At 39.1% G+C, this 101,079-nt stretch overlaps 5 protein-coding genes across 7 annotated transcripts; 2 read left to right on the top strand and 3 right to left on the bottom strand.

The window, feature by feature from the left end:
- Positions 1–17,174: 17,174 nt before the first annotated feature.
- Positions 17,175–61,426, bottom strand: PMS1 (PMS1 homolog 1, mismatch repair system component). Of its 2 annotated transcripts, none has more exons than XM_066553154.1 (13): positions 61,385–61,426; positions 58,975–59,121; positions 55,068–55,250; positions 53,031–53,133; positions 51,750–51,913; positions 40,391–40,507; positions 36,596–36,718; positions 35,355–35,498; positions 33,267–34,162; positions 28,790–29,245; positions 28,115–28,245; positions 19,342–19,502; positions 17,175–17,596 (listed from the first exon to the last, which is right to left on the bottom strand). In XM_066553154.1, exons 2-13 carry the CDS (start codon positions 59,104–59,106, stop codon positions 17,405–17,407), a joined length of 2,802 nt encoding a protein of 933 aa, XP_066409251.1. In that variant the 5' UTR covers positions 59,107–59,121; positions 61,385–61,426; the 3' UTR covers positions 17,175–17,404. The 2 variants fall into 2 exon arrangements, with proteins under 2 accessions (XP_066409251.1, XP_066409252.1); XM_066553155.1 differs by lacking the exon at positions 61,385–61,426 and adding an exon at positions 61,098–61,205.
- ORMDL1 (ORMDL sphingolipid biosynthesis regulator 1) lies at positions 61,336–67,873 on the top strand. Of its 2 annotated transcripts, XM_066553156.1 has the most exons (5): positions 61,336–61,443; positions 61,677–61,741; positions 62,811–62,991; positions 65,315–65,466; positions 66,420–67,873. In XM_066553156.1, the coding sequence occupies exons 3-5, from the start codon at positions 62,818–62,820 to the stop codon at positions 66,553–66,555; spliced, it is 462 nt and encodes a 153-aa protein (XP_066409253.1). In that variant the 5' UTR covers positions 61,336–61,443; positions 61,677–61,741; positions 62,811–62,817; the 3' UTR covers positions 66,556–67,873. The 2 variants fall into 2 exon arrangements, with proteins under 2 accessions (XP_066409253.1, XP_066409254.1); XM_066553157.1 differs by lacking the exon at positions 61,336–61,443 and having other exon boundaries at positions 61,569–61,741.
- Positions 67,874–68,305: 432 nt separating this feature from the next.
- On the top strand, positions 68,306–73,320 carry OSGEPL1 (O-sialoglycoprotein endopeptidase like 1). The gene is made up of 8 exons (XM_066553171.1): positions 68,306–68,551; positions 68,693–68,942; positions 69,718–70,105; positions 70,997–71,201; positions 71,282–71,430; positions 71,998–72,128; positions 72,272–72,343; positions 73,198–73,320. Exons 2-8 carry the CDS (start codon positions 68,731–68,733, stop codon positions 73,286–73,288), a joined length of 1,248 nt encoding a protein of 415 aa, XP_066409268.1. The 5' UTR covers positions 68,306–68,551; positions 68,693–68,730; the 3' UTR covers positions 73,289–73,320.
- ASNSD1 (asparagine synthetase domain containing 1) lies at positions 72,954–77,192 on the bottom strand. Its single transcript, XM_066553169.1, has 3 exons — positions 75,711–77,192; positions 74,676–74,857; positions 72,954–73,930 (listed from the first exon to the last, which is right to left on the bottom strand). Exons 1-3 carry the CDS (start codon positions 77,190–77,192, stop codon positions 73,669–73,671), a joined length of 1,926 nt encoding a protein of 641 aa, XP_066409266.1. The 3' UTR covers positions 72,954–73,668.
- ASDURF (ASNSD1 upstream open reading frame) lies at positions 77,173–80,093 on the bottom strand. Its single transcript, XM_066553172.1, has 4 exons — positions 79,945–80,093; positions 78,416–78,469; positions 77,866–77,941; positions 77,173–77,285 (listed from the first exon to the last, which is right to left on the bottom strand). The coding sequence occupies exons 1-4, from the start codon at positions 80,017–80,019 to the stop codon at positions 77,215–77,217; spliced, it is 276 nt and encodes a 91-aa protein (XP_066409269.1). The 5' UTR covers positions 80,020–80,093; the 3' UTR covers positions 77,173–77,214.
- Positions 80,094–101,079: the final 20,986 nt, after the last annotated feature.

Genomic DNA, 101,079 nt, shown 5'->3' with positions numbered 1-101,079 from the left:
AGGCAAAAGACATGGAGGGTATGAAAAAGTTTTAGGAAAAAAAGAGAAAACTCATTTTCCTCTGCATTGAAACACAAAAGTCTTTCCACACAGCAAGCACAAAATTTAGCATGGTTCAGAAGAAAACAGGGGCTTTGGGGAGGGTGGAGGGGGGAAGATAAATCATTTGGCTACATTGAAAGCCTGAAACTATCTTTGACAGAAACTTGAGAACATACCTAAATCTTATCACAACATAGGATATGAAATATTTTCCACAAGATCCTTTCCATAATATCTCTTCAATTTGAGACAAGAGCCATATAGAAGACTCTACTGATTTAAAATTCCCATTAGTGAGTAGGTGGTTTCTCAGTCCAGTGACAAAACAGACACGTGAGGGTCCTCAGAGGCTGCCAGACTCTGATGGAGCTGTGGCTTTCCAGAGAGCTGCCATTGGGAGCATCTGGAAAGGACAAGGACAGCAGGGACTCCTGTACCTACACTGAGCAGAGGGTGAGGAAACCACCAAACCAGGCTGAATGGAAGAGGAGATGCTGTTCAGTGAACATTTCCTTTAGATGCTCTATGGGACAGAGCCAAAAGAGTATGCAGTGCTAAAAAGGGATTTGGTGCTAGTAAGGCAAGAACAGGACCATTAAGGAGATGATCAGACCTGAGAGCAAGGCAGCCCATAATATTCTTTGCAGTGAATGAGCTTGTTGAACAAGTCACTTAGCCAGCTCATCATCTTCATAGAGAGTCAAAAGGAAAAACACCCATCCAACCCCTAAACCTGACAGCACTCAACAGTGGGAAAAGCTAACAGGAACACAGCAGGAGATAATCCTGAATGTAACATCTCTACCTTAGCAATTCTCTTTAGGTGATTTTCTGAGCACAGCAGCTCTGCCAAGGCAAACAGGGAAGATGGCACAACCTAACACAATTACAGGTGTCTGGTTTTGCTCCTAGCCACTCACCAGCCATGTGGCTGTAGCTTACACCCCTTCCCAGGCCATGTGCTTTAGCTGAGGTCCCAGCTTGACTCAAGGATGGTCAAGAGGGGGGGAAAACCTCCCCAGTCTGTGTTCTGCTGGGCACTGGCCAACACAAGAGCCAGAAGAGCCACAGGAGAGAGAGGGAGGTTGCTGCTCCCACTTCCGCAGTGAAGGCTTTGGCCCATGGCCGCTGCTTGCCCTCAGTGGAAAGTTAAAACTCCAGAGTGGGAAGAAACAGGAAGGTTTTGCATCAGGCTGTTATTTGCCATGCCAGCAACAGGCAAAACAGATTAGTCGGTGTCCAAATTCACGAGCATGTCCTTCAGAGCCAGCTCCCCAGTTGTTCACCATTTATCTACTCCTCATCTCCTCCTAAGAGAGTGTTAACTGTTTCAAACCTTAAGTAAGTCACCCTCAGATTATTCATCTCAATTTCAGTTAAAGTGAGTATTACTGGCATGGCTGGCTTCCCCAAGAGCACAACAAAATTTTTGTGTAAAAATCCACCTGTCTCCACAACCACGTTAATGAAATACTTGTAAAGAAATGGAATTTAGAGCAGTCATTAAAGACAACATCCCATAATGATGATGAATTTTTGGAGAAGCTACAGATACTGCTACAGTTTCACTCTAATGAACTGCAATAATAATCTATTATTCTGGGTAGACTACATAATCTCCTAAGTATGAGGAGGTTGGGGCTCTGAGAAAATTCACTTTAATGCTTTTTCTGAAATTTCTCAAGTATGTTTCCTGCAATGACTAGGACACTGGTACTGAAAACTATTTACAAAAACGAACAAAACAAAAAATAAAATAAAAAAACCCCAACCCCCTTAATGCAAATTCACTTATTTTTTAACATATTTTAGAATATTTAATTATCAGATTGTGTCTTTAATTAAATACAGCCACAGAAGTAAATTTGAGTTTGGAGTACTAAAGATACAGGTTGAGAAATAAGAAAAATTATCAGTGAAGAAAAAAAAAGAAAAAGAGAGAAGAAATAGGTAGGAGACTGGGTTAACTTGGAACAACCCTATTTCTTTTAACCTTAGATATGAAAGCTTTTACTGAGTGCTACAAAACTGAATTTAGAGTGCAACAAAAAGGAATTTCTAATTAAAGTTAATAAGGCCAGAGAATGACATGGGGAACGAAGATGTAGATGGAGAGTTTAAAAAGAACATGCAAAGTTTAAAAAGAACATGCAGAGTTTAAAAAGAACATGCAGACAGTTGTGGGTAACAAAATGAGAGAGTAAAAGTTATGGATGAGTAGGAGAAAAAAGAGCACATTCCTCCTCTACAGAGGAAAAGGATGCAAGAAGTAGGAACAGCCAACAAAGCAAACTAAGAGAATTTACTGGAGAAAAATGAAGTGTGATACCTTTGAGGGGTAAAGCACAAACAGCAGAGACTATTCACTGAATGAATATCAGATTAAAAATAATTCAAAATACAGACTGATTTATTAAATTGGGTTTTGATATTATGAAAAATTAAATTTGATACTTAAATTAATGGAAAACAGTTGCACATGTCATGCAAGGAAAAAAATACAAAATATAAGAGAGCTAGAAAGATCACAGATGCACAAAATTATGGTTTATGCACCTCTGCAATATTTTGCTGTAAGTCACCTTCCACCTAAAAAAAGCCTTTGCCACCTTATTCTAACAGATTACCTAAAAGTATGATTCAATAAATTAAATGTTCCTCAGGTATTAAAATACATGGATTTCTTTTTCTGCATGAAAGTTTCCAGCAATTTGTGTCTCATCTTGGCAACAGAACCTAGTACAAAACATAAAAGGATTTGCCAAAAGCTGATTTGCCAAAGCTCTTACAAATAAAATAACAAACACTTTAGGATGCTTAGATGATGTGAAGACATGTGAGTGTAGATGTGAAGAGTGAGTACAGAGCTCTTGTGCCTGTCAGGAGACAATCAGTGTGAAAAAAGCTATTTATACTTATTTACACAAACTAACTACAAATAAAAAATTTCCTTCTGAATTATATTTACAAACTAAATGTATTTTTTAAGTGTGTTGGTAATAGCAACTAAAAAGTATAAGAGAAACGCTTCAGATCACAGCTGTATTTTATGCAAATATTTACTATCACATATTGCAATTAGAAAAATGCATTTTTATTACTGGTTACAGTAATAAAACTACACAAATGCTTATTTGCATTCTAAATGGCAATCTGTTTTTAAATAAGAATAAGCCTGAATAGAGTACAGGCAAGGGAACTAAATTTTTTTAAACTAAGTTACTCTCCACTAAAGCCACACTGAGTGGGATTACATAGGTGTAGCTCATAGGAACATCTGGCTGTGTAGTTAGTGCAGGCTCCTTTCTAAGCAACAAGCAGTAGAGCACATTGAGCTAAACCAATTTTCAAATATTTAAATTTATTTCAGCATTTTTTGCAGATCAGAAAGAGATGTTTGTGATAGTGTAGTTTTTCACTAAAACACAATGGAAGACCTTGTGAGGACATTTTAAGCTTCAGGCTTTCAAACTATCTGTATAGTATTAGGCACGTATTTTAAATTTTTTTTAATGCAAAGAAGAGTTTTTTCAGTTTCTCGATTGGCTGTTTTTACTTTTTTAAGCTTCCTCAGCAGCACCAGAAAATGGCTGGTGCAGGGTCAGTGCAGATCTCCAAGCATCCTGACTCAGAAGGCAACAAAAAAAATCCCCTCAGGAGCTCAGAAAGTGCATCACATTCGTGTGTGTGCTCATACATTGATTTTTCCCACCTGGGACTGGAAGTACATTTCTTGTGCTACCAGAAAAGTCACCTGCAAAACTTCCACCTTGCCCTGTAGCATGGAGAGTAGCTCACCTTCAGGCATGTCCCTTAATTAGTGAGAACATTACAGCACAGATCAACGCTGCTCTTTTGTTCCTATCTGACAATGCTCTAGGAGACAAATATCTGATATAAACAACCTTTTAGGCTGTTAGACAGACTAAGTGACCTCTTGAAAGAAGAGTTTAGCACACTCAGGCTAGCATCTGTACAAAGATGTATGTAGTTTCCTATGTAGTACAGTTAAGCTTAGCGTGAGACACCCCAGTGGAGAGAAACCAGTGTTAAACTAAGCAGAAAGATGCCTCCAGCCACACTTTACCCTATTTGCATTGCACATATTTGACATGCAAATCTCATATTTAGAGAAGACTGTGTCTGAAGTCTCTATATATTTGGTCCATACAGATATTCAACACTATCTTGTTAAACACTGCTAGCTGCATATTTTTTCTGCTTATAAGCAACACTTACATTTACATGAGTCTACCTACAATTAGGATGCAATACCTTAATGACAATTATAGTGTCTTTATAATAAAAAGCTTTTCTAGTATAAAAAGGGGTAGAAAAAGAATAATTGTTAGAACATTAGTTTTTAGTTGCTGCTCTTAAGGTTACAACAGAATCCCTAAGGAGGAGGAATGTTTTATCTACATATTCGTATATATATACTTTAATTTGTGCTTCAATTGAGGCAAAAGTCACATTAGCCTTTTTATATAGCTCATATTCTTCCTATTTTGTAAATAAGAAAAGCTTAAATTAAATTGTAAATTTAGAAAAGCTTCCTATACTGTTAGTTTGATCTTTTACCTTTTTTATCTTAAACTCTGAGAAGAAGTTCAACAAGGAATGAGAACAGTTGTTGATGCTTTCTCATTCCAGAACTGTTGCACACAGTTCACATTCATTCAGGGCTCAGATTAACCCAGTTCATTTTAAACAGGAGATAATTAAAAAAAAAATTAGGCATAATAAATTACATTTCATCCAAAAGGCTCTTAAAATGCTTTATAGACTCTACACACAGATCACTCCATCAGTCACTGAAAGCAAGTACCTCTGGGATGAAATGCAACAACTGTTCCACGGGGCACGGCAGAGGAGAGGAAGTGAGGAATACCAGCACATCGAATTGCAATTGCAGGGGGAATTTAGGTAGGAAGAATGTAATTACCCCGTTTGGAGCCTGGCCAGACCACGGGGGTTAACATCTTATAAAGAGCCCTCTGAGAATTTTAACAACCCCTAGTGCTCAGGACCTTTAATTTATATTAGCCCTCAGGAGCAAGGCTAACTGCTCTGCTCAACTGGGTTTGTGCGCTGCAGGAAACGGGGAAAATCAACTTCTAGCTGTTCTCTGCTTCCACCCAACTACTAAGCAGATTAATGCTACTTAGGCTGCAACTCTTCATGAAAATGCAGCAGAAGGCAACATGTATGAAAAGTGCACAGAATCAGAGCTGTTCTTAATTGATCTTTTTAAAGCTATAGAGGAACAAAAATGTTTCCTATTCCAAAAGGTCCTAACTCCTCATACACAAAGCACTCAAGATAATCTCAGATGGTGTAACAATAAATAAACATTACAAAGATAAACAGGTTAGGAATACAACATCAGAAACACCTATTCCCTCTCCAAATCAGCCTCTGAGAAAGAGCATGAAACTCAAGCATGTGTACAGATCAGCTGGTTTCTTAAATTAAACTAACAGTTTTCACCAATTATTCTAATATATCTGATGCATGTGCATTTTCATTTTTAAGAGCAAGAAAAGGCAACAATGAAAATAAGAAAGATGAGTACGTAAAAGAAATATAAGCATGCAATTCATCTTACTTTTTTGCCACTGTCACCTTAAAGCAATTTTAAAAACAAAGTAGACTTGCTTCCAAGCTTCTTTGCTCTAAAATAAAATATCAAGTGAGGCTGTAATGGAGCATGGCTTTTCACTCCCATTGAACCAAAAGCATTTGGAGCAAATTCTAAGACTGCCAAATACTCTTTGAAATAGTTTACATTATGCATCCATACCCCACAGAAGTCTTGTTTTTCAACTAGGTTCCACACAATTCACAGTAATTTAATTTTTTTATTGTAGTCTAATGTAACGTAGTGCAGATTTTTTTTACTTCATTGTTTTTAAACTTCTGAATGTCTCCAGGGTTGTATTTGCTTTGCCTTTAGCTGATTTATTTTGTTCACTTCAGACATGCCTAATAATAAAAGTATCATGGTATTGTACATTATTTTCTCTTAAAGCCTCTTATTTGTTTTATCTTATAATGAGAAACTGAAAGAAGAAACGAGGCTTCTCCAAACCAAGCAAAGCAGAGCCCTTTGGCTTGTAAATATTCTTTGGGCACAGCAGAGATGCTGTATATCACATGGACAACACAATTGCTGCAGGAGCTTTGTGATTTATGCTAATTAGCAAAGCCACCTTGACGAACAGAAAACAAAGGGCAGAACAGTTCAGTGCTGATGCAGATTTCCAACATTAGGTTTAAGTTTCACAGGAAATACCGAAGACCAGTGGTTACAGGAATCCCACAATGCTGGTACATATCTGGGAGTCCTCGCTGGAGGAACGTCAGCCAGAGGCACAAATCATGAGTGATTTGTATCATGCAGTCTTATCCCAGACTCATCAGCTCTGTGGGCTCTGGGGAAGAGTGGACAGCCCCTGCTTTTTTAAGAGGATTCACAGACCAGGACTTTTAACTACAGAAAAACCTTTGAAAAAGCACATCTTTCAGTCTTTTATGTAAGCCCATCATACAAGGCTGCTCCATATCCCTGCAGCTATAAGGGAGAACTTGTCTTGCTACAGGTGTTTATGTTCAAACAGCTCTCAGTACTGGATTGGTGTGCTCCTCTTCCCCCCAAACAGCTCTGGTGTATTTCTCAAGGGTTGTTTAGGAGCCTAATATTTTTCACTGAGTCTCAAGATTACATGATCTTTTTTGAGTCCCTAAGAACTAGATTTTGAAAAGCATTTAGGCACATGAAATTTTTCACATGTGCTCATCCCTGACTTCTGAGCATTTCGAAAAACTCCAGTGCTGGTTTAGAATCTGTCTCCTTTTCTTATGTTCAAAGATGACCAAAACCAAAATTGCAAGCTTTGAAAGCCCATAAAAGGCAGAAATTTGTAACTCAAGAACTCAGAATGTGTTAGAGTACAGATCTGCTCTGAGGTCTGAGTTCATTCCATGGACATAGAAACTGATAGAAATAGGTAGGTTACTTTTGCAGATGATATGTGTAACTTTGAGCACGTAAAGAATTGGTCTAAGTTAAAAACTAACTCCTTTTCCATATCTACAATGTAGACATCACATCAGCTTGTTGGCAAATAAGAGCAAAAAGCAGTGATTTGAGACGTGGATTTATCCCTTTATAATGATCACACCGTGCAAATTATTGTGTACATAAATTAATCCCATGTTTTCACTTTTTACTTAACTAAAGTATCACAGGCCATGGAGCAATTTTTGTCCTTGTGATTACTAGAAATGCTGTCCCTCCCAGTACCTCCAAGGAGGAGACCTGTGAGCATACACATTCTTTCAAGCTATTTGTGCCTCACTTTGAACACAGTAATTGCTACACAAGCAAACAAAGTGCTACACAGGTAATTACAAAATGCAGAACACTCTATGTAGACAACTCCAGGTTGGATTTAGGAGTTGTTCCAATTAGGTTCCTGTGCAGCAAACGGCTACTAAGTGTTCCTCTGAACTTGAAATGAATCATTAAAATAAGACCAATTGAAAAATGCATCAAAACTCACTCTGGCTCAGGAGGCTTAAACTCTACAAATATCTAGGCCATCAAAACGTAAGTAAAATCTTTTCCATGCAACAACAATAAAAAAGGAGCACTTATGTGATTTGCAGGGTCAGCACTGCTAATTTATAGCAAGGCCATGATGAACTGAGTACCCTTTTTGTATTTCTCAAAATACATGTTATCCTACAGATGCAGCACACTGTGTCACAGATGCCCAATAATTAAACAACACGGACAACTTCACGTAGTTGTTTGCCATGACCTATTGAAAAACTAACAAAACCCAGCAGTTCTTAGGCTTAATACAAGGTGCAGAAAAACAAGGACTGTATTTTGCCCCATTGGTTAAGGGGAACAAAAGTGGCCATGTATCTTAACACCTGGGAAAAGTCAGGGCATGCACAGCTGGCCGCGAGCTGGTCACACATTCCTGAGGTTACAATTACAGCTAGTGTTCTCAAACCAGCCTCACTGACAAGCAGTTGCAGATGGCCAAAACGCTTATGTATGGAAAGAGCTTTACTCAGCAAAATCTTAGAAAAATAATGTATCAATAGGAGCACTTGTATCTGTATATGGAGCACTTTCCCAGTGATGTTTTCTTCAGTTAGCCCACAGGTCATGTCATAGAAACCCCCACCAAACAGGAAAACTTTTGTGTTGCACATCATATAGATCATTTGGTACCAGCATATCATTTCCCCCTAAAGGAGAGTCCCCATGTAGTTAAAATGGGGAAACTATCAGTGTGTTCAGCTACCAGATTTGCCAAGAGCCAGCCACACTGCCAGTGCTCTTCCCAATACTCCAGTTTGATGAGGGGACAAAAGGGCATCACAAGGATCATTTGTGCACACAACTTCATTTGTGTACACAGCTTCACACTTCTGACACTATGGTGAACAGCTAGCAACATTATAGAGAATGAAAACATGGGGGGAAAAAAGTACTGTTCTCTCTCTCCAGCACTGACATTTTAAAAAATACACCTACATGAAGCCTTCTGTGAGGCTTACTGAAACAATCAGAATTCAAATCTGATATAAACTGAAAAATTACCTGCTTAGATATGAGAAGAGAAAATGAAGGCTTTTGTTGTTTGCAAAACCATCCTTACAAGACACTTTTTAAAGGATGAGGTGATCATATGATTGGGTGCAATTTTTTGTGATGCTGAAAGCATGGATACTCAATATAAAATAAGCTACAGCAGTTATTACTGTGTTAAAATACAGGAGGAAAAATATATTTAAGTTAAATATCTAAGATGCTTTTAATTAGTAGCTTTCAAGTTCCTGGAGTGTCTAGCAAAATTTATACAAGAATTGGTATAATAAAAATCATTACTTTGCATCAAACATGGCCAGAGCCAACAATAACAACTGAAATTGGGCATTGATTATTTGCACCACTAAGTAAAAACATCTTTCATAAGAAAAGAAGTGCTATCTTTTCCAGAAGAGAATAAGCAAAAATTGCATCAAGGAATAACATTTTAGTTGCAAAATTTTTTCAATTAAAAATGTAGTAGAACAAATACACAAGAGTACTGCTTGTGCCTGCTGTTCCCTGAGCAAGAGCCCTGTTACTGTGATTAGTACAGGGCACCACATGAACATCCTTCTGCACATGATCAGCAAGACTAAAAGGTCACTATGGTTTTAATTTACTATTTGCTATAAAACTCATCTCTTAAACTGACTTTGCATATGTTTCTCAGTTATCACGCATACCTTGACATCAACAAATCAGAGGTTAGATTACAAATCACTCAGAGTAAACTTGTATTCATACTCTGTCCCAAACCAGCTGAGAGTAGAGGAGACCTCTCCAAAGCTTCTGGCTGTCCATTTTATTGGGCCTTACTCTGCACTCCCTGAGACAGGCATATGTCCCTCCCTGAAGGTTAGGGAATTTTGCCAGAGTAAAGAGTACAGGACCTGACCCCTTGAACAGCAGTAGCCACATAGTTCTCTTAAAACTATTAACATTTGCACACAACAAAACCTCATTGTTAAAAATATTTAAAATAAAGTATTAAGTCTGATACTCAATTTTGTAGGCTCCTATTTGTGAAAATCCCTAAGTCTCCTAAAACAGAATTTGTTGTGAGGTAAATTTGAATCTGAATATTCCCTTCTGCATATTGAGCTTTTCAAAGATTATTTTATTCAGCTTGTAACTACCAGCACAAATGCTGATTCTAAATATATCTGCTGAACTCTAAATGACTTCTGTTTATAGAAATAGGACATAACAAGCTATTAAATCTTCCTTACAACAAACTGCAATGCCAAAATACTTGCTCCAGATTTCTGAGCTAGAGTTAAAAAGACTTAGACTGGTAACCAGAAGAAAACTGGCAAGAGAGTTATTGCACTGTATTTTGTCATTCAAACCTTTCTTTAAATGGACTTGATTTTTATTAGTTCTGCATCCACAGAGGCTTAAAAAAATAAATTAAAAAAATCTCATGGTGCTTGAAACCTTCATTACTTGATATGATTAAGGAATTTAACACAACCTTTGTTGCTACAGAGCACCTAAATAAACTCACAAGAAGCAGGACACAACAATAATGAAAAGATGCATAACTTGTGATGACTTGGATTAATATAGAGTAAGAAATGATATTGAGAACTGCACAAGAAGTTTGCAATCAGGCAAGAATGAACTGCACACACCCATTAAACACTAGGTTCATGCTCATCCTAGTAAAAATACAAGTGTAAATCTGAATTGCAGCATTTGGAGTTTTCACCCTTGTAAACTCTGCATCCCTCTCATGGTTGACTGAGCTGGTTCTTCAGTTTCCAGAAACTACAAGTGGCTGGTGCACTATTAAGCATTTTCAGATTCTACATTGAAGCTCACTAAGAGCATAAAGCACTGTTATTGTAAAAGGTCAGTATCCATTTTATTGCTGTTATAGTTAATGCATAAACAGTTGCTCATTTGCAAACATAGATCAAAATTGAAATTTCAAAGTCACACTTTCTCAAGGAGCTGGCAGCATTTTCAGTTGCTCAAAGGTCATTGTAAATAAAGCATAGAAGATATGGCTCTCCTAAATGGCAATGGGATCTGGGACAACCACTTTTGGAAAAGGGCATTTTGAAGCTCAGTGTGAAGCCTCAGGGAAAGGTTCTGTAACTCTCTTGTGGGAGAAGTAACTAAGTGAATTCCTCTGATGAGAGAACAGTTTTCTACAGTTTGTCTTAGTAACTATTAAATGGTTCCTGTTCTAAATTATACACACCTAAGGTCTCAGGGAGCATCAGGAATGTTAACTGACTAAATAATATTTCTACTCACTCTGCTTAAAGGAAGAATAGACCTCCTACGAAACGTTCCTTTGAAATAATTTATTTACTACTAGTCTGTTTTGGCAAAGTCTAATAAGAATCATATCTAGACTTGCTCCTCACAAACTGGAATCATTAGCCTTTCAAAACTAATTTATGTGAAAAGCTCAAATTATTTCACAAAGAATTTTCCTTTCCATTCTATTGAAGTGATATGACAGGAGTCTTAAATTTACTTAATGGACATGAGAGGGTTTCTCCCTACTGTCCCATTTTGTTTTTTTAATTGAGAAAATAAACCCTCTTATCTTTCACCAGGAACATCTGTAATTTATCTAATATAAGCAGTATCAAGCTAATAAGAACTAAGGAAGATATTACTTAATTAATTTTAATTATTTTGTATAATTTTAGGTATTTTTACCTAAGCATCTTGAAATCCTCCAAGAATAGACTGCCTGGCATTAGAATTAACACAATCTTGTTTCTACCAATACATTTTCATTACTGCAATGACCTGATGAGCAAACACTCACACATAAACGCTTTATAAAGCATTCCTCTGTCAAAATGCTTGCCCCTTGTAAATATAGTAATTTATCAGGCATTTCAAGTGCTGAAGCAAAAAATATCAGTGATCTAAAATATGTAAGAAATGCAATGATTCAATTAATGCTGAGTTACTTCATGCATGAATGAACAATTTGACCTGGGCTTGAATACAGTATTTTTAATAATGCAGCTGCCATATTCGTTGGTGTGTGCATTTCCTGAAAACTAATCTGCCAAACAAGTCACAGAGCATGAATCTGCCGGGCTTCCGTTCTTCGAGGGTCACTCGGTAACGCTCCCCCACGCACGCTGGGTCACCGCAATGCTGCACGCTTCAGAACACTCACACACACACACTGCCATTCCAAGATTAAGACATGCATTTCCAGTTGAAGAATGCCTGCTCTCACCTCTGAGCATCTAGTGGACACTACAGTTTTGAGGAAACTTCCGGTCAGTTTAGGCAATAATTTGTAATTATTTTGGAATACTTGTTTTGGTTTTGTTTTCTAAGTACATGACATTGTGTCTGCAGTTTTTAGATATTTCTTTCCAAGAGACTGTCAGATTCATAGCTTCTCTTTAAAACTGAGGCAGCACAACACATTTGAAATGAACTATTTTCACACAACCCAAAAAAACCCCTACCCTCTCCTGTACCACCTAACTGATACTATTCCAACTGCAGTGCTTAACCTGAGTATACTCTGGGAAAGCTTCACCTATAATCAACTTCACATGGAGTTCATATAAAATTAATGTGCTAGAATGGGCCCTTAAGAGCAATTCCCCCACCCCACCCCTTATAAATATAGCTTGTTTCATTTCAGGTGAAATTTCAAATACAGAAATAACCTTTGAGCAAAACCAAAATCAGGGTTACTTTGAGTAGCTCAATCCAATGAAATCATCAATAAAATTACTGATGTGAAAAAACAATTAGGCTGGGTTGATGAAAGACTACAATAACTTCGGATAAACATTTATAACTTCAGATAAAAAGTGATTAAAAAAGTAAGTAAATATTCTTTAACTGCAGATGACAGCAGCAGTACAGTTAATATTTAATCACGACATTATGAGAATATTCAGTAGTGGAAGAGAGGATTAACATATTGCTTTAAAACATTCCATTACTTTCTGCATCTGTTTACTGATAATAAAAGAAACAGCTGTTCTAAATGTAACATTAACAGGTGTAAACCATTCATTTGAGATTTTAAAACAATAATTCTCCTCTGTTTCCTCCCTAGCTATTCTGAAATGACATTACAAACACCCCTCCTATTAGCTTACACAATTAACTCGCAATTGTTTAACCTCTCTGCATGTCCCCAAAACATATACATGTGGAGTTAGCTTCCTTCTCCTTTTGGGCAAAAGGCTCTGTTCTCCTGCACTGCACATCCTGAACTAATGCACCAGATGTGTCCCATAAAATGGTTGGTCACACTGTTCAGCAGCTTTCCTTTAGCAACTGTTCTATATCAAATTTACTGTAAAAAAGCATCGTAATTATGAAGTAACACTGTATCAAATTCACAGACTGAATATCTCACTATGCTCGGTTAAACTATGAATGATAATTGAGCTTGAAATTGTATATTTACTTTAAATAAGTCCTCCAAATCATCTGCAACAATGTGTGCTTAATTCGAAGCCATTAACAAAAGATTTAACATTTCCACATTTATACTCTCCATAATTTCAGATATGATACTCCATACTTACAGAGAGAAAGGGAGAGGGGAAAAAAATAAAAGTTCTGGTAGCCTTCCATTTGCAAAATTAAATGGATGTACCTAGGTTTCTTATAATTGCTAATCCATCCTGTTAAATGCTGGGTACAAATGAAACAAAATTCTCAAGAACCCTCCAATAAGCTATTGAAACCAAAAAATAAATTCAGAATTATAAGTTTATTTAGCAAAAGAAACCAAACCTCAATACAAAACCAAAACCTGACCTGCTTTATGGAAGATAAAACAAACTCTGAAGACCAATACTACAACCCTTTCAAAAACCTAAAAAGTTGTTTGTTGAAGTTAACTTTCATTAAAATAATACCAGTAAGTTTGCAGGAGAAAAAAAAAGGAATGAAATCCTTGAGACTAGGGAATATTTGCTTGTATAACTAAATAAACTCCTTGGGAATATTGTTCCTATTGATAGATATTTTAAATATTCTGTATCAGAATGGATTCTGCTCTATTTCCACATTCTAACAAATCTCAAACTCCATCATCTAGATTTTACTGTTGCCAATGACTGCTAGGTGCTCCTGAAATAACTTCAACATTCCTTCTGGTTTTGCTATAGTTCTTTGAATGATTCATGATAAAGGGAAAAAAACAAACAAGAAATAGTCCAAACTCCTTCACATACACACTGGTTAACTGGAACAGAAACTTCATTAATAAGATTCCTACAACATTCAGAAAAGACAGGTGTAAAAGGTGCTACCTCAATTTCATGGTTATACCCATATTTACATGCAAGGAAAAAGAATTGTTTTTCCAATGAGATTCTCCTCTATTTATAAAGTCAAATTTATATTCAGCTGTTTCCCATTAAAGGAACGTACAACTTCTCGGGATTTATGTGAAGAGGACACCTGAGCTGCAAACGCACTACCAGAACCAAACCTGCCCCAACCAATGATACAAACAATCCTCTGAAAAATGCAAAGCTACATATGACCAAAAGGCTTTGGAAGCTTTCCTACGAGTCTGGAAAGCTCCTGACCCTCCCCTAGGGAACACTGCTACCTGCCCCAGGCATATTTTAGGAAAGCAAGCATGCACACCACGAGGAGCAAGGTAAGCAATAACGCTTTCACCTGCTGGCAACGCAAAGGAAGGAAGGAATGATGCTCATCCATGGTCAGCTCCAGACCTTAATTTAAGTCCAAATTGTACAAAAGCGAAATGCCAGCAGAGGGCAGCGCAAATACGACAAGTCCCTGGAATGCCCCAGCCCGGCCACTCGTGGGGAAGCAGCAGCGTGGGGGACAAGGAGGTGGCTGCCACTGGCTGGCCGCTGGGACACGCACCCACCAGGCCCCACAGCTCTTCCTCCCTGGGAACAGGTCAAGGATGGCAATATGCAACTCTACCCAACGTTGCACAATTCAGGTTTTCCTCTTCCTTTTAAACAAAGTGCCCGTGGGGACGGACTGACTGCAGGCAAAGGCAGCCTTTGTGTGCTTCCCCGAGAGCCTAGTGGGGTTCACCGTGTGGCACCCGTGCTGATAAAATGGCAGAATCCTTCTCCAGAACTCCTGCCTCAGGCCAGGCACACCATTTAACTGCTTCCAACTTGGAAAGCTACAACCGGGGTATTTCCATTGTTTGAACAAAGAACATAAAATGGATGCATCATTAGAGGCATCAGTGAGAACATCTCTAAGAACAGAAAGTAACAATTCTTTTTGTTCACACCGGATAAAGCAAGGAGAGACCTCCACCCTGTCCTATCTAAAGCCATCTCCCATCAGCAGAACAACTCCCAATTCCAGCTTGCAGTCCCAACCACGAGTAGTGTGGCGGGGAGACACGCAGACTTACAGCTCCAAAGGCATGCTCCAGCAGTCACTGCTGGCACCCAGCCACACAACATCCCCCAGAGACAGAAAACAAACTGTATCTACACGTACCTAAGGAAGAACTCCAGAGCAGCTCTCAGAGGTGCAAGTCCAACAAACACAGCAAGGAAAGAAGCTCCAACTCATAATTACCTAACCTGGAGCACCTGCACTTAAAATCCTGATGCTAATTTGCTTCCATAGCAACTAAATGACCCTGGCACCTGTGAATACCATTTGCCAATCACGTTCAGTCCTCAGTCTAGGGCCTGAATACCAATTAAGACTTGTCCTCTTGATATAGACTCAAGTGTTATGAAAGATGCTAGCACTGGCTTCAGTATAATTAGGATATAGCTATCTTACCTTTTGGAAAAGAAGCAGCAATTATTTATCTTATTAAATACTGGAGTATATTATACTCCAAACTGACTAAAAGTGGTGCAGACATTAATTTAATTTCCAACAATCTTAGGAGATAAACTTCCATTCTGCCATTCTGCAGCTTGCTTCTGGCTTTTCTAACTGTAATGGCACCTCTCTAAACTCTCAGAATTTGTATTCCAACAAGAATAAAAATAAACAAACTATAACCTTCTATATCCCATGCAAGGCTGGGATCCTGTTTCCCCATTAGAGCCAAGGGTCACGTCTCCTTTCTCTATCTCCATCCACCTAGTCACTTCGATTCTAAAAATTCACATCTTCTGCACTGAGTGACATTTAGAGCCAAGTGTCCAGTTTGCAATTGACATTCTCATTTTGTACCTTGCTACCATTAAGCTTGGAAAGACATCCTGCTTATGCCCTCTGATCATCCTTGCTCTTTATGAAAAGGACAAACTTACTTTAATGGCATAAAGAAATAATCATAAAGGTCCCCTCCCCCTGCAGGGAGCAGGGACATCTTCACTAGATCGAGTTGCTTAGAGCCCCATCCCACCTGACCCTGAGTATTTCTCCAGATGGGGCATCTACTGTGTGTCTGGGTAGCCTGCTCTAGTGCCTTACCACCCTCATTGTAAAAAAAGCTTCTTTCTAATATGTAATCTAGATTGATCCTCCTTTGGTTTGAAACAATTACCTCTTGTTCTGTTGCAACAGGCTCTGTGAAAAAGATAATCATTGCCTTTCAGGTTAGAATTTACATGTTGTGATGTATGGCTGTGATGTGATTTCTTAAATTAGTTCACCACTTCAGCATCAGTGACTTAAACATTCAAACCCTACGTTTGACTTGTGTGGTCCAACACTCCTGTCCACAAACTAACTTGCACTTGGGTCTTTCAGCAACCTTTAACCATTTACCCTGCAGCCACAGAAACACTACACAGCTAGGTCCTACCACCACATTTTCATAGTGCCAAGGTTTGCAAACAACAGCAGGGGATAAACAGGAATTTTCAGGTGAGTTTGAAACTTTTAAAACATACTCTTCCAGAGACAGGGCATCTGCTGTGCACAGAAGGCCTAGGGGGTAGGTTTACAGAAGTAGGCCACTACTTGAAATAGAGGAGTAAACATTGTGTTCTGGTAGAAGAGAATGAACCAGTTTACCAAAATCAGTAGCTCTCTATATAGCAGACTATGCCCTAGTTATGCCACATTCTCCCTGAGGGAGGACAGTTTATGTTTCCCACCCCCAAACAGTTTGTGTATAGCACTGCACCAATAAACATCTATGGGCACCTGATTTCAGTGCTAACCTGTGCTCCTGTGACTCACATCCATTCTGCTTTCATGGACCTGGCCAGTTTTTGTTGATCTGAAGTTTTAAAACTTTTGTACTGAACTTTTGAGAACCATACTTCTGTAAATGTAGAATTTTTGGAGACTGGACATTAGTACTGTCAATACTCATTTACATGAGCTAAGAATTTCCAAATAGAAATACAACACCATAGTAACTCCATATGGCATAACTAACTATAATAACTGCATATGGCAATGCCATATTCAAATACTTACAGCTATCTGGCATTCCTTTGAATATTAACAGCTGATGTCCTTAGTATAATAAACTTTGCCATGCTGTGTTGAAAGTAACTTCTAACCACTTCACATCTAAAAAAATTCTGACATACTGGTATTTCTTAAACCTGCAGCAATAAGAGAAGGAGGAAACCAGTTGAGAACATTTCTTTAATAAATTCTTTTTAAAAAAATAGTGGTGAGTTGGTTTTCTACAGTATTTTTTTCTGTTTTCAAATAGAATTTTTATTTAAATAAAGTCTTAAGGATGTGAACATGTAACAATGAAAAGTCATTAAACAAAAGCTTTACACAAAATATACTGAAATTACAGAGTAGTGATCAAAATTAAGCAAGAGAAGTATGACCCCAAACAAAATGTTCCATTTACTGAGTAATTTCCATGGAGTTGTGCTTGTCAACTTCTGGAATATCTGTTAAGTGATGAAAAAAAGGACGACCATGAACGCAGCCTTTATTTTCCTTTCCAAGCTGTTGCTTCATCCTGTAAATTGTGTTTTGCACATCTTCTTTTGACAAATGTAAGGGCAGCTGCCGAGCTAAACGTACTGCTTCTCCCTGTGGAAAGGAAAAACAAAACCAAAACCCCAATAGTTTTAAAGTACCACTTTTTAGCACATCAGCCTGTGGCTACCAGAAAGCAGGAATTAAAAACTCACTGTTTAAAGGTCATCCTTTTCTGCAGCTCAATATTTCAAATCTCAGAAATCTAAATATAACTTTAAACATTTCTTATTGGTCAGTTCATGACATTTCTATAATGGAGGCATGCACAGTCAGCCCCCTGGTTATGTTTGCACTCCTTTAGCCTACTTTTGCAAGATGCTTTGTGTTTCTGATTTCCTGTTGTCACCAGCATCAGCTGTACATGTTTAGCAGTTCACAAGACACATTTCACACTACAAATTTTAGAAGTATCATAAATTATTTCAAGCTATGTAATAAACAATTTGAAAAATACTACAGCAAAACTTCATAGATTAATTTGTATTTACTATGGTCTATTGCATCCGCTTAACACTAGAAAGCAGAAGTGACTGCTAAAGTACCCACACTCAAAGAACTAAAGAACTTCAAAAAGAAGTTCTGTTTCCTCCTCCAAGATGGGCCTTCCTGCCACTGTCTTCTCTTCTGTACTTAAGTCATGTTACCTGGACAGAAATGTATGTGGCACACAGCCTCCCTTCATACTGCACAAACCTGAGCACCATTCATAATGATTTCATCTAAATCATCTCATTTTCTTTGTCTGACATTTTCTCCCACTCCTCCAAGTGGGAAAAAGTTCACTGTGGCCTGTTTTATACCCTGGAAGGCTGCTGCTTCAACCATAACCCTATGCTTTCTTCTGCATCTATCCACTGACAGCAAAAGCTGCAGACATGCTGCCTGCTCAAACATGAAATGAATGATTAAAGTAGTGATTCTGAACATGACAGTGAATGGCATTTCCAGTGTTTAACCTCCCAGAATGGTCAAAAAATTCAGTGCTTATTTCTGAATAACAGTTTTGTAGTTTTTTTACAAACCATTCCTGTCTCAACACTGAACTTATCCTTTCTTTAAGCTTCTTTCCTGAGTGCATGAGTACATAACAGAATCACTCGCTACAAAGGCAGCTTACCACCCTCAAAAGATAGGGAAAGATTTGTGTAATAATGCTTAAAAGATAAAACACATACCCTGTGTAAGTATGTGCCTAGGTCCCAGTTTGAAGTAACCCAATTTATGTTATAAATGAGGCATGTTATAAAGGCCTAAGTAAGAAGAGACTTTACATATATTCTAGTAATGTTTTTGAAAAGAATTGGAATTGAAGAGCATTAGTGAAACAGCTAGACAGGAAGTGATTACTACTACTGTTGGTTACTCCAGCTTTAACTAGTTCCACATCTATTAGTTGTCTCTGAAACTTCATGCATTTATTGTCTCTGGATGGACAATTTATTTATTTGCACAGAAAACATTAACATGAGTCACTGCCATTCTGTGGCACTTTTGTATCCTAACATGGAGAAATGCCTTTCCAGTTTGAAAAGTGCCTTACAGAGGAAACACTTTGTGAAAATCACCTTTTGGTATGTGTTATATCACACTGGGTGACTGCTTTTGGGTATAACTGATGGAAGCATTTTGGTAAGGGATACACAACTCAGAGAGGATATGACACTCTTTTTCAAGAGCAACTTGTTTAGAACACAATGAAATTAATTAGAACACAAAGCTGAAGAAAGATTTTCAAGCTGTTTCAGTAATTATTACAAGTTTAACTGCCTAACACTAAAAGAAAGCTTCTGTCTCACCTCCAAGTAATTTATCACTTTCAGAGGCCTACATTCATATACTTCCTTTGCATTTCTGTTAACTACTGCATTCAGAATTTCTTTCAAATCAGAAATTCCATAATATGGCAGACAATTTGCCATCCCTTCTATTTCCAGATGACTTTCTGCAGCCGAAACACCTGAAAATACAAAAACAAAACAGTAATTCATGCACTGCTTTGATTTCTATTCTATAGCAATTCACAGAAAATTAAACTGATGCAAAGTAATTTAGTACTTTAGTCCAATACAATTAGGAAACTTTTTTGTTCCTTCCTTGGAATGAAAAGCATTTATTTGCACAATGTTTCATTATGATGATGTGTGTTTATTCACATCACAAATGTCTCAGCTTACATTAATCCAAATCCTAGCTGGCACTGTTTAATGCTTAAAACATTTGCAGCATTCCGAGTATTGAGCACAGCTTTAATGAAAGCTTCTGTGACTTTAATTAAACATACATAAAATTAAAGTTGAAGCTAGCAATAAAACACAATTTAGTTTGAAAAAAATTAAAACAGTGTTGGCACTATTTCCTATGTAAGTGGTTTAAACATCTGTAGAGTTCAAATGTTATCATAACAAATTTGGATTCTATTGAAATAAAAAGCAGTTTTTTCTCCTACCACATCTGAGGAAAAATTCCAACCCATATAACTAGAGGCTCTGTGACTGACTTTATATTATCATTCATATGGTATCACTATTGGAGCAGGTAACACTTTGAGTAGGAATGATGAAAATTAAACAGCCTTTCTAACAGAATATCTATTTAAGCATTGAGGTCTATATGATTTCCCTTCTTATTCACATTTCAGGAAAGAAAATTGATTGAAGTTGTTCTGGTATAGCAACTTTTTTCCACTGCCAGTTAGAAGCAACTTCTCTGGTGGTCAGGCTCACATTCTCATTCAGACTATCCTCTCATTCATGTTGTGTGCACAGAAACCTCAGCCCAACATGCACAGCTACCTTTGCTTTTCCTCCTGTACAAACCTAACAAGTACAAACTTTGACACAGACATAGAAAAACTGAATTACTAATGAAAATAAATCCACTCTCGTGTAATGGCTCCAGGTAGGATAAATTACCTTCAGCTCAAGTCATAAATGGTTTTTGTAAAGTCAAAAGAGCTGGAGACAAATAGATTGCTCCAAGGTGGATTAAACTAACAAACCCTCACAAGGGATAATTCCTGTTCCTAATCCAAACAAAACCATGAAATATTTCAGAAGTGAGAGAAAATATATATGCATCATAAGTCAGCTAGATGTACTTTCATTACTGGTAGAATGAAGCTCAGTTATCCATGTCCAGGCACTATCTGACAGTCATTAAATAAGATGAACAGGATAACTGTGCAAGTTGAAACTTTTCCTAAATACTGGTGTGTCACTGGGTAAATAATGCTCTTGGGCCTCTTTAAGCTTCATGGCATGAGATACTTTGACCAGTGGGAATTTGATATAGGGAACAGCCCCTCATCCCCCCTCCCCCCAAAAATCACATAACCTTCTTCCAGCTATGTAATAAACACTGCTTTACATCTGAAACCTTATTTCATTTTTCACCTAGCATTGTCTTCCTTCTCTTTTTCAAGCTGCTTTTCCCTAATTGCAGCCAGCAAGCAGAGACGTATTTTTATATAATACTGTAAAACCTGTGGTCAGATTCAGCTTAAAGCAAAATGTTAAATTATATGAAAGTGTGCCAGATATAAAGGTGAGAAAAGATGATGTACTATACTAATATTTCCCCATGGGCAAGCCTGTCAGTAAAGGACAGGAGGAAAATATAAAGTCTCTTTTCAAAATCACCTTCAGCTATTTTTTCTTAGTTTTTGTCCTATTTTTGATTTAATTACAGATCAGATTTGAGGAACTATTCCAGACCATTTGATCATGCTGCTTTCTCTCTAAAATTATAACTTAGTCTATTTGAAAACCTTTTAATAATTACCCCTCTATTTGCTACCAAAGACAGGACACAAACTTTTTAAAGTTTCAGGTATTTAGACATTCTGTTTATAAACCTGTATTTCCCATAGTTCCTTTTAAAATTATATGACAGTGAGGTTCTGAATTTGCAAAACATTTCCTCATACACTCTTCAGCTTCACCAATAGCCATTGTTCCATCGGCAAATTCTGACAGCCAGATTTGGCTTCCCCATTTTCCTCTTTCATCTAAAAGTCAAAGTGGGCTTGAAAGAGTTTAACATAAGAACAAACAATACAAACTCTGGCTAAGGGAGGTTTATTTCTTTGGTATTTCTGTTTGTGTGCCACTCTTCTTTTCTGCTAACAGTCTTTAAACTGCAAAGAAGCCCCATTGCATGCTGATTAACAAGTATTTATCTGCAAGCCTCTGCAAGAACTCTGATATTGGCAACATTTGATGATTCAAGCAGATGTCCAAGCCTCAATGTACTTGTAAATTTTTAACAAAATATATATTAGGATTTTTGAGCAGTTCTCAAACAGTTGCCATAGTAGTTTCTCTGAAATACTTTGCAACTTCCAAGGAAAGTGTTTCCATGAACAAATAAACTAGCTTTCAAATGAGTAAAAATGTGGATTTCTCATTGTTATGAATTTCCCCTTTCTCCTTCCAAATGAAGCATTTACAATCATCTTTGCATAATTGCTTCTTGATGGCCAGGAAAAACTGTTCCCTTCCAGCTGCCACCTAGATTAGGTGACACTATAACACTGTCTATCTCCCAGTCTATGGTCAGAATCAAACTGAAATTGAATTGCAGTGTGGTTTTCCACTGGTGGATTACAAGAGCTGAGGCAGTTCATATCACCAAGAACAATGGGTTATTTAACTATTACTGCTCTTACAGGCCTTATAAGCACATTCTTTGGACATACTCATGTTGACTACATGAGGCAGAGAATTCTACCCTAAAAGCCTGCCTTGGAGCATGGCCCAAGACCCAGCATTGATACAATACCAGCTAAGGTGTGTTCCTTGGTCTCAGTTCCTCTCCAGCCAAGAATTCCCATCTCTCTCTAGGCCTTTCCCAAAGGCAAACAGACAGATGTGCAGTGAAGGCACATATAATAAACACATCTTAAGAAGAACTGGACAGAAAGTAATCCATCTTACTTCTTGAAGTGTTCCCTGCACGTAGGGGTCACTGTGAGCAAACAAATGCCTGGCAGGTCCCAGAACACTGAGTATTAAGTAATTTGCTTTATTAAGTAAAAGCAAACAGACTGCTCTCCCAAAGGTAGCATCACTTGAAGCCTCAGTAAGGCCAGAACATGAGGGGGTGGGAGGGCAGTGGAAGACAGACTGGAGCTCAGCGTCACAGCTTTGCAAATTACAACAACTGGCACATTCCACAAAGAAACCATTGATTTTGCCTAACTGACACACTGACAGCAAGAAGTGTTTTCTTGGCTATTTCACAACATGTTTTTCACTGTGAGCTATCCAGAGAAAAATCTAGTTGAAAACTCCTTAGACTGATGAGCAGTTAATATTAAGAGAAACAGGGAGACAATACAAAGATCTTAGTCTACCAAAAACATGAAGCAGATGGGGCACTTCCAAAATCTAGGATATTTGGAACAACTCTGGCTGCAGTCAGAGTCTCTGAAGAGAGTAAAGGTAGATTACCTTTCTGTCTTCTAGCAAGAACACATTCAAGAGGCAGACAGCCTCAAATGAAACAATAGGCAAGGAAGGCCTCCAACTCCCACACTCTTGCAAAAATTAACATCCAAAGGTGCATTTGTGAAAATAAAGACATTTAAGGAGCTTCCCCACCAAAATGGCAGAACAAGAACAAAACTCCACGTGGAACTGAGTTCCTTCCAGGAAGTAAACAGCTAATTAGACCTTTCAAAAGCCTACTCGGAGTAGTTTATCTAGTGCCACATGGCACCATGGGGTTCAAAGCAAGGCCTGAGAGAAAGACTCCTGGTAAATTATTAAAGTAAATAAAGCTCAGAACCACTCCACTAGCTAAAAGGTATTGGCCATTAAAGAACTTAGTTATATTTCTATGAATTCCAAGCACTGCAAAGAAATAAGATTCAGTTTCTGAGTATTAATCCCAGGATTAATGCAAGATTAATGAATGAATAATTTTTTATCCTATGAATGACAGTGCCCCTAACATGTCATCCAAGTAAGGAAACATTAATACTTTCTGGGTGGGTTCTTTTTCAAGTGAGAAACCATAAGTACGAAAATCCTCATAAAAAGCCCCTCTGTGCCACAAGTTACCAGAAGCTAAGATTCTGAACTGCAAAGAAGCATTTTTAAAAAAGATCAGTTGAGATGCAAACCTAATGCAACACAGGAATTACTGGTCACCTTCCAGACTAAGGCAGCTGCTCAGTTTTTTTTTAAATAAATAAGCAGTCAGTTCTACAAAACACCCCAAGGAAATAAGGAATAAACCTATGGTCCTATATTTAAATTTAAATTGCTATAGTGATGCCTAGAGAGCTACCTGGAACAGAGGCTGGACAGAGTTAAAGGAATAAAGCAGGAATTTATTAAAAGACCTTCAAAGGATACACTTTGGACAAGTACAAGAGCCCGGCTGTGGCTCTACCCAAGAGGGACCCTGAGCCACAAGTTTTCACACTTTTATAAGTTTTGATTCATTTAAATATTGGGGTTAATTGTTCAATTACAGCTTGAGGTTAAGAAGTCCCATCCTCCCAGACTGCTCTCTTCAATTTGCCAATGTTTACGCTTTTTGGGCCTGAAGCTGCAATGGTGTCCTTGGTTCTCAGGCTGGAAAAGGATTGTTTTGTCTGACTAAACTGTGAGGAGAACTTGCTCACACTTTATATGAAGTTTAGAGTTACACACTAAGGCAGTACAGATTGTGAAAAATATGAAAGCTAAAACTTAAGGCATCAATAGTTATCTAGGAAACTGTCCTAGTGGAGTGTGCAATACCAAAGACAAGAGGTCCAGTGTTCCAAGTTAACATCTGGGTATTATGAGTAGACTTAATATATGGCAATGAGCAACAATACTCTGGGTCCTTCTCTTTGGTAGAAGAATATCTGTAGAGATTTAAACAAATAATCAGTGCAACCTACTAGACTGACAGTCCTCTTAAGAAACCACCATGGGTCAAGGAAAGCCTCTTCTATGACTAAAACATCTGAATGTCAAATTGGAGCAGCTAAATTTCCTTTGTTCTTGTTTTGGGAGGTATCTTAGAGCTATGATGGCATCACAGACTTATTTGCATGGATCAACAGAAAGGCTTGTTATTTTGCAAAAAGAAATTACTAGAAATACCACTAGCACGTTGAAATTCAAACTTAAAGAAATCAATCAATTAATCAACCAATCAATAAATTTGCTTGTGATGTAAGAGGATCTCTCTGTCAGAAAAAATAAACTTTCTACTACAGAAAATAAAACTCTTCACTCAGGATGAAAAAGGAAGCCATGCATATAAACAAGTGCTTCTAAGTGTCTATTAATGAGAAATAAATCAATCAGCAGTCAGAAAGGAATATCTATTATGACCATATCAGGGCTGAAGTCCCAGAGGAAAACACAGACTTCTGAATATGCTGCATCAGACCCTGGCAGAGAGAAAGAGCTGGTAGTTCAGTTCAGCTGAGAAACAGCAAATACTAGGACTGATCCAATTAATCCAAAAAGATAGGAAAAAATTAGTTACAAAGGTTGTGTGCACAGAGAATGGGATTTTGGTGTGCTCCTATGGATGCTGCTAAGGAGAAACTCTCCAGTTACCATGGGTTAATGGCACATTTCCATTCTAGGACCTGTCCACAGCAAGCATCATCCACCATGCAAAGTAGGAACCTCTGGCCCAAAAACCTGACAATATATCCTGAAGAAATACAACTTTTCTGAAGGAAATCCTAGTGCAAAAACATCAGAATGCCTCTCTTTCAGGATGTGTCTGAATTTCAAAAACCCCACAAAAACAGACACTGAATACAGACAGTGAAAAAAGGTAATGCTTCTAATAAGGATTGTGAAAGATATTTTATGAAACAAACTGGTTCTTCAGAGTTGAGAGATCCTACAGAATAGGAGTAAGTGGGACAAATCACTCCTGATATGCAAGTCCCCTTCTGTAAAGATTATACAAGAATCTATGAATTAAATAACCTTAAACTTCATAGTGAAATTCCCAGAGAAGGACATATTAGGAATGTTAAAAATTAAGACCTGTGTGTCTAAAAAATAAACTCTAATAAATATTTGTAGAAAATAGTGTATTTCAGGGACAAGTTTAAGAAAAAGAGGAGAAACTGATTAAGAAGAAATCCTTAGGTCAGCTGGAAAAAAGCTGGGAAGAAGAAAGAAATTCCATTTGTTTGCTGGTATTTCTACCTTCATCTACAGTGGCATGCTCATTTAATAAAAAAGGCTGTAACCACTATAATGCCATCAGTAGAAGTTTATAAACATGACTGACAAGACTCATGTTATTAACTTTTCAGTCAAGTAGTTAAAATAGAAAAGTGGGACAAAGAACTGAATTAGATTCCCATTCTTGACTGGGCTATTCCTATGGTTCATCAACCTCCACAGTGCATACAAAGCACTTTCACTAACTGTAAACCAAACGAGAACAGTTTCCTTGAGGTTTCATTTTCTTAAATTTACATCTTAGGAGCACAGGATGGGAAGACTACATCCCATTTACTGTGTCAAGTCCTTTGCTATTATAGTGTTAAAATGCTGCTCTTAAACTAAGCAGGCTGTCTTAAAGATAGTTTGCCATTAGGTTTTGGCCAAGACAGCCACTTTTGCTCACAGTAGTTAGTATGGGCTGGTTTGGATTTGTGCAGGACACAGTGCTGGTAAGGCAGGGATGTTTTTGTGACAGCTGAGCAGGGCTTACACAGCATCAAGGCCCTTTCTGCTCCCCACCCCACCGCACCAGCGAGGAGGCTGGGGGTGCACAAGGAGCTGGGAGGGGACACAGCTGGGCAGCTGATCCCAGCTGAACCAAGGGACATTCCAGACCATGTGGCACCAAGCTCATAGAGCTGGGGGAAGGAGAAGGAAGTGGAGTGCTGTGATGATGTTTGTCTTCCCAAATGACCATTCCATGGGATGGAGCCCAGCTTTTCTGAAGACAGGTGAACACCTGCCTGCCCATGGGAAGCAGTGAATTAATTCCTTTTTCTTTACACAACTTTTGCTTTACCTGTTAGATGGTCTTTATATCTCAACCCACAAGTTTTCTCACTTTTACTCTTCCAGTTCTCTCCCCCATCCCACTGAGAGGGGAGTGAATGAGTGGCTGTGTGGGGCTGAGCTGCTGGCTGTGGTTTAACCATGAGACATCTGCAGTACTACAAGACTGGTCAACAACTTTCTGTTGTTGCTTAGAAATAAACTAGAAATTAAACTCTTCATCCAGGATGAAAAATTATTTATCTTCAAATTTTCACATTCAGTTTATTCATGTCTAGGTTACATTAATTAGATTTTGAGCAAACTTAGAATATCAGGAGGTAAAAAAAAAAAGTTGGTGAGCAAAAGTGCTAAGCCACAATCCCTCTCTCCCATACTTGCCTAAGGACATATCATAGATGTCCACAGCTTTTGATCTGCTTGTCTGAGTAAACCATGTAAGAGCAGCCTATTACAGTACATGCTTTATTTCCCTAATCATTCACTCCATGATTATTATCAAGATTAATATCAACACCTCTTCTCCTGAGGTGTTGCTATTTATGTAGAGATTTAGTCAGTCAGAAGGAAGTTTCCCTGTTTTTGCTGTGCATGATCCAGTAAGAAAAACAGCTTTGGCTCAGTTCTTCACAAGAGCCAGTCTCTGAGTGAAGGAGTTAGTCTACATCCCTTTTTTGTACCTACCCTTAAAAGATCCCATATGTTACAGTACATCTGTCATCACTGTACATATGTGGGGATCTGTAACACATGAAGCTATAGCATTTCTAATAGCTCTTATGGCCAATCTTTTCCCTGAGCTGTCAGCTAGGTGCTACCCCCAAGGAAGCTTGCTTTTCTTGGAATTCTGCTACAGAATTCGTGATCTGCAGAACCTCCACTGGGTCACCCCTGTGTTTCCAGCACATCCTAGAAAACATTCTTCAGAAATATGTAAAGACTTTTGACTTCTCTTGATAAAGTAAAAAAAAAAAATCTATGAAATGCATTTTTCTGTGAACAACAGAGAGGTATTGAAAAGTACACTCCTTCAAAATGTATTCAGATCAAACTCTGAGAAAAGGTGTGGTGATCCTTTGACCATCTCTTTGCTGGCCCCTTTGGGCTCTGGGTTACAATTTTAATAGAAAAGTATGACATTAACCAGGATCCAGCTCCTTACTGGACCTCCATAATGCTCAGCAGTAAAGTAGTCAGCTAAAGCACATACTTGCAGAAGGTGCCTGGGCTCAGGAATTCCTGTCAGTTTAACCTAAATTATATCAGAATAGCAACTGAGGATATGGGCATTGAGCATTTTGAGAAAAGAAGAAAGAATTGAGGAAAACATGCATTTCAGAGCATTCTTTGAAATACTATTTAACTTTTCTCTTCAGTCATCAGTTTCCATTACTCCATGTTCTGTGTGGAGGATTACATTCTCTGCCAAGAAACAAAATCTCAATGGTAAGGAAAGCAGAATGCTAGTGCTTTAAATGACAAGGTGATGCAGAATAACATGATCCATATTAACAATAATTTAAATCATTGAATCATAGGAAGCAAGCTCCAATGCAACTAATAGATTTTAAAACCATCATACCTTCTATCACTTTTATCTGGAATCCATTTGCTACAAGCCTTGGATCTGACAAATAACCTGATCCATGGAAACTCTGGTAATTCTTCGGCATTTTATAAAGAGCAGCCATATACTGAGATCCACCAATAAGACTGGAAAAAAAAAATCCCCAAGCGTTAAAAACCAACATCCCTTATATGAAAATTACAAGCGTACAAAAACCACAGAAAAAGATATCAAGTGATAAGGAGTCATCCAGATTTTATAAAGTATTTTGGAAAAACAATTGTTTAAAGAAAGAAAATGAGAACTATTCACTTATCTTAGTGAGAGGACTGAGCTTAGGCATACAGTAATAATAATTTTATCAGCCATTTCCTAATTCTTGGAGGAAAATCAGTTATAGTGAAGTTGTGAAAATGTGGAGCATTTAATTTTCTTCTGGGAGAGGAAATTTGTATTTGATGCACTACCAAGGAAACTGGTCAAAGATCATACTTATTTCAACTAGAATAAGACCAAGTGTGCTCAGTACTTCAAGATAAAATGTATAAAACCCAAAACTCTGTTTTAATAGATAAGTGAGTGCACAAATAAGCCCAGCATTAGCAAACAGGGCCTTGCCAGAGTTTACTGTAAATAATTATCAACCGATGTTTCAAGTAATATATACATTTTTGCTCAATAGTACTATACCTGTCTGTTAACACAATTGGATTGTCCAGTTTCTCTACTGGAAGCTTATGGTTCACCAATAATCTCTTACATAGCAGGGCCTCTTCCAGTCTATATGGATTCAGCAACTTGACATTTTTTTCAGTAGCGAGTATCCAGACATCAGGAAAACTCTGACGACGGATCAGGAAAAGCTCATGCTCATCGGAAACATTTCTCTCTTGTCTCTGAAGGTGACGTCTACAGGAACTCAGTGAAAAAGGCACTGTCACAATTTTCACAGGCTGTTCCAGTTTCCCCTTCTTTTCAATCTGGTTATGAAATATCTTGTCAAGCTTCTGCTGGTCAGATGCAGAACTCTTCAGCTTGGCTTTGTGTTTTTCTGCCTCCTTTGCTGGTCGGTGCATTGGCTGTGCATTGGCTTTCTTGACCTCTCTGTTGTACCGTTCCTGGTCCTTAGTGGCTTTTATTTCATAACTTGAAGGAGAAAACAAACCAGTAGCATCAGGAGATAAAAAGCTCCAGACCCCAACCCCTACCACACTAAAGCAGAAGAAAAGGTAACCATTTCAAGAGCCAAGAACCACATGCATGGTCCATTCAAGTACCCACATCAATACACTGCCCACTGTGATGAAGATGGTGATGGTGCCTCTATTAAATCACATCTTGAACAAAAGCTGGAAATTTTCCTTCAAGACAGCCAGCAAAACCTCAATTACTGTAAGGGGAAGGAACTATTACTGTAAGGAATAGATCATATACATCATATAAAGACCTACAGCAAGGTTCTTTTCACTTCAGTCCCTTGTTTAATTTGCAATCAAACGCAAAGGAGTTTTTTGTCACAGGCTCATCCAGCTCAACTCACAAAGTAGTTTGAGCTTCTAGAGCTCTACAGCTTCTAGAGCTCTACAGCAGGGGAGGCCATGGGGCCAGCAGGACTTTGGAGCTTGAATAATTTCCCAAGCCCTGGGTCTTACTTACTTAAAAGCGTATTTGATTTCAAATGGCCTAAAATTAGCCAGATGAAGTGTAAGAATAGAGGATATGAATGATTATCACAGAAATCTGTAAGTAATAATCAATCTTAAAAGTTTTTCAAAAGCAGTCAATAAAAAGCTACTCCTAAATGCTGTCTAAATGGTTAAAACATTACTACATACTAAACCTCTACAACATGAATGGATTCTTAATGAGTTTATAAATGTCAGTGAGATAACTAAACTTTTATAGGTCCCAGGTTTATGCTTGTCTACTGCTTATGAATTTTACTTTTCTGAAAGCAAAGGTTGTGATTTGCTGAACTTCCTCTTTTTGCCCTTATTTGATACCTGAATTCTAGAAGGTAATTCAAACCAGTCTAATCTTCAATTAAAACAAAACCAAAAAAAAGCAGTACTATCATATGTTAGTATTGGAAATAAGTATTTTAGCTGGTCATATTTATTTATTGCTACTTGCTGGAACAGTTTGATTCAATTATGTGTATGCACGCTGGAAAATTAAGGTCAACAAAAGGGTCACCATTTGCAATTAATTATGATGTGCTAGCACTCACATATGGTACCAATATTTAGTTAACTAAAAAAGTCAGCTTAAATAGTTTCTTGCAATAAATCACGTCCTAGAAAATATGGAGCAAACATTAAGATAAAAAACATCTGCTCCTTTTAAAATGAATGGATGAAATCACTTGAACAGAATTTTTTTTAATCCCAAATTCATTTACAGCTTTGACCAGATCAATAAATACTTTGTTTTGAACAGACCTAACTGTAATGCAGGAAAATATTTAAATGTAGGAGAATTGAGCCTTCAGTGATCACTGATAATCCAAAATGAAAGCACTTCCAAACAAAGTCCAACTTGCCTGTCAGTTTAGGCTACCACCAGAAAAATTCTAGTCTTCCAAACTTTGATTGTGAGCATCTTCCAAATTCATACATATTAATATCAGTGATTTGCCCAGAACCAAAGAAAAACTGCAGATTTACAAACTATGAGGGAAGAACATCTTTGACTTTCTGAAAATCCTTCCACAGAGGAACATATAATCAACAAGTGCTACAAGAACAGTGTTTCTCTGCTTTGTGAATTAAGACTGCAAATTCAGGATCTTTTTCTGATGCTACAAAACCTAAAGACATGAAAATTTGCAAAATTGGATGTAAGCAGAGAGTGGAAGAGTAGAATGAAGTCTAGTTTCAAAGGCAGCTTTGGTTTAACTAGAAAAATGGACCAATGATATATTCTTTCCCCCTTGCAATGTAAACTCAAACAAAATAATAAGCATACTAAGAAACCCCTTTTAATGTATATCTCTCAGCCCTTATAAGACAAATAATCTCAATTTGAGTATTTGCTGCAAACTCTGACAGCAAAGACCATGCTACCTGAAAAAATATTTCTCCCAAGGTACAAATCTACTCATGAAGAATTACTGCAGAGTGCTGACAAGGTGATTTGTTAGTCCCATGACAATGTGTGTAACTTTGAACCTTTCCTACACCTTCAGGGTAACTACTCCTGCCACTGTTATGGCACTTGGAGGGATTTTTCCCACTCCCACCTGAGCCTGATGTGCAGGAAACATGAAGGTCAGAAACACATGCAAGCTGTATTAAGTAAGAGGCGAGTGACTGCAAGGAATGAAATCCTTTGCAAAGCAGGGGGGGGGGATATGTGATGCTGCCAGCATGGACATGCATGGAGCTTTCCTCCTCTATTATAACCTAAAGACCATAACATTTGACATTCCGGTTGTGTAATAAATGCTGGCTTGTTTTGAAAAGGCCATCCTGTGTCACTACGAGACATCTGGTGCTTGTACTACTCCCAAAAGGGATTTAAATTAATTGAGACCCAATGGAGGGGCCACAGAGAGAAACAGAGATACTGAAACCATTGCACAAGGCAGGACTTTATCACAGAAGGATGAAGGACTGGAGCCCAGGAAATGTGGGGTTGTGCCAGCATGATGCACAAAGCAGAGCTGTGGCACTTGGCTGCCCTGATGTATTTACATTTGTTGTTACCTCTAGGTGGCCCAATTTATCCAGAGTACCTGGAGGCAAGACTCATGTTCTCTGCCACAAGTCCTTCTGGATTGCTGCTCTGCAGGAAAAGTTGTCTGTGTATCTCCTCCTATTTGCTATTCTCTGAGGCAATTTTAGGATCATAAATGTGGAAAGGTAAACCAAAGCTGGTATTTATAGATACAGCTAGTGGTGAATTCCTAATTTCCTTCAACAGCCATGGGACTCAATTCTACATATAAGGAAAATATATATACACTGTGTGTAATATATTGCATTCAATCCCACATATAAGGAAAACTTGATTGCCAGAGAGGTCTCCTTCCTGAACTAATGCAAAGTTAATCTGTAGGCACACTCTTTAACATAACAGTTGTACCAGGAAAGCAACCATGAAATCTCAAAAGCTAAAGCAGAGCAAATTAAAATTTTCTGAAACAGCTGGCAGAACCTTTTGTTTCATTTCATTAAAAGCATGAATATAATTGTAATAGATTTCTACTATTCATTAATATTTCATTTCATTTCTACTATTACATTAATATTTCTGCTTATGCAGAGATGGACAAAACACTTTCTCACATGTATGGGTTTGTGACCATGGCATGTTGCTTGCACAGTAAACTTTAAATTAGGTTAACCAGAAGCTGGGGGAAAAGGTTTCAATTAACTCTGATACAGCTAACATTCACAACAATGCAGATGTCTTATTAAAATATTTCCTTTTCTTGCAAATGGATTTCAAAAACTCAGTGACAATTCATTTTAGAAAAATATGGAATTTAGCTATTCAGACTGTAATCTAGGAAGACACTTGGTCTTGTTTGAAACAGATTAAAATTTAGACTGTGCTATAGTCTCTGAACCAGCAACGGAATAGTTGGTTAGGGGAAAAAGTAAGTCCTTGTGTCATTTGACTGGGTTTTGCAAATACAATTCTGGGATAGCCTTGGTTGGGATACAAATGAAATTTAGAGGAATTGAATTTACCCAATGTTTGAGTACCAAAGTTCCTAAAAAAGAATTCTCACTTTATAGTATTAAAAGTTGAAAAACCTCTGAAGAACTCAACAGCGCATCATCCATCACCGTGCTGGTTTTCAAGGACAGTGCATTGGGAGTGATACTGTAAAGGCTGCCCTTAGAAGTTTGTAGGATTCAGAAAGTTTCTTGCCTGTTATCTTAAATAACTGTTCAGCAGAACTGTCCCTAACTACTGCTGTCCCTAATCCAACTGCTGCACAGCACAGTGGCAGAAGGAGTAATTCCAATCTGCAGTGCACAACTGTACACAGCAAAACACAACTCTGATGTGAAAAAACACTGATTCTGATCCTGAGAAGTCAAAATTCATTATCTATTTTTTCATCAATAACTGGAACATTACAATTTTTTAAATTCATTACAAGTGACTCTTTGGTAGCTTCCAGCTTCAGAAGCAAGACACAGCCCGAACTTACTTCTGTTTTTCCTCTTCATTCAAATTCTTCCACTGCTCTTCAATTGTCAGCAGGATGTCATTCATGCTGGTCTTTGGATTATCATCTATCAATTTTGGACGACACTCATGTGTGAAAAATTCAAATGCAGACTTTGGTTTCTTTATTATTTTGCTATTAATTAAGTCATAAGCTGTCACACGTCCAAATTTTTCACTTATCACATTTTTTTTCTTTATGCTTTGATCTGAGCTTTGCGGATCACTGCTTTTTTCACAAGTGTATTCATTTTGCTTATTAACTGTCCCTCCACCTTCAGGAATCAAGATCTTAACAGGTTCCAGCTTGTCTCCTAGAATGTCTTTAAATGCACTTCCCATACTCCAACTATCAGCAGAGATCTCAGGTAAGACTTTAGGGACTAAGGCTTCCTCATTTTTATCTATTTTGTCAATATTATCAGAACTCAAAACATGCTCATTGGCTTTTTTAGACTCGGGGTCCACAGGAACACTATTACTTTGAATATCAGCCATATTCTGTCCATTCTGTTCCTCCTCACGCAATAAATTTAAGGAACTGTCTGGAAAGGCATCACTCTTAGAAGCCTCTCTTTTGTCCAGGCAACTGTGTACATTATCACCACTAAATGTCTGATGATTTAAGCAGATCTCTGTGTTTTTTCCTGCTTGACAGTTTTGCACATCACTGCTGAGTGAAAGGAATGAAGCATGAGCGTGTAGCTCATCATTTCCAGATGGTCCCATTTCATTAGCAGCCACATCTGTTTGGTCTGTTCTATGAACAAACATGTCTTCTGAGGTAACATCTGTTTTATTACTTTCACCAGGGACTGCAGCAGGTAGTGGCCCATACAGTGATTTCAACACATTTTCAACTGCAAGTAAGACAGATTCCTAGAAAAAAAAAAAAAAAGAAGAAAACACACACACACAAGTGCACCTAAAATGTAACTGTCAGATACCAAGAATATGGAACAATATGCCAAGTGCTCTTATTTGGAATAATCTTTAGACATGTCTGGGCTGATCATTGCATTTCAGTTGTTCACACATTCCTAAAGATTCTGAACTGGACACTTTCAGCTTCAAATATTTTGTGGACATTCTGCTTCACTAGTTTACTCCGATATCACAGAGCAAATTAAATGCTTTCTTTATAACAGGGTTTTGACTTCTTAAACCAGTATCATGTAAAGTTATTCCTACCTTATATGGAGTTAGAAGTTTACAGCCAAAACAGGTGCACAGCAACATCCAATTTCATGTGGATGTGCTTTCATGGTCCATGTTTCCAATTCAACTTTGCACCAAGTGATGGAAATGAGCAAGATAAAAAACCCAAACCCATAAAAAAATAAAAAGAAATTAAAAAAAAAGAAAAGAGAGAAAAGAAACTCCAACCCTTTTTCCAATGCCAAAGGAAAACTAGATCAAGTGTAAAAATGCTGTATTAATTTTCATACAAGTGACCCTCAACAGGCAGGACACTGACAAGAATAACACAGACAAATACAAAAGGTTTTTATGAATAAGAGGATTAACATATTGGTGTGACTACCTATATTCACTTTGAGTAAGCACATTAATAACCACCAATGCAACCTTTCTAATTTTGTGGCACTTAACTGATGTCATCAATAATATATCACACATAATGACAAAATAGTGCTTTGATGAGAAATAAACTCCCCTCCTGCCCACCGCCACCTTAATGGTGGTGTTGAAACAGTGATTACTTGGTTTAAATACGAAGTTAAGCATCAATTTATACAGGGCCACATAACATAATTCCACTTAGCTTCTCTCCCTGTAAAGCCATCTGAAACCAAAGTGGTACATGCATATATCTGACAGCATCAAAACCTCTGAAATGAACTGGGAAACTAATTTTGAAGAATCCCCCAGCTAGCCTGTTTAGTACTTTTGGTTCAAAACAGTGCTCTGACAAAGGCAAGCTGTCATGTAACTAAAAAAAACCCCAAAAACCCAGTGACAGTGTTTATGTTTGAACATTCTGGTAGTTCCAGGGCCCTTATCATGCTTATGTAAGGACTGACAACTCAGAAACAGAACAAACCTTAATTACCTTATAATGCAGCATAACTTGTGTTTTATCAGGTGTTACATTCACATCCACAGCAGAGGCAGGTACAGTAATATTCAAGAAGAAAACAGGATATAAACGAGTACAGTCCTTTTGTGTCACCTGACTGTAGTACTGTCGAATTAACTAGAGATTGATGTAATAAAGAGATGTCAGTAAAGGCAATAAAATAGGCAAAAATGCACAGAAACAAAATCTGACATTATAAAAGCATAATTGGTTTGCTGGTTTTGTCGGTTTTTCAACTTAAAGAAATGCTTAAAAGGTCCTCATTTCATGTATGCCAGAATAATCACCAAAAGGCCAGTTCCTGGTGGTTTCCATGCCTTCATAGCATGGAGATAAATGTGATATATAGCCTATTTTCCACGCAGGGCACTGTATTTTTACTTTGTGTGCTGAATCCCACCTTGAATCCTGTCTTCCTTGCTCTTGTTAAGGAACCATCTCTGTCATGGGATTCAAACTAAGCTTTGAACTCCCAGAAGTGCCAGGCACATCAAATAATACATGGAGATGGATTACCTTATTCAGCATTTAACACACCAACATAAGTTCAGGGTTTACATACACAAAGCTTTGCCTGCCAATTGAAAACTGTCATTGTGTCCACTTTAAAACCTGCAGGAACACTTTGGCATAAGCATGATTTTCTTCCCTGGTGATGACAAGGATTAGGACAGCAAGGCTGCTCCAAGTGAAGTGCTGCAAGGTTCAGTAGTGAGAGAAACCCAAGAGTATCAAATTCTGCCTACACGATGCCTAGCTGTAGCCAATGCTGCTGCACTATCACTTTCATTTCTACCCAATGCATACACAAATTTAAAGGGAAAGCATGGGTGCTTGCTTGGTAAGCTCACAGCTGGAAGTGGACAAAATCAGAATTCCCTTATAGGGAATTGCACAGGTGATTTCTACAGGCTAATACAAAGAATCAGCTATTCTGGTATCTTGCATAAAGCATCTGAAAATAATTTTGTTAAACAACAGGAGGTTGTTAACACAACCTCCAGCTCTGTGGTCTGACTGCAGCAAATGGAATAGAACTGAAGCACCAGCAGTGTCAGACTGGTGGAGGGGCTTTCTGTTGTAAATGCTAGTATTTTCACCTGTAATACTCTAAACTGTTGCATGAGGGAAAAAAAGTTGTAGATTGCTTAGGTGTCTCTGTCCTCAAAGAAATCACATTTCTATTCCTTGAATTAAAAGCTAGAGGATGTTACCTTCAGTATTTCCTTCTGAAGAACCGGACGATTATTTATAAAAATGAAACTCCTTTCTGAACTTGAAAGGCTTGTCAAAGAAGTATCTGAGTCAGCTTTTGGGAGAAATCCAGAAAGATTTATCTACAATGATAAAACAAAGACAGTGCAAAAGTCTTTTAAAGAACTCAAAATGTTTTTTTTATAAAGGTGAGATAGTAAAACAAAATTGTATGGGAGTCCAAGTCATTCAAATGCATGCACTGCTTCTTGACAGCTACAATATACAAAGATAAAGACAGTTAGAGGGAAAAAAAATAAGAAAGATGGGTTTGTATCTATTTCCCTTGGTCAATTTATTGACTTATGTCCCATTTGGACTGCCAGTTGCAGCAGGATGCTGCCTGGAGCTGAGACTGTGGAGAGCCAGGCCAGCAGCTCTTGGCTTGCTGACTGTGGGGTTGCCAACCTAAGCCTTGTCCAAGCCAAAGGCACAGAGTGCTGCCCAACCTGGCCAGGGCAGCAGTGAACCACCCCTACAGGGAAAGCCCAAAACACACAATCCCTCCTTCTCTATGTAGAGAGCACCTTAAATAGCCTGTCACAGGGCATTTATTCAGGGCACCTAAATTTACCTACGCCACCTGTATCCAAATCATCTGACTCTCAAGAGTGCTGAGCACCCACGATTCACAGGCTGCAGCAGAACCTGTGAGCACAGCACTGCCAGGGAGCCTTGGAAACAGCACATGATTTGTGTACCTAACATGAACTCCAAGTTTTAAGATTTTTCTGTTGAGATTCTTTAACAGGTTTTTCAGGTCAAAATAAGGCTGATGACTCGTGCTGCTTGTCTCATCTCTTCCCCCTCTCCCTCACTAAGCAACTTTGAAACTGTTGGATGGATTTCAAATCAATCTGATAAAGAAGCAGAAATCCCAAAGATGTATTTCCACAATTCCTCTGATAACTGACAGCTGTTTGGAGAGAACAGCCTCAAGATAATGACCTTTCTAAAGAAAAGGCAATTGGAACTTTTCAAAAGCCAGGAACGGCAGCATGCAAGAAACGACATCCTGGGCATCCCACATCCTGCCCCACACACTGCCCTTCTCCACCTGCCCAAACTAACAGGTGAAAGAACACTGGGGCAGCATGAGGATTTTGGAGATATGAGAAAGTCTGGAGAATGTTCTGGTAGCAGGGTGGATCACTGAACACAGAAATGAGTCCTCATAAGCTCTGCTTTTGGCAGAACCCCTTGTATTTGCTAAAATCCAAATTATCATGCATTTGAAATGGAATTTAAGATCCATGGGACTTGGCCTACCCTTCCCATTCATCTACGTCACGCAGCTATCTGCTCATGTGCTCCCTTATTCCCTCCTGACCTTGGACCAAGCATTCTGTGCTAAAGCTGGCGTGTTCTGGTCAGCAACGTCGCAAAGAACCAAACACCACTGGTCAAATTAAAGAGGTGTCAAGTATCTGTTGGATGATTATCAGAAAACAACATGCAGCACTTTGAGATTTTATTCTGCAGCTTTAGCACATCCTCCCTCAATGTTCCTCTGTGCTTCTTTTTCTAATTCACAAATATTTGTACGAGTCTTTCACTTCCAACAATATTTTTATATACAGAAAACATTAAAACAAAACTGAAAGTCTCTAAATAACTCATTTAACAAGTTGACAGATTTAGAAATGGCTGACTGCTGTTACTATTTACAGCCATGCAGAATATCAGTATGCTCATTAAAAGTTATCTACAATTTATAATAATAGTCTTAGTAGAATTTTCATATATGAAAGTATATGAAGTATGCAGACAAAATTACAGAGACTAGAATATATTAATGAAACTTTGATTTCATACTAGATCAACTGTTTTCAAAATTAATACTTTAAAAAAACTACAACTTCTATATTCCTTAAAATATATCTGTGACAGGTGGACAGCAGAATGCCTTTCTTTTATACTTATCTTTCTCCCAGTGGCACATGTAGCTGCTAAACAGCCTCCACAGGAAGACACTAGGGAAATTTCCTGTGTGAAAGTTTTCAGCCCAAATAAATCTATCCATTTACAAGACTGGGGATCTGAAAATTTTAAAAAGTTGTTTCAGTTCCTTATTTTCTTGGTTTTATTTTTATTTTACACATAGCTCCCAAGTTTGCATGCTCCAAAGCTAATTTGAAATGTGTTCCTGTTTCATTCAGTGCCCATAATGGAGATGTTTTAATGAAGTCCAGTCTTTAAAATCCCTGGATCACTTGTTGAAGAAATTTTAACTCTGCAGTAAGGAACAGCAAGATTAGTTTTGTCTTCAGAGCAGACCCTGCAGCAAAGGAACAGGCAGCTACACAATGAACAAACAGGAGTTAAAAGAGTTAAAGAGCTGCCCTATGGTCTGTTTAGCAAACAAGAGACAGACTGAATGGGAAGGAAAAAAAGCAGTATATGCCTTGCCCTTAAATACCTGCTCCAATACCTGCACACAAGGGAGGAAAAAATGATTACACAGGCAACTTAACTCTGTCACTCCGTAGTGTTTGGCTGCCTAGTTTAGAAATGTCCACAGTTTCTGAACGTCAACATTGTGCATGGATCACTTATACACCTATAAATGATGCACATGGTATTTTACACACTATTTAGAGACAGAGAGAGAGATGGAATGTTCCCCAACTTCTATTCAAGGAATATGGATGCCTCACGATATAGCAGAGAAGTAATGTGAGAACCTAAGTGCCTCCTCCAAACTAGTCCCTTCTAGATACCCCCTCATCTTCCCTTTGGAGCCCCCTGCACGTGTCCTGGGGGCACATCCAAGGTACATTCAGGTAAGAATAGCTCTGGATGTTCAGTTCAGACATAAACAAATGAAACTTTGTAAAGTACAAGAAGTGACTTTGCTTTGTTCCCCCTCATTCTACTGCATATATAAAAGCACTCCGGCAAACAAAGATTTAAGTCTGAATAATGCTATTAAGCTGCACATATAAACAGTGAGACCTTAAAATCTGAATAATATTACTGTGCACCGTGGTGAATGCAGCACTGGTAAGTTGTGTCTAAGAGCCATTGTGACTTGACAGGGATTCATCTCATCCTGTCAAGGTTTACTACCACGTGATACAGGAAAATGCAGCTTACAAGGTTCAAAGGTAGCAAGATTCTCCTTTAATAAAAAATTTCTCCAACAAGAATGGAAGCAGAATAAAAAATTTTTGAAAATATTAGACAAAGGAGGGTATCATGGAGAATTCCCTCATTTTCAGAAGGGGAAAAAGAAGCCAAGAACACAGAATTTTTTGAAAATTTTAAAGTGTTTAGTTGAAATACGTGTTTGGTGGAAGTTTTGAATAACTTGCCCTTCTAAGTATGTGTTCCTTTCACTGCTCAGGTGCCCCCACTGAAATTGAGGGAATACTCTTTAGAGTACAAGGCTAAGAGGCCACAAAGATGAGAACCATCTAAATGCTCAGATATTAATGAGAGCACAACCTGCCTGTGGGCCAGGAATCCCGAGACAGCTCTGAGCAATCAGCAATTCTGCATTTGTCATCACAACTGTTTTTACTGCCATTTGATCAGTGCCACATGAGTCCTGACGAGGTGATTCTTGGAGTGGATTTTCAATCACCAAACCAATTAATTTTACGGAGAGGACAGTAATAGAATCAAATGCATTAATCAGATGTCAATCTGGAGACACACCTTCTTCTTCGAAGTCTCCTTCTTTTTGAGTATTTCTTTATCTCTCTTCATTGAGAGACCTGAAGTGAATTTGGGATAAGGAAGTTAAAACTCACCTCAGGATATTCGCAGCAGTGTTGAAAAGGTACCATACTGCTCATAACGGCTGTTCCCAGAACTGACATACAGGCCATTTTGTGATCTGATACCCTGGTCTTCTGCCAAATAACTGCCTGAAACAAATGGCACAGAGTCAAATTTTTGACATTATATTTGTTGAACTCATGTCATGTCTATGAACATGCATATGCAACTGCACTCACACTGTATATGTAACATTCTGTACCTTGACCCTCTGAAAATCACAACTTTCAGTGTTAACAGACTCGATATGGTACCTTTTGACACGTCTTCTCATACTCTGTTACTTATTCAGACACACAGCAATTGGAAAACTAAGCAAAGCTTGTATTCATGCATGTTTTGTGGCTCTTCTGGACTTCTGTACCTGAGGGCAACTGTTAAAAACCAAGTCAATGCAAATATTACTTCTCCACTTAGATATACAGCAGTGGGATTTGTGCTTTTCCTGAGCAGTTAAAGTATCTCTCACAGGCTGGTCAATATTTGAAAGTGGGGACTGCAATGTTTGAGTTACTTATACCAAAGAGCTTGTTTCAGTAGAAATCAGGCTATTAGCTGTCCATCCATAGCTCACATCTGGATACTCTAGGTCTGTGATAAGCCTGCCATATAGAAAGAAAAGCAGTTTCTAAGGAACTATATATTAGGAAAGCGGTTATTTGTCCAATGAAAACTTTTACAAGTTAGAAGGATGAAGGACCATCTGCTGTATTAGCTACATGTCTTGAAATATAATTACAAAGACTTAATAAATACAGTAAGGCAATATGAACTGCAACTTGCAACAGAAGTTACTTGTCAAGTCTATTTATGCATACAGAAGGTATTACTTACTTTGGGAGGTGAAATTTTGTCTATCACTAATGAGAACTCCTATGCCAAATAGTCACAAATTTAATTCTGAATCTGCTGACTTTCTTTGCTGTGTATCAACAAAAAAAATGTTATCCTTGGTTGGTTTTCTGCTTCTAGGTAACTGAGACTGCTACACTCAGGTCCACTTCATTTTTGCCACTGTTAGCTGCCTGAGTGTATTCAAGGTTTTCCTTTAAATACAGAAGGAAAAATAATGCAGCATGTTGCATTTTAAATTGGATGTTACAGTGCTGTTGAAATTTATATTTTCAGTAGGTATCCAATAAATAGGTGTCCAATAAATTCAAAATAAGCTCACAGTATTCAAGTACATGCTGTTAAGTGAAAGGGTGGCGAGAGAGCAAAAAATACACAAGCACCCATCTCAAGAAATGCTATACATAGCCTTAAAATTCCACCTGTCCAGTGGAATATTTGCTGGCCTTCAGGGGTGAATTCCACAGAAGAACACAGTTCTCCTGGAACATGATATTCCCTTCCTACAGGACAGGTGGAATTGTAAAGCTTTGAGACTGTTGACCCTAAACTATTCCCCAGATCTTTAATTTTCCAGTTCCACTACATTCTGCAGCAATTGTGAAGTGGGGCTTTTTAGTCCTGCCTGAATGTAATTCATCTCCTACAGAGCAGCCTGACAGCCCTTTGCACATGCTGGATCATAGCTTGGTTATTCCACAGTGAGGTGAACCTCTCAAACATAAAACACAATTTACATCAGGGGGCAGGGAACAGAAAAAGGGGAGAAGTGAGTAAGGAGAGCCACAGGTTGGGTGTCCACAGCTCTGGCAGGGAGTACCCCCGTGCTCCAGAGCAGGCAGAGGTAAAGGACAGCCCAGGGCTGCCTCAGCCTCTCTCCTCTACACCTGCTCTAAGCCTCCTCAAAGACACTCTGGAGTGATGAAAGAATCTGTCCTCTTCTTTATAGCTCCTCTTATAAAACATATCCTGTACTGCTTCTATTTTAAAATTGATTACTTAAAATGGAAACAGAAAGTGCCAAGTGATTTTTTTCTTTACTGGATGTATTTTAAATTAAATGCATGTGACCAAACTGAGAAAGACACTTGTTACATGACTAACATAAACATCATGCTGTTTATTTTCGGGTATCCTAGTGTGATGCTGCAGGTACAGATATAAATCTTAGTTGCTGTTTAATGCAAGGTTATTACACAGCTTGACCTGCTAGAATGGCTGATACTCAGGACTTTGAAAAGATCACTTGAGTAAGGTGGTTTTAAGAAAGCTGTGGAAAATGAGAATTTATTAAATGCAAACTTGCTAAAAGTAGATACTGTAATAGGTTCAGATTAGTTTTTTAAATAGTCATATACTCACCAGATACTCAGTACTACAGACAGAATTTTAGGAAATAGTTATCACTGTGGGTTAAATTACAGTCACAAACTAAAGAGGCCATGCAACTCCTAAATTTCTATACTATATAAAGACAGAATAGAATGTGTATTCATTTCTAGCCCTGACTGCACATTATGAAGCAACAACATAGGAAGAGCTGGTAATTTACGGAAAATTATTTTTCTAGATTGCCCAGATGTATCAACAGGCATTAAAAAAATCAGAGAAACAATGCCTGTTCCGTTTCATTTATTTTGGAAAGTGTTGCCATGAGGTTCCTGCATTACCCTATTTTTCTAACCTTGCTTATACCCTTTAGTTTAGCTAAAAATACACCCCTCTCACACACCCCCCATATTTTTTCTAGGTCATATAAAGCGGGTGTCTAGGATGAGCCAAGGAAGAATCTGACTCTAGTCAGTATGATGATGCTGCAGAAACAGCCTACTCAAAGATATATTATTACATATGGCCCATCTTAGATTCTGCAAGAGCTAGCCAAATATATTCCACCTCTCTGCTTCATTGAAGGGGATTGCATGATCCAGATCTTTCAAAATGTCCTAATGAATATAAAATCTATTGCACATATGCAGAAGATAATGATGTGGGTGTCTGTGTGTACCTATTCCTCCACCCCATGCAGCCCTAGAACACAGGCATAGTTTAGGAGGATGACAATGTACACTCCAACCTAAATGATTGTATGACTCCATGCACACACAGACTAGGTAGCTGTTATTTCAGGATGAACACATATAGTGCAGAAGGATTCCTTGAAAAATGTGTGAAGTGCAGAGAAAGAGTGTGCAACCTCTTCCCACTGGGGTCCCTCCTATACAGGACTAGAGAGAATTAAGAGTTGCTCAGTATTTGTTTCTTGAAAGACCCCAAGGAAAGAACAGAGAAAAAAAAAAGTTGATCTGCATCCCTAACCATCCTTTATATTTTAGAGTTTCTACCAGCAGCTACAGTGATTTGCAATCCCAGATAAAAGGAAAATCTTAATTAGAGGTGGGACCAGACACTGGGACCACGTTTCCAACTGCGGCTACTTCAGCACAATTACAATGCTGAGAGTTAAACCAGCTCATTTCATTTACCTTATTACTACATAATGGCAGTACACTTAAAGTAGAGTTTTAGTACCCAAACCCCACCTATTTTCTTTATTTCATGACAGTCATATTATTCACCCTGTAATAAGGTTTGGGAGTGTTCAAGTCTAGTTGAGCAAGCAGTTGTACATGAGCTGTAGGCTGGTAACGTAACTTGAGTTAGCTCTTTAGAAGAGAACTGCATTTCATAGTCTCTAGTTTTGTGCTACATGCTTCAAAAATCTTGTCACCCTGGCATCTGAGATCTCACTGCAGATAACTCTTTGGGCCAGTATGTTCCTCAGCTTCTTGACCTAAAACCTAATAGCTTATTAGGTTTCAATTGGAAGCATTGCTGCCTACCTGTTGAGAGTACACAAACAGGAACAAAACTAGGCAGCAATATCCCAAGACTGAATTGAACCCAAGGGCAACAAAACCACATCCTCCAATACTATATCTATAACCTCTTCATCTTAATGATGCACAGACACCCAGCTCCAAGGGCTGGCACACTCTGCAGTGGAAGAAAACTCATCTGCTAAGTTTAAAACTGATCAATGTGAAGTCCTCACCACATTCTTTAGAATGCCAGCCTTGAGAAGCGCTGCTGTTTTTCAGCTCCATGCCTTAACTGGTGTCCTGTTTTAAAACCAGTGGTAAGTTACCCTACTAAAAGGGAACCCTTACATAAACTGCCCTTGAAAACAGAAATCACAATTTTTTTTCAATTTAGCTTATTAAAAAATTAGGCAACTAATCAATTATTTTCCTAGATATTTTACACTCACCCCTAAGGCATCAGTTGCCCCCTCCATTTGTATATGATGCTGGGACAATTACCAGTGGAGATATAGTGCAGTACAGAAACTCAAGGCACCATTTTTCCCCTCATCAGATGCAGCTACATACCTGTCTATCCCATGGCATCACATATTAGAGCTATCAAGGGGATTTGTTGAAAGACAGTTACGTTCCACAGCACTGTTCATTCTACAAATTCCGGTGTATTCCTTAGTCAGATATCCCTTTCATGACACAAGAACATCCTCCCAACAAAAAGACTGTCTTGAGCATGACACAGTGGAGAAATGCTTGGATTTGGGAGTTAGGAGGTAAGTTAGGAGAGGAGCTAACAGATATTACAAGGAGCCAAGGATCTTCATCTGGTAACACCTGTCTTCAAAGCCTTTCAAGAATTCCAAAGACTCTTGAGAGTCACATGCTTTTTGATTGCTTTAATCACACATGTACAGCCACGGGTGTTCAGAGAACCTCATCCCCTCTTATGACCAGGTGATCCACCCAGTGGATGAGGGGAAGGCTGTGGATAGAACCTTAACTTCAGTAAAGTTCTAGGCACTGTCTCCCACAGCATTCTCCTGGAGAAACCATGGCTTGGACAGGTGCACTCTTCTTGGATGCACCCTGTCTGGATGGCCAAGCCCAGAGAGTGGTAGTGAATGGAATGAAATGCAGTTGGCAACTCGTCACTACTGGTGTTCTCCAGGGCTCAGAATCAGGGCCAGGCCTGTTTAACATATTTTCCAATTATCTGGAGAAGGGGACTGAGTGTACCCTCAGGCAGTTTGCAGGCAACATCTAGTTGGGAGGGACTGTTGATCTGCTGGAGGGCAGGAAGGCTCTGCAGAGGGATCTGGACAGGCTGAATTGATGGGCCAAGGCCAGTGGTGTGAAGTTCAACAAGATGAAGTGCCAGGTCCTGAACTTGGATCACAACCCCCTGCAGCACTATGGGCTGGGGGAAGAGGGGCTATTAAGGTGCCCACTGGAAAAGGACCGGAGGGTGCTGGTTGACTGCAGCTGAACATGAGTCAGTGTGTGGCCAAGAAGACCAATAGCATTCTGCCCTCTATCAGGAATAGTGCAGCCAGCAGGACCAGGACAGTGATCGTCTTTCTGTACTCAGCACTGGTCACACCACACCCCATGTCCCGTGTGCAGTCTTGGGCCCCTCACTACAAAAAAGACATGGAGGTGCTGGAGTGTGTCCAGAGAAGGGCAGTGAAGCTAGAACACAAGTGAGATGAGGAGAGCCTGAGGGAGCTGGGGGTGTTTAGCCTGAGAAAAGGAGGCTCAGAGGCCATCTTATTGCTCACTACCTCACAGGCGGTCATAGCCAGGTAGGGTTCAGGCTCTTCTCCCATGCAAGCAGCAAAAGCACAAGGAGAAATGGCCTCAAGGCGCACCAGGGAGGTCCAGGTTAGGTGTTAGGAAAAATTTCTTCATGGCAAGAGTGATTAGGCATTGGAACAGGCTCCCCTGGGAAGTGGTGGAGTCACCATCCCTGGGAGTGTTCAAACAATGAGCAGACGTGGCACTTCACAATGAGGTTTACTGGGCACAGTGGTATCTGGTCAAAGGTTGGACCTGATGCTCTTTGAGGTCTTTTCCAACCTTAATGATTCTCAGACTCTATGAAAAGGTTCTTTCCCTCAGAGGGTGGTTGGGCACTGAAACAGACCCTCCAGGCCTGTGGTCACAGCACCAAGCATGACAGAGTTCGAGAAGCATTTGGACAACACTCTCACACACATGATGGGATTCTTGGAGCATCCTGTGCAGGAACAGCAGTTGCACTCAATGATCCCTGTGGGTCCCTTCCAACTCAAGATATTCTAAGATTCTATTAGATTCCACTTCCCTAGCAGGAGGAAAAAACAAATAAAGCCTCCTAAACAATCAAACTACTGTCAACACCCAGTTTCCAACCCAAAACTGTGATTCAGAAAATGTACAACATCACAGTGAATTCTATTTAAACAAAGGAAGGTTTTAAAGCCCTTTGTAAAACAGCAGTTAACAAAAATAACATATATAACAGTGACAAAGTACATTGCTAAAGAAGAGGGAAAATTCCCATGCAGCTTTGGAAACATCCTTTTTTATCACGTACCTTTTTAAGCCGACAGTGTGAGTGCAAAAGCCTTGCAAAGGCACATCTCAGATTCTGCAATACACACCGCATATGTGAAACAGTAATTGTTTTGAGATTTTTGACATATACTGTGCTGTCATTTGTAAAAAGTGATGGATGAGAAACTGGAAACCTCAAGGAATTAGTAATAGGATATAAAGCATTTCACCTCTGGGTCACCAGTTCAAATTCAACCAGGTTGGTAGTGACCAAAAGTAGTTACCATCTGGCAGCTGTTCTCTGGCTGATGTAAATTGAGTTGAGGGTCTCAGCGCATTTCCTAGTGGACAGGTGTCCTCAGCACAAAAAAACACCATAATTAACTCTCTGTTTGGCTTTCTCAGCAAAGCCACTGAACAACGAATAGAAGGAAAGACTGAGCTGTATTCCAGGTTAGAATGGAAGCATGCTGGCTGCAGAGCACTGCAGATTCTTAATCATAATTCCTCTTTATATTTTAAGACACACAGATTAGGGAGGGATTTCATTCATCATCATTACATTAAACAGAGTAGCCTTTCCAATTCAAGATAGAGTTTGTGTGCTGCTATTTCTGTTCAATTCAGATTTTTTTTTAAACATGCAGTTACAGCAGACTTTGGAAACACAATGAATGAATGCAAAGTATACTGCCATTATTAAAAATGGTAAATTTACCCTAACGCACTCCCTCTCTAAAAATTCAGACTTATTACAGAAGACAGGGACACAGAAATAAACCCTGGATTTGGATTATTTCATACAAACTGGTGGTTAAGATTATGCAACTTTGGAAAATAGAGGAGACTTACTGTAAAGAAAACAAAGATGACATCCTTTAAGTCAACACCACTGACGAAAGAGGTTTTGGGGAAGATACTACTCACAGTTATTACAAGACTTTTTAAATGGACTTTGCATCCAAAAGTTCTGACTCATGACTCTCTTAAGAAACAAACAAGAAACAGTTTTAGGCAGAACTGCGTGTGACCAAGCTTCAAATGTTATGTGTGAGAAACACTGGGAAAAAAAATTCACTTATGCCAAGTTTTCCACAACAGGAACTGGAAAATTTACTGAGCCTACTTATGGTCCATCTGTACTTTGCACAAGACATGGGACCACTTGTGCACCCTATGACCTGCTGATAGGCACCATCTAAACCATCTGTTGCTGAATTTTTTTGGCTCTACTATATCTAATATTGTTAAAATAAGTATAGCTCCTGGATGCCCGTGCTCATTTTGGCATTTGTGGAATAAAGACAACTGAAACAGAATTAAAGCATTCCCTATCACCAGTCTTACAAAACACTGATGAAATACCCTTTTATTTCTTCAACATCAGTGGTTTATAGAGCCTGAGCTGAGGGCTACTGGTATTAAACAAAGAAGAGTGTGAAAACTGCAGTTCTAGAGAAGAGCTGGAACTACTAAAAGCTGTGTTTTACCACCTTGGGTAAAACACAGCCAGAGCTCACAGGTTGCTAGAACACAGCATTTGGGGCTGAAGGGTTTGAGGCAGTTTAAGCAGTAGCTGACTTTGAAATGTTCTTAACACGCCTTCAGATAACATTAACTTTAAATAAACTTGCTGAATACTCATGTAAATTATTTCCATTTGGCTGTCTCATTATTCAATATGCTTTCAAGGAACATGGTGATGAAAGAAGAAAAATACCTCTTTCTAACATAACCATACTGGCAAGAGGATCAACATTATCAGTATTCAAAGAATGTCTTGGCAGGATAAACCTTCATAAAAAGAAGGAGCACTAGCTAATCCAAGTTGTCAAAATAGCAATAGTACCTCAAGGCTTGATCTGCAAAGTGATTCATTATTTATTGCTAATGCAAACAAAACATTCTGAGCAGAAACAGCAATTGAGTGTTTCCTATCTTGGAAAGCAACTGATGGAGACTCCACAATAAATAAATCTGAGGAGGAATAGAGAATATCTATTTTCTTACCCACTAAAAATCAACCAAAGGCTGGATGAGGTGGTTCTTTTCTGTGAAGAACCACACTTAACAGCAATCAATATTTTCCAAACTAACACAGACATGAAATGTAGGAAGAAAAAAAAATTTCTGGAAATGTCATTCGAAAGCATAAGACACACACCTTTTGAAAAAACTCAATCAGACATGGTGGAAATTCACTATGCAATGTAGCATGCATGCTAAAACCATCTATACTTCAGCAGCTCAAAATAAGTTTCTGCTGGAATTCATCAGGCAAGCATTTTCAGATGCCTAACCTCAGCTTCAGCCTTACTCATTCCTCCCCAATAAAGCCAGGGCTATGCTTTCACAGAATCACAGAATAGTTTGGGTTGAAAGGGCCCTTGCAGATCTCTGGATCCAACTCCCCAGCCATGGGCATGTTTCTCAAGACCTGCTGCTCAAACCCCATCCAACCCACCATTTTCCTTCAACTTCATATAAAATACAGGGCTGTAAAAACTGGGGGGATTTGGTTTTCCTGGGGGAGGGTTGTTTTTAGTTTTGTTCTCTGGCATGGCTTTTTTTTTTTTTTTTAAGTATCGGTTTTGTAATTTATTTAGAAAACTTCCTTGAAATACATTTTTATTTACCTTTCTCACTTACTATATTTTCTAGTCTTTCAATCCATCTTTCTTTGTCTCCTACTGTAATAGTTAATCTCTGCTATCTTCTTGCCCTTTTAAGCCCAGGAACCTGACTGTACTCTCAAGGTGTACCTTCTTCCATTGCAACAGAAAGTACTGGTTCAGCCTCAAGAATTTGGGATCCTAACAAGTCCTCTGAATAATTGCATATACAATTTGTCTTTTAAATGAACACATCACCTATGAGTTACATAAAAAAATAAAGCTATTCTAAGAAGTTGATTCTTTCTTCTAGTATATTTCTAACAAAAATATAACAAACACACAAATAAAATCACCAAGGACACTATTCAGCAGAGTATTACTATAGCACAAATATGCTGTAGTGTCTGTATGGAAAAAACACTTTCCTGATCCAAATTGGCTATTGTAATGACAACAGTATTTAGCATATAAAGGCAAAAGAAGTAAAGAATATTCACATTCTGTGATAATCTAAAACAAATGCACCACTGATGTACTGCAAGTTGCTACACACTGGAAATTCAGAATTTCAAATCTTTTAAAAGATGTGATACAACAGACGACTTTTTATTTTGCACAGAATGCCAACAGCAGTAGAAAGACAGGAATCTGAATACTAACTTTATAAAGCTTAGTTCAGTTTTTAACTTTCAGACTATATTAAAGTATCTCCACATGCACAGAGACAGACCACACTTTCTGTCTACTTAAGCCTTTAATTTTCTTGTCTCAGTAATGGCTACTGAGCGACCTCTTGTGATGAAACGTTTGAGCACTTTCTCACTTCTTTTCCTCTTTTTAAAAAATAAATTAAATGAACAAAAGGCTGGCAGTGCAAAATGTAAAATACAAAAAACCAGCATCATCTTTATCATTACAATGAATTAAACTTTTTTACCCATTCATATAGTCCCTAAAATTGGGTATTGAAGAATGTACCTCTGAAGCTAATAAGTGAGGTTCCAAAAATCCACAATTTGCAATGGCAACTATCATGCCACCCTTCACACCATTTTTGCAGGAAGTGTTGGGAAAAATACATGTAATCACCTTTTTGGACCTTACTGCCACTGCATTAAAACAAGCAGAGAAAAACCACCCCAAGATACTCAATACTGTGATCAAAGGGATGAAATCAAAATACCATAAAGGAAATAGCATTTGTGACTTGTTGAAGAGGGCAAAAACAAACCACCAAGAAGACAAAATTAGTTTTATTGACCAACATCAGTATTGTGAACCACTGGTAGATATGTCAAGTTGCTCAATACAGTCTTGGATGCAGACACCCCCCAAGATGTCTGGTTTCAAATTCTCAGTGATCTCAATGAAATAAGACTGCAAGTAGCTACTCTTTCTCAGCCTTAAATACTGATTCTGTAGCCAGCTTTAGTTTTTCACAGTATCTACACAGTGATATTTAAAAATACATACATAAATACAATCAAAGCATGTTAAACATGTCCAGAAGAGCAAGGGAAATCTCTTGTCATTTCAGAAAAGTACAGTGCCTTTTCCTACTCCCACTGCAAAGGAACTGAAGTGTGAATGTTTGATAGATGGGTTAACTGATCAAGTCTCAGTGAGCATGACAAATATCAACAAACAGCATTATTGTACAACAGGAACAGAATTGCTGAGGGATCTGGCCACGAGATGTCACTCTCTACTTTGTGGCAACTTGGAAATTCATTAGCACAGCCTCCCCCTCGGAGGTGTAAAAAGCCAGGGTACAGCCAATGAAATCTGTTCTGTTAAATTTGGGTCAGGTTAAGGGGAACTGCTCAACATGTCATTTCTATAGCTGTGATGTAGAAGTCCCATTCAGCATGCAGTGAAGTCAAAGTAACCTCCAAGTAACCCCTGCATTCATCCTCTCAAGTTTAACCAAGAGCAATGAGGTCAACTAAATGTTCTTCTTCTAACACGTGACTGTTCTTACACCAACGACACTAATTGTTTTGAACTTTCCAGCCTTTTTAAACAAGATCATTGTCATGTACTGAGCTCTTATGACTCAGAATACAGCAAGCTGCCTGTATGAACTATAGTTTCTATCCAGGTAGACAGTCTAAAATAGTAAGTTTTGCAAGTTTTTTCAGGTGGCTTTGGTTAACACTTTATCAGGCCTGTGGTCTCATAAGATCTCACATGGTTTGCAAAACATCACCACCATCTTTACTAATCACTAGCATGTAAAATAATTTTTATACTTCATATGTCTAGCCAGGCATCTCCTGCAAGAGACCAAAAATACCTGAGACTGAGTTTTAGGAGCTTAACATCAAAATTTGTAGCCATTATAAATATACACCTATGAAAGGATAAAGTAAGTGGAAGTGCAAAACAAAGCTATGATGAAAGAAAAAATTTAGGAATGAAACATTTTGTGTAAGTATCACATGAACTGCATGGGTTCATCAGAAACTGATTCTTAAGACAGTTGACAGATAAAACCTCATTATTACCTTATTATGTGTTAATGTTATCCTCAGGTCTGGTTTTATGATACCATATGCTGTCAGTAGGTCTTGGACTTTTTTCAGTTCTTCCTTGCATTTTCTATTTGTTGAGTAAAACTGCTTTCTTACAGGAAGATTCTTAAACAAACTTAGGACTGTTACTGTAGTACCTGCAAGAAAGTGATAAAAAATAAAGCAGAAATTACACTGAAAGCAAATCAGTGACTGGATATTGAGGATACTATTTTTACTTAAACAGACATGTTTGTATGCTGCTACACTAAATCAGGTTATTAGCATGAGAACAAATATGCCAAATTACCAATCATTCCCCCCCCAAAAGGTATCTCAAGACTTTTGATTCTTCTCCTTTATTTAGAGTTATGACTGCAGCATTAAGCTTTCTTTCATACAAATTAACAACAGCAAGAACCAGCACTAATTAAAGCTGTCTCAATGCATAAGTTAGCTTTCATTAGCAAAATGATTAATTTAAAGACTAGAATCTAATCACACATATCTGGAGGCAAAGGAACACTGTGCTTCATTAAGGGCCTTCACAAGCATTTGCTTTAGGGTAGCACCTGAAGTGCCAAATACCTCTGCTCAAGGTACAGTACACAGTAGGAGGAGGAATATTCATCTACCAACACAACCACATGAATTCCTAGCCCATAAGGATATTGCAAAGCATTAGATATCTCAGAGAATTCAACAATTTCAATGAAAGACACGGCATTGCAACCTGCAGGTGTTCTGGCTGTGGAAAACACTATACAGGGTAAATCTTAAAAAGAATCCTTAGTAAAAATTAGGTACATACTCTTCCTGCAGGTTAGAAAGAACTGTGACTTTGCCTGGTCCTACAGCCACGCTGCTTCCAGCAATTCTTATGTATGGCAGCAGGGCAAGTCTCCCTCCTTTATGCAAGGATTTTGCTACATACAGAAACATTATTTTGGTCCTGAAGAAATCTCTCATATACTTACACAGACTAGGAGCATTTAATTTTTACAGGTTTTATTTCCCCTGTCAGCTTGAAGAAGTGAGTCAGAGAAGGAGAAACTAGTTTATAATTACAATCTAGAACAGCTTCCAAGAGGTATAATTTCTTACGCTATGACAACACATTCTCAGCTGACAGACACAAGGCATGAAAGGTTTACAGCTGCAAAGATTTCATACTCAGCCTTTAAGTACCCAACAGGTATTTCAACATCAGATAGAGCCTCAGAGAAACACAAAATACACCTGTCACCTTGCAACACCAGAACAGTGATAGCCTACCTTGCCCAAGATGGGAAGGCTTTTTAGAGGTTACACGTCCATTGCTATCCAAAGCATACTGAATGCTAAAATCATCAGCAGCTGTCTTTGTTGTGACCAAAACCTGAAGAGAGTGATGTAAAAAAACCTATGTTAATCAGAGATAGACAAAGTTCAGAATGAGCTTAGATAAGCTTTGCTACCACACTCACCACACAATCTGTTACTTTAGTCACCATAATTACATTTAATTAGTTTATAAAATTTCTCTTGAACAGGTATTTCTTACAGGCACAGAAACATTCAGCATTATTCTGCATGTTTCCTGCCATTTAACTAAAAGTATTTCTATCATGCTGATTCACAAAGCACAGCAATTCCTGCTACCTACAACACACACTGCTCTATCTTCTATGCTAGCACAGATTAAACCAACTTTATCAATTGACAATTCTGCATTTTTACCCTCTGTGAGATAAACACACTATGACAACTTAAATTCATGTGAGATTCCACAAACTTAAAGGCTACTCTCAAACAAACAATATATTTTCTTTCCACACCTAAACATATCTGGCAATCAGTCACAGCAAGTTTTGTAAGCTATTAAGGTAATTCACAGATTGCTTTAGCAAGAGCAGTCATAAATCAGAGTTCAGTTACCAACACTGTGACTAACAGAACCACTGCCCTTTAACTACCTGGAAGACACAGTTTAACACACATACAGAGTTTCAGGATATTTTGGTTTATTTTAGGGTCTCACATGAATCATTCAGCATTCAGTCATGCCCCTGGAGAGAAAAACAATAATTGATTAACTGGGAATTACAGTATTGCAGACCTACTTAAGCCTACTTAAGGGCCAATAGCAAAGTACCTTCAAACTGAAATTTCAGGGGGCAGTTTGAGTAGGCAGAATACAATTAATGCCAGGAGTGTTAATTAACACAATTACTGATACAAGGAGTAATACTTATTAAAGCACTTCATACACTCAGGCCACCTCCCATCTCTTATGAAACGTACCATAGAGCTGATTAGAAGCTCTGAACAGATGGATTCTGCTCTGAGAGCTCATTAGAAGGAACCAATGATTGAGGTCTGTCATCATCTATCAAAACACCAACACTTTTGATAGTATCTTTGGAAATCTCCATCCAAATACACAACCCACTCCTGCTTAGTGCAATGTGAATGCAACCCAAGGTACCAAGGAGTGAAGCTGTACCATCATCTCTCCTGAGCTCAACAGCTGATGGTTCCAACCAGACACAGGCTTTGGTATCTTCCTGCATGATCTAATCTTCAGCAGACTTGCACCAAAAACATGGCCTTGGTGCAGCATGAATTCAGAAAAAGGAAAACATCTGGCAGATGCTGTGCCTTCAGCAGCCTGAACACCTTTCAGATGGTTTTGAACAAACATATTTACTTTTAGCCAACAAGTTAAGTAGCAAATGTCAGTACACTGCCAATCCTCTTAATACAAACACATGGCTCAGACTCAGCTAGGTCAGGTAGCAGGTTCCTGTTTACTCACAGGGACAAAGTTTGTGCAACTGCAGTCACATACATGTCAAAGAGCAATAAGGAGCCCAGCAAGATCTCATGACTGCTGATCACCTAGATAAGAAGGCAGAAATCATTACTGCAATGGTGGCAATGTGGGCCATCAGTTCCCTGAAATGACTTCTCCTGGCCATCACCTGCTGCTCCTTTCTTGATCTACCCTAAATCAAGGAGCAAAGCCGGCCATACTCTTTGACATGATACTCCCTGACACAAAAGGAAAGAAAATACAACACAATCTGTCTGTTACCTGTTCTGACTAAGCAAAATAAACAGAGCACTGTGTGACAGAAAGGCAGGACTGACACAAACAAGAAATTTCTATGACATGGCTTCTGGGGCTGGGGAGAAAAGCAGTCTACACAAGCACATCCCTGGCAAGTCACTGGAACATTTAAACTCTTTGCACAGAATAAAACTTCCATGAACACATACAGACAACAAAAATCGTAACACAAAGGCTCCACATCTATTGCAAGTGCTCACTTCTGATATGCTGCAGATCGATCCCAAAGCTTCCCCACGGAAGCCGTATGTTGTCAGCCTCTCAAGGTCCTCAGAAGAGCTGATTTTTGAGGTGTAGTGTTTGATGGCCATAACTGGGACATCATCAACCTTGATTCCACTGCCATTGTCTCTTACTTCTATTTTGCTAAACCCGTAATTCTCCTGAAAAAAGAACAAAACATGAAGGAGCAGTAAAACAACCAAATTAATTAAGATGTAATTTTGAAGCAGCTAAGGTTACAGTTTCTAACTATCCATACAGAAGTGGAAGCTTTGCTTGTTTGGAGGAACTGAGCAACCATTAAATGTCTCTGTTTAAGGAAAAAAAAAGAGAAGGAAAAATACACCATGTTAGGATAACAGTGATGGTTTCTCTAATTAATAACATAATTCATCTCCTGTGATTTGGAAACAGCAAAACCCAAAAGGAGACCTATAGCTGGAAAGCTGAAGATTTTTTTGTCTCTTTTCACTTCTCTTATCTACTTGGTCTCAATTTTTCTGAAATCACTTGAATGTGGCTCTGCATCCATTGAATTCAGCAGACCCTCACTTCACACCATATTCAGTTTCAATTTTGATTGATGTGATTCCATTACATTTTCTAAGTTCTGCTTTCCAAGTTCAATACCCAGAAGCTGAAATTCTAATGTGGGGCAAGGCATGAATTGTAAGAGTATTAAAAAACCCTGTAAAGAGATACAGTATTTTACAAAAGAAGTAAAGGTTCCCAGAGGCTCTTTTAAAACAGCCTTCAAGGAAGCAAAGTTCAATTTCTGTGATTTACCTTTACATACATGTAAGGCATATTTTACTGAATTCCAGTTTAAATATGTCATTCCAGTAAGCACCAGCATAAATATGGTAAAATTCTGAAGTCCAGATATTTACAACAGCTAAATAAAAGATGAAATTTAGGTTCCGCAACATCTCAAACAAGTGCAGGAAAAAATTCTTCTTTCCAGCTACACTATAGTCTGCACAAGTGAGCAGCCCCCAGAGGAATCACAAGCCAGGAGGAGAAAGTAATCAGAGCTGCAGGATCACTAACTAAGCTTCTTCCACAGAAGCAAGGCTGGCTGTTTGAAAAGATTATGATGCAACACACAAAAAAAATGTGCTGTAGTGTGTAATACATCCAGGTGACCTTACAATTAGTTTTGCTTAGAAAGATTGTCTTAAAACAGTGGCTGCCATCACTGATGCTGGACAGAGCATGTGATGGTGATCACTGAAAGCAGGCTGATTAAACAGAACAAACTTTGCTGTCCTACCTGGGCCTATGCTGAAAACAGTTATGAAAAATTATAATGTACTCTCATTATAAGGTTGTAAAAATTATAATGTTCTCTCACAAGGTTATTTCTTGAAGTAAAAAAAAAAAAAAAAAAGATGCAGGGATCTAAAGAAACCATCTGCATTCACACATAATCTGATTTAGGAAACATCAAAAGCCTCTGAGGCAGGCTCAGAACCACAATACACAAAAAACAACAGACATATGGGTATATTTCACTTTCTGTTTTAATGAATGGTGCAAAAGCTGTCTTCAGGTGAAAAACAATGCTTTTGCTCATGTTTGGGTCAACTTCCTACTGGACAGCAAAACAGAACTAAGCAATACACCTCAGCTGAGCACAAAAACACATAAGGAAATAGAGGCAGGAAACCCTCTACCCTGCTGCTGTATCTGCTAATGAAAGGTATGAGAATTTTACAATGACTCCCTATTTTCCATTCTAATTTTTACCTTCTGACCAGTTAGCTGTTTAAGAAAGGTGAGATTTATCTTGAATCAAAATGTTACATAAATGATTCTCTCTTTCTCTTTTAATCTTATTAATTTTTACTTTTGTGTGTTTTATGTAAATATTATGTAAACATAATTAAGCTTTGTATTTTGTAACACCTTCCTTCATGAGCTGAATCTTACCAAGGTTATGAATCCATGAAATGTTTCAGTTGCTCTGCCAGGTCACTGATGCCAATCAGTATGATTCAGCTTTGGTACACAGTGCAAAGATGCCAAATAACATCACCTATGGCCAATCAAGACTGAAACACCAGCCAAAGCTTCCCACTACAGTTCACCACTGCCAGGACTCTTATCTGAGACCCATTCCATCTGCAGGTTAATTCCTGTCTGTCTGTCTGTCAAAAAGGAATTGTTATCTTTGTTCAAGCAAAATGGATAAACTATGCCCTCCTATTCCATCTGAAAAAGATTAAAACAATGAAAATGCTGCAGCTTCAGGCAAAACCCATCAAGCTGTAAAATGGAATTTCAAAGTTTCTCTTCTCTGTTATGGTTTTGAAGTAATCCAGAATTAATGTGGTCATGGACCTCTATTACATGGTCAGAGTTATTTTAATTTCCCATTAAAAAATACCAGAAAAAATCCATTGTTTTACAGTATTACTGTCTAGAGTTGTACAGAGTGCAGATTTTCTCCTCTCCCCTATTACCCACAGAAGAACAATCATCAAATTTCTTTTAATTGCTGACAACTTGCATAAAGCCATGTTTGTTTGTTTGGAACTACAATGTTTTGGATTGGGCTGGACTGACACAAGAATGTCAGAGTAGTATAGATGACTCATGCACTGAAAATGGTTAAAAATGCTCTTTTTCACTGGGATAAAGCTGGTTACTGTGCTGTGAAACCCACACTAATTAGAGGGCTCTCTCCTCTGCAAGGTTTGTTCCAACCATTCTGGAACACTCCAACACCTTTCTGTTCACTCCTTGCAGCTACTGATCAGCTCCCAGGATCTGATCCCAATACCCTGCACCCCCAAAACTGTGTACACACTACTCACTTTGGAGTTACTCAAGAAGCAAGACACTCTGCAATCTGAATATTGAGAAGACAGAGATTATGAGAGACCATAGCAAAGACAGAACATCTTCAGCTCACTCAAAGTAGTAAAGCAGTAACAAACAAGTTCCTTGGCACCTACAGGAAAATATTCTCACATGGAACAACTCTAGACTCATTCAGAAAATACAGCAGACATGGTCAAGGAAACAAGGAGAAATTGAATTGCCCTCCAAGTTAAGAGCATTTGTCTACCAGTTAATTCAAGAATATCCTATGCATCCACTGTTATTTGCAGAGAAATTGGATACTATCCTGAATACATACATTTATACAGGATATAGTAACACTTCTTTCTTACTAAGCAGGAGATACTGCTACTTTACAGCTGCTGACAAAAGACTGCAAAAGCAGAAACAGGACAGCAAGAGGAGCTGAGTAGTTACCCATTTCACCCAATTTGTTGAGAAAAAAGGCTCAAATTCTTTATTAAAACTAGTATTTTCTATTGTCAGAAACTATCCCTGAATGACATGTCAACTTTTTTGAACAGCTTATAAACATAAAGAGTTAGAAGTAGCCAGAGTTCACCATGCTAATTAGACAGGGTAGTGATTTGTATTACAAAAACATCTTTTGTTTCGAATGGCCATCAACCTTTTCCACTTTTTACCTTTCTCTATTTTTACCTTTCTTACAATACAGTGTAATGAGAATTAAATATGTCAGCCTGACAGTAAACCTAAGTCAAACATCTTTTAAAACAGGCTATTAGTCAGAAAATACAAATTTTAAGTAGGAAAAGAAGGATTAAGAAAGCTGGCAGTTTTTTCCCCACAATACACTCAGAAACACAAATATGCCTTACTGTTCCAGAGCAGGGCCTCAAAAACACAAATGGAAACTAATTTTGTACCATTTTTACTTGAGGTAAAAATATATACATATAAATATATAATAATCATTGCCATTCCCCAAATCACAATAGCCTAAAAAACACATTTGCAGTGGAACAATTTTCTTGGCATCTTACTTTATATCCAATTCTTTCTGAGAAAAAGACTTACCAGTTTAATATCAATGCCTGTAGCACTGGCATCCAAGGAATTTTCTATCAGCTCCTTCACCACACTGACAACTGAAGTAATCACCTGAGAACTTGAAAGGAGCCGAATTGTCTCTCCAGGCAGCTGTTTCATGGTGCAAAGATTCAACTGCACAGAAAAATAACAGAAAAAGAATGTAAAAGGAACACTACAATTACACATTTCTAAGAAACTGTTTCACAGGAACTTTGAAATGTAGAAAAACACAGCATTATGGCTGGAAAGTAAAATTTTCAAGTTCCAGTAGGGCCCAGCTTCCTTTGCAGTCAATAGGAGTTGGGAGAGAAATGGGGAAGCAACACACTGGTGCTGAGTAAAAGCCATATTCAATGGCAATGGGATCTACTGGCAAAAATAAAAACCAAACCCAAAAGAGTTCTCCATTATAGTCTTGCCTCTCTGATCTGATGTACTGTGTGCCCTCAGGCAGGGCATTTATTTCTATGTCACTCTATCGCTTGAAAATGAAGACGCCTTATAAACCAGTGGAGATTTCTTTTTTTTAATTATTGGAAATACAAAGAGTTATAAAATTATTGCTATATTATAGAGACACTCTCCCATGAAGACTGTACACTGATCTGTGAATTTTAGCATGCATTTCTGTTTAAGTACCTACATTGACACAAACAGCCAAGCCCCAGGAAAACTGTTTTGCTGATCCTTGTAGCTTGCCACAAAAGAATTCAACCACAGTTTTATATGCATATGAGAGAGGCAGGGGAATGGTTCAGACAGGTTTCTTCTCTGGTTTATGTTATATAATGCTATTTACACTGAAAGGCAAACAATCCTGGCAGTCCTGGCTTTCCCATTGATTCAGTCCAAAGTATCTGCTGAAGAATACAGACTGCACACTCAGCACCTGCCCCAAGGATATGAGCACACATGGAGGAATGGAACAAACACAGATTTCCTCCTGACACAGCCAGGTCCTGGTGAGAGATTGCAGCCAACACCCCTGAGCATCACTGCCCTGCAGGGTGTATGCAGCTGATACAACAATTACAGGACATTTCTCTGCCTCAACATCCTTCTAAAGACAGCTACTCTTTAAACATAAAAGACAAAGTAAAAATGTGGTTACTTGGCTTGGGGGGGGCGGCAGGGGGAGGAAGTACAGTGTTGTTAAGTACAAGCAGCACTGAAACTTTTCTAGGAACAGCTACAAAGGCGGTTTCTCTTTATTATTGTTATTTACATTGCAAAGGCAGTTTGCCTTTCAAATGTGGTAAAAAGGATCCGATGAATCGTTCTTCCACCAACTGGAAAACAAGAGGAGCAGGAGAACACGTGTATTGCTGAAGACGAGCCGATGTTAATATCATATACACGTGTTCAGAGAGGCCGATTTTGAGGCATTCATGCACTGTACAGAACTCCTGTGTCAAGTGTTTCATAGTTTACTCATGGGAGTAAGTCAGATGGGAGCTGGATGTCTCTCCAGACACTGACTAAGATACGGGAGGATCTTAAAACAAAAACGCTGGAGACCTCAAAGACAAATTTTCTATGAGGTGTGACTGATGCAGGCAGCTCGGGAATCAGCTCCCGGCCGTGTGGCGTCCCCTGCCCTGGACCCCAACTGAGGGACACAACGCTGGCCACAACTCGGGAACACCTCCTGGGAGGCACAAAGGGACATCTGGGATGTCCTACCCATGGAAAGGCATCCCACCTATAATGCCATTTAGCTAAGAGACACGTATCTCAGCTCAAGCCACCTTACTACTGTAACTCTTCCCGGACCAGAGGCGTTCCAGCTCTGCTCTGTGGGAAAGCGCAGCATTTTCTGCGTGGGAGCCCCATCACTGACCTAACCCTTGGATCCTTCTACAGACATGTCCCACATGCCAACAACTGCGGTTCTACACATCCTCAGCTAAACCAGGAATAAAATCTCCCTAAATTTCACAGTTCCGGCCTCACAGCAGCCTGAAGCCACACCAAGAACCCCGCCCCCCCTCCGAGCACCGCCTTCGTCAGGGGCCCTGCCTTAGCGCGCACTGAGGCATTTATTCGGTTTACGAGCCGAAAAAGCGGGCGAAAAGCTGCAGATAAACCCTGCGGGCCCTGCAGTTTACCCCAGACCACAGAGCCGTCCGCAATTCCCGGTTCTGGCTGCGAGAGGCCCGCTGCTCCCCGGGGCCTGCCTGGCCTCTGCCCAGGGCCGCCCGCGGGAAGCGGCGCCCCGGTCCCGGCGCGGCCTCAGCGAGGCGGCGGCGCTTCCCTCCCGCTCCTGCTCCCGTTCCCGCCCCGCGGCTGCGCTACCTGCGCGCCCGCCCCGCGCCCGTGGGCGGTACGGACGGCCCGGCCCGGCCCCTCCGCTCCCCTCCCGACCGGCCCTGCCCACGGGCACCGCGGGCTCTACCTGCGGCCGGCGCCCGACGCTCCGCTCCGGCTCCTCGGCGGCCGCGGGGCTGCGGAAAGGTGGGGCCGCGGCGGGGGGCGGAGGGACGGGCGGCCGGGGCCGCCTGCGCGCCGGGGCTGGGGAGAAGGCCACGGGCACGGCCGGCCTGGGGCCGGGGCGGCGGCGGAGCGGGGCCGGCAGGGCAGGGATGGCAGAGGAAAGGCGGCGGTGCGGCGAGCTGCCCCTCAGATCGGGCTGGAATCGTGGTGTGGAATAGGAAGGGATGGCGGGTCACGTCAAGATGTCTGTCTAGGTGCTGGCTCGGCGGGTGCTGCATCCCGGGGGCAGAGAGGAACAGCCTTGAGTTGCCCATCCCAGGTAATGTGTGCACCGCTTGGAATGCTTGGCGACAGGTTCTGGGTAAGGTCGGCAGTGCCCCGATTCGGGTTCCGCTTCAGCGTAGCTATTTTTAGTCTACTGCTGTTCATATTGCAGAATTTTATATTTATATTTTATATTTATTTTATACTTCAGACCTCACTAAATAAGTGTCAGAAACAAACTTGCTACTGAAAGCAAACTTTCTTTTGCTGGTTAAACAGTGCTTTTGTATTCTGATTCAGATGATTGCTAAAAAACCCACTTCATCCCGCTCTCATAAATATCCATAGTCTCAGAGATCATGTGAGTTTTAAGTAAGTAATAGTTTAGGGTTTTTTAAAAAATTATAATTACAAATTTTACCACAATAGGATGAGAGTGGCATTGTAGGTAAGTTCTGTCAGTTTCCTGGATATATCAGCATATGAAATTATCCTGTGTATCTCTGCATGTGTCTGTTGCTTAGAAAACTTTTGAACCTGTTTTCTAATTTCAGCCAGATTTAGGAGATGGAAATGTCTGTCTGGAAACTAACAGATGGGGAGAGGAGGGAATCTGCACTTTGCTTCAAGAAAAAGAGGCGTAGATTATTCCTTCATTACTCTTTCTAGAAGTAGGTGGCTGGGCAGTTGGTATATGCAGAATTCTTCACTAGCCATTACATGAACAAGAAAGAGGAGGAAGATTGTCTGATGTGGGAAGTGGACAAGACCTCTGGATATTGTCATGGATGGAGAAACTTAATTCAGAGGATGAAAGTTATTAGCTTGGTTTCTTACAGCTTTGCAACTGTGGCTTCTGACATCACAGCTTACTATTTTCTTAAATGTCCCTTCTGTAGCAAGCTTGTGAATTTTATTGGTTTGAACTTGTTTTAAACAAATGGTTCCCAACTGTCCCTTTGTACTGATCTCTCTATAAACCATAGCTTGAAGATCTTGAGGTACATCTGTGCTCTCTCCAGACCTGCTTCTTTAAAGCAGCTTTTTCCCACATTTGAAAATTGCATATATTAAGTACTCCTCTGTAACAGTAGTCTCAGCCTTCAAACAGATCTGTTTTATAGGGTAAAAATGAATGTAGGAGTTGCCCACAGCGAGGTAAATCCAAACACTCGGGTGATGAACAGCCGTGGAATGTGGCTGACATACGCGCTGGGAGTCGGCATGCTGCACATTGTCCTGCTCAGCATTCCCTTCTTTAGTGTCCCTGTCGCCTGGACTTTAACAAATGTCATTCACAACCTGGTGAGTACCCTCTCTTGGAACAGAGTTGGAGTAGTGGTTGTTCATAAATACTTATTTTCAGTAGCAAGGGAAGAGGAAAGTAGCCAATCTGTATGGACAATGAAATCCTGTCCAAAACACCACCTCTCCTTGGCCTATGCACAAAGGATTGGCTGTTTTGGGGAGGAGGGATGATACACAACCACTTTCAGTTTAAGCATGAAAGACATGAAATATTCTTTATGTATTCTTTTAAATGGTGTTTAATTAGGCTGGAAGGTTGCAAACATAAAATCATCATGCTAGCCAACTTTCACAGTGTTCTGTATATTATTAGACAGCTGTGCTGAATCCATAAACTACCACATTTTTAATTCTTGGACACTATCTACTAATTTTTCCACATAAATCTATTGGTATCCCAAAATGTTTAATTTTAGCAGCCTACCTATTTTCTTTAAGAGAAATGCTTCTATTCTGTTTCTTCTAGTTTTGCTTTCTGGCCAAGCTGCATAGCTCAGAATACAATGTTGTCACCATACAGGACATTAGAGAAATCTCACTTGAAAGCAGTGGGGAAAACTGAACTACTTTGACCCCAGCCCTGAAACCATTTGTTATTCAGAGGGTTGTGACTTGCATAATGACTTTTGTATGCAAAAGATTTTGTGAGCTGCTTTCTGCTCCTCTCCCCAGGATGCTGTCATTTTCCTGTAGCCACTTAAAGTAGTGCAGCTATCTTTATTGGTCCTGCCATGCTCAGAGAAAAGAGGGCCATAACCCAGCAATTTAGATCATACTTGAGGTTTGCTAGCTCAGCTTTCTGACATTACCAGCCAAGAAGACAGAAAGATAGCTCCTTCCTTATTGAGGAAAATGATAGTTCACTGAGGATGGGTAATAGCCTCTTGAACGTAAAGTTTAATTTTATTTGAGCTTTTTGGTTTTGTAGATAGGTTTAAAACTACCGGTGGAATTGTAACTGTCATTAGAGCATTTTGTGTGTTATCTTTGACAGCATCAGACATGTCTGACTTCAGAAGATGTTGGCAGAGACAAGTATTACTAAATATTTCCCACATGCCTTACTGAACTCATTGCAAGTAGCTGTAATGACAACAGGGATGAGAGCATGCACTGGCAAGTAGTTTTGTAGTGAAACACTAGAAGATGAGTATAAATTGCACTGTTGGATATTTCAGAAGTTAAATGGCACTTCTTTTGGAAACAATCCTCAAATGGTTTGACAAAAAAAAAAAATCTTGGATTTCCACTAATGGAAAACTCTTCGCTAACCTTGAAAGCATTTTTGATGGTTCTTTCTGCAAGTACCACTGGGAAATAAAATGTGGAGTAAGCAGTTGGATCTGTCCTAAAAGTGTCTTTATGGTTATTAAAATAGACACTGCAAATGTTCATGAATCAAAAAATTAATTAAGCAAATCAATTGTCCTAGGTTCACAGGGCTCTGGTCTGGAGGCTGTTCCAAAAAAAGGTGGAAAGAGACATGAAGTGATTTGCTGAGATTTCACCTCCATTATAAGAGTTTGGAAGAAATGTGATTTTTTTTTTCTATATAAAGCTTTCTTATGAAAATTTTTGAATGTGCATAGGAAGAGAAGGGAATCTTTGATATTGTCTCATAGAGACTCTTCCCTGGAGTTGGTGTGCTCTCTTTGATAGAAAACAAGTGTTTTTTAAAACTGGAAGAGGGTGTACTCTCCTGTTTGAAACCAAGAGGCCCAAGTTGGTTTTTCAGAAGAAACCATACATGGCATGTTCCCATCAAACAGGAACAGTCACAAGGAGAGTCCAGCATGTTTAGGGAGAAGCAGCAAAGACGTGGACAGATGGTATTCAGCAGAATGCTTAGTCAGTTTCTAAGGATTTGAAGCTGGTAAGTGGCTGAGAAAGCTTTCAGGAGTTGGTGTGATGTTGTCAGTGTTTGTAGGTAGATTTTTGCTTTATGCACACTCTACTACTCATCACTCTGTTAACACTGTGCTAGGAAAGTGGTGATACAAATCCACACTTGTTACAGTGCTTGTTAAAATTCCGTTGAATTCAAGGAACTACTAGTGTAGAAGGCAAGGGAGTGGACTGGATGCCACACAGACTTGGGCTTTAATTCAGACTCTGCACAGTCTCAGGCAAATCACTTCTTGTCTCTTCCTTCCTCTTCAATAATTTGTCATTACAGGCTAGCAGCTCTTCTGGGTGAGAATTCACTCACTCTCCTTTTTTTTTATTTTATTTTTTAAATTTTATAGCGCATTGAACAATGTAACAATTATTTTAAAATATCACTAAAAGTGCCTCTGTGTTCACTTTTTATTTTCCCCAGGGAATGTATGTGTTTTTGCATGCAGTAAAGGGAACTCCTTTTGAAACACCTGATCAGGGCAAAGCTAGGCTACTAACACACTGGGAACAACTGGATTATGGAGTACAATTCACATCTTCAAGGAAGTTCTTCACAATCTCTCCTATAATTCTGTGAGTTCAAAACTGTATTATAGATCAAGTGACACATAAAGCCATGATTTCAAAAGCTGCAACATGATGGGTTGCAATTTACAGTCTAAAAGCATTTTCTGTCTTTTTTTCTTGTTTGTTTGTTTATTTCTACATCACAGCTGTAGGAAGTATTTATTTACAGGCTATGTAATCAACAATCTTTCTTCTGCTTTTGACACTCCACATACTGAAGTCAAAGTTTGTAAACAGGTATTAATGGGGCAGGTTTTAATGATTAGAAATGTTGTGAGGAAAACTTACTGTTAACTCTTGAATTTCTTTAAGAGATTGTGAAGTCATAAATACTGAAAATCTAAACTAATTGCTTGTGTGACAGCATTTATTAACCGTTTTGCAACTTGTAAGCTAAAAATGTGTCATTTCCTCCGTGGATGTGATCTGGTATCAGTTTTGCTTTGTACATATTGTCTTCTATTTACACTATGCAAATGGTGTAGGAATTCTATACACCTGTCTCTGTTGACAAAAGTGTGGTTGTGTAACTAAGAAAAATTAGATAAATATTTAATATCCGACTCTTAAAAATCTTTCTGTTTGTCCCTGAAGAAAATTTATGTGTCCACTTATATGGCAGTGAGAGGGGAGGGAAGATCCTCCATGATGTTTAGAATGTTGGCTCATAAAGGACAGAAACTGAGAAAATATATGCAACTCCTCAAGGTGGGGAGAAGTGCTGGAAGAAAATAGTAAACTAAGAGTTGCTTTTTAGCACCTTGAGAGGTATGGGAAGAAGAGACTTAGACCATAATTTTGCTGTAGATACTCTAGAACCTCTGGTGAGATATTTAATACAGATAGAGATGTTAACCAGTAAAATCTTACTAATCACTAAAGCACTTCTTTCAACTATGCTCTGTATGTGTTTTAGATAGGGCTGCCATCAGCTAAGCTTGTTCTCTTTTCTCCTGCAGGTACTTCCTGACGAGTTTCTATACAAAGTATGATCCCACACACTTTATCCTCAACACAGCCTCTCTCCTGACCGTGCTTATCCCCAAGCTGCCACAGTTGCATGGGGTTCGTATCTTTGGCATCAATAAATACTGAGCAGAAGGTTCAACACTGGCTGCCCCTGACATGGCTACTGCTGCTCCCCAGGTGAAGGAAATGAGTAGTCTGCTGTGCTGAGTATCTCATCATAGCCAGGGAGAGATGCTTTTACGTCTGAGATACAATTCCTGCTTCCTGCAGCATTGTCTGGGATGAAAATCGACTTTGTAAGAAGATGCCTTCAGATACTTCAATGTGGACTGGAAATGTGTAGAAGAAAGATTTTCATGAAGAACTGGGCAGGCCCAGTTCTAAAGCCTAATCCCTACTAAGACTGTACATGTGGCTGATGCAAGTGGCTTGTAAGGAAGGTTCAAGTAACAGCTGAAATGGAGAGCAGAGTTTCACAAATACCCATCATCCATAATGCAGGTGGTAACTTTACATTAAATCCAGAATCCTCGATGCCAAGGACTGGTGAGGCCACGTTCTTAGATTAAGAGAAAGTAGGTAGTTTCTGCTGTAATGGATTGTGAGTGGTTGTGCTTGTTTTTGCATTGTAAAAGTTTGTCCCACAGTAAGTACTGTGACAGCGAGCGTAAATTGATGGTGTAATTCCTGCCTTCTCTGTTCCTGTGATTTTTTTTTTTAAATTTTTTTTTGGTCACAATAACTGAACAAAGTCCTTAACTTCCAGCTCAGGGGAGTTCCACATCAACTCAAGAGCTCAGTTTATGTATGCTTTTACAAGTTGCCACTGATGTGTTTATTTCATTTTGCTTACCAGGATACTGACTTTTCTATGTGTAAGTGGGACATCCTAAAAAATTGCAATTTCTTTTTAGGTGTGAATTTTTGACTGTTTTCTCTGCTATTCACTGATGGGTTATTTTTCAGTAGGTGAGAGGCCTGTGAGGTGGTGGGGAAAGGCTTGCTGCTGTCCTAGGAGAAGGTGCTCTGTTACAGAGCAGTGTCTGAATATGGAAGCTGTGTAGGTCATAAGCTAGAATAGAAGCTGAACTAGAAGTAGGTGAGTAGGCAAATCACATGGACTAACTATGCTTTTGCAGAAAAAGGTATAGATAACTTGCATGTCTTGGAAATGTGGAGGAATGCTGTGTTTTAGGGGTACTGTGTAGTACGGGGTAATCTTGTATATTATCAGCTCTGGAATTAGAGTGAAGGAGGTACATCTACTGCTCTGAGCGCTTATTTCTCTGTCATGGCAAAAGGATGACTTCTGAAGTCTGTTGTGTGTCTGCCAGCCCAAACCAGCTCAGATTTAACAGAAGACCCCATGTAAGACTTGATTTACATTTTGGTTGCAGTGGCAGCCAGTGAGCTGGAAAAAAAAATTAAAAATATCAAAAGACAAGCCTGTGGTGTACTTACTTTTTTCTACAGCAATTTTCTGGCTATTTACTTTATCGATAAAGGTGCTGTTAAAAAAAGGGTAATGAGTTCCGAATTTTCTTTAGCAATTGGAAGTAATTAGTTCTGCCTGTTGCTTGCACAGAAAGCGGTAACTGGCTGATTTTTAAATAATAGCCATAACAGGGCCGTACTACATTTGACAGTCGCTGCCGAGGGGCAGGGACTGCAATACTCGGCCCGAATTTGATGTCCCGGGGGCCGGGGTGCCTGGGGGCGGCTGGCCAAAGCCCGCGGCTTGCAGAGGATTGCGGGGGAATCGCCGCTCTCCGCACGGCGGCTGCGCCGGCCCGGAGCACCGCCCGCGTTCCCGGCGGGGCGGAGCCGGCCCGGGAGGGGGTGGCGACAGATCGCGACACGGGGAGGAGGACGCGAGTGCGCCGCGACTCGGGGAGGGCGGGGGATTCCGGCCGCCGCTCCCCGTGGCCGGGGGAGCCGCGGAGGTGGAGCCGAGCCCGTGACCCGGCAGAGCGGCCGGACGTGCCCTGTGCTGCCCGCACGGCAGCGCTCCTGCTGCCGGCCGCGGGCCGGCTGTGACCTCCCCTAGGGCTGCGACCGCCGTAGGGCTGCAAGAGGCACCGTCACCAAGCGTAGTGAGGAACTCTCTTCACACGTAATTCAGGTAAAACAAGACGTTACCTCCCAGCTATTTATTCTTAGGGTCTTAAATGTTGCGTGTGGCCACTCATGACTTTAAAAGCTCTTCGGAAATACAGAGCAGAACACGTGCTTGAAAACCCTCTACTAATAATAAACTGTACAGTTCTCTTCTAGACATAACCGCCAGGTAGATTATAAACAATGAACAACATTGCCAAAAGCGTTTTGCGGTCGGTGAAGCACGGCCGAGCTGCGTGGCTGAGGACCAGCTCTGCTCACTCTGGGAAGCAGCGTTTTCACAGGCTGGTTTTGGGAATAGAGACGAGCTGTGACGACACCGGTGCTGCTGTGGTGGATGAAGCTGGCTGTGTTCTGGGAGAAGCACTGCACTGTCAGAAGGAAGTTCATTTACAGTAAGAACAGGCTTCTCTCAAGGCTTCTGCCTTAATAACGATTTTACTGGTTTTGTTACTTATAATATCATCTATATGTAAGTCTTCCGTGTCCCATAAAACTCAGTAAGTAGTGGGTAGGTGTGAAGCTGTATCACTCTGGCCTCAACACATACTGCCTGAGATAATATTAAGGGGGAGGAAATAAATGCCATGAATTTAACAAGTTTCCTCCAGTGTTTTCTTTCAAAGAGAGACAGATTACTTCTCTAGCTTGAATAAAAGATGAAAACATTGCTACTGTTAAAATCAGCGATTTATATAATATAATATATATTCTATATATATAATATATATAATAATATATAATATATATATTTTATATATTATATATATAATATATATTATATATATTATATATATAATATATATATATAATATATATTCTATTATATATAAGAATATAATATATATTGTTATATATAATATAAGAATTGGTCGTTAAGAACAGGAGCTGACAAATGAGGGGTTGTGAATATTAAGTTACATAGTTTTGGAACAGTGTTGAGATACATTTAAAAAGCATCTGTACCAGAAAAGGTCAAGTTAGATCCTTTTCTGGCCTTCCACTGATAATCACGCTCCCTTCAGTGCCCTTGACACTAAACAAGGCATTTGAGAATGTACTAAAGAAACAGGCAGGATATGACAAGGTTAAGAGGTGCCCGAAAACTATTTTTATGGCATTCTCTCTGCTATAAACCACCAATGCATTGCAATTCCTTGGTTTTACTAGGTCAGGAGGAATAATTCCCGTGGTGGCACAGCAGCTTCACAGAGAAAACATCGACAGAGTGGTTCAAGAGGCCCTTTGTGCCAGCGGCGTTTCTGTGGCCGAGCTTGCGGCCGTGGCCACCACAGTGAAACCTGGGCTCGCTCTGAGCCTGGGCGTGGGGCTGCAGTACAGCCGGGGCCTGGTCAGCAGGCACCAGAAACCCTTCATCCCCATCCATCACATGGAGGCTCATGCACTCACCATCAGGCTCACACATCACCTGGAATTTCCCTTCTTAGTTCTCCTCATCTCTGGAGGCCACTGTCTCTTGGCAGTAGCACAAGGAGTTTCAGATTTCCTCCTGCTTGGACAGTCCATCGACATCGCTCCAGGTGACATGCTGGATAAGGTAATATCTCCTTTCCTTAGTTGTTCTCTTTATTGCTTTTATACTATATAATGGTAGTAATATCATCAGCCTGAGGACAGCAATTCAATGCAATACAAGTTTTATGTAACTTTTTTTCTATTTTGAAATGCCATAGATTTAAGATATGAAAGACTTAAAAATGTACACAAAATATCAGTCGTAACATATGTACATTAATTATATGTTAGCAAATAGGCAACATAACCAAAACTGGTGTTGGATGTTTCATTGACACTGATTATACAAAGAAGTGCTATTAATTAGAGAAGATTTATAGAGGTATTTTATAGAGGTATTATTTTGCTGTCAGGTTTAAAACAATGCATGTTAAAGCATTTCTTACTATTTTATGTTTTTAGAGTTTGAAAAGCATGGTTTGGCATTCACAATCTTAAGTTTTCTGGGTCCCCGAGTACAGTCAGTAAAATTGGTCATTTTTGATTTTGTTCTCAGCACTGTTTTTAAACACTATTTGTGCATATTTATTAAAAAACTGGGGAAGTGCATGGCATCAGAAAGGGGATTTTCAGAAGCTGAAACCAACTTTATTCTTGTGTATCTGGTAATACAGTATGGCAGTCTGTGTGTGTTTCCTATAGCTTAAAAATGGAGTCATTAATTATTTTCTGCAAAATTTGTTGATCCTCATGTTTGCCCAGATTGTCCTAGAATTGCATTTCTAAATACTCCAAGAAAAAAAAAAAATCCTGCTGGGCTGGTGTTATCAGCCATGATAGCCTTACCATGCCCTGTTTGTAATTTCCCATTGGATTGGATGTTTTGGTGTCACATTTTACTCCATGGACTGCAGTACAGTGATGCCATTCCAGGAGGAACTGATTCTAAGTCTGCTGTTTGTCATCTCCTTAGGTGGCACGGAGGCTGTCTCTGAGAAAGCACCCAGAGTGCCACAGCATGGCTGGGGGGAAGGCCATAGAGCACTTGGCTCAGACTGGGGACCAGGAACTGCTCACCTTCCGACTGCCCATGCAGCAGTATCGGAACTGCGACTTCTCTTTCTCCGGCCTTCAAAACGTTATCAATAATGCCATTGTACAGAAAGAAAAAGAAGAAGGTATTTTTAGGCAGTCAGACACAAACTGAGCTTTTGATGACCTACACTCAGGAGCCCCCTTTGATGATACACTTTTATAGGTATTCAGGAAGGTGAGATCCTGTCCTGTGTTAAGGATGTTGCTGCTGCTGTACAGCACGCAGTGGCTGTTCATATTATCCAGAGGACGTATCGAGCCATGCTCTTCTGCATCAAAAACAGCATATTGCCATCAAAAAATGCCACTTTGGTGGGTATACCTTTTTTTTTTTCCTTTTTATATCTGACTCTATAAAATCATTTGAAGATGCAGATGCCTTGTTGTACTTTCCACCTTTGACATATGAGGAAGATCTCAGTATGTATTATATTGTTAAAATACCAACAATATTGAAGTAACAGTCATATAAATATTTAGCTGGGCTTTAAGATAGAGATTTTCTTACCATCTAATCTAATCTAATCTAACCTCCTGTAACAACTTGCCCTCTTGCTGCCCAATACTTGATGGCTGTTCTAGTTACAGTAGAACCACAGATTGGTTTAGCTTGGAAAGGACCTTAAAGATCATCCAGTTCTAATCCTCCTGCCAGGGGCAAGGACACCTTCCATTAGACTGATGTGCTTTGGGAATGTCTTTTTGCATAATAAGCAAACTTAGCATGCTCTTTTCTGGTATGTTTTAATCTTAAATGCAGCATTTATTGCTGTCTTTAGAACTTCAACTGATAACCCTTTTCTAAACATGATACTAATTGTGTGTGACCCATAAGTACTTTTGAATTAATGCCTTTTTTTCTTTCTGAAATGCTGTCAGGTTGTATCTGGAGGAGTTGCAAGTAATCAGTATATCAGAAAAGTCCTACAGAATCTGGCAGATGCAAAGGATTTTGCTTTACTATGTCCTCCTCCAAGACTCTGCACTGATAATGGTGTTATGATTGCATGGTAAGAGTTGTTTTTTTTTAACACATAATACAGGAGCACATGCAAAGTTGACATGAGAGTCAAGAAGCTTTGTGTGCTGACTGAATGATGTGCTTGTATGCAGAGTTGTGATTACATTTTTCTGTAATTGCTTTGTTGCTCAGGAATGGCATTGAAAGGTTACGTGCAGGGCTGGGGGTCCTTCACAGCACTGCTGGCGTCCGCTATGAGCCAAGGTAAGTGACTGCTCATCCCCAGGCTCTGTCCTCACTGCGGGCTGGAAAGGGGAACAGGTCACATGAAAAAGAGGCACAAACTGCTGAGGAGTCTCTCTGCAGCACATAGAAATTTTAAAAGATGCCTTCCAAGGCAGTTTTAAATACAAATGATCATGGCTGATATTTATTTATGTTCGTTTTGGCTCAGAAACTTAATTTACCGTACATCGTAAGAGTTCTATGTGTTTTCCTACCATGGTTGTCTAGATGTTAGGCTTAAGGCCAAACAAAATATGGATATCTCAAAAGTACCAGCTGGTCTTAAAGTTGGGATGTTTTTCATTTCTTTTTCCCTTTTCAGAAAAACAGACCTGGATGGTCTCAATACAAAAAAAAAGTTGTATTACAGTTTTCAGATGAAAAATTATAAAATACTCTACTTCAAAAATAATTTGCTGTATATATTTGAGTGAATAAAAAACTAAGTTTTACTTGCTGTAGACAATGAATTATTTAAGATTATCATAGGAGTTACCTGTGAATCTCTAGTGTTTTGCATTCATCGGCAGGACATAAAATGAATTATCAACTAAAATCAGAATCTAAATACAACAACAGACCCAGAAGATGGCTTTGAAATCACAACTGTATTTCTAGAGTTTGGAATAGCTACAAACACAAATATTTCCTCATTGTAAAAATATTTCCAGGTACAGACCATTTTAATGGTCTCAGTCTTACAAGTGCAGGGAATATACTGAAATAATTTGACTCTCCTGCTAATTGTAAAAAGAGGTCTGTGAAGCTGTACATCTGTGTGATATGGCAATGACAATGTTAATTTTTAACAAATACATAATTTTGTTTTCTAGAGCTCCCCTGGGAATTGATATTTCAAAAAGAGTTGAAGAAGATTCCATCAAGGTGCCAAAATTAAAAGAGATACGATGGTTGGCATCTTAAAAAGTACTTAATAAAATAATTGCAACTATAAATAGCTCAATGAAAAGTGTTTCAATGCTGTTATGTTTAGGGACAATACTTGGATTACAAGTGTTGAAAATCATCTGTCAGAAAAACAAATGCTGTGTTGCTATCACCAAAGTAATTCCAGTTACTACAAACTAAGCATTCAATATTAAAACAAAAACCAGCATCTCAGTATTAAACAAAAAAAAGCACAGGATGCATTCATAGTGAGTTCCTCGTACACATACACATGTACAACTCTGATTATTAATAATTATGCCCAAGTGTTTAAAAAAACCCAGACCAAACATTCTAAGAAAACTTGATTTACTGACTTTGTGTATAGAATAAATGCAACATCTCCAGATAGAGCTCTATAATTCATCTACTGAAAGTAACTTCAGCCTGCTGCATGTGTCAGATGCTTTTTCACTGTTGCTCTCTAGTTTTGCAATCCGAGATCCAAACTGTACTGCCCTTTTTGGCAGAACAGTTGAGGCTGTCAGGCCCAGCTCCTTGGCTGCAAGGCGCAGAATCAGTTTCTCGCCAATTCCTCGAGGTAAAGTCAAATCAGCTTTTTCTGAGACCGGCAGAGAATTGAGGAATGAGACAACATCTTCATCAAGAAAAGGAAACCTGAAAGAGAGATTTACATGGGTAAAGATCCTTTAAAAATTCTATAGGAATAATCTTGGTTTTCCCCTTTACCACATGCAAAGACCTTGTGAAACTACACTGTAACTTTGAAACAAAAAGATTTATACAACAAATGCTGGTATCACTCTGAATTTCAGGCATTCATACCTACTCATCTGCATGGTTAAGAGCACTGCACATCCACCACTGCAACTGTTCTCGTGCTGAACTGAAAATGTGGAACTAAGACTTGGAAAAATAGTGGCACAAAGATCACATGAGAAAACCTTTCATGCACCTGAATGGCCTCTGCTCCTGGACAAGACCTAAGGAATTTTTTTCAAGTTGATGGTAGCATGGAGAAGTACACAGCTCCTGTTACACTGTCTTTCTCCAGAGACAATCCCCAAAGGTCCACATCAGAACACTTCAAAGTTGTGCAAAAGACTGTTTAGCTTAGAATCATAAAACCAGCTAGAATTTCCCTATTTCAACATCCTTCTTAAAACTTCTAGATGGAAATCAAGTTGCTAAATTTCCTTAAGTAAACTCTTCCACAATATACTACAGACCATTTTTAAAAAAACAAAACCAAAAACTGCACAACACAGTACACATTAACAAAACTGCAGCTGAACTAGAGACAATAAAACACACAGAAGTTTCAATTAAGATTTTGTTAGGGGTGATAAAAACTGCATCTAACCAGCAAAACCAGTTTTGCTCCGTGTTAAAACAGTAATACCTGGCTTCTTTTCCGTGATCACCAATGATCCTGTCATCTCTACCAAGATTTCGAGAAGAAATGCGCCCTAACTCCATTTCAAGTTCTTTATTAAGACCCTCTAAGCCATCTTTGGTGAAGCAAACACGATGTCGAGAGTACCCAGCAAGCTGCTCATCTGCTCCAATTCCTGTAAGCACAACCTGAGGAATTAGAAGAAATCTTAGTATCTATGCAAGTTAATTTGTAACAGACCTTAAAGGTTTAACTACATTTTAAGGAGAAAAATTTTAATACTCATCTTTTAAAAGTATTACTTATCAGAATGGGCTGTGCCTTACACATTTACAATTCCCACTACAGTCATTGGTAATTTAAATTATCAGACCTTAAAGTACACACAAATATTGCTACTGGAGCAAGGAAAAAGCCGTGACAATAATGCCATATGTATCACAAATACAGCAGTATATTTGAAGAATGTCTTTGTTAGTTTCTAGCATAATAAACAGCATTTGTTAAATACCAGCCTTTAAAAATTATTGCCAAAGTCGATGTCATATGTTGTAGTTACCTGAATGTACACCCAGAGTACTGTTCATTTACCAGCTACGTTACACAAAGTAAAAATGACTTACACTACTCAGTAAGTACAGTAAAATGTTTTATCAAGGAAAAAACCACTATTACATCTGGCCCATTACTGTGCCTTCAACAGCTGAAATGAAACAGTACCTTCTCCCCTACACACACCATCAGGAACAGAGAAGTGAGAAATCAGAATCAAAAATAATAGATGGTGGTTATTTGTTTCCATTGGATATTATTGCATATCCAAGTTCACTGAAAAGCCATGCATATTACATGACAATAGAACTGAATGTGATTTTTAACTCTAGAATTACACAAATACTATAATTATAGAATATTGTACATTCTGACACTGAATTTCAGAAGCCTCATGAATAGCAAAAATCCCAGCTGATTTCTAAATCAAGAAAACTGTTTTTACATTCAGAAGTCAAACACTAGGCAGAAAACAAAACAAAACAGTACCTTTGCAGGACTTTTATATGGTTTCAGTTCTCCTTGGTTACTAATGAAGCCCTCTCCTCTGGAAGCAAACCAAATTGCACAGCCAATACTGTCATCCAAGACTGTATCCAGTGGATAGATTAAGTAATTAATACGCTGTTTTCTCATTTTTTTCAATTCCTCTAGTGTAACATTAATTTCCACAAAGTTCCAGGTTCTTGAAGGGTTAATGGCTTTTAATTCCTTCAGTCCTGCCCTACCAGTGATTCTGTCAGGAACATCAAAGCAAGATGAATGAGTACCAGAGTCAGCAGCAGGATCTTGACAGCTTTCTTGAGGACAAAGCAAATCAAGCTGTACTTCATGGCTGGTATGTCTTTTAGTGGTACCCCTGTGCTTAGCTTGCTCTTTCATCATGAAAGCTACATTAAGAAGATCAATTGGCTCTTCCACAGGCACATGTTTATCAGCCAGGGCTGCAATAACCATAGAATCAATGCCACCAGAAAAGAGCACTGCAATATGTGCTCTCTTAGGAGACATGTTTGGAACTTCTCTTGTTATCTGATCTGGATCTCTAAGGAGACACAGGACTCGTCTCTTGACTGCTTCATTTAAAACATCAATAAACTGACAGGCTAATTTTTTCTTGTGTTCCTCTGCAAGAAGTTCTTGAAGGGTTTCTACAGAAACCACACAGTTAATGTTGCTAAAATTAGAGCTTGGACATGCACCTGAAGCTTTAGAAACTGTTTTATTTAAGGGGATAACTGGTGCTCTAAGACACAGCTTTGATTCATTCAGCACGAGATGTACATGGTTTGGTAAGTCTTTTGACACTTGGTCAAGGACGTTAATGCATGTTTCTTCTACTGCTTTCTCTCCGCAGCTGTACTTCCATGGAAACAATGTTAAAGACAAAGATTTAGTTGCTGCACAAGCTTTGAGATCAATTTTGAAAATTCCACATGCTGGGACTTCTTGCCATTGGTTGCCTGATTCAGAACAACCACTAACAGATGTGAGACAGAGAGCGCTGTTAACCTCATTACTGAATTGCCAAAGCAAACTACGACGGCCAAAGTAATCTCTGCCAAACCATAAACTGTGTCTGGGTGCTTCATAATAAATAAAAGACCAGGGACCCTGAAGTGATGAGAAGAGTGACAAAATGTCCATTTCACTGCTGCATGAAGCCAGATGATGAAACATTACTTCAGTGTCATTCTCTAGATTTCCTACATGGACTCCACTGAAAATTTCTCCATTCCAAAGAAAAACATTGTTATTGGCATCTTCCAGAGGCTGAGGAGTCACCAGGCCCCTCAAGTGAAGTACATGGCCTGAAAACAGACATTGATAAGAGAGATCAGACACAGTTTTTATCAACTGTTGGCTACTGTCTGGTCCTCTTCGTCTTAGATGGCAGAGGATGTCTTCACTGAGGAAATCATGAATCACACGCTGGCTGCACAAGGTAACAACACAGCAAATACCACACATTGCAACGAGGAATTCACATCAACTACTTCTTGATTTTAGCCTTTTCTGAATTTTCCAGCTCCTGATGTGCCTTCTTTAATTCATCTAGTTTGTCTGTGTAAGAGAAAATTACACAAATAATCAGTTTCACAAACAGGAAAGTTTATGCATAGGTATGTTTCAGTGTATATCCACAACATTAATAATTCCAGCCACTTGTTCAATTAAAGTGAAAAACATAAAACACTACTTAGGCAAAGAGCTATGTTTGTGTTCCATCATTACTAAAACAAGCTATATAAGCTTGCTGTAGCATATTCCTTTTTAGTTATACAAGGATGATTTTTTTCCAAAGAAAGCCACAGTGCAATAGGAGAATGGCCAACTCTTATATAATCAGTATGACTTCAACATTTGTAGTAGGAAAAGGGAACTGACAATAAAAATGGCAATGCTATTAACCCAAATCAAAGCAAAGAGAAGCAGCAATTGTTCACTCCAGAAAATTAAATACATACTTCTAAATTTATACTCTTCTAATGTTTGTTCCATCATCACCTCTATTATCCATTCTCCTATTACTCTGTACTGGACACACAGCTGCAATTTTCTCATTTTAACATACCTTTGAAATAGCTACAAATACAGCTTTTAAACATTAACTATTTGAGATACTTTTACACTGCAAACTTACTTTTGCACTGAGACAGCATTTCTGTCCGGTCTGCAAGGAAGAATATGTTGCTATTGGGTTGCTGCTTATAAACTTTCTGTAAAACAAAACCCACACTGTATTAAGTCAAAGCAGCAGATGCTGGACCCACACTGCAGCAGAAGCTGGTGTGGGTCCAAAGAGACACTCCTGATATAAAAGTGAAGGGGTAAGTTCTGCCCTGTGAACACCAGCTTTCTAATGCTGTACTATCAAAAGCATTTAATGCTCAACCTAAGACAATTCTGAATTTCTCTTTTCCTCATCCACAAGGGATCATATTCTATTTTAAACAAATGCACAGAAAAAGTAAGAATACCTCATGAATCTTTGTGATCAACTCAAAAATCTGAATGAAATAAATAAAATATAAAACCCCAGCACTGCCCAAGTATACACAATCAAATAATTTGCAGGACAAATTATTCTGAGCACAGCAGACCGCATGTTTATTAAAATCTGGATTACAACAAATTACATTTATTTTTCTGCTAAAATGAAATAGTTAAAAGCAAATTTGTAAAACCCTTACCCGGTTCTTCTTCAAATTAGAAAGCTCATCGACTACAACCTTCTGCTCTTTAATCTGAAAGGCAAAAGATGCATTTCAATTTAATGATAAAAACAAGACATCATAGTATAATCCTAGTGGTGAGCATGTCTACTGATATTTTAAGACACCAACATGCATGTCTAGCTGAATCACTGAAGACAAAGTATAAAAATTACATACTTAATTTCTCTAGAAACAGGCTATTCTGCATGCATTGGTATTTCTCCTACCTTCAAAAGCCTCTGGGAAGCCAGAGTACCTATAACTATTTAGAATCAGAGAGCACATTTTTCCCCCTTAGAAGAAAACATGTACACAACTAATACAACATCAAATAACTTTTAAAAAATAGCATAATATCAAGAATACACTATATATTGTATAGTGTATGCTCCAGATTCAAAATGAAATTAATGAAAATCCAAATACTCTGATACTCTAGAAAATTGTATTAGCAATGGGAGCCTTTCTATTGCTCTGGATTTTTACATTAACTTCCTTAGTGGAATTTACCACTCTGCTCTGCACTGACAGATGTGGCAGATATTCCCATCTTCTTTTACAATGACAGCTGTGAATGCTGATGAGTAATCAGAAGGACAGTTGCAAAAGCCAAAAACTAACCCAAATTTGCCCTCTTTCAATTTGTATACATTGCTCCTTGTCTTCCTTGTCACTACAGCTCCTGACAAAGAGCCCTTCTCTGGCTTCCCTGTATGCCCTATTGGAACACTGGCAGGTTGATAGGAGGTTTTTTGGAGTGAAAGTTCCACAGGCTTGACAGATTGCATACTGAACAGAGCTGTGGGCCACCAGGGAAGAGAGAGTGGATAAATAAGGAGCACCAGCCTCTGTGGCTGAAATCCCTTGGGACATTTTGGGCAGACAAAGCTGAACTAGGCTAGAAGGAAGCCATGTGAGAAGCAGGTGAGGGTACTTGGAGGGGAGACCTCATAGCAGTCTTCAAGTTCCTTAGGAGGGCAAGTGGAGGGGCAGACACTGATCTCTTCTCCCTGGTGACCAGCGACAGTACCACAGGGAACGGCCTGGAGCTGAGTCAGGGGACGTTCAGATTGGATACCAGGAAAAGGTTCTTCACCCAGAGGGTGGCTGGGCACTGAACTCGCTCCCCAGTGAAAGTGGTGACAGCACCAGCCTAAATTCAAATAGCTTTTGGATAACGTGCTCAGGCACATGGTGATTCTTGGGGTGTCCTGTGCAGCGCAGGAGTTAAACTCGACCATTGCACGTCTCTTGAAACTCACGATTTTCTGTGAGAAAAACCTCACTGCGTCTTACTTGGCATTTCAAGCAGTAAGACCCAAAATACCGATCTGGCAAGCGAGCTATCGGCGAGGCAACATGGGCTCGCTAAATGCAGGCCGCTCTCGGGGCCCGAGGGCGCAGCCCCGAGTACAGGAGCCCCGGTCCCTGACAGCCCCCGCCCTCCTCTACCTCACGCCGCTCGCACCCCAGGCGACAGGATCCGCAAGACTGCCTCCGCTCACCCTTCGGCTCAGCTCCTCCTTGTGGCGCAGCGCCGCGCCCTCCCCATCCTCCTGCCGCGGCGGCCGACCCGACATGGCCCCGGCGGGCACCGGGCGCGCTCACCGGGCAGCGGCGACAGCCTCGCTTCCGACACACAGACACCGGAACCAGCCGCACCAGAGCGCATGCGGGCAGGCGGGCCCGCGCACAACACCACCAATCAGCAGGCGCGGCCGAGCGCGCGCCTGACCGAGCGCCAATCAGCAGGCGCGGCAGAGCACGCGCGGCGGCGCGGGCCGGACGGCGCGAATCGTGAGGGGGCTCGCGCCCCCGGCTGGGGGAAGGCGGGAGTGCGGCGGCCTGTGCCGGGCGGGACGGAGCTCCCGGAGCCGTGTCCCGGAGCGCATCGGGACAGGCCCAAGGTGGAGAAGATGTTTGGAATGAGGCTTGGAAACTTTGGAGTGTGTCGGCTTGGTGTGCTGTGACCCCAGGCTGCTGTCGGGCTCTCAAACCCCTTTAAGCGGTTTGCTTAAAGGTATTCCAGAAGAGATACGAATCACACACTATTTACAGACATTAGGATCATATGTTTCATTATGTTCATCATTAGGACATGTTTCTACAAGAAAGGTGGAGAGGGGCATGTAGTGACAGGACAAAGTGGAATGGACTCAAACTGAGAGAGGGCAGGTTTAGATCAGATACTTGATGGAAATTGCTTACACGGAGGATGTGAGACACTCCATGGGTTGCCCAGAGAACCTGAGGCAGCTCCATCCTTGCAAGTGTTCAAGGCCAGGTTGCACAGGGCTCTGAGACACCCTGCCCATGGCAGGGGGTTGAAATGAGATAGTCCTTTCCAACCCAAACTATTCCAGGATTCTATGATTTTATTATTATACAATATCAATGTTTAAGACCATCCACCTAAGATGATCCTAACATTTCTTTGTCTCTTCCATTCTACTATAGATATGTCACAGTGATGCATATGTCTACCTGTCCTTATATATACACCATTGTCTCATTTTTATCCCTTTCCTTCTTTTTAAACACTCAAGAGTAATCCAAACTTACAGACCAATTGCTACCAATTGCTCAGTTGTAGGATTTTATGAAATTTCTATCCCACTTGTTGTCCTTGTGGTACTGACTGCGGTGCAAATATAGTTAAAATCTTCATGAACCATTTGAAATATTTGCAAGTTTAGTAAGAGAGGTAGGAGTGTTTTTTTGCTTTAATCTCACATAATCATACATATTATATATTTTGATAATACTTAGAGTTTGTGACCAAGATTAATCCTTGGTTGTATCCAGGAGCTTGGTTAGAATGTCTGTGATGTTGATCAAAATTTTTGGCAGCAGTAGAGGAAGAGCAAGGATTTTGGCTCCTAGCAGAAGGATGAAGAAAGACAATTTGGCTATAAGAATATTTGGCAATACACTTACTTGCAAAAGCTGTGCTTATTTGCTTTTAACAGAGAGAGAAACTGAGGTTACACTTGCCTCAAAGGTCAGTCTTGCTCTTCCATCCACTTTAAGCACACACTTGTGCCTCCAGCCTTGCCCTACCATGGCTGGGTGTGGGGCTGTGTGCTGGGACAGCTGAGGGGCTGATCTGTTTTTCTCAGCAGAGCACAGTGCTGCTGTGAGTCTGGCAGTCCCAAAGCAGCTGAAGCTGCTGGGAAGTTGTTGCCCAGGGGTTGGAGTGGTTCTGGGGCTTGTCTCTTGACTTCTAGAGGAAATACACATATCTGGGTCACAAAGATCAGTTTTGGCACTATTGCTCAGTGTGCTTTGTAGTTTGGCACTGTTGTTCTGGTGAGTAATGTGTTTAATCTGAGTAACTCCCAACCCTCTGCTGCCCAAGTTTTATTTGTTGTTCATATGTTACAAAGGTTGATGATCAAGTAACCCAGTAGTCAAAGTATAATTTCTGTACTGATTGTCCTTTTTATGTTCAGTAATAAATGCAGTTAGTGTTTATCAAAACCCCATCACTCAGTGTTAGTAATTGTTTCAGAAGAGTGATGATAATGGTTTTGAGGCATAATAGAAAAGGTGGAATGGTTTTAACTTCTGGTCTTACCACAAATTGATCATTCTTCTACTGATATAGAGTGGGCTTTTGATCCTTTTAAAAATGAATGAATTCCTGTGACAAGATCACTCCTGAAATTACAGTCATACCCACAATAAGAGCAGCTGTGTTTGCAGCTCAGCAAAGGGAAAGGTTGGCACCTTTTCACTCCCTGTGCAGGGCAGTGTCATCTCCATTCACGCTCCTTTCAGGGCTGCTGCAGTTCTGGTGTTGCAATGTGCCTGTACTGTTATTCCTGAGAGCTGGGGAGGGCACTTAGAGCTCATCTGGCTGACAGCAAAGTGGGAAATGTCATTCAATGACACATCTCTGGTCATTCTCCTTGTGTCTGTGCATCTGAGAACACCTCTGGCGCTCTAAACTATTTTTCTTTAACTAGCATAAAACTATTTCTGGATGTTAATAATGCCTGACACAATGTTGATAAAACATCAAGGAGTATTTCAGTCTCTTAAAGCCCTCACCTTTTCAATATCTAGCATCTTTAAAAATTTAAAAAAATAACACAAATTACCCAACAAGTCATGTAAACTGCTAAAAACCAGAAGTAGTTACTGATGCCAGAAAGTCTTTGAAGTTGCCATGACCTGTTGCAAATTCATGGCCAAAACAGTAACCTTTAAATAACCAAGCTCAAGCTCCAAAAGGCTGCTGTTAAACCACACTGAAGTGGTGAGACATCCTTGTGACAACACTCTCAAGTCTTGAAGGCCTCTGTTCGTGATGTTGGCAGTACATTTGTGTCAGAGGATTTTGCTGCTGTGAGAGGCACAGGGTAGGACTGATACTGCCTTGGAGGCCTAGCAGCCTCAAAGCTTCCCTGGTTTTTGTGTGGGCTGAAAATCCACAGGCACTCAATTCTGTGTCTCTCAGCTGACACTTGGAAACATGCTCAGCCATCATAATCAGTTGTGGGTTTAGGTCTGTTCATGTTGGGAACATGTTCAGCCATCACAATCAGTTGTGGGTTCCAGTCTGAGGCTCAGCTGTGAGTGACTGTACTCTGAGGAAACTCGTCATGCTTTAGAAAAACCTCTCACACAGGTCCTTGGAGGGGAATAGCACCAGGGCTATTGTAGCTCTAATGTTGGCCACAAGAGAGCAAGCTGAAACTGCTGGCTGCTCAGAGACAGCCAAGGAAAGAATGGGGCCAGCCATGTAAGACAGGTGGATGAGGTCTCTAAAAGGAGAGAACACAGTCAGAGGATATTGCATTTATGTAGGTTTTTGTCTGAACATCCTCAGTTCTGATCCTGGGTTATTTTGTATTCAGACACTGTATCATCATAATCCACATAAGTAGATTCTGAGATGTAGCATCAATCTCTGTGTTAATTTCACAGTTGAACCTATATTTTAATAATTTGCTAATTTACACCAGTCTTAGAAAATTCAAATTGCTGAAATGAGTTGGGTTTGCTTTATGGTAATCCTTCTGCTAATCTGTCTGAGACATCAGGATTTGAAGGGAGTTCGGTTAACTTACACAGTCTGGCTATATACACTGGAATCTAGGCAAAGTTGTGGTTTGTTTCCTTAGGTTAAGTACCTAGATTCTCAATGACACAAGAAACCTTGCAAAACCTATAATCATTCTACTTTAAAAGTCCTGCAACTGCAAGTAAAACAAGAAGTCTGAGTAAATTTATGGTCATGAAGTACAGTCAGTTTTTTCAGCACTTCTGATACACTGTTAAAGCAATCTGAGAGCTTGTTTACACAAAAATTCTGTGTAATTCACAAGAATTAATTTATTAATTTTCTAATTAAAAGCAGAATTTCATCACTTCACATGGAAGATTTTAAGGTTGTTGTCAAAATAGCTGAGAACTATCATCAGTCCCTCATTAGTTTTTACAATCTGATTGCATACCTCAAAGCTTCTAAAAGTGCTGAACTGAACAGCTTATTTGTAAAATACTCCCAGCAGTCTTTTATCTGATGATTTAAGTAAGAGAGGATTTAAAAATAGACTTTTACAAGTTCACTCTGTTCTTCAATGTAAAACTGAAGTAGCTCTAATGAGAGCCTTTCTCAGGGTCTTGTGTTGCTGTAGTTGAGAAGACAGTTTGACCTTTAATTTTCATAATTTTTCCTTCCTTAGTGCAGAGCAGTTTGTTGTGCGCTTTGTTAGACTTTAGAAGAGAGTTAAGTTCATGTTAGTGCTAGTTTCACTTAGAAAGGCAGAACTATGAGATTTGGGTTTGTCTCTTGCAGGGCAGTCCCTCACATGCTCTGAATGACCAATGCAAAGGTTTACTGCAGTAACTACTTTGAATATGGGATCAGAGTTCCAGATACACATTTTGAGCAGTAGAATGTTCAGGGATCTTAAAAAATCAAATGCTGTGTCTTACAAAACAAACATTTTCTTTGCAGTATGAAGATGGAAGCCTGGTGCCTGGGTGCTGGAAGCGCTTCTGTTGGTGCCACCCAAGAGCAGGTGTATGAGAGGCTTAGAACTGCTCAGGAACTTTGGGTAGACACATGCCTCATTTGGATGATCTTGGATTGGGCATCTTAATATAGAATCAAATTAGTGCTAGTATTTCTGCCTAATGAGAAAAGGAAAAGAGAACTGCACCAAAAACTCTGAGTGAAGAGTCAAGAAGTCACTCAAGTGAAGACTTACTGCCCAGTAAGTGCTTTTTGGAAGCTGCATTAGGAAGTCTGGAGAAGACTGGAGGGATAATTATGGGCTTGCTTCTCTTTCCTGTTGGGAGTGCCTCCATGAGAGTAAGTACTGTGTTTAATACTATGTACAACTGATATTTTCTGGGAGATAAAACCCAGAGATTAGATTGTTTTGGAGGAGTAGGCAGGCCTGAGCAGGATGGGCTGAAGGCATGGAAGTGGCAGCCTGCTTTTGCTGCTATGATATGGGTCTCCTGGAATCAGGAGATTGGTAATTTCAGCTGAGATAGGTTACAGCCCCATAAAGCACGTTCCATAGGCACACAACAGACAACTGAGTGAGAGCTTGGGCAGAACAGAACATGTCTGAGCAGGCTGGAGAAAGGGGGAAATGCATGAAACCTTTGTAAGGCTCTCTGAGGCACGAGGGAAGGTAAGGATCTTTGCTCTGAGATGCCCAGTTGGATTAGGATCTTGCCTAGGTTGTTTTATTAAATGTGTAGCTCTCATGTGCTTTTTGTGCCTTTGCTCTCACTGTCACATACATTTGGACTTAGCTCCTGCTACTGGGCAAATAGAGCCACTAGAGAGACTGTTTTTCCAGGTTTGGAGATGGGAATTATTTGAAAGGTAACACTAAGGTTTTCAAATTATAATGTGCCAGAGGCCATGTTATCAAACAGCTTGTTGGCCTTCATTTATTTTTAAACTTCATTCTTTCTGTCTTAGGCTGCCCTGAGGCCTTCCTATTTATGCCATTACCCACTGTCATTATTCCTCTCCAGTTTTCTTTTTCTTTTTCTTTTTCTTCTCTCTACTAGAAGTTTTGGTACAAATCAGCCTGCACACATGGCAAAGCAACCTGAGACCAAAGAAACTGAACCTTTAGTAGAACTTTCAGTCTTGAGAGTTATACTTGTTCACCATCCTTTTATGGTGAATGGGATACTTAGTGCTTTCAGGTGCACAGAACACAAAATGCCCAACTGAGATCAATGAATACAGAGAGGAAATCTAAGTCAAAACTGAGTGAGTTTTCAGGGTGAGGAACAGAACTTGGAGGTCCTGGCTTTTATTCATGTTCCACCTATGAACATTAGTATCTCCATGTTTAAATTACTATTTCCATATTTAAAATTGGGCTTTTTTTTGCTTTAGGAAGTCACAGTCAGAAAGCTACTCATTTCAGAAATATTCACTGCACTGAATGACAAATGTGTATCTATTTTAATTTTATCATAGTATTTATTTTGAATGTTTTAAACCTCAATTTAAAAACCAGGCAATTCTTGCTTGGCAATCTAGACCTTTCATGTCAGTAGCTGGAAAGAAAATATTCTGACCAAGTTCTCATGGAGCAGCAGACTAAACATTCCACAACTAAGTGACCTCTGACAGAAAAGCTCACAGAAGAGAGCTCGTGAAACATTTATTTTGGGTTATCACAGCACAAAACATTTCTATTTGTCATGTTGAAATAAAATTTAAAAAGGCAAAATTCCCTGGTTGAAAGTTGCTGTGCCTTAAGTTTCACAATGATTGTCATCTTATTTGAAGTCTAAACATCACTGAGATGTAACTTCTTTCCCCCAATACTCTCATGTGAAACACCATCACTGATCCTATACCCTTTCCCACTTTAACACAGTTTTTGGAATAAGTACACCTGTTGCAATTAAGGAAGAAAGGTCTATGGCTGTACAAAAGGGTAGGCTGTAGCTACTGTGTGGTGTAAGAATCTCAAGTTTTAGGTAGTGTAATAGTCCTCAAAAGATTTCCTTCTCTTTCAAGGAGGAGCCACTAGAATGGAGAAACCAGCAAGAAAAATGCTGATAGGTTTTGAATGTTTGCCATATCTATATCTGGTACAGTTACTTAAAATGCAGTAATGCTGTCTGCATTCCTGGTATTCTCAGTGCTGATTTTTAAAATGTTAATTCATCATTTGGAGCAAGAATAACCACAAGAAAGGGAGAGGTATCATTGCATAATTACTGGTATGTAGTTTAATTGTTGAATACTTAGCAAAACTTTGCCCATGTCTCTGAATTTAACAATAATTTAGGTAATAGAATTAAGGTCTTTCTGCTATTGACATACATTATCACATGTGGGAGAGGTAGCCTTCCACCTAGATAAAATCATACAAATTTTTAACTTGAGCATTTGAGTAAGATCCTTTTTATTAACATTCTGACATTTCTTTGGAAATGGTACTGGTATTTAGCCCTTCAGAACTCAGTACAGTAGCTGTCTGGAAAACAAAACAACCCCTAAACTAGATACTTGTAAATTAATATCTCAGCCTACACACAATGTAAGTTCAGTTAAAGCAAATATATAATAATACTGTTAAAGCAAACTTTTAAAACCTTTTTACGAGGTTATAAATATGACAGTGTCAGTGTAACTTGACAGACTTACTGAGAAGTAGTGACTTGGTTAGCAGTGAAAGTCAGAAATAAATAAAGCTTTGCCAAATTTTGCTCATAGGTTGCTTATAGGTCTCAATTGGTTGAAGTGACAGTCCTGTCAGCATCAGTTTACATGGCATAAAGGAGGGAAATTTAGAGTGGCCATTAGTAAAATGGTAAAATTGCTAGCAACGTGGACAAGATGTGACTACATTTGATTCCCTGCAGGCCAGAACAAATAGAGAGCCATGACAATATGTTGAGTTGAAGGAACATACATTTCTAGAATTATTCCAGTCCAAAAGGATGAAAGTTCTCCCTAAAGAAGGGAAAACAGGCAACTATTTATTATTTCCTTTGTATCTTCTTAGCCTTGTCTGCTGTCTCCACTTTCAATGAAATCTTGAAAAATTATTATCCAGGACATAATGAATTGTTAAAAATCCTCTTATGGACAGTGTTCAGAGTTCAAAAGACAATTCAAAATTTAAAACAACTCTTAGACACTGAGTATGGTTAAGATTTGCCTGCAGGGGTTCTTGAATTCTCTGTCCCAGTAGGAAAAAACCTTGAGCCCTTGGTGTCACAGGCTGGGCTTGCCTTAATGGTAAGCAGAGTTAAAGTGATAAATCTTGTTTCAACTGTTCTAGAATTTATACAGGAATCAGCACAATTAAAGCGGAGCCTGTTTGGCCAACACCTGCTGAAAAGGCCTCATAGTCCTTGCAACTATGGGATTTACCCCATTACTTACACAGCTACTGCAGAGATTACATTAAGGTATCTGATTAAAAATGGTATTGACTAGAAGGAGGTCATGATTTCTTTAAAATCAGAGGGAGACAATAATTGCTCTTTTTTTTTAATTTTACTTTTTATCTGAAGTATTTAATTGACTTTTAATCCTCTGTTAAATATGTCCACTGAATACAGCCTAACACATATTGTTTGCTACTGAAATAGATGCAGCAGCTCCTCAGCTGCACATAGAGGCATTGGAGTATTTTTGGCTAAGAAAGGAAGGCTTTAGCATTCAGTAATTGTTCATGTAACTTACACTTATTTGTTTACTGTGTTTTCCACAAAGTGTTGCCAGGAGACTTTGCCAGGCTTATTTTCAATCATGCACTAAACTAGACTCCAGCAGACTGTGTGCTTCCTCCATCAGTGCTCCTCTGCCTTTATCTTGTATTAAAAACAGCTAACACCCTGGAGAATAAAATATATTATTTGAATGGCTGAAAAATTGGAAAATTTTCTTCAGAGATGACACTGGGAAATGAAATGCATTTCTTGTTCTGAGTAGGAACAATAAAAAGCATTTATTTTTTGTTTACTCTAGTATTTTAAACTGTAACAAAATCATTATCATCATATTACAGAAGAACTTGGATATGTGATCTGCATCTTGCTTGTTTAAATGAATAGTACTCTGCAAAGCTAAATTCTGCTGCTTTCCTCCTGTAGATAATTTGAATCACATGACTTGATTACAAAGCAAGATGAGCAAGGTTTAGGTGGTGAAGAACTATTTGGTCCATTGCATTCTTCTTGCAGGGAATTGAAACAGCACAGTCTTGAACATCTTACTGCTGGAGGATTTTCATTAGATTTAATCAAATTTCAGGTCTCATCTGTATAAATTTAACTATGTGGAAGTTTGTGAATACAGAAATACAAGTTTATATATATATGCACATAAGCCTACTCTATTAGATATTAATCCTAGATATTCTATTTATTGTTAGTAGCATTTCTTTATATTGCAGAATTCTCTGTTTCGTGTGTATTTATGTTGTCAAATAAGGACAAATATGAAAGTTAGATTATATTAAGCACTTAAAAAGCCTTGCAAACAAACAAAAAACCCCCAAAGAATTTTAAATAGCTTTATACCTTAAGAGGTGCTGTTCTTGCTCCACATCTCATCTATCTTGCCTGCTGATACACAGTTTTGTCTTGGGCTTGATGACCTCTGAGGATGCCAGATGCTGTTTTGAAAAGGATTTTTAAGTCATCAGGGACAACTCAAATGATATTTTTTCAAGTTTACAGAAGTCATTAAAACCTAAACTCAGGTGAGTTAACAATTGCACAAAATTAAAATTCATACAAACAGAACAGCAAAGGAGGACATTTCACACGTAATGAATCAGATCTAAATCTGCATCTGATACCACTGCAGTTTGCTATTTTCTTTCAGGCACTAGTCCACTCCAAAACCATGCAGGATGTCTTAGTATTTATCTTGGCAAGCATATTCAGTACTAAATGTATACCTCAATATATTATCTTGACAGTATAGTGAGTGCTCAAGCTGCTTTTAGATTTTCAAACTGAAGGTATTTCTCTTTGACCAGGCTGCATCATGCACGTAGCTGATGAAGAAAGATGAACATTTGACTCTAGTTACTGAACAATTCAGTTTCCAGCCACTGCAGAGTTTGAGTGTGTCTCATATTCTGATGCTGAGGACAAAGCTGAGGAGACTGAGAGTAAAGGTTTTGTGTTCCAACATGTTGATAGGGAAGTGGAGGAAGAGGAGGTTTGTAGTATTCAGCCTCTTCCCAGCAGAGCTTCTAATGACAGGTTGCACCATCTATTCTGCCTGCATATCTAACCCTATGCAGAACAAAAATGAGGAAATACTTGCTAGATGATTGGCAAGATGTTTGCTAGCAGTGTTGACAGTAGCTATCTTTCTGATCTGACACTTCACTGATACTGTGTGTTTGACATGTGGGAGAATTATTTACAACTCTATCAGAACTGGAAAAATGGTTGAATGAGACATCCAAATAGTAGAGATTGTTGCCTCTTTTAAATTTAATTTTATAATACAAAAGGCACTGAGTGGTGGGGTTTTAATATATTTAGAACTGAAAATATTTATGTTGCTCATGGTTGGTGAAATGTAATGCCACAGAAATTCCCAGTTTTAAAATGCTGTCTTTTTAAAATAGACTAATTTTCTGAGCACTAATGGTATTTTTTGTTCATAGAATACAGGTAAATAAGGAGAATGAAATCTCATACTTCAATAATTGTTGGAAGGGAATCAATTTAAGCCCCTACCTCTCCTGTAGTTGTGTGTACAAAAGGAACAGTGAGTTGCACAGCTGCTGAAATCTGCTCTGTAGTACTGGCTGTTGCAGGCCAGAGCAGAATGTCAGGAACTTAGGTGAATCTGATAGATCTTATACTGCAGGGTCAAATGTTCCTGTTAAGAAGTGAACAACATCCACAAAAAGGCAGAGTATCTTGCACTACACTCACTAGTGCTGGCTGTTCAGTATACCAGCAATTGCACAAGTGCCAGTGTAGTCTCAGTTTTCTTGTATCAGAAGATAGGCAGCTGGCAATGCTAAACTTTCGTTATCATCTTCACTTTTGAGGCTTTCACTGTGCTAATTAGCATGACTAATTAAAGATAACTGGATTCCCTGAGGTTTGTTGCATTTGCATTTTAGCATTAGAACATTATTTTTCCACAGAAGCATCTACTGGAGTTTTTCCTGAGATAGAACTGCAGGGCATTCTGCTTAGACATTAACACAATTAATTTTTCATGGTTTTTCTAACTAGCTCATCTTTAAAAGTAAGATTTTGCAATATGTCTGTGTCTAGTAAATAGGTCTTTTTGCAAGGGTTTATTATATATCTGTCAATTTCTGATTTTCAGAACAGAGGTCTTCATAGCAAAGCATTTTATTGTTTAATTCTTTATGGTTTGTTTCTCATCAGTGTGCTGTGTGTTTGGATCAAGTAGCTCTCACTGCCTGTGAAGCATCTTCTGTATGACCCAATAGGTGCAATATTTCTGGTAAACTCAGCTCTGGTTAATTCATGTTCCATGTGTTACTGTGATTTGATGTTAGACTGTACTTTCAGTTCTTCATATTTGAAAGTCATTAAGATACTTCCTGCTTGACTTCAGTGCCATTGCTTCATGTGTTTATTTGCTTATTGTTTAATTGTAAAATAAAACTTTACTTCTGAGGATATTTAAAAGTCATCACCCACTCTGCACTAGGTATGAAGTAATCTCCATTTCCTGGCCTTAATTGTTGCATAACGCTGCAATGCACAGCGATGGAACAGCTGCAACATCCTGACTGAAAATTCTGCATTATGTCTGAGGAGGGAGTGTGGTGTAATCAGGCCAATATTCTGTCCTTGAGCACCCTGCAGTGTCTGCAGAACTATACAAAACATGCCAACTTCAGACAGGAAGGATTATTCATTGGAGGAAATTTCCTGGGTAACCCAGCCAGATGTAGAGTGGTCATTATGAAAGGCTCTTGCTAGGCAGTAGCTTTATCTAGCAAGCTGTTTTCCTGCAAACAGAGATTTGATGAAAGATCAGAGTGCCACACCTTGTGCATAGGTGTGGGAAGAATATTTATCATTGTTTGGTTTGGTACCCAAATGACGTTGCTGATTTTTAATTTGCTGAGGTGATGAGCAGCCTGACCTCTGTCTCAGAGGGCACAAAGGCATACCTCAAAATTAATAAAAATCTTTATCATGGAGTGTCTTGCTATCCTTTTCTATTTCCCTTATGCTTTAATGGCTTCTTCCACAGCTGTTGCTCTCATTTTGATTCCCTGTGCTTCTCAGGGTGCAAAATATACAGCCATGTACTCCAATAACTGATAGTTATGTTTTGCTGATTATTTTGGCAAGAATGCTTCTACAGCTACTTTTCTTTCATAAAACATCCCTGGGGACTGAAATCTTTGTTCTGATGACAGTGAGAATATTTTCAGCTTGTACAGAAGTCAGGTGGTTCTTCTAAAAGCACTGCACTAGAGCCTTTTAGCCTACAGAATTTGAATATACCAACTGTGAGACTGTTCATAACATGGCCATCCTCTAATGCTTTATGATTCCCTGAACAAAGGTGAGGGGTTAAGTTTTTAGCACAGCATCATCTTCCTTGACTTTTATTCTCCTCACAATGCCACAGCCCATACTGTAGGAACAGTGAAAAAAAAAAAAAAGCTAGTTATGCCTCCTTAGCAGAATAAAAAATTCCAAGGTGCCACTATTGGATGAACCAGGAACAGATATAGGTGATATTTGGCAACTGGAAGCATTAATTAATTTCTCAGATGAGATAAAAGAAGATGCAGATGATGACAGAGAAGCAGTGGAACAGGTTGTTCAGGGAGATTTTGCAGTCTCCAGCCTTGGAACTGGATAAAGCTTTGAGTGAGCAACCTTATCTCATAGCTGACTTTGCTTGGAGCAGGAGAATAGGGAAGAGACATTCTGAGCTCTTTTCCAACATGAATTGTCCTAGTATTGAAATTTTTCTGAGATCAAGAAAAGCTTGAAAGTGTCTAGCATCTCACAGGGTCCATAAAACCTGCCACAGTGTATCCTAATGTTTACCAGCAAGATCTTCCTTTAATCCATGACCCCTCTTTCCAATGAGCCTGCTCACATCTCCTGCTTCTGTGACCTGACCTATGTGGAATGCTAGTTAAACCCCATTTCCCTTATTTATTGATCTGCCATGGACTCCAATACAAAGATTGTACTTATCAGTTGGCCCCAAGGCTGCACCAAAAATTCTGTTTGTCTTTTGTGAAGTTATAGTGGAGGGAGAGAACAAGGACAGTGTGTACCATATTCTTATTTGCAGTATACCTTATTTTATTCTGCATGCTTAACTATTGAAATTTAATTCCTTACTTCTTCCATGCTGACAATACTGCTGAGATAAATTAATTGTTTTTCTTCCTTTCATGCTTTTATCACACTGTTTGTTTTGACCTGGCCAGTGAAGCCACTTCCATTGTTCTACTTCAGCCATTCTTTAATTTCCATGTTTTTCTAATACCTAAAATAAATGGCTTGCATCTTGCATTTCAGATGTTACTGTTACTCACTCCACATTTCCTATTGTCCCCTCTGATCCTGCAGCTATGAGCTTTGCTGTATGGCTGCACAGTCACTGCTCTAACAGCTGCACTTCATCTCACAATTCCTGTGCAGACTGCCCACCAAAAAGATGTTGCATATCACAAAGCACACAGCAAACGCCTGCAAGGCATGCAGTGGGGAGAGGGCTCTGAGGAACCTTCAGGGAATGTGATGTCACTAAACTTAGCACCTCTTTACTCATTACACGAGGATCTTCTTTCCTGGGGGAACTACAGTAAGGTCAGACACACTGGATATTAGCTGGTCAGTAGATTTTTGGTTACTATATATATGTAGTAACCAAGTAGGTCAGGAAAAATACAGTGGTAGCCCCAATACTTTGTCCATGTGCCCTGTGTCCTGAGGAGCACCCAGAACTGTGGACACTGTACAAACACATGTTTTAGGTGTTGCCAGTGTGACAAATCATGACATGTCAATCCTGCAAACTGCCCAAACTACCTGCAAACTTTTTTTTTTCCTTGGATTTTAAGAAGGGCTCAGCATCCTGCCACAAAGGAACTTGACTGGTACCACTGTGGGTGGAGCTCATTTTTAGTACAGTAGATCTGTAAACTGAATTACATATTTTCTATAAAACCTATTCCCAACAAATAGCCAACAACATTAGTCAGTTGATAAAGTATCATCTGCTTATAATGGTCAATAATTTAATATCACCCTGCTCACCATAACATCACTCTTCCACGCCTCCTCTTCCCTGGTCTCTCTGCAGAGTTAAACTTCATGAAGTATACATGTGGTGGAACTAATTAGCAAACTAATTGAATGCTGTCTCCATTTTCAAGTTTTCAGAATACTTGACTGGCACTCATTAATTCAACATTTTAGTGATAAATAGAATAATCCTCATTCTATAGATAAGAAAATTGGAGGACATAAAACTAGACATGCCTGCATATGACAGCACTCTGAATTTACTGTGCAGGACACTATTCATCCACAAATTTTAGAAGACTTTAGAAAATCTCTCCCTTTTTATAGCACAGGAAATTAAGACAAAAAATGCACTTGTTTGGAAAGACACAGAAAATCCCTATGATAGAACAAAAAGTAGGCTGACCAGTGGATTCTCACTCTGCAGACACTGAGCCGCTGCTGAAACTTAAAGGAAAATATGACAAGCTATTGATATGCTTTTCCTGGAGTTGGGAGCTTGTGCAGCATGAGTTCAGCATTGGTACCAGTAGGTTTGGCAGCATAATCTTACCATAAGCTTTCTGAGCATGTGCCCTATTTTCCTAGCCAGGCACTGTAGCTGCTGCTCAACCCCACGGTGCCAGGAGACTGGAGGGAGAGACAGCATTAGAGATACCCCCTGCATCAGTGACAGACCCCCACGTGGGGGGAATCCAAGATTACTGGGATTACTGGTTAGCACACTGCTAGATAATTTCATTTTGGTATCAGCAGGGAGAAAGCAGGCAGTGAATTATCAGCGCTTCCATCCAACTTTCAGTTAAGCCAGTTAAGCCACAAAAATATCCTTGTTTTTCTTTCATATTCACATGTGGTGAAGATTTAGATGCAATGTCACTTTCTGCAACTTCTCATGTCATGTTATATGTGGTGTTCTTGAAAAGTAGCAATTGTGTTCTATAGTTTGGAGATGCAGCCTGTATTTTTTAAACTAGTTGTTATTTTTTGTTAAATTAGTACAACTTTTTGTAGTTTTTTACAAAACCTATATGTGTCCTTGGTTGTGTTCCCATTTGAACAGAGATGTCAAATTATCTTGCAGAGATGTCAAATTATTTTTCACTGGGTTGCCTTGAACTACAAATGTATTAAGCTATATAAGTAAACTTTGTCTCAGTATTTAATAATAGCCTTTTATCAGTCTTTCTAGCTCTCCTTAGAACTAAAAATTTGGCTTATTCACTGATTATGTAGAGGAAAAACAGAAGTGGACTAGTCACTTTATTAATGTGGCAAATCTGGTATTTCATGTACTAATTCATACTGAATCACTGACTTTTCTTTTCCTATATTAGATCATGATAATAATATACTTTAGTCAGTGGCAGACCTGACCAAACTCAGCAAATCTTAATTTTCAACAAACTAAAAATATAATTCAAAATATTTATGAAATAATTTGTTTGAATAATTTAGAAATAAACTTTATTTCAGCATGGCTACTGAGTTTTCTCAAGTGAGCTTTCTTCTGTTACGCAACATTTCCAAATGAGGTCAAGTTGTGATTTCATAGATAGTTGAATCTATAAAACTTGACACACAAAACCTTAAGTAGATTCATAGAAAAGACAGGCATATTAAGTTGGATGGAAATTGCAGTTGATTTATGGCACCCATAAAACACCAATGGCCTAACAGATAAGACTGTTTTGCCTTCCTGAAAGATTTCAGTCTCGAGCAGAGGAATTGTTGGGGCAAGTCAGACTGTGGTGATTTTTATAAATATATTTAATAATACAGAATTTCAACAAACACCTGTGATCAACAGTTTACTTTGATGCTACGGTAGGAAAAACCCTTAAAAATGGTTTTAATTTCAGAGAGCTGATGACCAATGCTAAATATATTTGTCATATATATGATAATTGACAGTCCCCTGTATATTATTTACACTTGGAATCTAATCTGACAATCAGTTGGGCACATGATTAGCTGATAAATAGTTGTACACATATGATTTACTTGAATCAAATATTAACTAAACACAGAGTATAATAATAGGTGAAAATAGGTAGAGAAGGGAGTAGATGGCAATAACAAAGGCCAATTTCTTGCTTGCTCTCTCTAAGCATAGACCATTTTTGAAGCAAAGGAATGGACAAATCAGCTCAATGCCCTCCTACTGTGAATTTGGCCTTTCATCTTCAAAGCACTTTCCAAACGTTTATTAATTATCTTTACAGCAGTCCGTAAGGCTAATAGATAAATAGCTGCCTTCTTGGGGGAAACTGAAACACGAAGGTGGAGCCATTGCTTGGCGGCCCTGGTGAGTCAGCACGGCACCCAAGATCAAAATCCAGCAGGGGCCGGCGCCCGCGCTCCTGGGCGCTCGCTGTAGTCACTCTCTTTCGTGGTCTTGTCCTCCTGTGTGCCAAAGACTTGATTGTTTTGTTTTGCTGGTTTTCTTCCCATTTGCCTTCTGCTTCCTGCAGGCCTCACTGGAGATCAGATCATGTGCAAATTAGCAGGTACAGTTTTCATTTTTCTTTCTTCCCTCAGCCTTCCTACTTAAGTAAAGGCCCAACCTTCTTGTCCCCTTATGCCCTATCCTTGGAATGTGCATTTTTGAGAAAGTAATAAACCTTGAATTGACTGAATCTTACATTCTTTAATTCGACATATCAGAGCATAATGATGTAATTTTTCTAATTAAATGGCTGTACCTAAAAAATCACAAGAATGGGTCTCATGTCTTGAATCAATTAATGAAATACTTCTTTTGATGGTTTCCTGTTAATCTCCAAGTCTAGGTTCCTGTACAAAATGTTAAGGATCTCAACTGTTTTATTCCAGTGATTCCCACAGCCTATAGCTATGTATTTAACTATCTAAGGAGTAATGATTGTGAAGACAGGCATGTTCCCTTGGACAATTTGGAATGATTCTTACCTTCTTAGTCAGTACCTTATCCAGTTACAACTGCAATTCACTACCAGAGCAGAAGCTTATAGAGGCCTCATTTTGTCCTTTCAGACTGCCTCCTAAAAACCAGTCAGGTTCCCCACTAAAACTCCATCCAAAGGTTCTCTTAGCTCCAAGGGATCATCCTGGAGAAAGCTGGCCAAACTCAGACCATGTAAATTGCTACTAAGTGATAGCATTTCAATTGGTTGTTTGTAGAGGTTTCCAGTGGAAAATGCTGGACACAAAGACTGCTACAATCTGAAGTAGATTTGGGAAAACTGAAGGTGGCTCTCAATCTCCCTAGACCTATGTTCTTCCCTGTAGCTGCTGTAAAAATTAGTGCAGAAGTGCTGCTGAGTCTCAGTGTAGAAAGATTGGCAAAGTACTCTGAGAAAAGACAAAAGTTTGTCAAACATGTGCTGTCCTGAAGTTACAAAAGCCTTGCAAAAGTAAGGTGATTATAGAGTAGGAATTTGATCTGTTTTTCTAAATTTAGACATCTCTTACCATCTGAGATGACAGAGGCTGTCCTGTCTGCCACTCAATTAATACACCTGTAGAGCTCAGGGGCTTTCAGGACCTATGTTGTAGTTGCCATTTGGATGTTTCAGTTTCACAGGATCTCTTGAGTTACATACCTATGTTTAGCAACTTATTTTGACCCTACATAACATGTAGTCACTGTGAAGTTTTTCATCTAAATTAATCACTGTCTTGAAACTTGTTATGGACAAAGCATAAACAAAACACTTGTTTTGCAAGAGGACGTATGGAATTGATTGCTGGCAATAAGAATGTGGTCAAAACAGAAAGACTACAGAAGAATGGAATTCACAAATGAAAAACCTGTGCTCCTCAGGATGGATGTGAATATTGTGTAAATAGACATTAGTTAGAGGTTTAATTGTGACAACGTTGTCTCTCATAATTATAGGTTACAACAACTCTTCTGTTTGCTCGCAAGGTTAAACACATCACAACAATGCTTCTGACCATGTCTGACATCCAGAATTGCACCTTCACTTAAGAAACATCCTCTGCCTGTTTATCCTTTATAATTTCCCAACCACTTTGGAGCCCTATACTTAATTGACTTTGGCATGGATTCTCATCCTGAAAACACTTGGAAGCACGTGCATAATTAATGTTTGAGTATTTCTACTGAATACAGTAATGGGCAGTTATATGTTTTAAAGGACTGAAGACATAATTAGTGAGCAGCCCATAGATTTAAAAGACTACTTGAAATTTACCTTGAAAAGCAACTTAAGTCAACCACTTCTGCAGTGAAGCAAGAGCCCTCCCTCAGCCCCAGCAGAGGTCAGAAAAAAAAAAAAAATCAATGTACTGTATTAAGACAATTTGAAATCCTTTGATCTTGCCATTGTTTTATGTTTTCTGTGTGCAAACCCATGTGGTATAGTTTAAGAATTTAGCTATTATACATCTGTTCTTGGCAGTACCAGTAATATACAGACTTCTTCAGATTTTTTTCCTTCTCCTAGTTGTTTTAAGTTGTTTGAAAATATTTTCCCTTTTTTCTGACATGAATGTGTCAGGAAAGGATTCTTGTTACCTCAAGACTCATGTGCCAGGCTTCATATGACCAGGACCCCATGATGTTGCTAACTTTCCATATCAGTTCCCTTAATTTATTAATGATCATTTCATCCATTTGGGAGTGCTAGCCATAATAATAGGGTGGAGAAGTATTAGATAACAGCAAGTTATCAGCCATATGTGTGTTTTCTTGTTAGATGATTAAGGGTACTGAGTAGATTTGTGCTTAAGATATTTAAAAAAAATAAGAGCTCTGCAGAAACAGGTAAGCCACGTTTCCAGCTCTGCTAGAACAGGGTTTGCACGGAGCTGAAAATGAGGGCTAAAACCTCCTCTGGGGCCAAAGCTTTTGAAAAACTTTCTGTGGCAGAGGAGTTTGTGTCCTGTCCCTGAACACACTACAGAAATATATTTCTGCTAGCAGATTCCACAATCCATTTTGGACATTGCAGGGTCTCCCTGGCGGTGTCTCTGGAATATGATTCAGGCCCTGTGTGTCATTAATGAAACAAAGAGAGTGCTTTCTGTGGTATTATCTTAACTTTCACTTCACATTAGTTAGAAAATTAACAAAACAATATTAATATGAATGTTCTTATTAGGGCCCTTATAAAAGACTTTTCAGAACAAACTGAATTTTTCAGGTTTTGGGTTTTTTAAAACTTTTAAATTGATTATTATGCTTGCCACCCTTAAGGAAAATAGCCTGAAGATGGACAAAGCTTTCTGTGGGAACAGCTTTCCCTGTCTGTTAGTTGAAGTTTCCTGTGTTAGTGAAGGCATATACCATCAGTGACAAGAAGGTATCTGATTGAATCTGATGGGTAAACTGTTCTTTGAAAGCTAGGGTTAGGATTTATGAGAATTGAAGGCTAAGTAATTGTAGAATGATGACTAATTACTAGATGATTATGTTGTCGTTATTATTGGAAATAATCAATATAGCACTAACATCAAAGGGTTATGGTAATGACATTGCAAAGGGAAAAAGACTGGCTTATTATTCTTAATAAGATATGGCAACTTAGTTAATCACTGTCTAACATCAAATACAGGCAGGTGGTAGTGTGAGGTTTTTCTGGTACTCAGAACTGTGTGCCAGACTCATCTCTGCAGGTTTTGCTAAAGATGGACTTGGCTCAGTGTCATGCCCCAGTGCAGAGCCCTGTTCACACAGGGTGCTGTATATGGGTGAAGGGCTCTACCTGCACGATTGATGGCTACACAATTGATGGCTGTTGAAATGCATGTTATTTGCATAACTCCAGAACAGTTCATATAAATGATTTTGTTTGTTGGCATATGCTTCCTTCACCACGTCATTCTAAGTACATCTTGTACTTCATGCTTTACCTTCCAAAAAATTGCTTTCAAGTTGTGGCTGGTTTGAACATAACTGTATCTTGGTCTCCAAAGACAAACATGTTTTTATAAAGACTGTTCTGGAGACACCCAGGAACAGAAATTGATAGTGCAACTGAAGCTCTTCTCTTTTCCTGCTGTGGGATCACTGATACTACAGGTTGTTCAGTTCAAGCTAGTGGCAGGTCAAAAGAAACTTCTATTCCCCGATTCACTTCTATTCCAAGAAGTTTTTCAGCCTTGTCTTAAATCTAGAAATGCTTTTGTTTGGTCTTTATTTCATTGAAATCAATGGGAACTAAATATGTGCCTGAAGTTAAAAATGTGTTAAGTATTTTCTTGGCATAGAATCAAAACTTTCCAGAAAGTTAAACAGGGATATCAAAACCTGACTGCCTTAAAGAGGTCAACCATTACCACCAATAGAAGTTATTTAAGAGAAGGATAACTTTTATTTCTAACAGTTGCTTTTTTTTTAAGGGATACAAATACTGTCTGACTTGCTTTCATATTTGATTTTATTGTATGTATCAAAATTCCTTAACAATGAATTAAAGAATAAAGGCAAAATTCATAGGTATTAGAAGGCTGTGGGAAAAATAACAAATCCCAGCTTTTTCATATTGCATACTAAAATACACACAGGAAACAAAATACTGTTTATTAAGCATTCTTTTATTGTTTAGTAACAGAACAATGACACCCGATAGGAGACAAACTGCAGTAAGTTCTAATGAAGAAAACAAACCAAATGAGCTAAAATTGCAGATAGGCTGTTATCTTACCCTCCAGACTCATTTCAGTCCCTTCCTCAACACAGTGTTCCAGTTCAAGTAAATAATTCCCTCTCTTGAGAGTGGATGTGCAGTATGATATAGGCAGTTAGCATAAATGTTACTCTTGACATTTGGGTGCAAAACATCCACTTGTCCCTAAGTGGATGTGGTGACTTCTTTTCTTTTAATTACTTTTTTCTCATTTGGTACAAGATGTTTTCTTTATTTGAGTTTAGGGTACAGTGTTTTCTTATGACTGAGAAAGATTGGACAAAAGGAGTCTCTTGTTGAAACCAGTTGTCCTATAACATATGGCATAACATATAAGGTATTATTTAAGTTGTTTTGGTCACTAGTCAGGCTATCACTTATCAGTTAGAAACTTTTAGCTTGCTCATGGGAACACAGAGCTGGTTCAGCTCCCTGAGCTGGAGTTGTGTAGAAGCTAGATAGTTTTAGCTTCTCCAAACAATGCTCTCAATTCTGAATTTGCTGGAGGTTCTGCATGGTTTTGTCACAAGAGTTTGTCACAGGAGCCTAGCTCTGGTCCTGAAAATAAGGATTGTTTCAGGTTAAAATGACTGATCTGTCATTTAGCCCTGAGAGACAGGAGCTGTCACTTTGAAATCTGAATGTAACAAATCCCATAAGAGCATCCCACTGTGGATCCTAGAGAAAGTGGGGGGGAGTAGATGTCTAGTTAATGACCATTAGTAGGTATAGATGTTCAGATTGCTAACATGTAAGTGA

Source organism: Molothrus aeneus, chromosome 7 (assembly GCF_037042795.1).
Source record: "Molothrus aeneus isolate 106 chromosome 7, BPBGC_Maene_1.0, whole genome shotgun sequence".
Lineage (NCBI taxonomy): Eukaryota > Metazoa > Chordata > Aves > Passeriformes > Icteridae > Molothrus > Molothrus aeneus.
Note: the sequence above shows the minus strand (reverse complement) of the source record. Positions and strands in the feature narration are given on the sequence as shown.

Bases quoted from the DNA above. Each gene is read 5' to 3' on its own strand.
- PMS1 (XM_066553154.1), bottom strand. From the start codon at position 59,106: ATGAAACAGCTGCCTGGAGAGACAATTCGGCTCCTTTCAAGTTCTCAG. The intron at 36,719-40,390 runs GTGAGTTTTAAC...TTATCATTGTAG, and splicing joins ACTGCTGCGAATATCCTGAG to ATAAATCTTTCTGGATTTCT. The intron at 28,246-28,789 runs GTATAGTACTAT...TTTTTTTTCCAG, and splicing joins CCAATTGTGTTAACAGACAG to TCTTATTGGTGGATCTCAGT.
- ORMDL1 (XM_066553156.1), top strand. From the start codon at position 62,818: ATGAATGTAGGAGTTGCCCACAGCGAGGTAAATCCAAACACTCGGGTG. The intron at 62,992-65,314 runs GTGAGTACCCTC...TATTTTCCCCAG, and splicing joins CAAATGTCATTCACAACCTG to GGAATGTATGTGTTTTTGCA. The intron at 65,467-66,419 runs GTGAGTTCAAAA...TTTCTCCTGCAG, and splicing joins ACAATCTCTCCTATAATTCT to GTACTTCCTGACGAGTTTCT.
- OSGEPL1 (XM_066553171.1), top strand. From the start codon at position 68,731: ATGAACAACATTGCCAAAAGCGTTTTGCGGTCGGTGAAGCACGGCCGA. The intron at 70,106-70,996 runs GTAATATCTCCT...TCATCTCCTTAG, and splicing joins CAGGTGACATGCTGGATAAG to GTGGCACGGAGGCTGTCTCT. The intron at 72,344-73,197 runs GTAAGTGACTGC...TTTGTTTTCTAG, and splicing joins GGCGTCCGCTATGAGCCAAG to AGCTCCCCTGGGAATTGATA.
- ASNSD1 (XM_066553169.1), bottom strand. From the start codon at position 77,192: ATGTGTGGTATTTGCTGTGTTGTTACCTTGTGCAGCCAGCGTGTGATT. The intron at 74,858-75,710 runs GTACTGTTTTGT...CTAATTCCTCAG, and splicing joins CATATAAAAGTCCTGCAAAG to GTTGTGCTTACAGGAATTGG. The intron at 73,931-74,675 runs GTATTACTGTTT...TCTCTCTTTCAG, and splicing joins GATCACGGAAAAGAAGCCAG to GTTTCCTTTTCTTGATGAAG.
- ASDURF (XM_066553172.1), bottom strand. From the start codon at position 80,019: ATGTCGGGTCGGCCGCCGCGGCAGGAGGATGGGGAGGGCGCGGCGCTG. The intron at 78,470-79,944 runs GTGAGCGGAGGC...TTTGCCTTTCAG, and splicing joins AGGAGGAGCTGAGCCGAAGG to ATTAAAGAGCAGAAGGTTGT. The intron at 77,286-77,865 runs GTAAGTTTGCAG...TCTCTTACACAG, and splicing joins AATGCTGTCTCAGTGCAAAA to ACAAACTAGATGAATTAAAG.